Source organism: Diceros bicornis, chromosome X (assembly GCF_020826845.1).
Source record: "Diceros bicornis minor isolate mBicDic1 chromosome X, mDicBic1.mat.cur, whole genome shotgun sequence".
NCBI classification, from domain to species: Eukaryota; Metazoa; Chordata; class Mammalia; order Perissodactyla; family Rhinocerotidae; genus Diceros; species Diceros bicornis.
In genome coordinates, this window is record NC_080781.1 from 41309827 (window position 1) to 41451713 (window position 141887).

The following is a 141887-nucleotide window of genomic DNA, read 5'->3' on the forward strand; positions in this document are numbered from 1 at the left end:
AATACTTCAGAGTGTATCTCCTACTAACAAGGACATTCTCTTACAAAACCACAATACAGTTATCAAACTCAGGAAATTTAACATTGATACAAACATTATCTAATCTACAATCCTTGTTCAAATTTTGCCAATTTTTCTAATAATGCCTTTTAGTGCAATTTTTTTCCTGGTCCAGGATACAATCCAGAATCACACATTGCATTTAATTGTCACATTCATTTTAGTCACTTTTAACCTGGAACAGTGGATTTGTCCTAATATTAGTTTTCATCACATGGTTAAGGTGATGACTGCCAGGTTTCTCTGTTGTAAAGTTACTGTTTTTCTCTTTCTAATTAATAAGTATCTTGTAGGGAGATACTTTGATGATGAATAGGATGTTTTGTAGACTCAAACTCCTCCTCTCCCATTTAGTATTCATTGATTATTCTTGTCCAAATCAAGAACAGTTGAAAAATGGTGATTTTCTAACTCCACCATTTTTTCTACATTTAATAATTATATTACACTGTAAGGCATCTGGCATAGACTGACTGTTTGCATCCCCCCAAAATTCGTATGTCGAAAACCCAATGCCCAAGATGATGATATTAGGCAGAAGGGCCCTTGGGAAGTGTCTAAGTCATCAGGGTGGAGCCGTCATGAATGGGATTAGTGCCCTTATAAAAGAGACCCCAGAGAGCTCCCTCTCCACTTCCACCAAGTGAGGACACAGCAAGAAGCTGGCAGTTTGCAACCTGGAAAAACGCCTTGAAGGGGAAAAAAATTTGCCAGCCAAAATGCGTCTCTTTAATATGAGGATTATTTTAGGCTGATTATTTTTAAGAAACAAAAGACTCAGAAAGTTTTTCTTGTTACCTCCACTTTAACTGCCTAAAAGAATTCAGATAAAAAATCTGTCTCAGGAAGGGAGCTATCATCTTAGCATAACATGAACTAAGTGGTAGACAGGGAGGAACCTAGAAAAGCCTGTTTGTTGGTCTCCCCTCTGTGTTCTTCTGTTTCTGTGTAGTCAAACACTTGTTTACCAAACGTTTGCACCTTTTCACGTACCTGTGAATTGCCTTCCTTCCTTTTGAAGTCCCTGACTCTCCCCGCCCCCAACATCTCCTTTTTGTCTTTAGCTGAGAATGGTATTTAAGGTGGTGGCTTCAGCCATTTGGGGGAGTTACTCAGTTTTCCTGGGTCTCTCCCATGTATACGTTATTAAACTTTGTTGGATTTTCTCCTGTTAATCTGTCTCATGCCAATTTAATTCTTAGACCAGCCAGAATAACCTAGAAGGGTAGAGGAAAATTTCTTCCTCCCTTACAGTCAGAGACCCAGATGGGAAAAACTTAACTGACTGGACAATGCTTGCTCTGGGGCTACTGCAGCTGAGAGATCTTGGATCTCTGACAAGAGCCAGCAGGAGGTAAGAGTTCTTACCACATCTGTCTCTTGGATCTCTGCCTGCAGGGTTCAGTGGAAGTGAGAGTGGTGTTTTTTCCTTTTCTAAATTTAGATTAGCAGGAGAAAATATTTGTAAAAGTAGTTTCTTGGACTTAGTGACTCTGGTACATTTGGTAGAGTACTCTTGACTTATTGGTCGTTTTCCTCCCAGAGAAGGTCACTGTTTTTCTTTGTCTCTGTCTGTTGTGTCATTTGTCTTAGTTCTATGTCTTGAGAGCTTGGTTTTACAACCAGTGAGAATATTCTGGCATGTACCAGTGTGCATCTTGGCAGCCAGCTGAATAGATTGGGGTTCTGAGGCATGCAGCTCTTTGTCCAATTGCGCCAGTTCTCAGGGGAATTTGTCATAAGGGGTCCCAGTCCATAAGGGGCCTTTGTCTGAACCTTCATTGCCTTGTTAGTGCTGGAAAAGTCTCATTCCAGTAGCACCTGCCTGATGTCACAAATTAGTGGGTTTGTATTGGAGGTGTCCCATATTCCTGTTGGAGACCAGAGACAGCACTTTCACTATACCATCCTTATTGTCTGTGCAATGAAGGCCTTTTGCTTTCTTAGACTATTTTTGGGAGTGAACTTTCTGGATCTTGTGAGGGCTGCTTCTTTTGCACTTTCCTTTGGGGACACCTCTTTTGTCCATGGTTAAGCCATAAAAGACTTATTGGTTTGAGTTGCTATTAAGATCCTGCTCATCAATGGCCAGACAATGGATCCCTTAAATTGGAAAAAAATTTTAGAGAGCTCTTATCATAAACAACTGTTTTATTGGTACCCATGGAAAGACCAAATTAAAAAGGTGGGTACAAAGAAATATAACAACTAGCCTTAAGAACTTAATCGAATTTACAATTTCAGCTTCCCCTCATGGGTCTTACAGATGCTAATGAAAACATTAGGTTAATTAACAAGAGAATAGAAAGAAGCCAAGGGGAGAGTCAAGGGGCTCTTCCCAACAAGATGGAAAATTTTTAAAGGGTTATTAAAAAGTAAAGTAAATAAAACAAATATTGAAAGAGGTAGAACAAAGAGGAATGAGAAAGGGAAGAATCATGGGATTCGTCTAAGCAGGATGAAAATCTTGAGATGGTTATTAAGAAATGTGATAAATAAAACAGACATTGATGGGGTTAAAACAAAGTTTTTAATATAGCACTACCTAAGGTTGGGTGGGCCAAAGGGACACCCTGTTGGTCCCACCAACATTAAAGGGCCCCAAACAAGTCCGCTCTATTTACCCCAGTTTGGAGAAATTTAAAAAGCCGAAAGGCAGAAATTACAATAAGAAACCTGATCAACAATTGCTTGGGGCAACAATTAGGCTGATTAATCAAGCCAAAGATTGACAAAAGGGCCAGGGCCCCTTGGCTCGACCCCAAAGAGCTTTCCTGCATGATCAGTCAAGGTTGTCCCAGGGACTGCACATAACAGCTCAACTTGTCCCTCTGTCCACTCTGGACACCCCTCTCCCCTCCATGTGCACTGATGCCAAGAACACTCCCAAATAAACAGTCTGCACACTAAACTCCATCGCAGGGTCTGCTTGTTAGAGACCTTTCTATCTTGCTGCCTATGCTGTCAAGTTTTAAAGGAAATGACTACCTGACCTGATGGATGAGTCTTTGGCTTCAAGATAAATGGTTTCAACAAACCTATGTATATAATATACGGTTAATATTATATATATCTAGATTACATCTCATGGTTGCAGAGCTTCAGCTTACTGTGATATGTGTGCATTCTGAATGAAGATATAAATGGAAAAAATCCCTTAACCCAGCTTAGATGTCTATTAGTGTTACCGAACCAGGTTCGTTTGCCTGCCGCATGATTATGCCAATCACAGAGACATCGAGTTTGCAAAGAGAGAAGATTTAATCACAAGGCAGCCAAGCAAGGAAGTGGGAGAATCAATCTCAGATCTGCCTCCCCGAAAATGGAGACTCAGGGATATTTATGGGGTAGGGGGCAAGGTGGTCTGAAATGTGGAGATAGATGATTGGAGGTGAGGAGAGGTGAGGTAATTGATGATTTATGCAAGTGTAGTCCAGCTTCATGCCTCTTCATAGGACGCATGTTCACAAAATGGTGTCATTAGCATGATCTGGGGGTGGAGTTTTTAGCCTCTTGATGTCAAAAAGGTCACTTATTGGGCATCTGTGCAGGCCCAGTTGATGGGTGGGTGGTCTCAACTGGCCTGAACTGGACAAGGGGGTCCTGATTACTGAAAAACAGTTCAAACATCCATTTCTATGGTGACCCAGGCACCAGGGAGATGTTGTCTATAGGAACCTACTGGGAGCTGGCTAATAGATTGCTTAAGCAGCACAGTTAACAATGGGCAGAGGAACAACTAAAAGCTATAATCAGTAATTGCAAAAAAAAACCCGTTAGTTACTAGCTACCTAATCATTAATGGCTAACTGTTTACCGGTTTCATTAGTTTGTGCAAATACTAAGGCACTCAGACCGTTGGATTAAACCTAAAAATCTGCCCATTAACTGTAAAAAAAAAAAAATATGGTGCTCTAGACATCTAAGGATTTTATTTGAATTAAAACTTCATATTGAGGATAAAAATGGATTTCACCATCTTAGCCTTTTTTGTTTCTTATACTTTTGTATGACATAAAATTTAAGATTAATCTGAACAGAAACATTTGATATCTGAGTAAAAATATTTGCATCTTTTTGAAATAGAAATTTTTAGTGTAATATAAATGTCTCTGTTGAAATCTTTCAACAGGGCCACTAGAGGGCTTGCACCTTAGGAAACACTTGGTACCGTAAAGGTTTCTACGTTTAGCAATTGCTAGTTTTAAGAGCCTTAAAAACTTTAAGATAGAAAATAACTTGCATGAAGAAAATGGGGAAGTGGGAAAGAGATAGTGAGGTAGACGACGACAATAAAGCATTAGGTGATGATGGGTGACAGGAAGGATCTTAAATGTTCTAGGGCCTAACAGTGCCAATATTGCTCTTCAAAATTAGGAAGTGCCATTTCCCATGGGATCCCAAACTTTCAAAGAGAAAACTTTAAGAGAAACTCATCCTTCTGTGGCATTCTTAATAGCTTCAGCATCGCATGTTTTTAGCATCGATTAAAATTCTTCTAACATTACAATACAAATTACATTGTTTGAGGAGCAAGATTGGGAATAAAGGAGTGGACACAGGTTTAGAGAGCTAGGCTAGGCCTTGCTGGGAATTGGTGGGTCTAGGTCCCCTCACTCAGTTCCTGGCAAGTTCGGCCTCCTCATCCTTGGGACCATGGAGGGAAGAAAGGGGGTCTGATTCTCCTCACTTGCTCCAAACTCATCTTTGCCAGCCTCTGCCTGGACTGATCCTAACTTTGGATACCTCACTCTACATTAATGCCATAAAACATCTCTTTTTCCTTCTGTATTAGAAAAGGGTACCCAGGAGATAGAATGATATTCAGACTGGAAAATTAGGCATTATCTATAAAATTGCAAAGGTTTTTGAGTGAGTGTGCATTTGTGAATACCAAGAACTTGTTATTTTTTAGTGATTTCCCAAGGGAACACTGACAAAGAGACATTTTAAATATTTTCCTTCCATGTCCTTTGATGACATCATCTTTGCTCACATAGTTATTGAGAACATGAATTTGAGACAGAAATGTTGTGTAATTTAGAGGAAAGAAATGTTCCCAGATTCCCATCCTTGAATGAGAAATATGGTACATTAGTCTTCTGGAGCTGCCGTAACAAAATACCACAGACTGGGAGGCTTAAACAACAGACATTTATTTCTCACGGTTCTGGAAACTGGGAAGCCCAAGATCAAGGTGCTGTCAGGGTTGGTTTCATTCTGAGACCTATTCTCTTGGCTTGTAGGCAACTGCCATCTCACTGTGGGCTCACATGATCTCTTCTTTGTGAAGGGGAGGGGAGATGGAGGAAGGGTGGGAAGGAGGGAGAGAGAAGAGTGAGAGAAGAAGAGAGGGAGAGAAGGAGAGAAAGTGTATGAGTGCTCTCCAGTGTTTCTTCTTATAAGGACACTAATCCATCAGACCAGGGCCCCACCCTTATGACCTTAACCTTAACTACTTCCTTAGAGGCCTCATCTCCAAATACAGCCACATTGGGAGTTAGAACTTCAACATATGAATTTCGAGGGGACCCAACATTCAGTTCATAACATATGGTTAAGATGCCTTCATTCTCTTCCACAAATAACATGCTGAATGTACTAGATACACTTGTTCCCCATAAATATATTGGTAAAACTTTTTAAATATTAAAGCTGAGGATGGAATTCCACAGCATAGTAAAAATTGTTCAGGAGGCTCAGAGAATATTCTTTCTATGCCTGAAGGTATTTATGTTTCATATAAAATAGCTGATTGATAGAAATATTGTGCTAAAGCATATTGTATATCTAGACTGTCTCTATATCAAGCACTTAACTGCTAACCTAGAAGTAAAACAAGGGATGACAGACAGGCCTTCTCAAGAGGAAGGATGCTATGTGTGGAAAAATTTCTGCTGGTGTGAAAACAAAACAAAACAAAACAAAACCCAAAAGCTTCAGGGAAACAGCAGCTTTCAAAGAGACTTTGCCCAGAGTTGGATCATTATTTTGGAAAAAGCACCAAGGTCTTGGTTTGGGGGATTGTGTAAAATCATTAAGAAAAGGAGGAAGTACTTCTGTTTCCAGCCAAGATGAAATAACGGAGACCAGATTTAACCTCTCATCTGAAAGCACCAAAAAAATCTCAGACAATATAAATGAAACAATGATTTTTTTTCCAGTTTCACTGAGATATAATTGACATAGAGCACTGTATAAGGAATACTGGTTTTAAAGACACTATATCCGGCAATGAAGGACACCGATCCCTGAGAAATAGGAAATAAAGCAGGTGAGTCCTGTGATTGCCCCAGCTTACTGCCTTGAGAGACTTGCCAGACTGCAGCACAAGGCTGGGAATGAAGGGAGCCCAGTGGACTCCTCGAGTTGAGGAGACCTCCTGGTTGTGACAGTGTACTATAGCTTGGCAAAATGTTACCATTGGGGGAAATTTGGAAGAGGGTATACAAATGTCTCTAATATTAGTTACAACTGCATGCGAATCTACAATTATCTCAAAAGGAAAAGTTTAATTTAAAAGATAACTTTAAAAATAGGAGAAATAAAGGTGCTTTCAGAATACAAAGGCTGAAGGAATTCCTCACCAGCAGACCTGTACCACAAGGAATGTTAAAGGATGTCCTTCAGGCAGAAGGCAAATGATACCAGATGGAAATCAGGACTTACACAAGGGAATGAAGAGCACTGGAAATTGTAACTACGTGGGTAAATATACAAGCTTTTATATATTAAATCTCTTTAAAATATTATTTAAATCTCTTTAAAAGTTAATTACCCATTTAAACAAAAATAAAATAACGTATGTAGGGTTTATAACATATGCAAAAGTATAATGCATGACAACAATAACATAAATCTAAGGAGGGGAGAAATGGAAGGATACTATTATAAGGTTCTTATGCTATATGTGAAGTGGTATATTGTCACTTGAAGGTAGACTATGATAAGTTATATATGTTTACTATAAAGCCTAAAGCAACCACTAAAATAACAAAGGATTATAGCCCATAAGTCCACAAAGGAGATAACATGGAATCCGCCCATGTAAATGTTGCATAACATTATGTGGTACAAGAAAATCAATTCTGAAGTTACCCAGAATGCCTTAGGACTTGACCACTTGTCTAGTTAGAGTATGTGAATATCCCCATGTCCTGCTATGTAACTGTGTGACCTTGGATGAATTGTTTCCCCTCCCTGTGTCTCAGTTTCCTTATCTTTAATATTTTATTAAAGTACTTCCATCATAGGGTTGTCGTAAGATTCTGTGAACCAATCTATATCAAACTTTACACAGTGTATGATGCACAGTGACTGCACAGTAATTATTAGCTATTCTTCTTATCACAATCATCACCAGTGATATTATTAAAGTATCAAGGCAAAGATCTATGTCCCTTGGCAGAACTTGTATGATCCAAGCTCAAGGACACTGACAGGGTTACAAGAGATTAAACATACCTAAGAACCCAGTATGAAGGCTAATTTCCAAAAGGGTCAGTGTTGACAGATGTTTTAGCAATTCTAGTGGCCTGCAGGTACCCAGCTCAGCCAGTGCTATGGCCTTGAGAAGGTCAGCTCCTTTCCTTCCCTTCCCTTTCTTTTTCTGTTAGAAGGTTGATAAAGTTCCCTTTTATCCTAATTTTCTGGGAATTATCAAAATGAGTGTCAGATTTTGTGAAATGCTTTTCTGCAGCTATTTAGATGATCGTATGATTTTCTTTCTTAGTTATTGTGGTCTTTGTGGTGAATTACACTGATTGATTTTCAAATGTTAAACCAATTCTGCATTCCTGAGATAAACCCCACTTGGTCATAATGTGTTATCATTTTAACATATTATGGAATTTGATTTGCCAAAATTTTGTTTAGAATTTTTGCATCTATGTTACTGAGGGATATTGGTCTGTAGTTTTCCTTTCTGGTAATTTCTTCGTCTGATTTTGGTATGAGAGTAATGCTGGCCTCATAGAATGAATTGGGAGGTATTTCCATCTCTCCAATTTTCTGAAAGGGTTTGTACAGAATTGTTATTATTTCCTCCTTAATGTTTGGTAGATTCACCAGTAAAACCACCTGGGCCTGGAGTTTTCTTTGCAGGAACATTTTAAACTACAATGTCAATTTATTTAGTAGATATAGGGCTAGTCACGTTATCTTCTGCAGTGAGCCTTGGTTGAATTTGCCCATTTCATCCAAGTTGTCAAATTTATTGCCATAAAGTAGTTTATAATATTCCTTTATTATCCTTTTTAATCGTAGAATCTGCAGTCATGCTGTCTCTTTCATTCCTGATTTGGGTAAGTGGAGCCTTTTTTTCCTCAACAGCCTGGCTAGAGGTTTATCAGTTTTATTGACCTTAAAACCCAGCTTTTGGTTTCATTGATTCTCTCTATTGCTTTTCACTTTTCTGTTTCATTGAGTTCTGCTTTGATCTTTATTAATTCCTTCCTTCTGCTGACTTGGAGTTGAATTTGCTCCTGTTTTTTTAGTTGCTCAATGTGGAAGCTGAGGCCATCAATTTGAGATCTTTCTTCTTTCCTAATTATAGGTATTTTCCCAAATACTGCATTAGCAGCATCCCACAGATTCTGATATATTTTCCTTTTCATTTAGTTTAAGATTTTTAAAATTTTCCTTTTGATATCTCCTTTGATCCATGAGTTATTTAGAAGTGTGTTATTTCATTTCCAAATATTTGAGGGTTTCCCAAGGATCTTTCTGCTGTTGGTTTCTCCCTGCTAGATCTGTCCTTTTCTTAGAGAGGGGTGTTGAAGTCTCCAACTATGATAGTGGATTTGTCTGTTATTGGTTTCTAATTCAATTTCATTTGAGTCAGAGAACATACTTTGTATGACTTTAATCCTTATAAATTTTGTGTGTGTGTGTGAGGAGATCAGCCCTGAGCTAACATCTGATGCCAATCCTCCTCTTTTTGCTGAGGAAGACTGGTCCTGGGCTAACATCCGTGCCCATCTTCCTCTACGTTATATGGGACGCGCCACAGCATGGCTTGACAAGCGGTGCGTGGGTGCGCACCTGGGGTCCCAACCAGCGAACGCCGGGCCACCGCAGTGGAGCGCGCGCACTTAACCACTTGCGCCACCGGGCCGACCCCTGTTCAATGCATTTTGTTAGGAAAGGCTTTTTAGGAAAAAAAATTAAAGTTAAAAGTAACGTGTAGGTTCACTTGTAAATTTCCCACACTTCTGGCTCCAGGGTTGCATATTAAAAATCTCTTCGAGAAATATATTCAGAAGTGGAAACTTCCATACTCTGCTTTAGATGGAACAAATACAGTTGCATTGCCACTAATTTAAAAATAACATTAAGTTGCTGGTTTGCAGCAAGTCTCAGGCCCGCACCACCTCCGGTTGGCCGGGACGGCCCAAAGCCCACTTCCCGTGCGCGGTTCTCGGTCTATCCGTGGCTCTTCGGAGTCTGGAAGTCCGCTCTCCTCTCACTCCTAAACGCCGCGGTGAGGCAGAGCCTATCAATGCCCGCGGCATCCCAAAGCCCGCCCTCCACTGCATTGCCGTTGGCTGATCTCGCTGCCTGTTGGGGGCCTGGAGCGCAGAGTGGCTCCCTGCAGAGCGCTGCGGCGGCTTGCAGGACCCATAGTTGAGGGCGCTGAGTCAGGCCTGTAGGGCGTGCAGCTGAGCCTCCGTCTGTCCCTTAGTGAAATGTGTACGCGCGGTTGTCTCTCCTGAAATGCGTAGCGGAGAGGGAGGCAGTGCGATGGGGTCTCAGAAGCGGTGTTCTCCAGGCGGCCGCAGGGGCGGGCGAGGGCGGTGGCCTTGGGAAATGAGAGTGGCAGGTTTTAAAGCAGAGCCTCAGGCACGCAGGACCGCTGGGGTGGATCCAAGATTCCTTAAGGAGGTGCCTTTGGCCTGCACCCTTGTTCGAACACTTTTTATCAAACTTGAATTCCTGAAGCTCTCTCCTCCATCCCTCTGGTTACGGCAGCCTAAACCTCAATTTGCTCAGCTGTAAAATGGGTAGCATTACAACGGCAGTTGGCAAACACTTAAGATTTTTGTATATTTTTTAGATACGTTTCTAAGAATTTAAAATCAACAATAATAAAAACCAACAACCGCTTAAAAATGTTTTAAGATTTCTAGGTGAATAATTTCAAGGGGTATGTCAGAAAACCTTAATCAGCTAGTGCGGGCTTAATTTTTGTTTTAATACATTGGTACTTCTGATGGTTTTAACGTGATGATGATGATAAAAACCCAATTCAACTTCAAAGGCCCTCACAGCTTGTCCGGTACGGTGAGGTACTTGGCTGAAGTCGCACTAGTTGGGATGAGTTTGGAGCGAGTCTATGAGTCCTTGGGAGAGAAAGGATTGCGCTTGAGTGGGCGCCCGCCTCCCACCCTCCCTCGGTCCCTCCTCCCCGCACAGCACGTGGGCAATGAGTTTACGCTGGGATTTTGCTCATCTTTTTGTAAACGTGCAATGGAGCCAGAAATGTTTTCAAATATTGCCTAGAAATTCAAGTTTTTTTTATTGATGTTTTAATAGTTTATAACATTGTGAAATTTTGGGTTGTACATTTTTGTTTGTCCATCACCATATATATGTCTCCCTTCACCCCTTGTGCCCACCCCCTACCCCCATTGCCCCTGGTAACCACAATACAGTTTTCTCTGTCCATGTGTTGGTTTATATTCCACATATGAGTGGTATCATACAGTGTTTGTCTTTCTCTGTCTGGCTTATTTCACTTAACATAATATCCTCCAGGCCCATCCGTGTTGTTGCAAATGGGACGATTTTGTCTTTTTTTATGGCTGAGTAGTATTCCATGGTATATATAGCCACATCTTCTTGATCCAATCATCATTCGAGGGACAGTTGGGTTGCTTCCATGTCTTGGCTGTAGTGAATAATGCTGCAATGAACACAGGGGTGCATAAGCCTCTTTGGATTGTTGATTTCAGGTTCGTTGGATAGATTCCCAGTAGTGGGATGGCTGGATCATAGGGTATTTCTATTTTTAATTCTTTGAGGAATCTCCATACTGTTTTCCATAGAGGCTGCACCAGTTTGCATTCCCACCAGCTGTGTATGAGGTTTCCTGTTCTCTACATCCTCTCCAACATTTGTTGTTTTTTGTCTTGGTGATTATAGCCATTCTAACAGGCATGAGGTGATATCTTAGTGTTGTTTTGATTTGCATAGAAATGAAAGTTTTTAAACAAATTAAATAATATTTAAATGAATTGAAATTTAAAATGCACTCCCCTCGCCCCTGAACTTATTCTTCCTCCTGGCGAGGATTTTGGAGCCCCTCTCTGAGCTCCGATAGGAGTTGTTCCTGACCCCATATGGCACTGAGGTTGCCGCCAGGGCTCCTGCACTGGGAGATGGGGATGTAGGGTCCAGGGATTCAATTTCAGAACAGAGAATTTAAAAAAGTTTTCTCTAACCAATAAGAATTTGTAAGCAATCGGGCAGCCTGGTGGCATAGTGGTTAAGTTCCGTGTGCTCTGCTTCAGCGGCCTGGGCTTCCTGGGTTTAGATGCTGGGCTCGGACCTACACTGCTCATCAAGCCACACTGTGGAGGCATCTCACGTACAAAATAGAGGAAGATGGGCATAGATGTTGGCTTAGGCCCAATCTTCCTCACCAAAAAAAAAGAAGAAGAAAAAAAGAATTTGTAGGCAATCAAAATGTTTAGAATTATGTTTGAAGCCATTTTTTGGCCATGCACTTTAATTGAGGTATATTTACCCATTTTCACTATAGAGTTCAATGATAAATGCATACTGAACAGTCCAATCACCTCCCAAAGTTCCTTCATGTACTTCCCAGTCATTCTACTCAAGACAACAACTAGTCTGATTTCCTTCTCTATAGATCAGTGTTGCTTGGCTTAGAATTTAATACAAATGGAATAATACAGTATTTCTCTTTTGTATCTGCCTTCTTTCACTCAACCTTATGTCTACGAGATTCATAGACGTATGAAGTAGTTTGTTCCCTTTCATTGACCCCATTGTTTCTTTGTCAATTCTTACCTTCTTGGACACCTGAGCTGTTTCCAGTTTTTTGCTATTATGAATAAAGCTAATTCATATTTGAGTACAAGTTTTTGTGCGGACATATTGCAGTAGCATGCTGTGGTGGGCTCACCAGAGTGGATTTTGCAAATCTGTTCTCAACTCTGCTTCAGTGATGTCATATTAGTAGTTTGAAAGCCGTGATGGGAGTATTTACACCATAGTTGGCAAACGCTTTTTTTCCTAGAGAGGTGGTTGTTAAACATTTACCAGCACACCATTGGCCATATATTTTCACTTCTTTGGAGTAAATACCTAGAAATGAGATTGCTGGATTGCATGGTATGTCTATGTTTAACTTATACGAAGCTGCCAAACTGTTTCCAAAGTGGTTGTATCATTTTACACTTCCAATAGCAATGTCTGAAAGTTCCAGTTGCTCCACATTCTCATCAATATGTGGGATTGTCAGTCTTTTTAATTTTAGCCATTGAAAGGTAAAGATCGAATAGGTAAAGATCGAATAGAAAAGGGGTGATGGGAAATGGAGGTTATATGCAGTAAGCAGAACTTTTTTCTCTCTCCTTATAGGCAGAGAACACATTTAATAAATATAAGCTGAAGCATGTTGAGGCCCCCTCGCCTAGTGACCTTTCTCTGATTTTTCTTATTTCATGGCAGAGGGATGCTGAGGCTCCAAACAGGAGAATGTAATCACTTCAAACACAACAGGCCGTTCATACTGTTGGGGAAATAATTAAAAATAAAATCTCATGCCAACCCAGGGAACCCTCTCCACAAAGGTAGAAAAGAGGGCTGGCCCAGTGGTGTAGTGGTTAAGTTCGAGCACTCTGCTTTGGTGGCCTGGGGTTTGCAGGGTTGGATCCCGGGCGCAGACCTACACATTGCTCATCAAGCCATGCTGTGGCGGCATCCCATGTACAAAATAGAAGACTGGCACAGATGTTAGCTTAGCGACAATCTTCCTCAAGCAAAAAGAGTAAGATTGGCAACAGATGTTAGCTCAGGGCCAATCTTCCTCACCAAAAAAAAAAAGGTAGAAAAGAATAAAATAGTTTTATTATGGAATAAGCGTTAAACCAGACTGCACTGCACATCACAAGCAATTCGCTAAAGAGATTGGGAAGACAGAAAGGAACCTCATCCTTTTATATAGACGGACAAATACAACCCATTACGTACATGTTCTCAAGAAAGATGATAACTTGTCGTCAAGTGAGAAAACTTGACAGCACCATAGTTCATATCAAATTCACCTGGAAATTGGGGTAGCCATCTGCCTTTATCTAAAGGAAACATAAAACATATTATCTCTTTGACAAGCAGGTAACAACTTGGAGCCAGCCGCTTAGGTCAAATTCCCACGGAGATAGGTGCTCTATCACCGTTGATGTTTACATTTCAAAGAGATGGCTCCAAGGCCCTTAAGAACAACATGCCTGGCAGCCCCATGGCTTAGCAGTTAAGTGCACGCGCTCCGCTACTGGAGGCCCGGGGTTCGGATCCCGGGCGCCCACTGATGCACTGCTTCTCCGGCCATGCTGAGGCCGCGTCCCACATACAGCAACTAGAAGGATGTGCAACTATGACATACAACTATCTACTGGGGCTTTGGGGGAAAAAAAAGGAGGAGGATTGGCAATAGATGTTAGCTCAGAGCCGGTCTTCCTCAGCAAAAAGAGGAGGATTAGCACGGATGTTAGCTCAGGGCTGATCTTCCTCACACACAAAAAAAAGAACAACATGCCTGGGTAGTAAAACTGGCAGGAGGCCTATTTAGCGTTTAAAAAGATTTACATACATCTCGAAGGGACAGAAAAAATTTACAATTACAAGTTCTCAAAAGGAAATGCTCTAAGAAAAGAAAAGGTGGAAAGTCTCTTTCACTTTTGACACCAGGGAAAATTCAACTTTAAAAAAATTTGTATTTACCCTACAAGAGCTCCACACGTTTCCCTGCACTGTGCCCCATTCCAGATCCACACTTCCCTCCCCTCTTCACCTGGCCATCTACAACTAGTCTTTCAAAATACTTAACTGCATTCCAAAGGAATGCTCTCAGAAGAGCAGGCCGACCCTCCTAGGGCCAGACTCCCAGCGCCGGCCACACTAGAGACCTGTTGTTATCAAAGGCTATGACTACAGCCTTTTAAAACTGAAAAACATTGCAGATATTTCAGCTTATTCCAACCCATTTCAAAGATGGTAAAACTGAGACACAGGGAAATCCCAAATGGGTACTTAGGGCTCTGGGTCACTAGAGCACAAAGGGCGCTTAAGAATTTCCCGCCCAGACTCAGGAACCCCTAAAGTCAGCCTCAAGTGACCGAAAAAAGCCCTGCTTTATTCCGCCATGGCACGATTGGGGTTAAAGCCCATGGCACACAGGTTTCCTCTCGACTGCGCCTGCGCGAGTCAGGACGTGCGAATTTGCCCCAGACCATGACGTTTCAGGCAGCCCCTCCTAATCCGGAACACGACCCACATTCCGCCGGTCCTGCCTTGACAGGCGTGACCCTAATCCAATAAAGATGGAGGGCTGAGTCCTACGGAGCCAATGGCGAAAGCCCGAGGGGCGGTGGAGGCGGACTCTGCGAGGAAACAAGAAGACAGGCCCAAGATGGAGGCGGCGACGGCCGTAGCGGCGTGACAGGTGAGGGCGGGCCCGGCAGGGTTAGGTTTTTGGAGCGACCGCCGGGCACGGGCAGGGAGCCGGGACCGAAAGCTCAGCTCCAGGATGGCTGCGCCTGGGCCCCGGCGCCCCCCGCCCGGAACCGGAGGAGTGGTTTGACCCGGGGCGAGACCATCGTCGACGGCGGGGGGGGGTAGACAGGAATAGGGGTGCAAGGCTGCGGGGGATGGTTTCGCCCGCCGCTTGTGGCAGCGCGCCTGCGCAGAACTAGAAGGCCCTCGGTAGGCGGGGCTGGCCCGAAAGGGGCTTGGGCTGTGGTGTGTTGTGGCTGTATTACCTTTTAACCTCCTTAAGGTATCTGATGACTGCTCCTTACCAACAGCAGGGAGTGCGTGGAGACGCGGCTCACTACTCGCTTTCCTTACTCTGGATCAGTGTCTGACCCACTAGGAGAATGTTTGAGGATTTCTCCATTACTCCTCCTTAATCTTCCCCGGCCTCCTTCCATTATCACCAGTTATATGTCTGTGGCCCCTTCATTAGTTGTCAGGGAGAATTTTGGAGGCCCCCCGCGCCTGCTTTAGTCCCATTCATCTCACCTCAGCAGTGTCTGGTGATGCGCCATTACCTTCCTTTTCCCCATGACGGTGTCTGGTGACCCCCATTATCCACTCTTCTCCCCGGTACAGTCCCTAGTGACCCCTGTTACATCTCCTTTTAGCATAGTGTCTGCTGAGCCTCTGTGAACTCCCCATCACAGTCTGGTGACTCCCATCAGCCACCTACCACCGTGTTTGTGGGCCCACAATCATTACAGCCCAGGGCTTGGGGATGCCCACAGTGCCCTTAAGGACACTCTTTGGTGCAACTGCCATTTCCCCCAAACTAAGGCCAATATCTGATGATCCTCATTCATTCCCCATCACCTGTCTGTGACTCCTCCCTCACCAGTTTCTGGTAACCCCCTTCTCCATTAAAAGCCGGGACAGCCTCTTCATGTCCCTTATGTACCTAACAGGTGGCAGTGCAGTGTGTGCTGACTTCCCTGTTAGCCCCCAGCACAGAGACTTGTGGACTCCTGTGCCCTCCAGGACAGTGTTTGCTGCCTCTCATTGTGTTGTCCCCCACCCCCACTCCGTCCCATGCAGTGAACCGGAGACCTTGGCACTTAAGAGTGAGACAAACAGGAGGGGCTGAGCAGAGGAGGAACTGGATCCACTTCAAGGCGTTAACAGGATCCTTTGGGCTGTTGTGTGGAAATTAGGCTACAGGGGATGACGTGGAGCCCGAGACTGAATTTTTTTGTCCCCTGTCTTTGCTTCCAGACTATCATTATTGGACCTCTGAATTCCTCCTCTGTCTTCTAGGAGCCCCATGGCACCTGCCCAGCCCCACGTCAGCCCGTCTTGACAAAGTCCTAGGCTCCATGGATCCACCACGGGGCCCCCCTGCCAATGGGGCCGAGCCATCCCGGGCAGTGGGCACTGTCAAAGTGTACCTGCCCAACAAGCAACGCACAGTGGTGAGTCTGCTGGCAGCAAAACGGGCGTGGGGCGGGGATGGCCCCAGCTGGAAATCTTAGGTCAGAAGGGTGACTAGGGCTGGGAGGAGGCTTTTGCAGAGGGATGGGAGAGTCGGCTGGGGTCTCTGTTGGCCACTGACCCCCTACATCTGCACACACACGTCCCCCACAGGTGACTGTCCGGGATGGCATGAGCGTCTACGATTCTCTAGACAAGGCCCTCAAGGTGCGGGGTCTCAACCAGGATTGCTGTGTGGTCTACCGGCTCATCAAGGGGTAAGTGTACCCCCCATCCCCCCTGCTGAGTGCCCGTCCTCCCATCCCCTCCTTCTTCACTCTGTCCTGGAGTTGCCACTAGTCTGCCCTGAGTTCAGTGAATCTGTGACGCCTGACTTCATTAGTTCATTGGCCTGTAAGATCCACACCTTGTCTCCTTGGCCTCCAGGTCGTCACTGTGCTCTGTCACCTCCTCCTGGAGTCCATCTGTTTTGTTCTTTCCCTATTTCGTCAGTTTGTCAGCTCTCTCCTTCCTCCGTTTCCCCATCCTCTGTCTGGCGAGTTGGGTCTTCCTGACCTTCCATGCCTTCCTCTGTCCTGGGGCTCCTTCATTTTTTTATTCGGTTCACACATTGCTTCTTGTTTGTTGTTTCAATGCCTCATCAGTCGCTGTTTCAGGGGCTTGCTTGGCTCTTCTTAGTTGTTTATTCACTATCTCATTTGCTTCTTGCCTTGTGGTTTAAAGCCTGGACTCTTCACACTGTCCAGCCACTCACAATCCCTTGTGGCCTGGACAAGTCACTTTATCCTTCTGAGCCTCAGTTTCCCCATCTGGAAGATGGGGGCAAGGATAGCAACTAGTTCCTGGAGTTGTTGTGATGAGAATTAAACAAGCCAGATATTACTCCATGGATGGCAGGCTTGGAGGGACTTTTGGGTGTTCCTTGCCTCCTCATGGCCCCCGTCTACCCTCCCATTCACTCCCTTCCATGCCTCCTGCAGGAGAAAGACAGTCACTGCCTGGGACACAGCCATTGCCCCCCTGGATGGCGAGGAGCTCATTGTGGAGGTCCTCGAAGACGTCCCGCTGACCATGCACAATTTTGTGAGTGCGGGGTGCATGGTGGGGGCAGACCGTGGGCCTGGGGGGAGGGCCCCTGACCAGGCCTCACCCTTCCCCGCTCTGTGGCAGCAGGTACGGAAGACCTTCTTCAGCCTGGCGTTCTGTGACTTCTGCCTTAAGTTTCTGTTCCATGGCTTCCGCTGCCAAACCTGTGGCTACAAGTTCCACCAGCATTGTTCCTCCAAGGTCCCCACAGTCTGTGTCGACATGAGTACCAACCGCCGACAGTGAGCCTGGCCTGGGGTGGGTGGGGGTATGGGGAGGACAAAGGCCCAGCCACAAGGCTCTTACAGACAGCTGACCCGTATCCCCTTGCTCTACACCCTTAATGCCCTCAAGGTTCCACCACAGTGTCCAGGATTTGTCCGGAGGCTCCAGACAGCACGAGGCTCCCTCGAACCGCCCCCTGAATGAGCCGCTAACCCCTCAGGGTCCCAGGTAGGGATGCCTTAGCCAAAGGGCCTCTGTTAGGAGAAAAAGATCTAGAGGCCTCTGTAGACCACAAGCCATAGTTTATTCACTCGTTTACTTGACAAACATTTATTGAGCACCTACAAGTGTGAGTAAGGGCATGGAGCTATGGGACCTTGGGCAAGTCATCTAATCTCTCTGGGCCTTAGTTTTTTCATCTATAAAGAGGGGATAATGATACTTTTTACCACATAGGTTCTAGTGAGGGTTAGAGTTAAGATGTTCAGTGCTTAGAAAAGATCTGGTGCAGAATAATAAGTTCTTCTTAATTATAAATATATATGAGCATCTAACTGCTTTGTTAATTATTCTAGTATCACCATGCTTAAGCCTTTCCACTTTGAAATACATGTTATTTTATCATAATTTCCCTTTTATTTCTCCTTTATGTTAAGCATTATAATACTATAGTATTTCTATGTTAAAATATATTATTATTCTAATACATCATAAGTTTATATAATACACATTTTATATGTCTATATTGTATATTTTATAATATCTATATTTATATGGTAGGTTTCTTATTATATCATGTGTTATATTTTTATATAATGTAGACCATCATATATTTTTATGTAATACAGTAGTCCCCCCTTATCTGTCGAGGATACATTCCAAGACCACCAGTGGATGCCTGAAACCGCGGATAGTACTGAACCCTGTAGATACGATGTTTTTTCCTAATGAATGGGCTAACGGGTGGGTAGGGTATACAGTGTGGATATGCTGGACAAAGGGATGATTCACGTCCCGAGTGGGATGGAGCAGGACAGCGCAAGATTTCAACACGCTGCTCAGAGCAGCACACAGTTTAAAACTTATGAATTGTTTATTTCTGGAATTTTCCATTTAATATTTTCGGACTGCGGTTGACCGTGGAAAACTGAAACCGGGGAAAGTGAAACCACGGATAAGGGGGACTATGGTATAGAAAATAGTAAAGTTAGGGTATTGTGTTATTTTTAATTATGGGTGTATGTGGATTAATTACTTATGAATTTCATTTCAGGATAGTGAAGGGAACATTAAGAAATATTTTTGTAACATTATAATATATGTAACGTGTATCATGTATAACATGTACGTATATGTATAACATATAACATTGTGATATGTATATTTTGAAACATTGCCTTTTTAATATAGATAATATGCTGTATATTATATAATACATAATATATTTGAATAATACATTTAGTTATGAAATATCATATGTTACTCTTTCCCCCACTATCTGTGTGGCTCACTGTCCCTTCTTTAGGTCTTTGCTCACATGTCATCTCAGAGAAGCCTTTCCTGACATCACCGGGGGCACTGTCTGTCTCCTTACATTGCTTTATTTTTTTATTGCACCTATCACTATTGGACATATTAACTATTTGTTTTTTATTTCTCTCTCTCCCTCCTGGAACATCAGCCCCACGAGGGCAAGAACTTTTATTTGTTTCGCTCTCAGTTTTATTTCCACTCCCTAGAATGGTATCTGGCTCACGGCAGGCACTCAATAAATGTTTCTGGAAGAAATGAATAATAGTAATGACAGTGGATGTTTACTCTGTGTGAGCTAAACACACCGTTACGCTGGGGCTGGGGGCGGCTTTATTGGGTCTCCTGTTCATTCGACGGTGATCTCACAGCCTTTCCCCTGCCAGCTCCTGCACCCAGCACCGTGACCCTGAGCACTTCCCCTTCCCTGCCTCGGCCAACGCCCCCCTGCAGCGCATCCGCTCCACGTCCACCCCCAACGTCCATATGGTTAGCACCACAGCCCCCATGGACTCCAGCCTCATCCAGGTTGGTGTCGGGGGGCGGTCACCGGGCAGCAGCGGGCAGAAGGGAGAGCCATTCCTGTTGGCCTCCATGTCCTCTCTCTGACTCCCGTCCGTCTTCTTCCACTGCCCAGAGTTTCAGCACTGATGGTGAGCCCCCCACTGCCTGCGCCCTGAGCCCGCCCGCCACCCTGCTTGCTTCCACTCACACCCTCTCCACAACCACAGCTGCTGGTAGTAGAAGTGGTGGTGATGGAGCCTCCCGGGGGAGCCCCAGCCCGGCCAGTGTGTCCTCGGGGAGGAAGTCCCCACATTCCAAGTCCCCATCAGAGCAGCGGGAGCGGAAGTCCTTGGCTGATGACAAGAAGAAAGTGGTAAGCTCCAGGGGGAACCTTTGGGGGGCACCACAGGCTGAGTGATGAGGGATGTGGGCAGGCCCCTGAGATGCCCCCCATGTGGCCCACAGAAGAATCTGGGGTACCGGGACTCAGGCTATTACTGGGAGGTGCCACCCAGTGAGGTGCAGCTGCTGAAGAGGATCGGGACGGGCTCGTTTGGCACCGTGTTTCGCGGGCGGTGGCATGGTGATGTGGCCGTGAAGGTGCTCAAGGTGGCCCAACCCACAGCTGAGCAGGCCCAGGCCTTCAAGAACGAGATGCAGGTGCTCAGGTGAGATTGCACGCGTGTGGGGGTGAGGGGTGGGGGCGGCGGGCACAGCCTCGGCGCCTCTCTGGGGAAGGGCCATGCTCAGGGCGCTTCCCGCGCATCACCCGTGTTTGTGTGGCGTTAGAACCGTGATTGAAGTTCTCTCTCTCTCAAGGATGCCTTTTTCCCCTCTGGGAAATGGGTAGGTTTAGAGGACCTCTGATGATGTTATTGTTTGTGTTTGGGTTAATATTGATATTAATAAACGGCTCTGCCGCCAACATGAGTCTTCTCGTTTGCCTGCTGTGAAATGGGGATGGCCGCAGGACCTCATTAACGTTACTTCGTGTACTTAACGTGAATAGCATGATGTTAGTTAACTGCGTCGCCAGGAGGGCTTGGTCCTTCCTTCCCCTCTGCTTGTACTACATCAGTGTTATGTTTATTGTGTTGCATTCTTGTTACTAGTTATGGTAACGCCATAATTTACAGAACAGTGTTATTAACTATAATCAGAACCATAATTTAATCATTGTTTAATGAGTGGTGGCTTTACTTAATATATCATTAATACTGTATTCATGCATGCCGAGAAGCCCTGGCTTTCCCTTCTTGCCGCCCTGCTTACTTCCGCTGCCGGGGTTCCCAGCCTGGGCTTTCCTCTTTGACAAATGGGCACAATTACCTTAGAGTTGATGTTATCATAATTCCTTGTGCTGTTTTAATATTTATCCTCATAATGGATGCCACAGTAAGAAAACTTGTAGTCTCCGTTCTTCTCTGTGAAATGGCGATGCCTTGAGCATGCTGTTCATTTGCATTATATTAATATTGTAACCATAATCTGACTGCTCTGAAGAGTGCTCACGCGCTCTGTTATCTGCTGTGACATGAGCAGAATTGTAGAGCGTCGTGGATGTTGTTTGCATTTGTGTTACCATTATGACTGTAGTTAATACTTCTGTAAGGAAGGAAGGTTTTCTTCTAAATGAGGGCAGACAGACTCATATGGCCAGTGTGACAGTTTCTGTGAGGTAAACCCAGGTCCCCAGTAGTGAGAACAAGAAGGGTAGGGAAACTTTCAGTGCTTACGTGTGTTAGGTGCTGTTCAAAGCACCTTACAGATGATTTCCTCACTTATTCCTCCCAACATTCCTATAAAGTAGCTAATATAATAATCACAGTTTTACAGTTGAGGAAAATGAGGCACAGAGAGGTTAAGTGTCCTCCCAAGGTTGCACAGTGAGTACCTAGGAAGCCTGGATTGGAACATAGGATCTAATTTGAGTCCAAACTCCAAACTCTTTACCTCTAAGCCTCTCGTGGTGATTAATAGGATATCATCACATGTTACTGATATTTTTACCTGGCATTTTATCAATATTATGCTGATAGATCAGTGGAGAAGGTTGGCATTCCACTTTCTCATCTGTAAAATCATCACAGGCCCAGGTCATGGTCAGGGTCAGAGGTGTGGCAAGTGTTAATGATTAAGAGGCTACTGGTCAGTAGAGGGGTGGGGGCGGTAATCCCTCCCTCCTGCTTTTGGGAAAAAGCTCAGGACGTAAGCCCCCAGCATGGAATCATAGCTCAGCTAACTGTCTCACAAATTCGTTGAATTTGGCCACAGTCTGGCCCTGAGCCTCCTGAAAGACAGTGGAAATGATGACAGTGCCATTCCTGATGCTCAGAAAGTGAGTGACAGTTGCTATTTTTCCTCCCTGCCCTGATACCGCCCTCCCTGCCTGCAGGAAGACGCGTCATGTCAACATCTTGCTGTTCATGGGCTTCATGACCCGGCCGGGATTTGCCATCATCACGCAGTGGTGCGAGGGCTCCAGCCTCTATCACCACCTACATGTAGCCGACACCCGCTTCGACATGGTCCAGCTCATCGACGTGGCCCGGCAGACTGCCCAGGGCATGGAGTGAGCCTCCCAGTGTGGGGACTGGGAGGGGCCTGGGGAATCTGGGGGTGGGGTGATGAGATAGCCCCAGCCAATTTGCCACTTGCTTCCACCCCCACAGCTACCTTCATGCCAAGAACATCATCCATCGAGATCTCAAGTCTAACAGTATCTACCTGTCCCTGTCTCGGGGCTGGGCTGGGGTGGGGGCGTCAAACAGGGTGAGGGCTTAGAGGGATGGCTCTTGTGGAGGGCTTTCTGGGGACGAACAGCGAGGGGCACGTGTGGCATGGCCCCTTGCCAGGTGGCAGAGCTGTGGCTGGTGAGGGGCCTTTGATGGGGGTCTCTTGGCCAGGAGTCACGGCTGTGGCTGCTTCAGGTGCTGTCCTTGGGGACTCTGGTCAGGGTCTGTGGAGCTGCAGTTGTGGAGGGCAATATGGGGAGTTCCTGATCAGGGTCCCAGGCATGGTGGGTATGGGTGCCCTTAGAGGGGCTTCCTGGTCAGGAGTCACAGGGGGGCCAAGTATAGGGGGAATTAATTGGAACTCCCCACCCAGGTCAAGGTTGTGGCTAGTTTGTGTGACATCGGGGGGCTTCTGGTCAGGGTTAGAGGCATGACTGGTGTGGAGGCATTAACAAGAGCCCCCCAGTCAGGGTGAGAGGCGTGGCTGTTGGGAGTCCCTGTAGTGGCCCTTGACCCCAGTGGACATCTTCCTACACGAGGGGCTCACAGTGAAGATCGGTGACTTCGGCCTGGCCACGGTGAAGACGCGGTGGAGCGGGGCCCAGCCCTTGGAGCAGCCCTCGGGCTCTGTGCTGTGGATGGTGAGTTGGGCCAGGCGGGATTGGGGGCCCATAGGGATGTGGGCTCCTGGGCTGGGACGTGGGGGGTGGTGTGGGTGTCTGGACTGCTCACGTTTCACCTCACGTGGATGGTACGTGAGTTGTCCCCAGTGTGGCTAGTGGGATCTGGGACTATGGGCCAGCCATTTGCTGACCTCCATGGCCCCCCTGCCTGGTCTGGCCTATTGAAGGCGGCTGAGGTGATCCGTATGCAGGACCCGAACCCTTACAGCTTCCAGTCGGATGTCTACGCCTATGGGGTTGTGCTCTATGAGCTCATGACCGGCTCACTGCCTTACAGCCACATTGGCAGCCGTGACCAGGTGAGCCTACACCTTACCTGCAATCTCCCAGGCTAAGGGATCTCCTCAGCCTCCAAACTCCAGATCTCCTCCTTTGCACAGACCAAGAATGCCACAGTTCCCCCAGAAACCCCAAATTTTCTGGGCTGAGAACTCCCAGAATCCTCTGGGTCTCCCCTACCCAGAATCCCCTCCTTCCCCCACATCCACAATCCTCTGGGTCCTCAAAGTCCAAAATCTTCTGAATCCCCTATACCCAGAATCTCCCTAAGGCCCCAAACACCCAGAAGCCCTCTGAGCTCCTAGATACCTGCAGTCCTCTGACCCAGGTACTCAAAATCCCCCAAGTCCCCAAAGCCCAGAACCCCATTTCTCCGAGAAACAGAATACCTTTGTGTTTCTGGAATACTCACACATACCCACAATCATTAAGGCCTTGGGTATCTGGCAGATTTTGTGGCTCTGGAACCCACAATACTCTAGGCTCCAGACTCTCACAGCTCTCCAGGTTCAAGGCCCGGAATCTCCCAGGCCTTCAGAAACCCAGGATCCTCTAGGCTCTGGAGACCAATAGTCTTTGGGCCCTGAGCACTCACAGTCCTACAGGCCACGTGGACCCATAGTCCTCAGGCCCCAGACCTCCACAGAAATACAAGCTCCTGAGGGCTAGACTTCTTTTAGCTCCCTCCAGACCAAGAACTTCATGTTTCCCCCAGACTCAATACTTTCCAGGCCCCTAAGCCCTCTAGAAACCTGTGTACCCATAATCCTCTGGGCCTCAGACACCTATCAGCCTTCACTTCCCCCAAGCTTAAGTTCCTTTGTTCTGCAAGCAGAGAATCCTTTCAAGTCCTCAGAGACCCAGACTCCTTAGATCCACAAGATACCCACAATCCTCTGGGCCTCAATATCCAGAATACCCTAGTTCCCCAAAAAGAAGCCTTCCAAGTCCCTAGAGACCCAGAATTCCCTGGGCCTCCTAGCCCAGACCCCCCCATCACCCCATTCGTGCCCCCCCCAGATTATCTTTATGGTGGGCCGTGGCTATCTGTCCCCGGACCTCAGCAAAATCTCCAGCAACTGCCCCAAGGCCATGCGGCGCCTGCTGGCTGACTGCCTCAAGTTCCAGCGGGAGGAGCGGCCCCTCTTCCCTCAGGTGGGCCAGGTGGGAGGGCTGGACACCCTGGGGAGGAGGACTCTGAGGAGGAGGAAGACTCTGAGGTGTGAATGTGAACCGTGGGTCATCAAGGCTCAGACAGTGTGTGTGTGCTTCCCCATTAGGCTGGGGGCTGGGGGTGTTGGGGTGCCCATGTGGCTCTGGACGCCCCTCCTCACCCACCCCCGCCCCCAGATTCTGGCCACCATTGAGCTGCTGCAGCGGTCACTCCCCAAGATTGAGCGGAGTGCCTCCGAACCCTCCTTGCACCGTACCCAGGCTGACGAGTTGCCTGCCTGCCTACTCAGCGCAGCCCGCCTTGTGCCTTAGGCCCCACCCCCAGCCACCAGGGAGCCAATCTCAGCCTGCCACGCCAAGGAGCCCTGCCCACCAACCAATCAATGTTCGTCTTTGCCCTGATAACTGCCTCAAGATCCCCCGTCTCCGCGCTGGAGATGAGGGGGTCCCTCATCTCCATGTGCTTTTCTAGTTCCTCTGGAATTGGGGGACCCCCCAAAGACCGAGACCCCTGCCTCCTCCATAATTTGGTTTCCTCTTGGCTTTGGGGATACTTCTAAATTCGGGAGCTCCTCCGACTCCAATGGCTGGGATTTGTGGCAGGGATTCCATTCAGAACCTCTCTGGAATTTGTGCCTGATGTGCCTTCCACTGGATTTTGGGGTCCCCAGCACTCCGTGTGGATTTGGGGGTCCCTGGTGTCTCCCTCGCCATTCAAGGACTCCCCTCTTTCTTCACCAAGAAGCACAGAATTCTGCTGGGCCTTTGCTTGTTTATTTTGCTTCTCGACTCTTCTCGTGGGGTTCAGAGCCGCTGAGGGGTGAGGGTGAGTGAGTCCAGGCAGGGAATGGAGGTTGGGAGGAGGTGCGGACCACACAAACAGCGCCACTGCACGCATCACCACAGGCGGCACGATGAACGAGGACCACATATGCCAAGCACGGCACGCGAGGAGGCCACGTCAGTCACAGACACAGACATCACAGCAAAGGTGGGGAAGTGGGGGACCACTGGCCTTCCGTGTGCAAAGGATTCTGGGAGGAACGGTGGAGTTTGCATATTTAAAGACAGCTGTTGGAGGCAAAAAAGTGGGGCGGAGGTCCCTGGGGAACTGAGGGGTCCTAGCAGTAGGAGGAGCTCCCAGGGTGTTGAATGCGGTTGGAGGGGAGGTAAAGGGAAATCTTTGTGGGGCTGGGTGGTGGCATTTGAAGAGGTGGATCTCCAGAGATGGGAGAGCCATGGCAAGGGTCTCAAAGGTAGGGGTTTCTTAAGGATCTGGGAAATGCTGATGGATTACGTGGTGTGCTTGAGGGATCTGGGACCAGGAGTAGAGTTTTCCAGGACTTTTAGAGCTCCAGGAGGGGACTCAGCGGTGTTAGGGCCAGAATGGGTTGCGTGGTGTTTGGGAGCTTCCGGGAAGAAAAGTGCACCCTGGGGGGACCAGGAGTGGAGGTCTTCAGGAATTTGGAGGTTCTAAAACTGAGAAGTAGGTCTTGAGGTGACCGGGAGTGGGTTTCTAAAAGGACTTGGGAACTCCAAACGGCAGAATTGGATTTAGGACCGGGAGTGACGTTTCCCCAGGGACTTGGTCTTTCTGAGGAGTGAGAAGAGGGATCTTGTGAACCAGGAGAGGGCTTCTCAATGGATTTGGAGATTCCAAAAGTGAGCAATGGATTCAGGGCCCAGAGAGGGTTTGCCCAGGGATCTGAGGGTTCTCAGGGTGGGGTGTCAGTCGGAGAAGAGGCTGGCGAAAGACTTCCTCAGGCTGCGGATGGTCTCAGCTTTCACCTCGTCCTGGCTAAGGCTGGGCCTGGGCGGGGCTGGCTCTGGAAGGTTGAAGGCATTGGTCAGAGACTGGGATTTGCTAGAGAGAGACAAGGTGGAGGTGTGGGAGGAAGGGGGGAAGAGGAAGGGAGGAGGGGGAGAGAAACACAACGTTACCCCAGGCCCGGCCCAGCCCTGCCCCTCTGGTCCTGGGGCTGTGCCTGTGACCCACCCACCCACCAGCAAGGGCCTGGACTCATGGATTCTCAGGCAGAGTGGGGGAGCCTTGGGCCAGGAGGTGGGATCTGGGCCAGGCAGGGAGGATTTGGATCCAAGGTGAAGTCTAGGATTAATGAGAAGAGTCTTGGGCTGAATCTTCTCTTCAAATTCTAGGCTAGACTGGGAGAAGTTTGATATAAAGGTGAAGATGTGGGCAGGGAGGTTTCCAGTTGAAGGGCAAGGAGTACAGGAGGGAGCTGGAGGAGAATCTGGACCAAGAACAGGCTAGGAGGGGCAGGGAGGACTTTTGAGCTAAGGTGGGGGCAGGTCTGGAATGGACCAGAAGAGGCAGAGAGAATGGTATGATGATTTGGGAGGAGACAGATGGACCAGAAGGATTTGGGGATGGACCAGAAAGGAGCCTGTAGGAAAAGTATGAAGACCGACTGGGAACAGTGTAAAGTGACATAGGAGGACTATGAATTGGACCAAGAGGAGTCAGGCTGGGGAGGAAGAGGATGAGTTTGGCAGGGAAAGCTCCCAGATGGGTTGGGAGGAGGATTCAGTGGGTGGGGAGGTACTGAAGGTGGGTCAGCGGGGTGCCTGAGGTGGGCCCAGAGGGGCTGGAGGGGGGCACTTTCCCAGGGCCTATTGGGAGGACTCTGATTTGAAAGTGGGGTTTCTCTGGGATTCTGATGCCAAATCTCTGGGATGGAGGGCAGGAGCCTCTGTGGACTGGGAGGGGTGATAGCTTGGGGGAGGGGTTTTGGGACCTCTGGATAGGACCTGGGTCTGAGGAGTCTGGGAGCTGGGGCTGCCTTCCTGGTGCAGGAGCCTGTTTGTGAGCAGCAAGGCGAGGGCTACTGTGAAGTCCCCTTACTTGAGCTGGGGGTGCGGGGGTCCCCCGGCAGCAGCGGTGGTGGGTGGCGGCACGTCCTGGCTGGGTTTCTGGGCCAGCTGTGGCTTGGTGGGACGTCCAGCAGGGCCTGGGCCGCTGGGCCGCGGCTGCTGCGTGGTGGGTGGCCCAGTGCGGGGCATGGGACCAGCCTGGCTGGCTTGGCGGGTGGGGCCCGCAGGGCCTGGGGGTTTCTGGGGTGGGCCCTGGCGCTGCTGACCACCGGGTGGAGCCCCTGAGGCCTTTGGCGGAGCCTGACCAGAGACTGATGTCTGCCGGGTAGCCTGTGGGGGGCCTGCCTGGCGCTGGGGAGATGGCGAGGCGGGCGGGCGGGCTGCTGGAGGTGCCCCGGGTCCTCCCGCCACTGGCCGGGATTGGCGGCCTTGAGCCGGGGTCAGCGGCGGGGCCTGGGACACAGGCTGCTGCGGCGCTGATGTGGGACTTGGTAGGCGCTGGGGCATGGGGCTGCCAGCTGGGGGTCCAAGGCCCGAAAGGTGCTGCTGGCCCTGCGGGGCTGGGCGCTGCTGCAACGGAGGTCCCTGGCGTTGGGGGCCTGGGCACGGCTGTGGAGGGCCACCTGAGGGACGGACAGAAAGCGTGCACACGTGAGCGTGAGCAAGTGAGAGGTGAGGGGGCTGCCAGGACAGCAGGGGCCCAGGAAGCCGGCCCCTCACTTACCCTGTGGCGGGGGGCGTTGCTGAGCTGGTGGCCCTGCGGGCTGCTGGGAGGTCTGGCGGCCCAAGGGCAGGGCCCCTGGAGATGGAGTCTGTGGCAGAGGAGTGGAGCAGGAGAGGTTAAAAATAGTTACCAGCCAGCGGAGCATCAGCCAATCAGAAGGACATGGGTTCCCTGTGTGCTGGGTGTTGCTGCATTTGTGGCTGAGCTGAGGGGATGTCAGGTTGTGGGGTGGGGGACTTGTTCCCAGGTTCCCAGGGGAGGGGTCAGGAGGCACTCAGGGAACTCAGGGTAGAGCTATTTATCAGTTGCCACCATGGGTGTGTAATGGTGATGCCCTTAGCCTGCTGGTGATCAGCTCTGTGACACAGCATGACCAAGGGCTGGCCTGCCCGCCACCAGCTCCCGCGGGCCAGCCTGGCCCTCGCTCAGCGCCAGGGCCCTGACCTGGCTGTGGGAGGCCCTGCCGGGGGAGGCATCCCGCTGCCGCTGCCGGGGCAGGGCCTGGGCCATCTTGTTGACCACGAGCTCTACGATGAGCTGCTTGTCTTCATCCTGGTGGTCACCGATGAGTGGCATGGAGGAGCCCACCACCTGGGGGAGGAAAAGGGATCCAGTGAGGAGAGAGGCAGGAAGTGCACGTGAGGGTGACGGTGAGCAAGTGCGTTCTGTTGGCACAAGGTGTGGCGGCGGCTTCTGAGGAAAGGAGCTTCAGTCTGAGAGGCTCTGATTTTGCACCCTGAGGAAGGCTTGTCTCTTACAAGGCACCTTACAGCTTACGGGGTCCTTGGAGCAGGGGTCGGCAAATTAGGGCCAAATCCGGCCCAGCACCTGGTTTTGTATGGCCCCCGAGCTAAGGCTGGGTTTTACATTTTTTGATGATTGAAAAAAATCAAAAGATGATTTCATAACACGTGAAAATTATCTGAAATTTAATTTTCAGTGTCCATAAACAAAGTTTTATCGGAACACAGCCTCACAATTTGTTTACATATTGTCTGTGGCTGCTTTTGCAAAGTTGAGTGGTTGCAACAGAGCCTCTAAGGCCCACAAAGCCTAAAATATGCACTGTCTGGCCCTTGACAGAACACATTGGCCGAACCCTGCTTTATAGTTTGCTGGTGCTTTGTCCTTTACAAAGAACATTGTGGTTTACATGGTACTTTACAGTTTACAAAGCTCCTTGCCCTTTACAAAGGACTATGGGATATATGGTGTGTTTAGACTTTAGAAATTGCTTTGTAAAGGGCACCACTGTTTACAAAATGCTTTACCATATAGAAAGCGCTCCTCTTTACCAAGCACTCTGAATTTTCAAGGCATTTTACAGTTTACAAACTGCTTTACTGTTTACCAGGGACACCGCTGTTTACAAAGAGCTTTAGAATTTTCAAAGCACTTTGCTTCAATAACAAGGACTTCCCAGTTTACAGAGCTCCTTTTTTATATTTTATAAAGCACTTTGCTGTTCACTAAACACTTCCTAATTTATAAGGTACTTTACAGTTTACAGAGTGTTTTAGGATCAACCACCACTCTTTTCTTTTCTTTCTTTTTTTTTTTTGGTGAGGAGATCAGCCCTGTGCTAACATCTGCCAATCCTCCTCTTTTTTGCTGAGGAAGACTGGCCCTGGGCTAACATCCGTGCCCATCTTCCTCCACTTCCTTCCACCACAGCATGGCTTGCCAAGCAGTGCGTCGGTGCGCGCCCGGGATCTGAACCGGTGAACCCCGGGCCACCGCAGCAGAGTGCACGCACTTAACCGCTTGTGCCACTGGGCCGGCCCCAACCACCACTCTTTATAAAGTACTTTACAGTTTACAAAGTGCTTTGCTGTTTGCCATAGACTTGTCAGTTCACAGAACACTTTAAAGGGTACTAAGTGCTTTGCATTCTCAGTTCACAGAGCACTCTATAGTTTAACAAGTCTTTTGCTATTAACTAAGGATGTCCAAGTTCACAGAGCAGTTTAGAGTTTACTAAGTATTTTGCCATTTGCCAGGGATGTCCCAGTTCACAAGGCACTTTACAGTTTACTAAACATTTTGCCATTCACTGTGGACCTTCTGGGCCATGGAGTGCTTCACAGTTTACAGTGTTGCTGCCCTGCACCTGCGCCTCCCTCTGTGCCCCCACCAATCCCTGGGTGTTCCCACCTCAATGATGTGATCCCTTCCGTCCTTGCCATGCAGCGCTTCCACTGCGCAGATGTCCAGTCCCCCAAAAATCTCTGAGCACGTATCCACCCACAGCTTGTACCTGCCAAGACGTGGGGCAAGGAAGCCTGTCAGCACCTTGCCTGGGCAGCCACACTCCCACCCTCATGTCCCTTCCCGCCTGAGCTCTGGCCACCCACCTGTCAGACATGGCAATCTGCTCTAGCATCGCAGAGCCAGTGTTGGTCTTCCAGTTGCCTGACACTGACGTCCTCCTGGGGGACAAGAGGAGAGAGGAGAGAGGCTCAGGGGGGCCTGGGCTGCACAGGGCAGGGCAGGGGACCCCTACCCGGGCCTTGGCCACTCTGCTCACATGTAGGCCTTGTAGTTCTGCCCAATCTTCTGGACACGCACGTCATATTTGGCATCAATGAAGGGCTCGGCAGTGGCGTACGTCTTGGTCAGTGCTACGACACTTGCGATGTCCTGGAAGTCATGCTGGTTGTCCACCTTGACCTGTGGGAGTGGGGTGGCGATTAGGGCCTGGTCACGACTGGGCAGCAGTGGGCAGTGGGGGTGCCTCGGGGCAGGGGCGTGCACACAAATGACACAGGTGAGCTGCATACACAGAAATTTCAGCGGGCACACCAAGGCATTCAAGCACGCATAATCCTGGGTCTCCTGGTTTTTACATGTACACACAGACACAAAGTTGGGTGTATACAACTCTGTAAACAATGATTGAATTGTCTACTTTGAATGGGGTAAGTTGTATGGTATGTGAATTATGTCTCAATAAAGCTGTGGAAAAATTGTGTATATATACAGTTATGTGCACATGGGCACCCAGACACAAAATCAGTTGTACACACAATATACAAACATACAGAAGCACAGACACACTCAAACACACAAATTACAAGTCTGCTTTCTATGTACACAGAGACAATATCAGATGGGTAGAAAGCATACAGGATCCCAAGACCCTTGAACATAAAAGATTACATTGTGTGTGTTCCACACAGAGGCATGCGTGTACACAGACACAATTCTGGACACACTAACAAAATAACGACACGTAAAACTGGCAGAATGCATAATAGTAAATTGGGCCAACAAAATCTAAGAATGTGAGGAAAAACATACAAATAGATAAAGACACCCCAGGACACACAATCATACGGAATCACTCATGTGCACTGAATACACAATATACACCTACATACAAACTCACAATGCCAGGAGCATGCACCATTTACAAACACCCACATGTACGCACCCCAATTGGGGACTCACCTTGCCCATCCCAGAGTGTGCATGTCCCATCTTCACAACCACAGGGTACGTTGTGCTGCTGAGCTGGTGGGGTGGGAAGGCAGAGCATGGTCAGGGCAGGAGGGCTGACCACCAGGGGTGGGGGTGGTGCTGAGGGGAGCCGATCCAGTGGGAGCCACGTTAGGAGCCATTTCCCAGAAGAGGCGAGTCAGAGACAGGCAGACAGCAGCTGGGGGGTCACACAGTGCCTCCAAGCCCAGAATCGAACCCAGAACCCTGGCCGCCTGTTCCTCCCTCCACCACCTCCAGTGGCAGACTTCCCGCCTCTGCTTTCCTGGGCAGACACATGGGATAAGGGTGGGGGACTTTTCCGGAAAAGGGAAAGTCTATTTTTACAGTGAATGGATGATAGAGAAGTGAGTGTGTGCATGTGCGTGCGTGGGGGTGTGGTGGTGAACATGTAGCAACTGGACCCCTCAGTCAGGCCTTGTAGGTAAGCCTCATCCACGCTCATACACAACCTAGAGACATACACACAAACCCTCAGGGCTCAGATCTACACAAACCAACCCAGAGATGCCCATGCACTTTGAGACCCACAAGATGGAAAGACCCATAACCAACACAGGCTCCAGAGCACACCTCGCTTTCCGGCTGCACAGAGACCCACACAGTCATTCAGCCAGCCAGGTGGTTAGTGTGGGGCTGGGGCCGGCACTCCTGGCCAGCCTCCTTGCCCAACAGCACACACCCAACATTTGTAGACACACAGTCAACACTTTTGGGCGCAGACACACAGCCACCCTCCTCTCGCCCAAAGCCACATAACAGAGGGACACACACAACGTGAATGATTACCCATGCAATATAGACACAAACAACCCGCAGAGGCACAGTCACAGAATGCAGAGGCACACACAACTCTAACAGGCACACACAACATATTCAACACTCACAGACATACAACCACTCCTAGGCATGTGCACAACAAACAGAAGGACCTACACCACATACACAGGTACACACACTCCTAGGGATTCATGTAACCACTGCGACCTATAACATAGAGACCCACACCACACACCTGGGCACACAAAAGTATATCTAGGGACACAGAGAATATGCCATATGTACAAACGGAGAGGCATACATACAATCAGAGACACCCACAACCCTCCTAAGTATACAGACAACACTCCTGGGTGTATGCGTGCACAGACACGGACTCACACTCGCACACTCTGGAGTGGGGATGCCTCAAGTCTCCCCAGACCCCGACCCGGGGCGGGCTAGAGGGGCCGGTTCGGCCAACCCCTGCCCCACCATGCGCGGATGCACGAGCAGGGCCACGCCCCCTCCCTCGGCCGAGCGGACGGCTGCCCCACCAGGAGAGACGGGGTTCGGCCTTCCCGCCTTCCCGGAGGGGATGCTGGGGCCGGGGGCGGTTCCCGGTTCCCGACAGGCACAGGAAGCCCACAGGCTGAGGGTGACCGATTGACCTTCAGGCCTCACCCCCACCTTCCTCATTTCCCAAATGCCTGGCGTCATTCCGGGGCGCTGAGAGGCACCGTGTTGGGCTGGGGGTTACGGGATCCTCTAGTTAGCATAACAGGGAAACAATCCAGAGGCGGCACAGGAGCTAACACTCAGGCACACACACAGCTCCCAGAGGTGAACACCACATCCACAATTCCGTGTGCAACCTAGACGGGCTTTACAGAGGTGGACACACGACTCCCAGAAGCAACACAAAACACACGGGGCTGTACAAAACAGGTACACACGTACACCACACGGGGAGCACACACCACCTAAAGCCACACACGCCACTCTCAGAGGCAGAGACACAGCAGAGAGCTGCACGCAAGCGCACACGCACACACCCCGAGGTTTCTAGGCCCCTCTTTTCATAAACCCACCTTGTTTCCTCTGGACCTGAGCCTGAACACAACGCTATGTATGTGTGTGTGTGTGTCTGCACATGTGTGCATGCAGGGACCTTTGCACTCTGGGATCCCCTGGGGAGCCCTAGGTTTGAATCTTGGCTTCTCCTCGTCCTACGGCCATGTGGGACCCCAGGCAGGTCACTTAACCCCTCTCTGTGCCTCAGTCTCCTGATCTGTACAAAGGGCACAATCAGGCCCAAGCACTTCGTGTGTTGTGGGGATTGTCGTGTGTCCCATCTGCACACCCAGCTGGGCCCACAGCCCCCACACCCATCCAGCTCCCCAGATGGTCACACGGCCCGACACCCCTCCATGAAACCCCACCAGTTTCAAAACCTGCACAATAACCCAGATTCACACAACCTCGCACATATAGACAGTCGGCAAAACTCCGTGCTGACTCAGGTTTCAGAGCACAGAGGTGGCGTCAGAAGCAGGGTCAGCGAGGGGCTGCAGCAGGACTTTCCCTTCTCCCACGTCTCCCTTCGGGGCATCCCCCCGCACTGAGTCAGCCCCGCTCTCGTGCACTCTCACTCCCCCACTTTCACAATCAGCTTCTCCCAAGTCCTGGTGCACTTCCCTTCTCCCCTTTCTTGTCCTCCCAACAGAGCCATTTCTTCACTCTCATTCCCTCGACCCCTTTGTGTGTGCCTCAGTTTCCGCCTCTGTATAATGAGAATATGGACAGTCTCTAACTCACAGGGATGTTGTGAGGGATAGATTAGTTACTTCGGGGAGAAAAACGCTTAGCACGGTATCTGGCACACAGGAAGCCTCCATCCTCAGAAAGTGCTGGGTACTATTATTATTATTGGTTTCACATCCCTTGGTTCGCCAACATTAATTAGCAAGGAGATAATCAGGATTGACTCAGAGAGAACGCAGTCAAAAAGATTTTAGAACAGTGCCTGATACCCAGGAAGCACACTATAAATGCTGCTGGTAGTTTTTGTTGTGGGGTATTGCTGTTGTTGTTGAATGGGCTGACCTCCCTGAGTTAATCAAGCTTAATTAGCAAGGGGGTAATGGAGATTGAATGAGAGAATTTACCCAAAGACTTTAGGGCACAGTATACAGTAAGTGCTCAATAAGTGGCTGCCATCATCACTCCCATCATATTATTATTGGTCTGTCCTCCCTGAACTAAGGAAGGATGTTAATCAGCCCTCCGAGCCCTTTCCCAGGACCCCAAGGAAGATTTAGGCAGCATCTGGAAGCTGGAGGGCAGGGATTGCCTCACCCCACCCCCCACCAGGGGTGTGGGAGGGTTGGTGGGGAAGGGGCAGGGCAGGATGGGAGGGGATCAGTTTTCTACTGACTCACTGGCCTCTTTCACCACCATTCAACTCCCCCCACCCCAAAGCTCATGGATTCACCAGTACCTTCTCTGCTTGCCAGGACTGTGCCACGCCTGGGTTAAGATCCTGGCACCAGTTAGCCTAGGTTCAAATCCCAGCCATACCCTGTGATCCTGGGAAAGTTCTTCAATCTCTCTACACTTCATATTTCCTCATCTGTAAAATGGGAATAATACTGGTGCCCATCTCAGAGGCTTACTGTGAGCTTTAAGTGAGATAAACTATGCGGAGTGCCTAGAACAGAGTTGGTGCCATATAAATGCTGGCTATTTGCCTGTGATTTTTGAGAGCGGTTAAGACCCAGGCTCTGGCTCCAGGCCACCTGATTTCAAATCCCAGTTCTGCCACTTATTAACTGTGGTCTTGGATAAGTCACCTAGTCTCTCCGGGCCTCAGTGCTCCATTCACCTGCCTTATCTCCCTCCACTGCTTCTACTGATTTGTTTCTTCTCTGTCTCCCCCACCCTTCACCAGAATGTCGGAGCTACCAGGAGAGGGATTTTCGTGGTTTTTTGTGTGTGCTTGGCACACAGTAGGTGCAGAAGAAGTGTTTATTGAAGGAATGAACTAATTTGGGCTTCAGCCATGGGGAGTTGGGGGGATGTGGGTGATTGGATAGACTTCGAAGCGAGTTTGGAGACTTTAGGGAACTGCACTGGAGGGAATCCTGCCTGTAAGCCCTCCATTGAGGCCTCCTGGAAGGACTGTTGCCAGACGCCGTGATGAGGGAGGAGGATGGCCAGGGCGAGGCCCAGGGGGAGGGAGTGGAGGAGGGTGCATCTCTTTTTCAGCAGCCCTCGGCCCGCCCCTTGGCCTCCACTGATGGTGGGCGGATGAGTAATGCATCCAGGAAGCCTGGAGGCCTGTGGTTTCCGCACGGCTGCCACCCCCGCTCCTCGCGTGGACATTTATCCTCCGCTGCTAGGGCCCTGCCGCCATCGCCGCAGACCCAGCGCCTAGAGAGACTCCACCAGAGGTAGGCAGAGGCCCCGGTGGCCTGCAGGGTCTGGAGCTGGGCTGGAGCTTTCCTACCAGACAGCCAGCCTGGCTGCTCAGCCTGGCCGGCGGGTACCAGGACCCTGGGCTGGTCAAGGGGAAGAGGGTGGGGGGCTGGATCTGCTCCCCCAATCCTGACACTCCAAACTCCTTTGAACCCCTGACATCCACCCCAACTCCCCCAAACCCATGAGCCCCTAATATCACAGATGCCTCCTAAGCTGCCAACTCCTCTAATTTCCCTCATTGACCCCGAAATCCCCCCCAAACCCCTGAAGCTCCCTAAATTTCCCAAGCCCCCTAATCCCCCTGACTCCTAAATCCCAACTCCCTAAACCTCAAAACTTCCTCTGCTCCCATATCTCGCAGGCACCTCCACCCTCTTATGCCCCCAAACTCCCCCAACTCCCTAAGCCCCCAACCTCCTCCAAATTCCTCAGCCTCCCTCAACTCCTCCGCCTCCTCTCTCTCTCAATATGCACAGCCTGGAAACTTCCAAACTCCTTCAGCTCCCCAAACCCCAAATGCGTCACCCCCAACTCCTCAGCCTTCCGACTTCCCCAACCCCCTAAATCCTCAGACTCCCTCAGCCTCCTTATTCCCCAAACACCACAACCTCATAATCACCCCACTCTCCAGTACCCTACATCGCTCAAACCCCATAACTCCTAAACTCTCCCGACCCGCTAAACCCCTAAACTCCTCTGGGCTCTCAAATCCCCAACCCCCTTAAAATCTTCAAACTCCCCAACCCCTCAAGCCCTAGTATGGTCCCTAATCCCACCTTGGGGGGGGCAGGATGGGATAGGAGGCCTGCCCAGGTCCGTGGATCAACTGGGCTGGGAGACCCCTGACCCCTTCTCCCCACCCCTGCAGAACACACCATGGCCCCGTTTGCACCCTTGGCCTCCGGCATTCTGTTGTTGCTGTGGCTGACAGCCCCCAGCAGAGCCTGTACCTGTGCCCCACCCCACCCGCAGATGGCCTTCTGCAGCTCTGACCTTGGTGAGTGTACCCCACTCTGCCCACACACTCTGTGCTTTGTTTTCCCTCTCAGTCCAGTGGGGTTCACATGGTGCCTACCTCTAGAACAATTCCACTCCGCCCTGCACTGACTCTGCTTTAGCCACACTGGCATCCTCATGCTTCCTTGATCATTCCAGGCCCAGTCCGGCCTCAGGGCCTTTGTACTGGCTGCTCCTTCTGCCTGGTATACCCTTCCCCCCAGGTATCCACATGGGTGGCTGCCTCAAATGTCACCTTCTCAGAGTGGCCTTCCCTGACTACCCTAGTCAAAATTTTAACCACTGTTCCCTAGTACTCCTGATCCCCCTTACCCAGCTCTGAAATTCCTCATCACACTTAATACCTTCTAACATTCCATGCACTTTTTATTTTGCTTTTCTTGAGTCTGTCTCCTCTTGGCTAGAATGCGAATTGCACAAGGGAAGGGATTTCTGTGTTTTGTTCACCGTTGTGTCTTTAACACCCAGAATGGTGCCTGGCACACAGCAGGCGCTCCAAAATATTAGCTGAGTGAGTGAACACATGGTGAATATATGTCAAAGGCTTAGAGCAATGCCTGGCAAAAGCAGGCACTTAATATACACATGAGCTCTTTAACACATGTGTAAATCGCTTAGGGCACTGCCTGGCATCCAGCCACCCCTATTGAAGTATGTACTTTGCCAGTATTATTGTGATTATTTTATTTTATTGGCTCATGCAGTCCATTTGATTCACTTTTTTTCCTCCTCTCCTGCAGTCATCAGGGCCAAGTTCGTGGGGACCTCAGAAGTCAACCAGACCACCCCATACCGGCGTTATGAGATCAAGATGACCAAGGTAGCCCTCCTGACCCTTCCCCAGCAGTTCCTAACATCCCATCAAAAAAAAAAGCCTCTTGGGCCGGCCCCGTGTCTTAGCGGTTAAGTGCGCACGCTCCGCTGCTGATGGCCCGGGTTCGGATCCCAGGCGCGCACCGACACACCGCTTCTCCGGCCATGCTGAGGCCGCATCCCACATACAGCAACTAGAAGGATGTGCAGCTATGACATACAACTATCTACTGGGGCTTTGGGGAAAAAAATAAATAAATAAAATCTTAAAAAAAAAAAAGCCTCTGACCACCAGTTGGCGAGGAAGTTAGCTGTGATCTCGGGATGCTATATGACTTCAGGGAAGAACGTGGAGTGGGAGGATATGTCAGTAAAAAAGACTCTTTCCCTCATCCATCGACAGATGTTCAAAGGGTTCAGCGCCTTGGGGGATGCCCCTGACACCCAGTTCATCTACACCCCGGCTATGGAGAGCCTCTGCGGATACTTGCATAGTTCCGCGAACCGCAGCGAGGAGTTTCTCATCGCTGGTGAGGCCCCGCCCCCTCGCCCTGTGCCACGCCAACCCGCTCTTCAGACGCTGCCCGGCGACCGTGAGGGGGCGAGGCTCTGTGGGAATGGTCCCAGTTGAAATGGGGACCGCCCCAATTTAAGCCTATCAGAAGGCTGGGGGGTTGCCCAGCGGGGGGTCTGAGCTCCGGGGACGGCAGTCAGGCGCCGCCCTGCCCCGGCCCAGCCAATCAGAAGCCGCCTGTTGCCCCCTCCCCTCCCCCAGGACAACTATGGAAGGGGAACCTGCACATCACCACCTGCAGTTTCGTGGCTCCCTGGAACAGTCTGAGCTCCGCTCAGCGCCAGGGCTTCACCAAGACCTACGCCGCTGGCTGTGAGGAATGCACAGTGAGTGCCCGGGCCCTGCCCGCCCCTGGAGAGCCGTCCTTGGGCTCTTCCCCAAACCATGGCTTGTTTCTTGCTCCCTCCGGCTATTTCTTGTCCCTATGGCTGTTCCCCTGGAACAGTCATCTGTCATCTACCCAGTGTCTGATACCTGGGGATTCGCTGTTCCCTGGACTTTCTGGCTGCTTCCTGTCCCTCTAACTCCCCCTTGTGACTATTCTGTAGTCCCGCTGTCTATTCCTGACCCCCTGGGATTGTTTCTTGGTTCCCTAGAATGTTCTCCAAGAACCCAAAGTGCTGTTTCCCAAACCCACTGACTCTTCCCCAGCACATCTGATGTTGCTCTGCAGCTCTGACTGTTCCGCACACAAGGGCGTGTTACATTGCCCTTCTGACTATTCCAAGACTGTTCCCTGACTGACCAGAATGTCCTCTGACCCCAGTGCCTGTCTCTGAGCCCCACGGCTCCTTCCTATGCTTCAGTTCCCCACCTGCCAGCTGTTCCCTGCTACTGCCAGTTGTTCCCTATCCTATGGGACAGTTCCCGGGGAGACCTGCCTGACTGATGCTGCTGTGACTGTTCCCCAACCACTACTCCAAGAAACTGATCCTTTCACTGGCTTACTGTCACCTTGTCGAACCCAGTGACTGTTTCCCCAGTGGGAGGGGTCGTTCTTGAGTCTGTGCCCGGGTGGGGCAACACCAGGTCTCAGCAGCTCACTGTTGAAAGCTGAGGAGGGGAAAGTTCTGCTCCTTAGGGGAGGTAGGGGCAGGAGAAGCCCTCAGAGATGTGTCTCGCTCCCCTCCTCCAGGTGTTTCCCTGTTCATCCGTTCCCTGCAAACTTCAGAATGACACTCATTGCTTGTGGACGGACCAGCTCCTCACAGGCTCTGACAAGGGCTACCAGAGCCGCTACCTGGCCTGCCTGCCCCGGGAGCCAGGGTTGTGCACCTGGCAGTCCCTGCGGCCCCGGACGGCCTGAATCCTGCCCCCAACAGAAGCCGAAGCCTGCACAGTGTTCACCCTCTTTCCCACTCCTGTCTGTCTTTCTCCAAGACAGTGAAATAAAGAACTACCATCCAGCAGGCAGTGTCCCCGTGTAGTGTCTGGGAACTAACCCATGACCTGGGGGGAGCACCCTGGGACCAGTGCTGTGGGGAGTGAGGGGTGCAAAATGTTGGCTTTTTATATTTTACATGAAATGTGAAGATTTGGTAATAATCCTCTACATTGGCATTAGCATTGGTGATCTGCAACATCAGTAATGGTAATTTAACCTGCATTATCAACCACAACTTATTGGATAATCTCTCTACTCAATACTTTATAACATTTTACTAGACTAATTTATAATTTCCATTTGCACAGGGCTCTCTAGTTCATAAATTATCCCCCTGCTGACAAATCACTGCCTCCTTGGCAAATCCCCCGTTCACAAATCCCTCCAGTTGACAGGCTCATTGGCGAATGCCCTATCAACGGGCAAACAGCTCTTCTCCCTCGGGCACTGTCCTGATGTCATCCAAACTGTGGGTGTTACTGTCCCTACCCTTAGGTTTTGTCCTGTGAGTCTGACTTGAGTGAAAAGGGAAACCCCCAGGCAACCAGAGCCCCCTCCCCATAACCCAACCAGGGACTCTGGAGGAAGGGGTAGCCCTGGCCCCCCACCCATGGCCTGCAGGAGATTCCTTAGAGGTAGTTGTTTGGGGAAAAGGAGGGATGGGGAGAAGGTGTGATCTAGATATCCCCAAGCTCTGCCCTTCTCCCCCTCCCCCTGCCTCTCCTCCACTCACTCCTCTGACCAACTTTGAAGGAAATATTGACAGCAGTGATGTGCAGGTAGGGTTCAATATCAGGACCAACCAGGTACGTCAACCTGCAGCCCCCCAAAACCTCCCCCTACACAGCTCTCCCTTTACTAAAACGGGGACCTCTAGACCCGAGCCTCACCTTTCTGGTTCATCCTACCCCATAAAACCTGAGTGAGAGACCCTCCACTCCCTTCCTTCGGCCTTCCTGCTCCTGTAGCTGGGCCCAGGCCCCTCCGGGCCCTTCTCAGTCCCTGGCTCATGCCCCCAAAGTGACTTAAGTAAGGCCCCAGGGGACTGGAATTTCAGATTGGTGCAAACATTCAGTGGAACACTCAAGTGTCCTATTGACGTGAATCTGCTTGAAAAAAGGCTCCAATATATCTTCTTTGGTGAGGGAAAGGACCCCCAAATTCCCTCCCATCAGACTACTCACTGCTCCTACCAATAAGAACCCTGGTCTCCTCCAGGGTCTTCTGGCTCACTAAGTATGGCCCCCTGGATCCTCTGTGGCCCTGTCCTTTTGCACTCCTGGAAGGTTACCCCAGGACCCAAGGTATGTCCTGGATGGGGATAGGTGGATTTTGAGCCCCCAGTGCTCATCTGCCTGTGCAGGGGACGCACACTGCAGCAACAATTTCTCCATCAACATCTACACCTTGGTTCTGTCCTGGGAGGATCTGAAGCCCACGCACCGAAAGGGGCAAATGGCAGCCTTTACTGATGAGCACAACTGTAAGGGAAGGGCCTGGGCCCTGGTTTGGTCCTGGTGGCCGTATCACAAGAGTTTGGCAGCTCCTGACAGTACGAACCCTAATACTAGCTCCCTGACTCGTACACTGTTCCCTGAGCCCTCAGCTATTTCAACCCCTGGGGGGAAGGTGAAGTAGAAAGTGGCAGTGGAACCCAATGTGGAGGCCATTCTCCTGCCGACCTGCCCACCTGCAGGTGGTGCCCTGATCAAGACATCAATGCCTCATGGACAGGGCTGACCACCAGGCCCTGCTGCAGCCCTTTTCACAGAGTCCAGAACCGTATAGAAGGCCCCCTCCCCCAGATCCCGGCAGGAGTTCCTAGCAGGATATCTGTAGTCCTGGAGTCACTACATCTCCCCATCACTCTTCTATAAAATCCATTAAAGTGAGTTACCCCCCACCCCCTACCCCGGCATTCCATGTGTCTGTGTGTGAATCTCTGCTTGGGAGAGACTCTGATGGCTGAGAGGAAGCACGTGGGGGGGCCAGCCCTGTGAGGTGTGCAGCATGAGGTCCAGCTCAATGGGGAGCCCGGGGGCCAGCCCTTCCCTCACAGAGCCTCAGTACTTCTCCCTGAAAAATGGGCCTCACAGTCCCTACCCAGAATCATTCCGAGGTCTGTGCTAGGGTTGGAGGATGATTAATGGCTGTATTCACCCCTTGGGTATTTTTTCGGGTCAAAACACATGAAACTCTCATAATAATAACTTCATGTGTAATATTACTAACAATGATTTAATTTATAGACAGGCAGTGTAGTGTAGTGGTTAAGAGCATGAACACTGGAGCCAGGTCATTTGCATTCAAATCCTGCCCCTTCCATGTCCTAGCTCTATGTCCTTGGGGAAATCTTTGTGCCTTAGTTTCCACATCTGTAACATAGGGATAAAAAGACGGCCTAACTCATAGGGACAATGTGAGCAGTAAATGAGGTCGTACATACAAAGGGCCTGGAACAGTGCTAGGCACACAGCACTTATAAGTATTAGTTATTAGTAGTAGTACTATGGTAAATATAATTTAGTGTATAAGTTCAGTAGTGATAATTCTTTTTTTTGTTGAGGAAGATTGGCCCTGAGCTAACATCTGTTGCCAATCTTCCTCTTTTTTTTTCTCCCCAAAGCCTCCAGTACATAGTTGTATATCCTAGTTGTAGGTCCTTCTGGTTCCTCTATGTGGGACGCCACCTCAGCATAGCTTGAGGAGTGGTGAATAGGTCCATGCCCAGGATGTGAACTGGCGAACCCCAGGCCACCGAAGCGGAATGCGTGAACTTAACCACTACGCCACCGGGCTGGCCCCCAGTAGTGATAATTCTTATCAGTAATGATTATTTACAATATTTCAAATAATGTTTAATATCAGGATGATAATTTACATTATTAGAAATAATGTATACTACCAGTAGTAATAATTTAATGCACCCTGGAAACCTTAGTTCAACTCATGATCCTGATAATCTCCCCTAGAGATGTTACAAATATTTAATATACTCATTCGTAATGTTTTTCTTATTACTAGGATACTTGTACACTGCTTCCCAGTGTGCAAATCCCCTCACTGAAAAATATCAACATTTTCAAACACTTCTGAGGACAACCCCTCCCCACAGTGATAACATTCCCCACTATGAAGTCCTCATGGTGGACGATTCACCACCACATTTATAAATTTCTACTGTCGCCAAGACTACTGGTGAGAGATCTCTAAGCCCTTGGTAAATCTTTCCATTGAAAAGTCTCCTCTCCTCACTGTACAAATCCCCTCTTTCACAAATACCCCACTAACAAATACCCCACTAACAAATACCTCTGTTGAGCTACCCAAATATCCCATTGACATATCCCCATTGATAAATCTCCCCATTCATAAATACCCAGCAGCACTCTATCATCCACTGATGGACCCCCAGTGACAAATATCTCTCTTTATAATTACCCATCCATTGGCATATCCCCTCCTGACCACCCAGCTGACAAATCTCTCTATTCATAAATATCTTTCTATGACATAATTCCCATTGACAACTTCTATTGACAAATGTACCCATTCTTACATCTCAGCCAGCTGGCATATCTCCCCACTGAGACACTCCCATCAAAAATGCTCCCATTGATGAGCTCCCTTGTCAAGTCTTCCCATTCAGAAATACCCACCATTGTGCTCTACCTCATTGATAAGCCTGTTTGAAAAAAAATCTTTCCATTCATTAAAATCCCATCTATCCATATAAACCCTATTGACTGACTCCCATTGGCACATTTCCCCATCCTTAGATATCTCCAGTTGGAAAATCTCCCTGCTGGAACAGCTCCCAATGAATTACCCTGTATGTTGAAACATCTCTATCTGCCACCCAACGACAGATGAAGAGGTAGATTTCTATAATAAGACCAGCCCTTTCTTTTTATCAGTAGTGACTGACACCTATCTCACTATCCAGCCCTGGATACCTCCTATGCTAGTAGTGGTGAAATCTGAGGACCAACCCTGATTACACTGTAGAGCTCCCACCAAAGTAAACGATTAGGGCACAAGTTCTCTTTCGATATGGGGGTGAAGGTGGAGCTTTTTTAAAAAAGAAGATGGGTTGAAAGTTTGCATAAGAAGCTGTTAGAACCTCAGACACACTCCCCAACTCCCAATTCTCACTCCAGTAGAAGGCTGGAGGTATGCTCTCTTGAAAGAGTAAAGTAGAGGGTTCACGTGGGCAGGAATGACTATTGCTGTTGACTATTTATCCAATACTGAGCTTGGACCTCCTGCTGAACGTCTGTGGAGAGCTACAGCTCTGACTGATGGAGGTGGGGTCACTGGTACCAGAGGCCCAGACTCAGTGTCCTTTCCCTCTACCACACCATGGAGGCCTCCCCCTGACCCCAGGACCCTGGAAAGCAGTAGTGTTAGATGAGATGTTCCCTGAATCCTCTCCTGATTGTGGGTGAGCTGGGCCAGTGAAAGGTCATGCTTCAACTTCCGCCCCCCATGTCCCTCAGGCCCCTGCCATGAATCTCGCCTTCCTGCTAGCTCCTGCTTTACTCCTGGCTCTGTCTGTGACCACCCTTAGGCAGGCCTTCGGGTGCTACCAACCATACCCCCACGCTGCTTACTGTAACTCAGACATGGGTAAGTCTGGACCCATCTCAGAGAGGCCTCCAACACAGGGACTCACAGTGAGGTTCCAGAAGGGTGGATAAAGCCTCCTGAGGTGGCAGAACCTGGAGAGCAGTTTCTCTGCCAACTTTTTTTTCCAGGAGTCTTGGGGATGGGGAAAATCGTGAATGCCTGAACCCTAAGGGGGTCCCCTGACATATTTTTCCCACCCCTAGTCCTCGTGGCTTAATTCCTGGGGCTCATCGTCCTCACTGAGACCATGAGGCATTATGAGTTCAAATCACCAGGGTACCCTGCCCACCTCTTCCCCAGACCTGTCTCCCCACCAAAATATAAGCCCCTGACCCTGCTCTGGCTGAGAGAGTGGGGTGGGTCTGTGAGACCCAAAAGCTACTGATGTGATGTTAAGACCCCATCCCCTCACCCTATAAATGATCCTCAGTCCCAGTGTCCCTCTCCCTTTTCTCCCCTCAAAGACAATCAAGGTTCCTAAAGGGGTCCTGAACCTCTGGTTCATGGCCATACCTGAATATAAAGAGCAATGTGGTTATATCTATCTACACGTCCACCAAGAACAGCTGTGGTGACATCCATGAGGAGAGCTTCCCCTTCAGGAATTCCTCATCACAGGTCAGCCAGCCTGTCCCCACCCTGCCTGGATTCCTCATCCTCAGGCCTCCCTCTTTCCCATCCCTGGAACAAAGTGTCCCCTCCCTGGGGTATTCTCCCACAAAGTGCTCTCCACCCCAGGATACCGTGCTCCCAATTTTAGCCAACCACAGCAAATTCTGTCCCCCGCCCCCACCACCACATAGTGTCCTAAATCTTTGGGACTGACCACTTGGGGATGACAGTTTGTCCTAGCCAAGGGACATGTGGTCACACTTTACTGACAGTCAGGGCATGGCGTCTGTCCCCTCTAGGCTCTTTGAGGGATGGGAACCTGCACTTCAGGAAATGAGTGGTGTATCCTTGGAAGGGGCTCAGAGAGGAGCACCTCAGGGAGGCTTCCTGAATATCTACAGGAAAGGATGCCACTGGGCCTTCAGTGTACCCCTCAGATATGCCTGCAGCCACAGCTCCAGTGGTTTCTTGTTCTTTCTGCTCCCTGCTCCCATTTGCCAGTCCCTGCTTCCTCTCCTATTCCCTGCCCCTGCTCCTTCTCCATGCTCCCTACTCCCTCTCCCTGCTCTCTTCTTTCCTCCCTCTTCCCTACCCATTTGCTATTCCCTTTCCCTGTTCCCTGGCCCCTCTGCCTGTCCTTAGTCCCTGCTGCCCTTCTCTTCTAGGAGCAGAAACTATGAGGAGAAGCATGTGGAGCAGTGCTCTGCCCAGCCATCTCCAGGTGCTTCTCTGCCACCCCCACAAGGCCACATACCTGAATCGCAACCTTGCATAGTGTTTGTGGAGGGCCACTTGCTTGTTTGAGCACTGGCAAGAGGAACGTGAAGCCAAGAACTTGGCTACCTTCCCTGGTGACCTGGTATCTGCTATTGAATCTTCATGTACAACAGCCTCCTGCCTTGGACCCAGACTTCTACTCAACCACAGTGAACTGGGGACTCTCCACCTTCTTCAACATCACAAACCCGTCTAAGCCTCCCAAAGACCATCAACTTCTAACTGTGCTGGGGATCTATCTATCTGGCCACGTTCTGTTTCTTGATCTGGGTGAAAGTGACAGGAGTGTGCTCACTTTGTGAAAATTCAACCAGCTGTACATTTATGATATGTCCCCTTTTCTGAACTTGTTATAGCTCAATGAAATTGGCCCCTCAAAAGAAACTCCCCACCCTATTGACTTATCGCCTTGCTCCTTCCTTCAATTGCTCCCTCACTCCTGCCCTCTCTCTTTCACACCATTCCTACATCCCTGACCCTGTTGATTCTCACCCCAAAGCACCCTCTCTTTCTTCACTGCATAGGGACTATGAATCCTGGGCCCAGAGACGAGACTGGATCCAGAGAGGCTTTGGGGTTGGACTCCACCTGTCACAGCGTGAACACTCTATAAATATTTGCTGAGCCATAAATTACCTGTAGGGTAGGTAGCAAGGGAGGGGAAGTCCCTATTCCCACAGCACTCCCCACCCCTAGGTCTGCACGACCAGGTTGATGTAAGCAGATCACCAGGCTAGGGACGTCTGGGTGAAAAGAAGTCAAACTGTGCTTAACAGCGTCCTCCCATGAGCTCCACCCCTGACTGGTGACTCTTTAGACACACCGAACTGAGCATCCCTGAGGATTCCTGGCGGTCTGCAACCTGGATGGGAGTAGACGGGGTAGCAGAGCCAGAGTCCCTATATGTATCTCCCACCACATAATGGAGGCTGGGCAACCTTCCCACCAGAGCTTCAAAGTACAGGGTTGGGGAAACTGTTTCCACAAATCCAGGCCTAGCTTCTGCGCCTCCATGCTGCACAGTGGGGTAGGGGTGGCAAGCTGGCCTGCAGGAAGTCTAATGCCTCTGCCACCCTCTGCCACCATTTCCCACCATTAACTCTGTCTTGTTCCTGGCTTCTGAAGTCCTGTTCTTTCTGTCCCCGACAAAAATAGCCTCTACACAGCTACAGAACAGCCAGGAGGTGCGACTGCCCTACCAGATATCAGGAATTAATAAGAAAATGTAGTTATTAAGATAGTATGGCATTGGTACAGGTGTAGAGAAAGTGACCAATGGACTAGAACAGACAGTCCAGAACCTGCCCCACACATATTTGAAATTTTCATATGTGATAGAGGTGGCAAATCAGATAAGTGGGAGAAAAAAGGGTTACTTATAAGGAAAAAGATGAAACTGGATCCCTACCTACCTCACACTGTATATGAAAATCAGTTTCAAAGAACACATGTAATAAAGACTTTTATAAGAAAGCTACCTGCTTGCTATGTTGAGAAGAGTGTTATGTAAGTGGATGGATGTGATAGCCATTCTGTAATGCATGTAGAGAAGTGTTAAAGAACACATGTAATAAAGATGTTTGTAAGGGTGCTAAAAAAAAGAAAAAGAAAATCAATTTCAGATGGATGAAGAATTTAAATCAAAAACAAAGCTTGCCACTACCATCTACTACATTTCCATATGTACATGGATCTATATCTGGACTTTTAATTTTTCTTCCTTTAGTCTGTTAGTCTGTTCATCTGTCAGCATCATACTGTTTAGATTAGGAAAGATTCATAATATGTTTTCTGGCAGAGGCATTAAACTCCCTGTATGCTGTTAGGGCTAGTTCCCCCCATCATAGCTCTTCCTTTTTAGGGTTTTCCTGGCTATTCCATATGATGTTTGCTTTTCCATATGAACTTTACTATCAACTTGTCCAGCTCCAGATAAAAGCTTATAGGCATATTTTTGGGGATCACATTAAATTTATAAATTAAAAACAGAGACCTGAGAAGGGGAACTGACAGCTTTATGACATTAATTCATCCTATCCACGAACAAGGAATATCTTTCCATTTGTTCAAGTCTACCTTTGTGTCTTTCAGGAGTGTTTTAAACTTTTCCTCATATAAGTGTGCACATCCCTTGTTAACTTCATCCTCAAGTATTTTACCATTTTTGTTGTTATCATAAATGGGGTTTTCTCATCTATTACACCTTCTATCTGGTTATTTGTGTATATGAAAACTACTGATTTCTGTATGTTGATTTTATATACTGCTATGTTACTGAATTATTTTATTGTTTGAATTTGCTTTATTACTGGTTCTTTGGGAGATTTCAGGCATACCACCATATCATCTATAAATAGAGATATTTTTACATCCTCTTTAGCCATTCTTACATCTATAATTTTTTCCTAGTCTAATTGCATTGGTCTAATACCTCCAGTACAATGTTGAATAGGAGTGGAGATAGTGGGCACTTTGCCTTTGTCTTCAATGTCATCCCATTAAGTTGGTGATAACTTTAGGATTGAGGTATACCAATTTTATCATGTTAAGAAAGTATAAGTTGATTTCTATTTTTGAATGATTTTATCAGAATGGGTGTTGAATTTTGTCAAAGGCTTTTTAAATATCTATGGAAATGATCATATGATTTTCTCCTTAGATCTATTAATATGTTGTACCATATCAATACATTACCTATAATGAACCATCTTTGCATTCACAGAAGGAAACTCACTTACTTGGTCATGCTATATTATTTTCTTACGGTAGTTTTGAATCTGTATACTAATATTTTATTTAGGATTTTTGCATTGATATTCACCAGTGAAAATGGTCTATGCTTTTCTTTTTTGCGCTGTCAATGTTTTAATTGCTTTAGAAAAATAATGTGGAAGTTTCTTTTCATTTGGAACAATTTATGTGACATTGGGATTAACTGGTCTCTAACAGTTTGGTAGAATTTCCCTGCAAAACCATCTGGGCCTGATGTTTTTTTCTAAAGTAGTTTCTTAATGTCTTTCTCTATTTCTTTTATGGAAATTGGTTTGTTAAGCTCTAATGGGGGTCAATCTTGGTAAACTGTGTTTCCCTAGGAAATTATCCTTTCATCTAGATTTCAAATTTTATCTGTTTATGTTTGTTTATATTTTGACTTTTGGAATCATGCTAATGTCTTACATTTAAAAATATAAAATTACATCAGCATAGATAGAGAAAAAACTAAAATTTAATTCAAAGAGAAACAAAGTATATTTGAAATAAAGTGAATAACATAACCATGCTGAATGAGAAATAAAATGAACTAAACCAAGTAACTTTTTAATACAGTACTTTGACTGTATACCCTCGTCTAAAGACATAAAAAGGGCAAACAGATATCAAGCTCTACCTTACTAGGTTTGTTTTTCACAGTGGTATGGATGTTGAAATTCTAAAAATACTTTCTGTGTATTGTAGGATTGAACAAATAAGTAAATATATTGATGATGGTGGAGGTTAGGGTTCTCATTGTTAGAGAAGAGAAATACAAATATAGAATGGGGGAAGGCTAGAAGTAACTCTGTTGGATGTTGGATTAGAATTGGAGGTATCAGTAGGAACATTTCATATATATGTATATATATAATTTCATATGTATATATTTCATATATATATATATTTAAAAAATCCTAGCTCTGTACAATGAGAGGGCCTGGAAGCAAGGACATTCCAGTAGCAATGAGTATATCTAGCTCCCAGATCCTGGCTTTGAAATACCATTATCCTAGGGCTGGGGCTGGGAAAGAACAGGATATGCCTGGAGGTGATGTCAGTGGAAATGCCAGAGTAACAGCCTATAAAAATCCTCCCCACCATAAAAGCAATGAGAATACTGGCAAAAATTGTTAAAATCAATTTTGTAAGAATTCTGAAAATTGACCAAAGGTTTACAACAATTCAGGAAGCATATATTCAAGAAAAATGGCTGAATCTCAGAAAGAACAGTAAGCTTTGTGGCATTTGAACTTTTCCTGTTCCCATCTCCTTCTCCTCACCTCCACAACAGCATTGAAAATCAACAGCCTTGCAATCCTGATGAAAACCAGCAGCCTAGCAACCGCTGGAGGGGGCAGAACAGGGTTGAAGTTCCTCCAAAACCTCATTCCCAGAAAACTATCTTTATCTGACCTATGTGGCACTTTCTTAGAAAACTCCACTCACAGGACTTGTCTATTTGACCTGACTTAGAGTTCACCCGGTGTGAACAGCTTTCCCTTGGGGTGCTTTTCAAAAATAATCAACAGCAATTGTTTAACATTGCAGCTGCCTGAGGCAGCGATTACAGTTAGACAAATAACAAGCTGATCAAAAAACTTAACAGGAAAAGTTGGGTAATGAACCTCCAAAGGAGGTTTTGAAAAGCTCTGACATATTCCTAGGAATCTATAAAGCTGAAAATATGCATAAGGCTGTGTGCATTGCATGCCCAGGATCTCTGGCTGACCACGAAGTTCTGCACAAGCAGGACGTGAAGGCTAAGGCAAAGTTGTAAACAGCTTGCCTTAACATTGAAGGCATGCTCCAACATGCACACAGAGCCCATCAGCAAAGGCTGGGAGACTTACTGCTTCAAAGTATTTAAAGAAATGCCTGTCCAATTATTAGCTGATCACTAAGCTAATGGACCAAAGACTTCAGTGGCCATATATGACAAAGAATATAGCCTTTATAGAATTAGTTAAGGAAAATCACTTAAAAAGACAAAGAGCAACAAAAACAAACCCTGGGAAGGGGGAGAATCTGATTTCCAGAGTTGCCACATTATATTATTTAAAATGTTCAGTTTTCAACAAAAATTTATAAGACCTGCAAAGAAACAATAAAGTATGGCTCAAACACAGAAAAATAAAGCAGTCAAGAGACACTGTCCCTGAGGAAGCCCAGAATTTGGAATTAATAGCCAAACTACAATCAGATATTTAGAATATTTTCAAAGAACCATGTCTAAAACCAAGAAAGTATGAGAATGGTATTCTAATAAATAGACACTATCAATAAAGAATTATGGAATTGAAAAACACAATAACTGAAATGAAAAATTCACTAGAGGGGCTCAATAGTAGATTTGAGCTGGCAAAGGAAAGAATCAGCAAATTTTAAGATAGGTCAACTGAGATTATCCAATCTGAGGAACAGAAAGAAAAAAAATAAAATGAACAGAGCCTCAGAGGCCTGCAGAACACCATCAAGCATATCAATATACACATAATGGGAGTCTCAAAAGGAGAGAGGAGAGAGAAAGGTGCAATAAAGAATATTGGAAGGAATAATGGCTGAAAACCTCCCAAATTTCATGAAAAATATTAACCTATACATCCAAGAAGCTCACTGAATTTCAAGTAGGATAAACTCTCAGAGATCTACATCTAGACAAATCGTAAACAAACTTATGAAAGCCAAATACAAAGAAAGAATCTTGAAAGTAGTAAGAGAGAAGTGACTCATCACATACAAGGAATCCTCATACAAGGAATCCTCAGTAAGATTAACAGCTGATTTCTCAGCAGAAACCTTGAAGGCCAGAAGGCAGTGGGACAATATATTCAAAGCACTAAAAGTAAAAGACTGTCAACTAAGAATTCTATATACTTCAAAACCATATTCCAAAAATGAAGGAGAAATTAAGATATTCACAGATAAACAAAAACTTCAATGATCTATCACTAGCACACATCTCCTAAAAGAAATACTAAGAGATGGGCCGGCCCTGTGGCTTAGCGGTTAAGTGCGTGTGCTCCACTGCTGGCGGGCTGGGTTCGGATCCCGGGCGCGCACTGACGCACCATTTCTCCGGCCATGCTGAGGCCGCGTCCCACGTACAACAACTAGAGGGATGTGCAGCTATGACATACAACTATCTACTGGGGCCTTGGGGGAAAACATAAATAAATAAATAAAATTATATAAAAAAAAGAAAGAAATACTAAGAGAGTCCTTCATGCTGAAATAAAATGACACTAGACAGTAACTCAAATCCACATGAAGAAATAAAGAGCATCTGTAAAGGTAACTACACAGATAAATATAAAAGACAGTATGAATGTAGTTTTTGTTTATAATGTTTATTTTTTCTCTTATCTGGATTAAAAGACAATTGCATCAAACAATAATCATAAGTCTATGTTCACGGGCACATGATGTGTAAAGATGTAATGTGTGACAATAACAGCACAAAGGAGGGATGAGGGAATAAAGCTATAAAGAAGCAAAGTTTTTTTAAAAAATACTATTAAAATTAAATTGATATTAATTCCAATGAGGGTGGTATAAATTAAGATGTTAACTGTAATCCCTAAGGAAACTACTAAGAAAATAATTTTTAAAAAAACAACAAGAGAATTAAAATGGTACACTATAAAATACTTATTTAACACAAAAGAATGCATTAATGGAGGAATACAGGAACAAAAAAGACATAAGAAATATAGAAAACAAATAGCAAAATTACAAACATAAATTCTACCTTATTGGTAATTATATTAAATGTAAATAAATTAAACACTCCAATTAAAAGCAGAGATAGGCAGAATGGATGAAAAACATGACCCAATTATATGCAGTGTAGAGGAGACACGCTTTAGACTCAAAGACACAAATAAGTTGAAAGTAAATGGATAGAAAAAGACTTACTGTGCAAACAGTAACCAAAAGAGAGCTAAAATGGCTATACTAACATCAGATAAAATAGACTCTAAAACAGACATTGTTATTAGAGATAAACAAAGACATTTTATACCGATAAAAAGGGTCAATCCATCAAGAAGATGAAACACTGATAAACATGTATGCACCTAACAACAAACCCCCAAAATACATGAAACAATAACAGGCAGAATTAAAGAGAGAAACAGACAATTCAACAATAATAGTTGCAGACTTCAACACCTCACTTTAAATAATGAGTCAACAAGGAAAGAGAAGACTTGAACAGCACTATAAGCCAACTAGACCTAACAGACATCTATAGCACACTCCACCCTACAACAGCAGAATACACAGTCTTGTCAAGTGCACATGGAACATTCTCCAGGACAGACTATATGTTAAGCCACAATACAAATCTCAGTAAATGTAAAAGGACTGAAATCATACAAAGTATGTTCTCTGACCACAGCTGAATGAAATTAGAAACCAAAAACAGAAGGAAATTTGGGATATTCACAAATATGTGAAAAGTAAACACACTTCTAAATAACCAATGGGTCAAAGAAGAAATCACTAGGGAAATTAGAAAATATTTTGAGATTAATGAAAATGAAAACACAACATACAAAACTTAAGGGATGCAGCTAAAGTGGTGCTTATAGGGAAATTCATAGTTGTAAATGTCTATATTTAAAAAGAAAAAAGATATCAAATCAATAACTTAATCTTCCATCTTAAGAAATTAGAAAAAGAGAAAACTAAGCCCAGAGCAAGCAGAAGGAAAGAAGTAATAAAGATTAGAGTGGAAATAAACGAAATAGAGAATAGAAAAACAATAGAGAAAATCAATGAAACCAAAAGTTGGATTCTTTGAAAAGATCAACAAAATTGACAAACCTTTAGATTAAGAAAAAAAGAGAAAACTAATTATAAAAATCAAGAACAAAAGAGGGGACATACCTACCAGCCTTACAGAAATAGAAAGTATCATAAGAGAGTACTATGAACAATTGTATGCCAACAAATTAGAAAACCTAGATGAAATGGACAAATTCCTAGAAAGATACAAACTACCAAAACTGACTCAAGAAGAAATGGAAAATCTGGATAGGCCTGTAATAAATGAAAAGATTGAATTAGTAATTTAAAAAAAACTTCCTACAAAGAAATGCCCAGGACCAGATGTCTTCACTAGTGAATTCTACCAAACATTTAAAAAGAATTAACAATAATCTTTCACAAACTATTCCCAAAAACAGAAGAGGAGGGAATACTGTCCAACTCATTCTATGAGGCTAGTATTATCCTGATACCAAAACCAGACAAAGACATCATAAGAAAACTACAGACCAATATCCATTATGATTATAGATACCATAATTTGCAACAAAATACTAACAAACTGAATCCCACAACATATAAAAAGGATTACACATCATGACCAATTGGGATTAGGCCCAGGAATGCAAGTGTGACTCAACTTGCATGAAAATCAATATTAATACAATACACAATATTCATAGAATAAAGGACAAAAACCACATGATCATGTCAAACATAGAAAAAGCATTTGCCAAAGTCCAACATCCTTTCATGATAAAAACACTCAAAAAACTAGTAATAGAAGGGAACTTTGTAGGGCCGGCCCCGTGGCTTAGCGGTTAAGTGTGCGTACTCCGATGCTGGCGGCCCGGGTTCGGATCCCGGGCGCGCACTGACGCACTGCTTCTCCGGCCATGCTGAGGCCGCGTCCCACATACAGCAACTAGAAGAATGTGCAACTATGACATACAACTATCTACTGGGGCTTTGGGGGAAAAAATAAATAAATAAAAAAATTTAAAAAAAAAAAGAAGGGAAGTTTGTCAACACTTAGGTAGCAGTTAATATATGATATATGCCAGATGTACTGTTCTAACCACTTTATGTTCATTAAATAATTTAATTCTCACACCAACTCTATGAGGCAGGAACTATTATTACCCACATTTTGCAGATGGGTAAACTGAGGCACAGAGCATTTAAGTAATGTTTCCTATGTTAGGAAGCTAATAAGTTGTGGAGCTAGGATTCCCATACAGAAATTCTGGCTACAGAGTTCATGCTCTTAACCATAGCCAACTATACTGTCTCTCAGAGAATGTGGAATAATAATAATGCTAAACAAATTGGGTTTCCTAAGAACTAATGATTTCATCTTCATCTGTAAGCAAACTTAATTCATGATACTGTTAATTTATATCAGTGATCATAATTTGTAATACTGGTAAGAATTTTTAACATTAGTAGCAATGCTTATTTAACCGAGTTGGTAATGTGGGGTCAATATTGATATTTAATTGTTATTTAATTCATAAAACTGGTAATGATTATTTACATAAGTAAACATAATTTGTAACATTGTTAAAAATTTGTAAAATTAGTTGTAAAATTTGATGGCATTAGTAACCGTGATTCAATTTCTATTTGCAACTAAAATGTGATTCATAACCATGGTACTCATAATTTATATTAGTAATCATAACTTTAATATTAGTAATTATTTATAATGTCATATGGAATGTTAGCCATATTAATAATTATTTATATTAGTAACTATAAGACAATTCAAAACATAGGTACTCATAATTTATCTTAGTAATCAAATTGTAACATTGGTAATAATTTGTAACAACATTTTACAATGTTTGCACTAACAGTTTAATTTCTTTTAGTAATTATAATTTAATTTACAACATAGATACTCATCACTTATATTGATAATCTTAATTTGTAATACTTGTAAGAAATTGTAACATTACTTATAACATTTGATGATAATAATACAATTTCTATTAAGTATAGTATAATTCAAAATAGGCACTTATAATTTATTAAAGCATAATTTGTAATATTGATAATAATTTGTAATAATAGTTATAATATTTGATGATACTAGCAATGATTATTCAATTTCTGTTAGGAAGTATAATTTAATTCATAACATTGGTACTCATAATTTATATCAGTAAAAATAATTTGTAGTATTGGTGATAATTTGTAATATTAGAGATTATATTTTATGATAATAGTAACCAACAATTCAATTTCTACTTGCAAACAATTTAATTTATAACATTGCTACTGATAGTTTTTATTGGCAATCCTAATTTGAAACATTGGTAACATTTCTATCAGGAGGAATATTTGATGTTAGTAACAATGACTTGATTTCTATATGTAATATAATCTGATTCTTTACATTAGTTCTGTTAATTTACATTAGAAATCGATTTTTAATACTGGTGAGAATAGACACTATAAGTAACAGGATCAATGATTGAAATCACACTTGTAACCACGTAAGTAAATTCATGGTGTTAATAAACCTTATCACAAATCAACTTCACCCTCCACATGCAGCACTGGCTGTACTCTCTGACAGCACACCATTGGTAACCCATTCATTGGCAATATTATTGCGGCAGGCACGACGCTTTTCCCTCCCGCCCACTCTCCTTTCCTCAGACTCACCATCTCTTTGTGATTGGGGTAGAAGGTCTGATCGATCAGAGGGAATTCCTCTGTTCCCAGTTTCTTGTGCAGTCGAACCATCTGGGCAAACTATGAGAGCCAGGAGAGACAGGTCAGCAAGTGCTTCACCTGGAGGGAGTCTCCAAGCTGGGACTCCAAGATTCCAAACTCCCTCAGTTCCCCCAAATCACAGAGTGATTTCGAGCGCGCACATGCATGCCTGCGCTATTCCCTCTGTCAGGAGCACCTTCCAGCCACTTACCACCCAGGGCTTGTCACAGAAGTTGTAGACAGAATGCAAAGAGTTAACGCTGGGGATTCCGGCATACTGCAGCCCGATGACCAAACTGCGGTAGTCTCCATTCCGTGCCATGCTGAAGGCGTGCTGGCGGATCAGCACAAAGTCCGGCTTCAGAGACCTGGGGTGGCAGGGGTAGAAGTGTTGAGGGTCCCCCCAGAAGTTCCTCACCACCCTTCGAATAAAGACCAAGTTTCTAAATCTGCACAGCTCCTAGAAATTGCAAAGTGGTTTCTCACCTCAGCACACATGCACAAGCTGTTCCCTCCACCACACACACCCTTTCTACCCTTTCCCCATCTCGTGACCCCCTTAAGCCTTTCCTACTGCTCCTCTCCGCACCAAGGTCAGCTTGCAGCTGTCCACTCAGCTCTGACAGCTCCCTGGTCGCAATCTCTCAGACTACTAGCTATTGTCAAAGGATGATGCCCAGAATAAATTCTAGCCTCAGGGCTGTTCCCTCTGCCTGAAACATTTCCCCCCTAGATATCTGCATGGACCACTCGTTCACCTCCTTCAGGTCTTTCCTCAAATGCCCCTCACACTATCAGTCTATCCTACCCAAATTGCAGACCCCTCTACCATGCAACAATCCCCACATTCCTTTGCTGCTATATATTTTTTCTTAGCACTTTTACATTTTCTTTTTTATTTGTTTATTGTGTGTATCCCACAGTAGAATGTAAGCTTCATGAGGGCAGAGGGGTTTTTTGTTTTGTTTTGTTTTTTGGTCTGTTTGTTCCCTGCCAGGTCCTCAGCATGTAGAATAGCTCCTGGTACATGGTAGGTGCTCAATAAATATTTGTTGAATGTAAAATGCTGAGAGCAGCACCTGGCATGCAGTAGATGCTCAAGAAATGTTTGTTGAATTAAAAACTGAAAAGTTTGGCTTGTGGTCTGTTGAAATCCTTGGTTCTTCTTCAGAAGAGAAGCTATGTTTCCACACTCTATACCGAAGTTCTTTTTTTAAAAAAATGAAATATATTTGACATATTACATTGTGTAAGTTTAAGGTGTACAACATGTTGATTTGATACATTTATATATTGTAATATGATTACCATTGTAGCATTACTTAGCACCTCTATCATGTCACATAATTATCATTTCTTTTTTGTGGTGGGAATGATTAAGATCTAGTCTCTTAGTAGGTTTGATGATTATAACACAATACTATTGTCTATATTTTCCACGCTGTGCATTAGATCTCCAGGGCTTATTTATCTACTAGTTGAAAGTATGTACCCTTAAACAACATCTCTCCTATTCCTACACCCCCCAGCCCCTGGTAACTACCTTTTTACTCCCTGTTTTTCCAAGTTTGGCTTTTTTAGATTCCACAGATAAGAGACATCATACAGTATTTGTCTTTCTCTGTCTAATTTATCTCACTTAGCAAGCATGATGTCCTCAAGATCCATCCATGTTGTCGCAAATGGCAAGATTTCCTTCTTTCTCACGGCTGAGTAATATTCCACTGTATATATATATCATACCTTCTTTATCCATTCATCCGTTGACAAACACTTAGGTTGTTTCCATGTCTTGGCTTGTGATGTGCCTAAGTTCTTGCTCATAGAAGGATGCGTGGTGATATGGGGACTCCTCCTCAGCTCTAAGGGAGTCCTTATGCTGCTCCCATAACACTAAGGTACTCTTTTTATACTCACCGCATGACCTTCACCCCATTCCGAAGAACTTCCATGTCCACAGAGAACCCGCCATTGGCGTGAGCCACGAGGTTGAGATCAGAGAATTCAGCCTAGGAAGGAAAAAAAAAATCGGTGATTCATTCACATCACACAAAAATAACCACTCAGTTTTCAGTCTGGACAGTTGACCCCAGGTCCACCTGCCCCAACTAACCTGTTCTACTTTAATGTCAATTTCTCCATGGATCTTTTTCCCTTTGAAGTATTTCGCCCTGGAGAGGAAAAGCAGACCACATCCATCAATGTTCAAATCTCAGGAAGACAAAACCCAGACCAGTTCTTTGACCCCTTTGCCCCTTCATTGCCACTAGAGAAATCATAAAGTACTTTATAATTGTTGAAACACTTTGAAAAATTCAACAGTGCTTTGTAAACAGTAAAGTCTATTGTAATCCTCATGTAGGTGTGTAAATGTCAAAGGACATTGCACACTATAAAATAAGTCCTTAAACCACAGAGAGCAAGCATTTCCCAAAGTATGATCAGCTTGTCATACTGCTATCATAAATGTTTTTGAAAAGCTTTGCAAAATGAAGAGTGCTTTGTAAACTGTAATATACTTTGAAAATGCATGGAGGTTTGTAAAAGGGAAAGAACCTTAGAGAATACATATATATGAAGTGTGCCTGGGTATGTCTCAGTGCCCGTGTCTGCTTGTGCTCCCTGAAGCATCCCTCTGCTCTCTGGCCCTTTCCCAAGGAGGAGCACATTCACCACGTGTGGTCGTGTGCTCTGAGAGACACAACAGCTGTAGGTGGGCAGCTGTATGAGAAAAGGAGGAGCAGACCGAGGAGCGCAGGCTGGCTGTGGTTCTACAGAAGCTGGAGGCAGCAATGATGAGGGTGGGAAGAAATGCAGCTGAGGGTGAGGGGAAGCCATAGGAGAGGGGTAGGAGCAGCAGTAGGCACAGCACGAACTGCTATGTCACTGTCCTTGGGCCCATCCCCAGCTGGGCTGGGTTTCCCGTGGCCTCCTCCTCCAGGCCCAGGATTCCTACCTGACAGGATTCTCCACAGACAGAAGCTCATCCCCAACCAGGTTTCTCATAGAAGGGGAATGAGGAGGGGAGCCACTCCCGGGGTCACCTACTTGCACACAGTCAGGGTCTCTGACACACACACATAGTATGAACAGGCCCTGGTGACTTCACTGACATGCTCCAAAGACCCCAAGCACAGCTATTTTCTCCTCTCTTTCTCTCTCTCTCTCACACACACACACACACACACACACTCCCTCACTGACACTGTCCTCTCACAAGTGTTAGAAGAGAATCTCTCTCAGACCTGCATATTTTTCATCTATAAAGTGATGATGAGTGTAGAGTACATCACTATTTTTCAAACTTTTTTGACCATAAGTGTAGTGGATACTGTGATGCTTTGCTCAGATCTCCTCTTCAGGGCCAATGAACTCTGAATATCAGCTGTTGAAAGCTCATGGCTGCGCCCCACTGGGAATTGTCTTCTGTCACAGGAAACTGCCTTGGCCAAGGTTATATCTACTTCAGGTAGCCCATGGCTTATATCTGGTCTGTGAGTGAGTACAAAGGCCAGCCTCTTTGCCTCAGTACGGGCTGACTCTGAAGGGCCATCCCAGTACCAGAGCTCCCCCTAGGATCAGCTGAGGCCTCTGCCCAACCTTGCCGTCCCTACAGGTGTTGATCCCAAAGGCACTCCTCAATAAGCCTCCTGCATGCAAATTTCTGCCTCAAAATCTGTTTCCAGAGAACCCAACCTAAAACAGTAGGCTAGAGAAGTCAAACTACAAAGAAGATTCTAACGGCATTCTGCAGCTAAGTCATCCAGAAGCCAGCAGGCAATGAAGAGCCATCATCGGTGGGAGGTGAAGCACAGATAGCTCCTGACATGCTGTAGCAACACAAAGCGTTCTGCAGCAGGTCTGGGCTGTGGTGCAAGCAGGATGCCACTTAGGCCATATGATCTGGCAGATCCTACGATACCGAAGGTGTCAGTAGTGGAAAAAGACGCAGTGAGTTTATTCTCCTGAGGGGGAGAATCACAGTGCAGGCTCTTGGGGTTTTGGAGCAGCAGTAACTTTTACTGACGGTGGATTGTAACGAGATATTGGCGGAAGGGAATGCACTTGATACTTGAGAGGTGTGAGGGAAATGGCAACCAGACTTGGGGCACTATTTGCTAAACGCCATTGATTATCTGAAGAAAGATTTGACAACCTCAGGGTGAAAAATCACCAACTCAAGGCAAAATGCGAAAGCCAGAGGACCTCCTTGGCTGCATCTAAGGAAACCTTAATCTCCTACAACCAGAGGGCAGATAGAGGGGAGGACCAGGCTTAGGACTTAATTGTAAGTGTAGCAGAGCTTCAGAGAAGGTTGAATTCTCAGGCCAAGCACATCTCCTAGGCCATTCTCAGGGCCCCAATGGGACAGAAATGGAACCCTGAGACTTGGGATGGGGATGTCTGGGAAGATGCATGTAACACCTTGAACTTACAGATTCACCTGAACCCACCGGATCTATAGAAGTAGCCACTCCTCCTTGTTAGAATATAGACCTTCCTTCTGCTTGAAGATAATGCAGAGGCCTCTAATGAAGCAGGTTCCTTATAAGACAATTCTTGCCCCTTTCAGAATCCACCCCCTCTCCTTTCTCGGCAACCAGATGAATAACCAGGGTCAAATCCTAGCACAAGCTGACTGGAGAGGCCCTAAGCTTATAAAGGAATGAGAGGAACAATATGCAGAAGCTGAAGAATCTGGGTAACATGTATTGACAGGAACTGGGAAAGTATGCATGAGTATGGATCCTGAGGACAATGGATCAAGGGGATGGAACACGATGTAGGAGCACTCTCCCTGGACACAGAACTTAAATCCCTGTCAAAGACTCTAGGAGATGTTGCTGAACCACTGCTAGGATGATTTGTGGAAGCTTGGAGAAAACAATGGCCCACACCAAGTGAAGCAGAAACGCCAGAACTTCCATGGCAGATTGTGAAAGAAAGGATCAAAGGGCTCAGAGAAGCAGACATGTTAGAGTAGATATACTACTTAAGTGTGGAAAACCCACCATCTGACTATGCTCTATAGGAGGGCCCAGAAGATATACCCAACTTGCAAAATCAATAAGGAATATGCTGGTGAGAGTGGCACCAGCCGTGTTGAGAAGCACAGTAGTGGTAAGGTAATAAATGAAGTCCTGGCCCAGGTCCTGCTCACCGTGGGTCCAGTGGGTCCACAGATCCACCCAGTGGTCACTTCCCCAGCTCACAAATGCATAATTGGAATGGACATATCTATAGTTGTCAGAACCGCAACATGGGTTCTTTGTCCTGTGGGGTAAGAGCTATTGTAGTGGGGAAGTCCAAATGGAAGCCTCTGAAACTATATTCCCCTCCCCTGATCAAAACAGTAAATCAAAGACAATATTATATCTATCCTAGGGGTGATGGTGGAAATCAGTGCCACTCTGAAAGATCTAAAGGACTCAAGGGTGTTAGTTCCATCATATCTCCACTGAATTAACCGGTTTGGCCCCTGAGGAGGCTGGATGAATCCTGGAGAATGCTTGTAGACTACTGCAAGCTCAACCAAGTAGTAGCCCTGATTGAAGCTGCTGTACTGGACATGCTGTCATTGCCAGAACAGATTGAAAGACCTCAGGTACGGCAGGTGGCCACTGATTCAGTGAATCAGAAGAGAATCAGAAGCAGTTCACACCCACATGGGACTGACAACAATATTCGTTGATAGTCTTGCCATAGGGCTATCTTATCTTTCTCACTCTGTGTCATCATATAGTCCAAAGGGACCTGGACCATCTGGACATCCCACACAATATCACACTGAACTGCTATATTGATTTCATCATATTGATTGGGCAAGATGAGCAAGAGATGGTTAGCACATTGCCTTCATAAGACATATGTACTTCAGAGCGTGGGAGGTAAACCCTACAAAGACTCAAGGGCCTGCCATGTTAGTAAAATTTTGGGGGATCTAGTGGTCCAAGGCATACCAGGTCAGCCCCTCCAAAGAATAGGGCAAAGCATTACATCTTGCACCTCCCACCATGAAGAAAAAAGCACACCTGGTGGGCCTCTTCAAGTTCTGGGGGCAGCTTATTCCACACCTGGAAATACTGCTCTGACCCATATTTCAGGTGACACATAAGGCTGCCATCCCTGAGTGGGCGCCAGGGCAGAAAAGGGCTCTGTAGCAGGTCCAGGCTGTGGTGCAAGCAGTCCTGCCACTCAGGCCATATGATCTGGCAGAGCCTATGATGATGGAGGTTACAGTAGTGGGAAAAGATGCAGTGTGGAGCTTATGGGAAGCCTGAGTGGGAGGCCTTTGGGGTTCTGGAGCAAGGCCATGCCATCTGTAGCAGAGAATTACATGCCTTTTGAGAAACAAATCCCGCTGCAATACTGGGCCCTGATAGAGACAGAATGCTTGACCATGGGGCACCAAATGACCATGCATCCAGAAGTGCCCATTATGAGCTAGGTCCTGCCAGGCCTGCCAAATAATAAAGCCAGATGGGTCCAGCAGGACCAAGCAGGATCAAGCAAGCTACCTGGGCAGGTAACCCAGATGCCCGTCATCCACAGTTGCGCTAGCGTCTCCCTCAGCTCACTAAGGGGACTTCTTACAACCAGCAGATGAAGGAAGAAAAAGCTGAAGGTTGGTTCACAAATAGGTTGGCTTGGTATGTGGGTGGAAGCCAAAAATGGACAGCAGCTGCACTAGAGCCCCACTCGGAGTGGCCTTGAAAACAGGGGCAGAGCTCCCAATGGGCAGAGCTTTGGGCTGTGCACCTGGTCATCTACTTTGTGGGGAAAGAGAAGTGGCCCAAGATTAGAAAAAATATTCACTGATGGGCAGTAGTGAATGGCTTGGCTGATTAGTCAGAGGCCTTGAAGAAAAAACATTGGAAGATTAGGACAAGGGGTTCTCAGACACAGAAATGTTGGTGGACATATGGGAGTGGGCAAAAAGTGAGAAGTGAAGATCTGTTTTGTGTGTTAACACCCACCAGACAGCATCCACCATGGAAGTGGCACTAAGCAACCAGGTAGACAGAATGAGTCAGCCAGATGATGTCAGCCAGCCTCTCAAATCAGCCACCCCAGTGCTAGCAGATGGGCACATGAATGAAGTGGCAAGAGTAGCAGAGATAGAGGCTATTTGTGGGGTCTACAGATTTATTGCTGAATGTCCAATCTGCCAGCAACAGAGACCAAAACTGAGTCCCTGACATGGCACCATCCCTCAAGAAGACCGACCAGCCACTTCATGGCAAGCTGACTACACTGGGGCCCTTCCACCCTGGAAAGAGTAATGATTCATCTTGACTGGAATATTCTATATATGGGTTTGCCTTTCCTGACTGCAAGAGCATAGCCAGCATCACCATCCAAGGGCTTGCACAATGTTTGATCCACCAGTATGGGATCCCACATAACACTGCATCAAACTGAAGGACACACTACAGCAAAGGAGGTGAAAAGTGGGCCCAGGACCGTGGAATCAACTGATGACATTATATACCACACCACCCAGAAGCTGCTGGCCTGATAGAACGAAGGAACAATCAGACCCCAGCTTGGAGGTGATACCGTGCAAGAATGGAGCACCATCCTCTAAACACGGTGTACACTCTAAATCAATGACTGTTGTTTGTGCTGTGTTCCTAATAGGTAGAATCCATGGGTCTCAGAACTCAGAGGTGAAAGTAGGAGTGGCACAGCTTACCATCAATCCCAGTGATGCACTTTTGGAATGTGTGCTTCCTGTTCCCTCAGGGCTCTGAAAGGTTAGAGGTCCTGGTTCACCAAGGGGAACACTGCTACCAGGGGACACAGCAAGAATCCCATTACATTCTAAGCTTTGACTGCTACCTGGACACTTCAGGTTTCGCAAGCCAATGGACATGAAAAGGAGTCACTGCCTTGGCAGAGGTATGCGACCCTGATCATGAGGAGGAGGTAGGGGTGCTGTTACACAGTGGGGGCAGGGAGGAATATGTTTGGCACCCAGGTGATCTGCTTGGGCATCTGTTGGTACTCCTTGCTCAACTTTGATGGCAAATGGACAAGTACTACAGCCACAGCCTGAGGAGAGCCTCGGGACCAAGGGCTCAGAGATTCCTCAAGGATGAGGGAAAGGATCACTCACCAGGTAAGCCACTGAGACCAAGAGACGTGCCAGCTGAGGGTGAGGGGAATCCAGAAGGTATAGGAGAGGAAGGAGACTGCATATCATTTATTTATGCCACATTATCAACTGCAGTGGAGGCTGTAGTTCATCCCACTACCTGTTCTTGCAAGTTTCCCTCAGAAAACAAGATCAATTACAATCCTGGAAATGCTATTCCCAGATGGGATGAACTTACTCTAAGGAGCAAGTGAATCTGAGCAGTACAGGGGGTGGACTGTGTGCTCCACCCAGATCCTCACCACCCCCCTTCTTCAGGTCTTCACATTTGTCCCCCAGCTTCTGGGGATATCTGTTGCTGAAGGCTCATAGTGCTGTCCCTCCCTGGAAATTGCCTTCCCCAAGATCATGCCTCTCCCCAGGGAGCAGCATGAGGCCAATGATGGACCGATGCAGGAACACAAAAGCCTGGACACCCCACCTCCATTGGGACACCTCTGAAGGGGCATCCCAGCTCCAGAGCTTCCCAGATGACTGGCTGGGGCCTCTGTTGTGGCTGCATCAGAACTCAACCTTTCCCTCTGCCAAATCCTGCTTCTCCCACTCCTCCCCCGCAACAGGTGTTGTTCCCAAGAACTGTCCCCAATAAATCTGCATGCAAATCTCAGAGCCTCAGGGTCTGCTTCCAGGGGAGTCTAAGAAAAGAAGCCAGAAGAAAAAATATAGTTTATATAACCTACTATACACATATTTACATAATAACCTACCCTATATATGTAATATATATTATGTAAGACACATATGTTATACAGAAAATATAATATAGTATGTCTAATATAATATATTGTATATTACATATTATGTGTAGATGTATCTAGAATGTATAGTAGAATGTATATAAGTATACATATGTTGGAATAAAAGTTTCAGTAAATAATTACCTTTACTATGTGCAATGGGGTCTGATATTTCCTGTTCTATTTTTTTCCATTTCATGAAGAAAAACATACACATATATATTATATACTATAAACCCATTGTAGAACAAATGTATTATATAGCATATGTCACATATAATATATGGTTTACATTATTGATTATATTTCTTATTAGAGTAACAGTTTCACTAAATAATAATTCCACTTACTATGTGCAATACACTCTGTTATTTTCTATTTTCATTTCTCCTACTTTATGAAGAAAATGAAATGCTGGTCACAAGTCGATAGGTGACGCACAGTTTGAAAAACACTGGACTAAATTATCTCTAAAAAGGGGAGATGAGTCTTAACTCAGAGTTTGCAACTTTAAACCACGGTGGACTCAAGACCCAGGAAGGCATGAGAGTGGTGAGGTTTGGTGGGAAAGGCGTCAGACTGTGCAATCCATTACCGAGTTTGCACAACTTCTCCTTTATTCCAGGCTGAAACCTCTAAAGCTTGCATGCTTCTGAATGCCTGCAAGTTGGTGATGCAGAGGTCTCTGTTCCCCACACGGAGCCTGGTGTCCATAGGCTCTCTCCCTTTATCCATCCCACCCCAGCTATAGTAGACACTAAATAAATATTTGCTAGATTGCCTGGAAGAAAAGACTGGAGCAGCTGCTGGGATAAAGGGAGGCTTCTGGGATGTATAAGTGGAAAGGAAGAATCTTTCACTGAATTCAGCAAGTGCTCAATAAATGCTTGCTGGACAAGTTAGAAGAAAAAATGGAAAACACTGGACTTGTGATTATGGAAAGGGGAAGGGTCTTGTCAGTATTCAGTAGATAATTAATAAATGCTTGATGGAACGAAGGAAAAAGCAGCAAAGAACCTGCCTGGAGGGTCGGAGTGGAGAAGGGCAGTCGAAAGGAGAGTGGTTACCAATATAGAGCAGGGGCCTCATTAAGGTTAGTTGACTTCAATGGAGCAAATTTAGCCAGCAAGATGGTATCTGTGTGAATGGGTGTTGGTGAAGGAATTGCAGCATGTGTTCAATACATGCTTTATGGGTTTATGGAGAAAAGAGTACAGGAGCCTGCTGCAGGGATGGGAATGTGGTTGTTTGAGATTAATAAATGCTTTTTGGATTAATTGGGCCGGAAAGGGCAGTTGGGAAAATGGCTACTAAGTGGGGAAGGGGACCTAGCCAAAATACAGTAGGTGCACATTATGAGCTTTCAGGACTGTGTAGTGTGAAAGGCAGGATGGAGATTGCTGAAGGGGGATTTAGGGCTACAAGAAGGGGAGGAGAAGAGGCATTGAATACGGGGTCTTAGTAGTATATAATAAGTGCTCATTAAATGATTGTGGGGCTGAATGGAGGAAAAGGTATAGAGAAGCCAGCTAGTGGTTGGGATTAGAAGAAAGTGGAACTGAAGGAGGGTTCCTCCTACTATATAGTAGTGCTTAATAAATGCCTCCCACACTCTGACACATGGAAAGTATGCAATACATATCTGTAGAACGAATAAATGGCTCTAAATAGAGAGAAGGGCTGCTGGGTAAGGGCTCCTCGGGGGAGAGGTGATCTAACCAGTACAGAGCTGGTACTCAATAAATTTAGGCTGAAGTAGACCCCTGGAGAGAGAGCTCTTGAGACAGGGGCAGGAACTTCCAGACTTGGAAAGAGGAAGTTGAGAATGGCTCTTTATAGTAACTGGTGCTCAATAAGTGTTTACTGGTTTAAATAGAAGAAAGGCCCTTTGAGGTATGTACTTAAGATTGGGAGAGGGAATCCTACGGATACTGAAGGGAGTGGGGAAGGGGTAACCCTTGTAAATTGGGCTCTGGATTTATCAAAGGAAAGGACCCTGGGGAGAGGCTTTATGATTAGCACAGGTTCTCCTACGGGTAATGCAGGGGAGTGTACCCCCTACATACAACAGGTACTGCATACATGCTCACTGGATCCACTGGAAGAAAAGGACTTTCGAGAGGAGGTATGAACATAGAGCATACAGAAGGCACTCCATAAATGCTCACAGGAGCTATTGGAGGAAAAGACCTTTAGGAGAAGGTGATTAGAACTGAGCACCTGGCAGACAATGAATAAATGCTCACTGGATCCATTAAAAGAAAAGGTATTTGGGGGGGGGGCTAGGGATGGGCATACAATCACTGGATCCACTGGAGGAAAAGTCTTTTGGGGAAGAGGAATGGGGATGCAGAAATTGATTTATGTAAACTTCTAATTCACCATCCACAGGAGGAAAGGCTTTTGTGGAGAAGGCACAGAATTAGGCACACAGCAGGTGCTGCACAAATTCTTCAAGGAGTGATTAAAAACAAAAGGTCTTTGGAAAGAGGGATTGAAGTGGTGCACACAGCAAGTGCTAGATATCTGATCATTGTATTAAATGGAGGCAAAGGCCTTTATGGACAGGGTCTAAAGTTGGGTCATGCAGAAGGTGCTCAATACATGCGGACTGAAGCCACTGGAGGAAAAGGTATTTGGGAAAGGGTTTGGGGATGGGGTAAACACCAGGCACTCAATAAATGCTTGCTGAATACATTAGAGGAACGAACCTCTAAAGAAGGGTCACAGAGTGCGAAGGTGATAAATGCTAGGTGAGTCCACCAAAGGAAAGGTCTTTGAAAAAGTAGTTGAGAACGAGGGATAAAGGAGGCATTCAATAAACGCTTTCTAGATCCATCGTAGGAAAACGATTTTGGGGAGAGTCTGAAGATGAGTCACACACTGAAGGTTCAAAAAATGCTCAAGGAACTCATTTGAGGAAAATGATGTTTGAGAAAGGGGCTTGGGGATGGGGCATACATCAGGCACTTAATAAATGCATCCTACATCCTTTGGAGAAATAGGCCTTGGAGAGGGGGCCCAGAGTTGGAGCATATAGAGGGCATTCAATAGAGGTTCACAGGATCCATTAAAGGCAACACTTTTGGTGAGAAGCTGGGGTGGGATACACAACAGGCACTCAATCAATGTTCACTAAATAGTTTAAAAGGTCTTTGAGGAGAGGGTTGGGGTGGGGCACATAGCACACTCCCGATACATGCTCACAAGATCTATTAGAGAGAAAGCCTTAGGGCAAGAGTTGAGGGGGACAAGACACGTATCAAGCTCTCAGTGAATGTTCACAAAATTCATGGCTCCCTGATGAGGCACACTGCAGGTACTTGATAAATGCTCACAAGATCCATTAGAGGACAAGGGCTTTGGGGCGAGGGTTGGGGGGGCAGGGCACATTAGGCTCTCGAATGCTCACAGGATATATCGAAGGATATATTTGGGAAGGAGGTACACAGCAGGCGCCCGATAACTGCTCCTTGTATGGATCAAGAAGGCCCGGGGTGGGGGGGGGGTCGGGGGTCGGGGGGGGGCACACAGGAAGCGCCCAGCATAATAATTTAAAGGAAAAGGGTTTGGGCATGGGGGCCAGGTGCCTTGCACACAAGCAGTGCTCAATAATTGCTCGTCACGAACTATCTGGGAACCCAGGCTCACGGGAAGACATCCGCAGCAGTGGCTTACCAGTCAGTGTGGGGCTCGTCGATGACCAGCAGCACCCTGGCGGCGGCGCCCCCACGGCCTGCGCCCCCAGAACCGCCGCCCACCTGCTCGCTGAAGGTAGCGGCCGCGGCCGCTGTGGTCTGCTTAACCGCGTTGGACAGAGACGAGAAGAAGCCACCACCCCCTGAGGACCCGGGGCTAGGGGCGGCAGGAGAGGCCACGGGGGCGGCCGTGGAGGCCCTCTCAGCAGTGGCGGTCGCGGGACCGGGCGTGGCTCCGGGGCTGGGGGCAGCAGGCGGCGGCGGGGGTGGCTGCGGGCGCTGCAGGTCTGTCATGTACCCATTTGGCAGATTGGCCATGAAGTTGCTGTCCGACAGGCGGCGCCGCAGGTAGTTCATGGCTGCGGCGCGGGGCAGGGGGTCCTAGGAGCAGTCTGGCCAGGAACCGCGGGGGCAGACCGCGCTGGGCCCAGGAGCACCTCTGCGCTCTCAGGCACGACGCGACTCTGCCGCTGCCCGCTGCAGACTGAAGCAGCGCTGAGTCGCTGCCGCCGCAGCGCGGATGGTCGCGCCTGTGCCCCCCTATCTCGCGCCTCGCATGGTGCAGTCCAGCTGGGCTGGCGGCGGCACGGATGCGACCAAGGCGACCGGGAAGGGGAGTTTGGAGAGGAACGGAGAGTGACGTCAGCGCGCCTTCAGTGCCGGGCGGCGGTGGCGCACGCCGGCAGGCGGGGGCGAAGGTGCTGTCCGCGGTACTGAAGGCGGCAGTGCGCACGCGCCACGCCGCATCCTGTTTCCCCTCCCCCAACTCCGACTGGGGATGCGCAATTTGAGGAGTGGGGGCGGGGTGAGGGTTTGTCGGGAGGGTCGAGGTGGGTGGTCAGGTAAGCCTCCCCACCCCGCCTCATCCTGGTCTTCACACTCACTCGCACCCACAGGGAGGACCCTCCGCTGATACTCGGTTTCCAGTGTTGATGTTAACCACAGAAGGCATTTGGGGGAGTGGGAATGGAGGCACAGCCGGAGACAGAAAAGTAGAGAAATAACCCCCTCAGGAGAGGGGTGGGGGTCACGCGCAGTAGCCCGCAGGGAGATGAGTCTCCCACGTCTACACAGGCTTAGCTAGGCAGGGAGAAGGGTGCGGGGGCGACGTAGACAGCATTAGACAGGCGGAGGTGGACATTTGGGCAGGGTACACACCCTTGCCCTCGTGGTGAGGGGCCTGGAGGCACACAGGGAATGTCGCATACGTGGAGATACATATAGACACATACAAAAGTAAGGAAACACGAGGAGGCATGGACAGAGAACACACACTGATTTAGGTGTCTATACAGACACACGCAAGCCCAGGGTAACACATATAGACATGCATGCATACATGCATATATATGCACATACACACACACACAGACACCACACCGACACACAGAGACCCAGGGAAACTCACACGAGCATGCACACCCAGACAAAACACATACCCACAGACAATCATGAACAAACCTAGATCTGCCAGACACATTCCATGAAGCTCTAGCCCTGATGTGTGCCCATCTCTCCCCCTCTACACACACACACTTGGTCTATACACTCCCATCCCTCTGCCCTGGACACAGCCAAATACCACGATAACCACTTGGCATCATCAGCGCCCATGGCCGTCTCTCCCTGCACCAGAGAACCTTCCACAGATAGAGGCAGATCCATCCTAGGGTATGCACACAGTAGGTACAAAATAATGTTTGCCACATGAGCAAATGACCTTTATAGTCTGGGCAGAGGTGAGCTATGAAAGCCATCCTGTCAGCTCCTATAAGATTCTGACTACAATGAAAGTACAAATCCATTTAAAAACAAACATTTGTTGACTTACCCAATGCTTAACTAAGCTGTTTACATGTATTGTCTCATCCAAACCTCACAACAATACTATGGGGTGGGTAATATCACTTCCTTTTTACTGATGAAGGAATCCAAGAACTCCAATTCATTCCCAAAGGGTCATGTTCACTTTGTGATCCATACTTTTTTTTTTTTTTTTAAGAATGCATCAGAAAGAGGTGCCAGTGTGGCTGGAACAAAGTGAGCAAGGGGCATTGTGGCAAGAGATGGGGTCAGAGAGGTTAGCAGGGACCAGATGGAGCAGGGCCTTGCAGGCCATAGTGAGTGATGATGGTGGACCAAGTGAGGCGGAAGAAGATATGGCAAGAAGTAGGCAGATTTGGAGTCTCGTCTGCCTGCAGGATTTTCAGATGAATCATCCACTTATTCATTTGTTCATTCTTCATTCATTAAATCATTGGCCTGTTTAAACAAGGTAGTAATGGTGTGGGGTCTGGAGTCAGAGTGCCTGGGTTCAAACTGGACCTCCACTATACCCCTGGGAAAGTGACGTAAATCCTCTGAGACTTGGTTTCGTCATCTGTAAAAATGATCACCTAACCTGCCTCGAAGAGGGGGGAGACAACCTCTGTATCTTTGCATGTGCTGTGACTTCTGCCAGGAATGTCCTTTCCTTCTCTCTCTCAAGGATAATCTTTGGCCAAGGTCTCCAGGAAATCGCCTCCTCCAGGACTCAGATTCCATCACTTCTTCCCCTAGGCTCCCACAGTCCTCAAGTCAAATACTTCCAAACCATTCTCTACTCCATCCTCCATCCCAGCCAGCTTCAGTCCCACCTCCAGGCCTTTGCTTTGGCTGTTCCTTCCGCCTTTCTCCTGGAGGCCCTCTCTGGCATTCCATATCCCAGTGGTCCCCAGATGGGAAACTCCCCATGATTCGGGTATTTTTCAACATTTCGAAGTATGTGCTCCCCAGTGTTTTGCTCAGTAACTGAAGCAAACAAGCTGTGCTGGACCCATGGTGCCCCCTCTGGGGGACAGGAGCAGCTGCAGGTCTACAGACCTTTCTGGCTCCTAGTGGCACTCCTCAGGAATCTGTCTCCAGGCTGCCTCTTCCCAGGGGCCCCATTCCCAGGTTCCTAGTACTTGTGGCCCCCAGCGTCATTCCCTTTCTCCAGGTGGCTCAATTTCCAGAAATGAAATTTTTATAGATCGTTTAGCAGAGGAAGGAAGATTCCCCCCAGGAGTATCTCAACACCCCGAGGCAGAGGTAAGGCTCCTCTGCACTGTCTCCATCTTCTCTAGCAGGAATGAGCATACAGAAGGGGATCCAAGAATGATTTTTTGTTGTGCATTGGTGAGCAATGACTCTGAAACAGACACCCCTGAGTATGTTAATAATCAGTATTATACTCATGTTTATAACTCACACGCATACATATCCATGCCACCTTAATGTGCATGCATGCACACACGCACACTCCTATAACTCAGACAGTGTTATGGTGCACACACGGTTGTAACTTCACACGCACTCCACATACACTCAATACATCCTTAATTCTTGCACAGACCCATAGGTCTGCATATCACACATACACAAAGATATGTGCCTCATAATGCGCACATACAGGCAAATTTCCACTTTCTTGTAAACACATACCTCTCTCACACTCCGTAGTAGCAAACAGAACCCATCACTTTGGCTCATTCCTCCCAAGATGACCAAACATTCACTGACTTCGTCTTCACCTCGACACATCAACTGACCCATTTTACAGAAGGGGAAATGGACCCAGAGAAGTGAGCACCCTGACCCCAGGTGTCACAAGTCTCCTATCCCAGCCTTCCCACACAGAGGTGTCCCTCCACTCACATCACAAAGTCCTAAACTCTGCTCCTGACATGGTGCTTCAGAAACGTGTGGCCCACTACCTTTCTGTGCCTCTGTTTACTCCTTGGTAAAATGAGGATAATACTGACCCTCATAGGTTCGTTGCGTATTAAATGAATTCATGCTATGGAAAAGTCTGAAAACACTACCAGGCACACAGCAAGTACTCTCTAAGTATTAGCTATTACCATAATTATGATGATCTTTATGATTTGTCTCATCACAAGGGACCCAGCATTCAGTAAGTGCTAATCAGTGCTAAATGAATGAGCAAATGCTAAGAACATTAGTGTCTGGGTTTGTTCCCTTCACTGTGGTGACACGTACTCTCTGACACCTCTTCTTCCCTATCCCCCATGATGTCCAGCGCTATTGTTAGTATACAGTAGGCGTTGATAACTGTTGAATAAATGTTCAAACTAAAGGATCTCTTATCCTGAGTCTGTTTTCTCGCTCAAATGTCCTGTCTACCAGCCCTCCTCCACCCCAGATGCCCAGACTTCGCTCTAGTATACAGTAGACGCTAATAAGTGTTTAATGAATGAACAAATACTAAAGGAATCTGTGTCTGGATTTGTCTCGGGGGTTCCTCCTGGCAAATGCTAACTCTAGCTTCTCTTTGCCCACCCCCCCAAGCTCAGAGCACCTCGCAGGCACTTCCTCTGTCCGCCCCCCGCCTCGTGGAACTATTTGTCGCCGCTAATTGCGGCATTGGAGCTGGGTTGTTGGGAGTGGGTGGGTGCAGGTGTTCTCGCGGTGGAGCGCCAACCCCAGCCACCCCTCTGCTGCGGTTCAACGCCGATAGACGCGGAATCCGCGGGCCGAGAGGCTCCGGCAGCTGGGAACCCGGGGAACTTCAGGAGGTGGGGAGATGGATAACAAGCAAGCCAGCCAATCAGCAAGTGCCTGCCAGGGAGAGTGGCGAATCAGGAAACCTGTAACGCGGAGCTCTGCAGAGGGACGTGCTGGGCGCCCTGGGCACTGCGCGGGTGGGTAGCAGGCACAGACTTTGGGACTCCGGCAGCGGCGAAGGAACGGATACTCGCCATCACTCCTGTCAAACTGTGGCCACAGCGGAAAATACTGTTTCCCACAACAGGCCACCGCGACTTGGCCCGTTCTGTGCCCTTTGGCCTAGAAGATGTTAACGTCCCATTCCTGGGGCAGAGATTGGTTTATTGAGGTCTGAGAGGTCAGGGGGTCAGAGTGGAAGAGAGGTGTTAGAGCTTCTTATTCCTCAGGGTCTTTGCAGGCAGGCGCGTGTAGACATGGCCGTTTCTCTTCCACCACCAACTTCTGCCCCTGCAGCATCTCACACTGTGCCCATGGTTTCCCCCAGAAGGTCACGTTCTTCTCACCCTGACCTTCGACCATGGTAATCGTGGGCCTGGGGAGTTAGGGAGGGAATGGAGGGGAGAAGCTCAGGGAAGGCAAGCATGCATTCAACAAACTCTAACTGAGTACCACTGTGTGCCCAACACTGTGTTTTAGCTGTGAGTTATTGGGCAATTTCTTTATCTTCCCCGTGCCTCAGTTTCCCTCATCTGAAAAATGGGAATAATAATACCCACCTCACTGGGCTGACTGAGGATAAATGAGTTAATTCAGGTAAAGTGCTCAGAGTGGTGTCTGGTACACAGTAAGTGGCCAATAAATGCTGGTAATTGTTACTTGTTGACATGAGCTACCTTCTCTTACCTCCAAAACCCTTTACATCTCTCCCCATTGCCCCCTGGAAAAAACCCAAATGCCTTGCCTTGACATTCAAGGCCTTGCTGTTGGGCCCAAATCCCTGCCCCAAGCCAATCTCTCTCTCTCCTCCACTTTATCCAGACTCAGTCCCATGCCCAGAATGGTCTTTGCCTGGGTTATTTCTCCCACAAGGCAAGCCCTCCATTCACTCCCATCCCAATTTCAATCAGTCCTTTCTCCAGTCATTCCCTCCCTCTGTCAGGTCCTTCGTGCCTCCATTCAACACCCCTAACTCATCTTCAGGACCCACTCTAAACCCCACAGCCAGAGACCACCTCCCAGATGGCAGGGCTTCCAGGAGTGGGGAACTGCCTCCTTAATCTAGGAGTTTGATGTATGTGGAAATAAGGGCGGGATGAGTGAGTGTTTTAACCACCTCCAACACCTGGGCCACCCTGGCCACTGGGAAACACTTTGGGGGGGTGGATCACCTGTGTCTAGGACTCTGCTCACACAGTCTTGATGCCAAGAATGCCTTTCCCAGCCCCTTCCTGCCAGGGGAGGCCCAATCAGTTTCCTGGACCTAGGTTGAGGAGGCAGTCTCTTTTCCATGCATCGACTGTTCCTCATATGCCTTCTGTCAGGGCCTTGCCAACCTGCATCCTTTGGGGGATCCATGGGATCTGGGTTCTGTGTGTCTGCAACTATTGCCAAAAAGGCCTTTGAGTCCCTGGGGGCAGTGAGATGTTAAGTGAGACATTGAGTCACCCGTGGAGGCATGGGCAACTGAAGGAATGAGTAAGTGAATGGAGGCATGAGTGACTGAGTGACTGAATGAGCAAATCAAAGCCTGGGTACCTGAGAGCAGAGCAAACGGACACAGGAAGGACTGAGTGAATGGGAGAATGGCTGAGTGACTGACTGACTGATTGAAGGGCACAGAGGCTACTAATTCTCCCTTCAGTATCTTCTTTCTCAGCATCTTCTTTCGTTTTCCCCTCCTTCCTGCAGCTGGGAGATGGTACTTGGCAAGGCAGGCACCTGAGACCCAGTGGTGGAAGCCCTGGTTGGGGGAGCCCACTCTCCCACTGTTACTGCTGACGTATCGCTATCATGACCCCCTCCTAGGCATACTTGGGCCCCTCACTCACGCGAACTTGGGGAGTGAGGCCGTGCAGAGGCGCTGGCGGGTGCGGATGGGGTTGGGTCCACACGGGGGCATGCACAGCCCCCAGGTACTCCACTCCGACCATGAGCCTTTCCCTGCAATGAGGGGAGGGGGTTCTCGAGTCAGAATGAGAATTCTCAGTGGGGTGGTGAGAGAGAGGCTGCAGGGACATGGGATCCACATCAGAGACTCAGAAACCCCTGTCCCCCATGGGCTGCACCCCCTGACAGCGCGGTCTGTGGGGGCACTCACAGAGGCAGCGCTGGATGTTGTAGCAGTGCCGGATATCCTGTTGTTCCCCGACACATCGCTGGCCATCAAACTTGCGGCCCTTGCAGCTCCTTGAGCGTGCCTGCTGGCCCGGGATTTCCTCACAGCTGATGGATTTCATGTTCCGGCGGACACAGGGGCTCCACTCCCCCCAGGGTCCCCACTCTCCGTTCACTGCAGAGACAGGGGTAGCAGGGTCTCGCACCGAAGAAGGGAGCCAGCGAGGGGGTTCAGAGGAAGGAATGAGGGCTGGGGGAGGGAGTGGGGGTGATCAGATGTGCGAATGGGGGATCAGAGGTGGAACCGAAGCATCAGGGCCAGGAATGGAGGAATTGGAGGCAGAAACAAGGCAGCAGCAACAGGGACTGGGCAGCAGAGAGGGTGGGGTCTTAGGCATGGAAATGGTGCATCTTGAGGTGCTGACCAGGGCAGGGCACGGCCGAGTTGCAGACATGGGTCCGGATGGCATCACCGGCACAGGAGGGGCCCCCATGCTGGGGCACAGGGCGATCACATGTCCGTCGTTCCTGGGTCTGGCCCAGGCCACAGGTCACAGAACAGGGGCTCACAGGGCTCCATGGCCCCCAGCCACCAGCCACTGTTGGGGGCGGATAGGAGTGAGGAGAAAGGCCACCTCAATCTCCCCCCCTCAGCCCCTAGACCCTTGAGGCAGACTGCGCCCAAGTGAAGAGCCCCATGGTCACACGGTGTAAGATCTCTATCCCCTGAAATGGCAGAACATCTGTGCCCGAATCAAGAGCAGAGTGTCAGAGGCCTCATCCTGGTGTACCTGGGCAGGGTGGCAGGCCGGTGCAGGCCCGCTGCTCGTGGGCTGGCCCTGGGCAAGGCTTCCCGGGAGGTTGCGTGGAGGGCGCAGGTGCAGAACACGTGCGGCTTCGTCTCTCCATAGGTGCGCTGGCTTCACTGCGGCAGGAGCCCGAGCAGGGGCCCCAGGAGCCCCAAGCAGCCCAGGCCCCGTGTGCTGTGGTGGGGTGGGGGTGAGAAAATGCCAAGTGTGATCATGCATGCTGAAGTCCTCCCACCCTGGCAGTTCCCTGCTGTAACCAGGAGACCCACCCTGGGTGCCTGCCATCAGTGCCCTGGGGTTGCCCTCACTCACTGGGGCAGACTTGATGGGTGTCACAGATCACTGACTCCTGTGCCTCTCCTGGGCAGTGGCCCCCACACTTGGGGATGGGGCGATCACATGCTCGACGACGGGTCCGGGTCCCTTTGGAGCAGGTAACAGAGCAAGGCGCCCAGGGCCCCCAGTCGGACCAGCCACCTATCTCTGTGGAAGAGAAGAGAGGGGGACAGGATGGAGGTGGGGCTGTCATTCAGGAGTCCTTGCTTCCTCATGAACCCTACATAAGTCAATCCTGTTTCCATATCCTCTGCCACACTTGGCCCACCATCATTGCTCATCTGGACTATTGCAGTAGCCTTCACACCGGTCCCCCTGCTTCACCCCTCACCACATGCAGGCTGTCCTCCTCCTGACAGCGAGAGAGATCTGTCACAACCCAAGTCAGATCACGGTTCTCCTCTGCCCACAGCCCACACCCCTCAGAATAAAAGCCAACATCCTCACCATGGCCCACAGGGATCAGGCCCCCTCTGACTTCACCTCCCACCACTCTCCTCCAGCCACACCAGCCTCCTCCTTAGTACCTCATGAATCAGGCACAGTCCCACCCTAAGGGCCTCTGTCCTGATCATTCCCAGTGCTGGCTAATGGGCAGTGCTTGTCCACTTTGCTGATCCTCCTCACCAGGACAGCATGGCTGTTCCTCACAGGCTTGCAGCTGCCACTCGAGGGTTCCAGGTGCCACCTTCTCAGAGCACTGCCCGCCCCAGCCTATGCAGCGCCGGTGCCGCAGCTGGGAGCCCTCAGCACAGGTAACTGAGCAGGGGGCCCACGCAGACCACGGTGACCATCGTGGGTACCTGCAAAGAAGAGCATGTCTCCCATCCTGGCACGAGCTGACAAGGATGGTGTACAGCATTGCACGGTGTGGGCAGGCCCAGGCACGGGTGTGGGATAAATGTATGTGGAATAGATTGATGAGAGCACCTACCTCTTAGGGATGTTGGGGGATTGAATGGGAAGAGGTGGGTACACAATAAGTGCTTAATAAATGCCATTTACCTTCATGATCAGGGATCTAAAGTTACCCTTTGAAGACCCCCAAGGACACTGCCAGGCATGCAGTAAGCAAATGTAAGGACTAGGGATCCAGAACAGCTGTCAGAAACCCACCAGGCCACCATTGTGGACGGTAGCAGGCAAACAGGAAGTGCTTAATAAATAGGAGCCATCATCCCAATGAGCTCAGAGACCCTGTCAGAAATACCCCAGATCTATTCCCAACTCCCTGCACAGCATAACGCTAAATAGATGTGAACTGTTGACAGGACCAGGGGCCCAGAACTGCCTTCGCAAATCCCCGAGCTCCCCATCCCCATGGTGTATCTAGACTATACAGTAAGCAGCTAAAAATATGTCTGGCAGGAGCCAGCCCCGCGGCGTAGCGGTTAGGTTCGCGCACTCCGCTTTGGTGGCCTGGGGTTTGCAGGTTCAGATCCCAGGCGCAGACCTACGCACTGCTTATCAAGCCATGCTCTGGCGGCGTCCCATATAAAGTAGAGGAAGATGGGAAGATGGGCACGGATGTTAGCCCAGGGCCAAACTTCCTCAGCAAAAAGAGGAGGTTTGGCAACAGATGTTAGCTCAGGGCTAACCTTCCTCACAAAAAAAAAAAATGTCTGGCATACAGTAAAGGCTCAATGCATGTAAGCTGGTGTCATGATTAGGAGACTAGAGCTACCCTCAGAAATCCTCCAGCTACCCTCGACCTCTGCAATGCATCTGGTGTGCCAGAAGTCCTCAATGAATGTGAAGTGTCATCATAATTAGGGGCCTGGAGCTGCCCTCAGAATTCCCCAAACTCCCACCCCCACAGTGCATCTGTATACAGTAAGCACTCAATATGAGCTGTCATCACAATTAGGAGACTTGAGTTACCTTCAGAAATACCTGAGCTGCACCCCACCCACAATGCTTCCAGTATGCAGGAAGTGCTCAATAAATGTAAACCATGGCAGTGGTTCTCAGCCAGGGGTGATTTTGCTCCCAGGGGACATTCGGCAATGTCTGGAGAAATTTTGGTTGTTGCAACTGGCAGGGGCAGTTGCTACTGGCATCTAGTGGGAGGGATGCTATGAAATACCCCGCGATGCACAGGTCAGCCTCCCACAACAAAGAATTTTCTGGCCCCAATTATCAATAGAACCGAGGCTGAGAAATCCCGAGCTATGGTCATATTCAGGGCCTTGGAGCCACCCTTGGAAAACCCAGAGAAGGAATGAGCCCAGTTCTGCCTCCCCACAACCCCAGGCTCCCCCTAACCTGCATGCCTGACAGAGCTTCCTGCCGGGCTCCTGGAAGGCATAGGCAGCGTTGAGACAGCAGTCTTCCACACTAACACCTCCCCCCAGGAGGCCCTTGCACTTGCCTGAGGATTCCTCATACTGGGTGAAGCAGAGTACGGGGTCTGAGCCTGTAACATGGCGGGGGGGGGCATGGTCAGGAGTGTGGTGGGCCCGGGCACCTCGGGGCCCAGCTGGGTCCTCCCCCACTCACCTGTGGCTGGCAGAGTGAGAAGCAGCAGCAGCAGAGGCAGCAGCAGCAACCGAGGGGCCTGCGCCAGGGCAGGCATGCTGAGCCCTGCACCCTGCAGCTCCGCCAGAGAGGAGGCCTGGCTTTCTGCAGGCTGACCGGCTCCCAGAGTCAGCGGGAAAGAGGAACCATGGGCAGGAGGAACTGGGAGGGCGAAGGGCAGCACGGGGGAGGGGAGGGCATCATGCAGGTCTCTTCAGCTCCAACCTTTCCCCTGTCACCTCTCCTCTGAGCCTCCTCCTCTACTCTCCCCTTCCTACTTCCTGTCTCGCTCTTGATCCTGTTTTGTTTGTCACTGTATCCCCAGCACCCCAGGCCCTGCCCAGCAACCCTTTAGCACTCAATCAATGCTCCTTGGACAAATTCTCACTGAGGGGAAATGTAGCATAGGAGTTTGGAGCAAGATGAGCTTCCTAGCTGTGTGACCTTAGGCAAGTCACTTGAACTTCTCTGAGCCTGTTTCTCCACCTCTAAGATGCATAATCTCCACCCCAACGACAGGGTCAACCTCACAGGGGCATTGAACAAGGGTGAAATGAGTGTGGCGTGCTCAGTATGCCTCCTCACGGGGTGGAGCAGGCATTGAGGTAATTGCTTCATCCCCCATCCTGACTTGCCCACTGCCTTGCCCTCCTCTTTCCTGAAAGCGAGGTTTCCTGTGGTCAGCATGGGGAAGGGAGGTCAGCACAAGGGAAGTGAGAAGGGGAAGTGGCAAGAGTGTGGGGAGGATTCAGGAGGAGTGAGTTGGGGATATCCACTGTCCCAGGGGCCCAGCCGGGGACACCTTCAGGGCCTGGGGAGGGGTGGTTGGCAGGGAACTGGCTTGGCCATGTTCCATCAGAGTAACTTGGGTAGGTGACACCTCCCTCCCTGAACTTACATCATAGGGTTTGTTGCAAAGATTGGGAGTAAAGATTTTAAAAAGTCCTTAGCACAGTGCCTGGCATACAGTACATGCTCTGTGTTTGTTACATAAATTTATTCAATATTTATTGGGCACCCATCGGGTGCCAGATGCTGTTCTTAGCATTGGACGGAACAGAGAACAAGACGGCCAAAAATCCTGGCCCTCAAAGGGCTTGCGCTCTGAAAGTGGAGACAGACAATAACTGTCACCTCCCTCACAGAGGTTGTCCCTAGCTACCCTTTATGTACGGCACCCCTGTCGCTCTCTAGGTCAGTGGCTCTCACATCTTAGCATACATCAGAATCATCTGGAAGGTTTCTTAAATCACAGATTGCTGGGCCCCACCCCCGTTTCTGATTCTATAAGTCTGTGGTGGGGCTCAAGAATGTGCACTTCTTTTGGGCCGGCCCCGTGGCTTAGCGGCTAAGTGTGCGCGCTCCGCTGCTGGCGGCCCAGGTTCGGATCCCGGGCGTGCACCGACGCACCGCTTCTCCAGCCATGCTGAGGCTGCGTCCCACATACAGCAACTAGAAGGATGTGCAACTATGACATACAACCATCTACTGGGGCTTTGGGGGAAAAATAAAAAATAAATAAAATTATAAAAAAAAAAAAAAAGAATGTGCACTTCTAACAGGCTCCCAGGTGACACGGAAGCTGCTGGTCTGGGGACCACACTTTAAGAACCATCATTCTAGTCCCTGACCCCTCTTTTTCTTTGTAGGTCTCATCTACAAAAACTATTCTACATGCTCCTTATTTTACTGTTAATAATTAATTCCTCTTCAGCTCATTTTCCATGCAGGTAAAACTGAGTTCCACGACCCCCTCTTTTTTTTTTCATAAGCCCTAATGAGTGAAACTCTAGAGCCTGCTTTAAAAACAGAAAGCTTTTTAACAAAAAGGAGTCTAAGAAAGTTAGGAAGGCAAGGTCTCATTTCTCTTGCATTCATGGAGGGAGAAATACCATTCTGCAAATTAAAGTAAAAGAATTTGATTTGGTCAGGTGTTAAAACAGAACTTTCTCAAGAACATTGGTCTTGTTTTATGGGTGATAAGGCGTGTTGACATTCATATCCATTACAGACGTACTCTGTTTCCTGATAATATAGCCTGTCTTTGCAAGTGTGCTTTGAACAAAAGGGTCTTGTTAAGATTCTAAGACTTCAGACATCAGTGCTGCGTTATCCTGTGAAAACAAACTCCCAAGAAACCTGTAATTCTGGTTGGTTGCTTTATCTATCACCCGTTGCCCAGGTAATAATGCTATAATCGATATTTCCTTTGTTCCTAAACTGTATAAATACTCATAGGATTCCTGTGGAAGAGGACTGTCGGCGTTTTCATCTGCTCCCACACGTTTGGGCAATAAAACGACTCTGCAGATTTCTTATTTAAACAAAGAGTGAGAGAGTCTTGTCTCATGTAATTATTGCACCACCACCTGACATGATGTATTTGTTTCTTGTCCAACGTCTTCACTAAAATACCAGCTCTAAAGGCAGGGGTTTCTGTCTGGTTTGTTAACCACTGTGTCTGCAGGGCTCAGCAAACATCTGCTGAATGACTAAATAAACGAAGTAAACAAAACTTAGAGATTCTGGGTAAGTGCTAACAGGAACAGTCTGGGTTGGAGGTAAAAATGTGGGCGTCACCAGGGGAGTCGGGTCTCAGGTGCCAGGACTGGGGCAGACTGCCTGAAGGGGGCTTGTGAGAAGAGGGAAGGGAACCCCAGGCAAAGCCCCGGGGAACTTCAGCATTTCAAGTTTTGGAGAACTGGGAGAAGCCAGCCCAGGGGATTGAGGAGGAGGGATCTGTGGAGGAAGAGAACAAACAGAAGAGGGCTCTCCCCTAGGCCTGGCACATTCCATTCGTGGTCTCTCATACAGTCTCATTTGGTCTCAGTCATTTTCCTTCACTTTTTAAAAAACATAGTTACACACATAGTTCTGGATTTCCAGCCTCAACTATAGTCTGTTACAAACAGGCTCATATACATACTCGATCACACAGCCTCTCAGACATCCTCAGCCACTCACTCAGGGAGTCATTGATTCCCAGTCTTACTATCGTCTCCTACTAACACTCTCTCTCTCTCTCTCTCTCTCTCTCTCTCTCTCTCTCTCTCTCTCTCTCTCACACACACACACACACACACACACACACACACAATCACGTCTCATAGGCTGTCTCATTCGGCAAATATCACCACGATTTACTTTTACCAGTTTTTCACGTGCACACAAACCAGTCACACCTTTTGATAAGATGTTTCAACCATTCACACAGGCCATAATTTTCTCACATCCACAAATAGTCACTGATTTACAGCCACTAGTCTCTCATGAAGTTTCTTGTACACATACAAAATCTTCTCTCGCACCTCTTCACAATCAAGCCCCTATTTCACACACCCACAGTCCGATTATAGCTGAGTTGCACACACAAACACAATCACAATACCTCAGACATTGTCCTAGTCACCACCTAGTCTCACACTTCTCAAGCAGTTTCTAACATACCCAGTCCTTTATTTACAGCCTTTAATCAAGTCCCACGCGAAGAGTTTTACACATACTCACACAATCACTTTTACAGATACTGTCTCAGTCACCCATTCGGTGTCACAGTCACTTTCCCTCAGTCAGCTTCTGACATGTGTAGTCACTAATTCACAATCACTACTAGGCTCTCATTAAGTCTCACACACACAGTCTCTCAGGGCCTATCTCAGTTATTCACATCATCTTCTTCTTCATACAGTCAGCTTATCACGTACACTCAAACACAATTACAGCCTTGCTGGTTTCTCCCACACACCAATCACATGGTCTCTCAGTGTCTCATTTTCTGTTTTTCACAAATACATAGTCTCCAATTTATAATCTCTTATGAAATGTTTCGCAGACCCACATACTCTTAAACTCTGCTCAGTCGTCAATTTTCTCTCACGCAGCGCTGACGTTATTCTTACTTATCGTCTCTCGCTCAGTTATGTGGTACCACTTCACTCAGACTCACCATCATTTTCTCTCACACTTTCACAGTCCCTGAACCTGTGGGCTAGACTAGTCACTGTAAATCAATTTGCCACTAGTCTCTGGTACACACACAATTACAGCCTCTCATGCTCTCCCAGTCATAGCCGTTTTTTCCCAGTTTCTTACACAGTCTTTGCCAGTCTCGCGTGAACAGTTTTCAAACACACAATCCCGCATTCATGTATCTTGTGTCTCAGGCACCCATTTTCTCTCAATCAACTTCTCACACATAAGCCCCATTACTCTAGTTGATACGACAGCCTTGCACGAACAGTTTCACACACAATCTATCTCCCAAACACTGAGTACCTGCTTACATACAGTGAACTCTTTCACCGACACACAGTCCTTGACAATCTCTACCACACTTTCATGCCCATATAGGCTCTCACACATTGTTTTGATCACTCAGTCTGTCTGGCTCACCATCAGTCTGTCAAACAGAGACTGATGTGCAGCCCCCACTGCCTTCTCATAAACATTATTTCACACACACCACCGGTTTCTTGTATACTGCCTTAATCACTCATTCAGTCTGACAGTGATTTTCTGACACACAGCCACAATGTCAAGTTTGTGGTCACAACTTTCACTTTCTCACACAGTTTCGCACATATATACATGCGATCACAGCTTTCCACAGTTTCTCTCTTTTTCACACACCTGGTTACCAATCTTCAGTCTCTAATACTATTTCTGACACACACCATCATGCTGTCTCTTTCACAATCAACCTCACACCCTCACCGCCTTCCACACAAAGTCATGCCTGTCACACTCAGTCCCAACAGCTTCAGGGAAAAAATGCTAGCAGCCTCCAACACCATCTTTAAAAATATATATTTACAGGAACAATTCCCCATTTTCTGGGACTCTTAGAAAAAAAGATCCATTTTTGGGGAAGTAAAACAAACAGTGGAGACAGGTGTAGCACCGTCCCCTAAATCACCAACCCCCAGGTCCCCAGGCTTGGGCTGGACTGGTGCTGAAAGGATCGGTGAGCCCAGGAGTCCTTTGAACCCAACCTCTCCAGCCTGGAATTCAGATAGAACAGGCTTTATGTCCCCCATTCCTCCCTCCCAACTCCAGGGACACTTAAAGGGTCCTTTGTACCCGCCCGCAGGAAATTGGGGGGCTGGGAGGGAGGGAGCTGAAAATACACATTTGGTATCAAAAATAAACACTTGGGGGTGGCAGGAAGATTCCCCCCAGATCCCTTCCTTCCCACCCACCCCATCTCAGATATAGGAAGAGATGCCCCCCTCTCCCCTATTGAAAAGCCCTGTTTAAAAATAGATTATACTATCAAAATGGCAGGGGGTGGGGGACAGGAAGACCTGGAGTACTGGCTGGAGGGGCCCCCCAGACGGGGACCACTCCCCCCAAAAAACCCTCCATTGGGAGGTAATAGGCAGGACCCCAGGAATTTGGCAGACACAGGCATGGCTTCTCAGGGGGAGAAGAAGAAAAGGGGCATTCCTCCCTGGCGACAAAGGTGGTTGCAAAAGGACAAGCTGTATGAGAGAAAGGCTGGGGAGGTGGAAATTCTTATTCCAAGGGTGTGAGTCTTCCTTGGACAAGACTCCCAAACCGTTAAACAGCACAAATTCTTCCTGGACCCTTGGGTATGGCCAGGAATAATAAACTACAAGCAGCCAGCTCTTCTACCCACACCGCCAAATGGAGACAGGGCTCCTTCAGCTCCCCAAGGGCAGGCTGAGAAATAAATAAAGAAAGGTCCTTCTCAGGCCCAGACCCCGACTGTCTCATCCTGGGGGAAAAATGTGGAGATGGGGAGATGTCCTCACCATCTCCCCAAAAAGGGTTGGGCCAGGCTCCTCCCAGTGGTCTTCAAAAAATCAATAAATAAACCGCCCCCACCACTGCAGTAGGAGACGTATAAGGGCGGCCACTGGGGGACTGACCAAGAAGAGAGAAGTTGTATGTTTTTTGTGGAAGGGATATTAAGAAATCCTTCTTTCTAAGAATCCCCACCCCACCACGACCAGAGCACGAGTCTGTCAGCTGAACTATGTTTCTCCTTGAGACGGCTGGCTGGAGAGAAGTTCAGGGCATGGATGGAGTGACCCCAGAAGGGGGTGGTGGTGTTGGTGGTGGTAGTCATGGCTTCTGGGGCCCTGGGGAGAGCACCACGGGGGTTGAAAGGCCATCCACGCTGATGGAAGGGATGTGCACCTGGGCGCTGCCACTGGAAGGAAACTGGGGACAGAAATAGGGAGAGGTCAAGGATGGGTGCCATACTAGGGTCTCTCACCCTCTCTGAGACGGGTGGGAGAAGATCCTACCTGGAAGGAGAGCTTGGCCGGACTACGGGGTGCAATGGGACTCAGGGTGCTCCAGAAGTGAATGCTGGGGGGCAGCGAGCTGGGCGTCAGCAGCACCGGGGTCTGTGGAGAAGGGGTGGTTGGAGCTCAAGTGAGCAGACGGCAGGTGCGGGACAACAGAAGGAACTTGGTTCCAGCCCCAGCAGATCTCCCACTCAGACTGCCGAAGTTACTCCCCAAAAGTGCAGAGGCCCAGATCATAACTACCAAGGGCGCGCCGGGACAGCTCTCCAACTTTACAGACAACCCAACCCCTCCCAACTTCTGAGAGCCCACCCCCAGCCTCATTGGGCAAGACAACCTACAGCACCTCATCCACATGCCGCTTTTAAACCTCACAAGTCGTCATCCCAACAGCTCAGGGTCAACCTCCAACTCTTAATACCCGCCCTGTATACCTCACAGGAAATCCGCTAAGCAAACCCTAGCCCAAAAAGCCCCTCTCAGGTTCCTCAAGCCATGTCCCAACCGCGAAACAGTTCTCACAAAAAGCCTCTCGGTCCCTCAGTCCCCGCCCACAAAACTCCCCAGACCCGCCCTCCTTTCGGGCGCCTGATCCCTTAGCAGTGGAGACCGCTTGCCCTTTCTTCAAGCCCCGTCCTTCCAGCCCGGGCCTCAGTGCAGCCAATCCCAGTCAGAGGCTCCGCCCTTCACCTCGCTCAGCGATAACCACATTGGCCCTCGCAGTCAGCATAATTCCTTGCTCACCCGCCCCATGCCGATCCCATGGGTCCCGGTGGCCAGTCTCCCCCTTCCCAGGCACTCACCAATGTGTGCGTAGGTAGTAGGGACGGCGTCAGCGCAGGCCCTGGCGCCTGCAGACCTGAGCCAGTTCCCGATCCTGGAGTCCGTTCGGGTCCCGGCCCACCCAGCAGGCTCGAGCTGAGTGGAAGCTCAAGGTCTCGGGGCTTCCGGCCCTTCTGAGGCTGGGCAATCTCCGTGTTGGAAGCTGTGGAAGCTGCGAGGCCGCCCACCGGCGCCGCAGTCTCCATGACGACCGGGGGCAGCCTGGCCGGCACGCCCTCTGTGGGAGGGACTTCCGGCCCGGCCTTCGCACCTTCCGGCACAAACCCCGCCTCCCCACTGACTGCGGCTTCCAACTCTTCTTTGGGCCCATCCACTTTCACTTCTGGGGGGAGTGGCCGGCCCAACCCGGGCTCCACATTCAGCTCTTCTGATTTAGGGTTCGGGGCCTCAGGCGGGGTCAGGATGACCTGGGAGAGGAGCGGGTGCACAGGGGGCACGTAAGGATTGCTGGGGGAGTGAAGCTACTGATTTCCCTTGGAAAGAGGGACTTGGTAGTTGGGGCATGGCTGCAAATGGGGGCAGGACCTCCAACTGGACGTGGGACTTTGCCAAGGAAGTGGGGCTTCTTCTGGGGCAGGTCTTCCTATCTAGGGGGCATGGGACCTGGGTGAGACACTGATGGGGGCAGGGCTGCCCTATGGGCAGGACTCCAGGGGATACTGCCCCCATTCATGAAAGCAGTAGTTCTCAATTTGCTTTTTAGACCAGCAGCATCTGCCTCATCTGGAAACTAGTTAAAAATGCAAATTCTTGGGCCCATCCCCAGACCCACATAATCAGAAACTCTGGGACTGGGCCCCAGCAATCTGTAGTTTAAAAAGCCCCATCAGGTGATTGTGATGAGTGCTCAAGTGTGAGAACAAGGGCATTAACCAAATACATTCAGGGCACCTACTACATGTTAGGCGTACTACTAATTGTAGCACCCTTAATCTCCTTCTTCCTTCTCAGTACTTGCATAGCTCTCCTCCCCATCCCTTTCTCCAAGAGGACTTCTGTGTCCCTCCTCCCACCGTATGTCCTTTAATAGGACATTTATGTCCCTTCTTCCAGCCCTCCTCCTCATTTGGGAATTGTACATCCCTTTTACTGAATTTCCATATTCCAGTCCTTACCTGGAGAGGCAGGCCAGCCTCCTCAGCCTCCAGGCAGGCCTCCAAGGGGCTTGGACTGGTGCTCCTGCTCCCTGAGGGGGGCATTGCTGCTCCTGCAGGGGCAGTGTTGGGAAGCACTGAGGCAGGCCGAGGATGAGGGGGCGGCTGTGGCTGCGGCTGCGGCTGCAGGGACTGGATGGTGAAGGTGGAATAGAGGCCTGAGCGCATGTACTCATTCCGGCTGCTGCGTGCCAAGCCACCTGGGCCTGCCATTCCAGCGCCCTTGGGTGTGCCTGGCTTCCCGGAAGCAGTGTCCCCGGGGATGGCATGTATAGCAGCGGGGGCCACATTTGCCACAGTGGAAGTGATAGACACCTCAGGCTGGGGCGGGCAGTCCTCAGTGGAGCACCTCGCGACCTCGGGGTAGGACACAAACTTGTAGACGAACTTCTGGCCACTCACTTTGCGGATGATGTTCTGGGAAGGGAGGAGACAGGATAGTGGGCCTCAGAAGAAAGGGCCAGAGTGGAGGGAGGGTGTGGATGGGGGTGGTGGTGAAGGGGTATGTCTCCTAGTGTCTTTATTCCCTCGGGCCCCTCTCCTGTCTTTCTACATAAACACCATCCTGCCTCCGGGTCTGCCTCCCCATTTGTTCCCCCTCGCAGTCCATTTCACATCTCATCCATCTCTTTCTCAATTTTGGGGCTCCTCCCTTTTCCTCCTTCAGCGCTACCTCTCTTTCTTCCTCATCTCGATTCCTTTCTCTGTATTCCCCAGTTTCTCACTCTTCTCTATTCTCCCGTCTACAATTCTTCCTTTAGTCTACTGCCCTCCTTCCCTTTCCCTGGCTCCCCTCCCTGTCTCCTTCCCATCCATCCCCTCCAAGTCTCCCTCTGTCACTCTTTATCCCTATCTGTCCAATTCTCCCACCCCACCTCAGATACACACCCCACCCACACCGGCTCCTCTCCACCATGGGGCCCACCTATGGAAGTAGGTGCAGGAGCAAGTTTTCCTCCTGGCTCCAGGAACCCCAGGGGTGTCTGGGTGTTAACAGGGTTAGGCCTTCGGGGGGGGATGCTAGGACACAGTTTTGGAGTCTAGATAATGCAATAAGATAGGAAAATGAAGTAACTGATACAAATGTTGGAAAAGATTAATGTAGAAGAATGTGGTGAATTATTAATATAGAGGATTATTTAAAGCAACTGACAAAGATGTGGAACAGGGCAAGGTCACTAGGGAGGTCAGGGTGAGGAGCCTCCTTATTAATACTGTTATGGAGGTTTAAGCTAAGGCAATTAGAAAATGAAGTGACTGATAGCAAGTAGACAAGAACATTAAAATACTGGTATAAATATCGGGGTAATCTCAAGGCTGGTTTGGGTGGGTCACAGAGCATGTTTGGCATATTTCAGCATAGATAGATCTGGAGGGTCTCAGGGATGTTCTGGTGGTCTCAGAGCACGGAGTGAGAGCCTCATTATTAATATTGTTGTTGAGGTTTGAGCTAAAGAAATAAAATACGAAAATGGAATAAATGCTATAAATGATTAAGGGTGTACAGCCCTAATAGGTCCAGGGCTGTTCTGGGAGACAAGAGGCATCTGGGGGGCACTAGAGCATCCTGGGGACATCTTAATGTTGGTCAGATATGTCACAAGGTGGATCTGCGTTTCTCAGAAAAGGAATGAAAAGGGATATTCATTAATATTGTTTTGGAAGTTTCAGGTAAAGAAATAAAATAAAATAGCTGGTATAAATATTGAGGGGGAAGGGAAAGCCAGTGCTGCTCTGGGAGTCTGAGAGGATAAGGAAAACCTGAAATTTTAGCTTTAGGAATAAGATGATAAAATAAAATACTTGATATAAATATTGGGGTAGGCCAGTGTTGCTCCAGGAATCCAAGAGGATGGGATATGGAGCTGGCGTTACACATTGTTTTGGAGGTCTTAGCTAAAGGAATAAAAGAAAAGAATCGATAAAAATGTCGAGGGTCTCAGAGGATGAACTAAGGAAAGGTTAGTATACTATTGCCATGGAGGTTTTGATTCTAGGAATAAGAATATTCTGGAATTCTTATTCTGGAATAAGAGCAGATTATGAAATAACTGGGGGAGCCCAGGACTGGTCCAGGGGTTCCAGAAGACAGGCTGAGAAAGAGTCATTATTAATAGTGTTTTCAAAAGTTTTGGCTGTAGGAATAAGGCAAGAAAATGAACTGTCGTGCAGGGTGTGGTAGGACAGTATGACTTTGGGGATTTCAGAGAGTGGGGTGAGTAAGCATCAGTATTAATATTGCTACGAAGCTTTTAGGCAAAGCAGTAAGACAAGAAAATAAAATAACTGAGATAAATGGGGGGCCCAATATTGGTCTGAGAGTACCAGAGGATGGGGTAAGAAAAGGCAAATTTTAATATTGTTTTCAACGTTATAGCTACAGCAATTAAGACAAGAAAATGAAATAACTGATATAAATGTTGGGGGTTACCAGCCCTGGTTTCAGACACCTTACCTTGTCATAGTAGTACCGCAAGGCCCGGCTGAGCTTGTCATAATTCATGTTGGTCTTGTTCTTGCGTAGCCCCCACAGCCGGGCCACCTCCTCGGCATCCACCAGCTTGAACTCACCGCCATCCCGGGAGGTCCAGGAGATAATGTGACCATTGCCTTGCTCTCTCAGCAGCTGCAGCAGAAACTGCCACAGCGTCACAGAGGGGTCCATCACTGGGGAAGCACTCACGTCATCCCTGGGGTACCTGAAGGCAGATGGCTCAGAGCCAAGAAGCTGTGGACACAGGAGGGGTAAGAGGTCAGCAGGAGGAGGATTCTTTTCTTGCCATCTTGCTTCCACCTCTGTTCCCAAACCTCACCATCATTCCTTAAACACCCTCAGACTAGATTCTAAGCTCCTCAGCCTGGTTTTGGATGACCCCTGTTGCGAGATGAGACTTTTGGGGACGTTAGGATAGCGTGAATGTATTTCGCATGTGGGACAAATGTGAATCTTTGGGGGCCAGAGGGCAGACTGTGGTAGACAGAGTAATGTCCCCCCTCACATGTCCACATCCTAATCTCTGGAACCTGTGAGTACAGGATGTTACACAGTAAAAGGAACTTTGCAGATGAATTTAAGGTTACGGACCTTAAGATAGGGAGATTATCCTGGACTATTCGGGTGAGCTCAATCTAATCACGTGAACTCTCTCTCTCTCTTTTTTTTTTTTGCTGAGGAAGACTCACTCTAAGCTAACATCTATTGCCAATCTTCATCTTTTTTTTTGCTTGACAAAGATTAGCCCTGAGCTAACATGTGCCAATCTTCCTCTGTTTTGTAAGGGGATCACTGCCACAGCATGGCCGCTGACGAATAGTGTAGGTCCATTGCCCAGGATCGGAACCTGTGAACCTGGGCCACCAAAGCGGAGCACGCTGAACTTAACCACTACGCCATGGGGGCTGGCCCTCGAACTCTTAATAAAAGCAGAAGAAAGCTGTTTCTGCAATAAATAAAAAGGTACAGTTTTTGTTCAGGTTTCAAAATAAGCAAATAAAAAACTTAATTCCATCAAAAAAAAAAAAAAGAAAGAGGCAGAAAGGTAGCTCAGAGAGGTGTGATGACAGAAGGGGCAGGAGAGATTGAAAGTGTGACAGGACTCCACCTGCCATGACTGGCTTTGAAGATGGAAGAAGGGGGCTCAAAGCCCAGGAATATGGTGGCCTCGCAATGCCGGGAATGGCCCTCAGCTGACAGCTAGAAAGGAAACAGTGACCTCCACCCTATAACCTCAAGGAATCGAATTCTGCCAATAACCAGAATGAGCAGGAAATGGATCCTCCCTGGAGCCTCTAGAAAGGAATGTAGCCCTGCTGACACCTTGATTTTATCCTGGTGAGACCCGGGCTGGACTTCTGACCTACAGGACTGTAAGAGAATAAATTGTGTTGTTTTAAGCAGCGAAGTTTGTGATAATTTGTTACAGCAGAGATAGAAAACTAGTACAATGACCCTCACCTGAACGTTTTCATTCACATTTTCTACCACATCAAACATGAAGTTTTCCAGGAGGTTCCTTCTGCCAGCCCCTTGAAAAGGCTGTTCACTTCATGTGGGGCTTCCTTCCTCTGCCTAGAAGTCTTCCTCACCATTTAAGTCCCAGCCCCAGGGGCCTTGCCTTTATGAAGCCTTCCTGCAACTGAATGCCTGCTCTCTTCTGTCCCTCTACCCCACATTTCCTGGACTTGTTACTGCCCCTGTATATTCTCCTTCTTGAGAACAGCAATAATTAACATTTATTGAGTGCTCAATAAGTGCCAGGCATTGTTCTATTCAGAGAGGCAATATGGCCTACTGGAAAAGTGCCCAGGCTCTAGAGCCAGACTTCCAGGGTTGGAATCCTGGTTCTGCTACTTATTAGCAGTGTGACCCGGGGCATATTCTTTAACCTCTTTGTCCCTCAATTTGCCCATCTGTGAAACAGAGATAATAACACGCTCATCTGTGAAACAGGGATAATAACAATAATACCAAGTTCATAGGGTTATTGTACAGATTAAATATAATGTGCCTGGGGTATGATAAGCTCTCAATACTAGTTTCTGATTTGTTCATAATTCCTTATCTGCTATTCCAAAATCCCAAAAGATCTAAAAACACAAAGCTTCTTTGCAACCCTCTTGTCAGCAAAACCTGTTCTGAAACGAAAGAAGGCCCTTTCTGGTCTTTACTGATCCTCGCTTAGTGTGACTGTTCATACATTTCCCTTACAGAAATCTAAATGTGGCTGATTATGGAGCCCACTAAGGATGTTATGTAACATCTTGTATGTGCTCCTTGTTACCTCTCTAAAATCTGAAAAATGTGAAATTCTGAGACACATGTGGCCCCAAGGGTTTTGGATAAGGGCGTGTACACCTGTACTGCTATTTTTATAGGTACTGACTCATTTATCCCTCATCACAACTCTAGGAAGTAGGTACTCTTATGATCACTAATTTATAGAGGAGGAAGCTGAGGCACAAAATGCCTAAATGCTGTCTACAGGCTACACAGGATTATGTGGCAGAGCCAGGATTTGGACACGGACAGTCAGGTTCCAGTTGTCTGAGCTTTTAAACCATTAGGCTAAACTGCCCCTCACACTGACTGCTCCCTCAGCATGTCCCCCAGAGAATAGGACCTTCCCTGTCCCCACATAACTGTTCTCTTTGCTGAGAGCGAATTGGAAATAAACATGAACTTTCTATTCCTTAAGGAATGAGCTCTCATCAATCAACTGTTCACTGGCTGGGACTGTTGGGTTAAGAATAAGATCTTCCAAATCAGAAGGTTTCAGAGAACCTCCCTCTATTATTTATAGCTTGGTTCTGTAATCTGTAATGAAATATCCAGTATGATCCTCTTATGTCTGAGCTGTTTCGAAGTTCATTCAGCAGACACACTTTTAGGCAATCACACAAGCCACAGAGCCATGAAATGACCAGATTAGAGTCCTGTCATCACAGACCTCACTAAGTTGATTTCAAAAGCCTGCTTGTTTCAGAGGCAGCAAGAGTTCAGTGTGACTCCTGGTGGTGAAGACAGGCAATTTTACCACTTCCTCTTCTAGCTGCAACAGAATCTATCAGTTAAGGAGAAAACTGATGGTTTTCATCAAGCACACAGAGCTTTATATTTCGTTTATTATCACATTTCCCACTTGGCCCCTAATAAGAGTTCTAGGAATCTGCCTTACTCAGATGTGTTCTCTTCTCTTCATCTCATTCATTTAGCAAGCATTTATTGAGTGCCTACTGTGAGCCAGGTGCTGGGGATACAGCAGCGAACCAGACAAAGATCCCCGTTCTGGTGGAATTCACATCTTAGTGTGGAAGACAGATGAGAAACAAGATGAACAAGAAAAGAATATGTCAGAGGATGATAAGAGCTACGGAAAAAAATGAAGCAGGGAAGGAGTTGTTATTTCTGAAAGGTGGTCCAGGGAGGGTAGTCACTGGCGAGGTGACATTTGAGCAAGGATCTAAAAGTGGTAAAGGAGTCAGGTTTGTGATGACCTGGGGAGCAGTGATCCAGGCAAAGGAAACAGCCAGCGTGAAAGAGTGGAGAGGCTGGGCAAGTCAGAGGATGAGAAAGAAGTCGGGTATAGCTGGAGAGGAGGGAGGGAGGGCAAAACAGTAGGAGATGAGAGCAGAGGGGCAATGGGGGCTGGACCGAGTGAGGCTTTTTTGGGCCCTGTAAGGACTTCAACTTTGACTCTGAGTGAGACAGGAGCCATGAGAGGGCTGTGAACAGAGGGGTGACAGGCTGTGACTGGATTTTAACAGGATCCCTCTGGCTGTTGTGAGGAGAACTGACTGTAGGGGCTGAAGAGGTTGCTACAATAGTCCAAGGGAGGGATGGTGGCGTTAGTAGCGGAACTGGTGAGAAGCGGCTGAGTTCTGGATAAAATCTGAAGAGAGAGCAAACGGGATTTGCTGACAGATAAGACGGGGTGAGAGAGGCATCAAGGGTGATTCTAGGTTTGTGGCTTGATCACCTAGAAGGATGGAGCTGGAATCAACCGAGGTGGGAGCACTGCGGGAGAGCAGGTTTTGGAGGGAGATCAGGAGGTCAATTTTGGAGATGGTCAGTCTAGACACCTACGTGTATGCTATGAATAATAATATTAACTTAAAAAATAGGAACCAGGCATACAGCCCTTACTGTGTGCTGTACACCATTTTAATCATTTAATCCTCAAACCAACACTACGGGGTGGGCATTATTATTACCCTTCCATTTTCCACAGGAGGAAACGGAAGTACAGAGAAGTTAAGTAACTTGTCCAAGGTCACACAACTGAAAGTTGGCAGAGCCGGGCTTCAAACCTGGGCAGTTTGGCTCCAGGCAGTGACCCTAGCCACCTTACACCACCAGCTCTCTATCAAGAGAAACAGAAGGGTAAGATCCTAGAGAGTGGCAAGGATGCTGTTTTACACAGGGTGTGCAGGGAGGGCTTCCCTGAGGAAATGACATCTGAGCAGAGACCTGAAGGAGGGGAGGTAGCAAGCCATGCTGACATCTGTGGGAAGGGTGCTTCAGGCAGAGGGAACAGCATATACAAAGGCTCTGAGGTGCGCACGGGCTTGGCCTGCTACATCATGGGCACCCTGAGTTCACCCAGTTGCCATCTCTGAGGATATATCCGTGCTGTTCTCCCTGCCAACAGTGCCCTTCCCCCTTTTGGCACCCGATGAAGTCTTCATCACATAATCTCCAAGTTCCGGTATCTCCCAGGCAGAGTTAATTCTTCCTCTGTGTGAGCCAATGCAGCGAATAACCTGTCTGCTCTTGCAAATCTGTTCTCCTCTCTGAGTCTTCAGCCTCATAGTCCTCTGCCCTGTTCTAGCTGTGTGACCTTGAGCAAGTTACTCCATCTCCCTGGGTCTGTTTCTGCAGCTATAAAATGGGGATATTTTACTCTCGAAGTAAAATAGCCTCAAAATCCACCTACTCTCAAAGGCTTCTGTGAGGATTAAATGCCAATATATGTAAAGGACTTAGAAAAGTCCCTCTGGCACATGGGAGACACTCAACAAACGGTAGCTATCAGCTAGTGTGTCATCCTTCTCCCTCCCCAAACCCCTCCCCCCACCTTATGCATCACCATGGCTGACACCATCTGGCTCCAGTCACCTCCATGGCCTCGCCTCCTAGCCCTCCCTCCACTTGGCTTCAGCCACACTGGCCCCCTTCATGTTCCTTGAACATGCCAGGCACAATCCCATCACAGGGCCTTTGCACGGGCTGTGCCTTCTGCCTGGTACACTTCTCCCCTAGACATTAGGGCTCCCTCCCTGAGCTCCTTCAGGCCTTAATTCAAGAGTCATCTTCCAAGTGAGGCCTGCTCTGAGTGTAAGATTTCACCACCCCAATACTCTATTCCTACCTCCCCTACTTCATTTTTCCTCCTTAGCACTTGTCTAACATACCACCTAATTTTACTTATTTGTTTTATTTATACAGTCTGTCTCCCCGACTTTTAGCAAATGTCTGCTCCACAAGGGCAGGAATTTCTGTTTTGTTCCCTCCCATATTCCCAGCACCTAGAAGAATGCCTGGTACTCAGTAGGTGCTCAGTAACTGTTGGTTGAATGAACAGTCCCAACTAACTAGCCTCTTAACTTGCTCTCATATGCCCTCTTCACCTCCATTTGCTCTCCAACCCTGATTTGTCTGAAACAATATTTTTTCCCATTCACTCATGAAATAAATTCTTATTGAGCACCTACTACATACTAGGTATATTTTTAGGTGATGGAGACCCAGCAGTGAACGAGCAGACAAACCTGTAAGCCCCCATGGGACTCCAATCCTAATGGGGACAGACAAGAAACCGGTAAACAGTGTGTCCGACTGTGATAAAGCGCAAAGGGACAAATCAAGCAGAGAAGGGACAGGTTGACATCTGAACAGAGCCCTGAAAAGAACCATGCAGAGATCAGGGGTAGAGTGTTCCAGGCACAAGAAACAGCCTGCAAAGGCCCTGAGGCTAGAAGGCGCCTGGTATGTTTGAGGACGAGTGAGGAGGTCAGTGTGGCCAGAACAGAGTTGGGAGGGAGGTGTAGCAGGTAAGGCCAGAGAGGTTAGTTGATTTATTATTAACTCACAGGTATTTTTATTTACACTGGAGGGGCTTCTAGTTCTGATTCCCTCACTTTACAAATGAGGAAAGAAGTGCAGAGAGAAAATGGTTACATCACTAAGGTGACACAGCTGCTGGGAAGGGAGGTGGATGGGTGCTGAGACAAGGTGGGAATGGAGACAGCTCTGCAGGCAGAGGGAACAGCAAAAACAAAAACCTGGACATGGGAACTAATTTCGTTTTTAAGGAGTGGGGCCTCGTGGGATGGGATGAGAGGAGTCTCAAAAATTACCCTGTGTTCTGAGGGGCAACCTAACCTGGTACTTACTGGGTCCCCTTTGAGTATGGTTTTTAACCTCCCTATGCCATGCCAAACTGTCCTCAGTACCTATATCATCCGGTTGTGGTGAGGATTAAATGGGCTCATTAATATAAAGCACTTTGCCTGGTACATAGTAGGTGCTCAATAAATGTTAGCTCCTATTGGCATTGTCACTAATCTATTTATTTATTGTAGCAAGGCACAATGTCTTAGTGGTTAAGTGTGTATGAGGGGGTGTGTTCTAGAGTAAAAATAAAGACCTGGGTTCAACCAGTACACAGGCTGGTCCACTATTAAGGAGGAAGCGGGGCAGGGAAGGCCACTGATGCACCGCAAGGAAAGGAGGGAGAAAATGAAGCACACAGGCTGACCCTTCTGGAGGAGGGATTACAAAACACTAGAGTCACGGGAGGGTATCCCAAGAGGTGGGAATGCAAGCACATGGGCAGCAGGAAGGCCAACGAGCAGACCCACTGCAAAGGCGAGGTGGGGGTGCGAAGGCTTATCTTATTTATTGGCAGCAAGGCGAGCAGAAAGGCACACCGATTCCTGCACAAAAGTGGAGGAGGAGAAAAGCTATCACACAGACTGATTAGAAGGAAATCGGGCCAAGGCCATGGACTGGGCTACTGAAAACAAGGAGATAAAAAGCACTAAACTGAGCCATTATTAAAAGGAAGGGAGAAGCCCAAGGACTGAAGTGACAGTCTACAAAAAAGGGAGGACAGGGCAATGGGCTGATAACTAGGGGGATGTGAATACAAGCATGCAGACTGATTCGCTGTAAAATGGGTGTGTGTGCGATAAAGCCATGGACTGATACACTGGAGGAGACAGGAATACAAATTCACACATTAACTCACTGTTAAAGAGGGGTGAGGGGGGACAACGCCACGGATTGCTTCACTACAAGAAACAGAAGGGGTGGAACAAACAAGGCCACAGACCGGGCCCCTGAAAGTTGAGGACAGGAGAAATACAAACACTCAGACGCACCTACTGTCAAGGAGTTAGACAAGGCCAGAGACTGGTCCCCTATAAGTGGGGGTGGGGGCAAGACCACGGACGAGTCCACTGTAAGGTGGGGTGGGGAGAAATATAAGCACGCAGACCGATCCATTATACAACAGGAAAAGGGGTTAGGACACGGTCAGATCCACTACAAGGGGCGAAGAGAGGGGACAATGCCACAGGCAGGTCCACCAGCCGCGGTGGTGGCGGTGAGGAGTCGAACACCAGCAGGCCACGGGCCAAGCCACATCCCTCGCGCGGGGGCGGGAAGGATACGTGGGGTCACGGACCGGGCCCTCTACCCTCCAGACCCCGGGCTCACCTGTGCGTAGCGCAGGAGCGATGTTGGCAGCTCCGGGGGGCGGGGGCTCCATGCGCGGCCCCACCGCCCCCCAGGCCCGGGTTCCGAGGCGGCGGCGGCGGCGGCGGCGGCGGCGGCGGCGGCGGCGGCGGCGGCGGCGGCGGCGGCGGCGGCGGCGGCGGCGGCGGCGGCGGCGGCGGCGGCGGCGGCGGCGGCGCCTAGAAGCCGCCCCTGCGTTTCCCCACCACTCACGTGGGCCCGTGGAGGAGGAGCCGAACGATCCGCCTCTCAATGATTGGCCAAAGCGCCATGGATCGAGCGCGCGGCTTACAGGGTTGGGGAGGCGGGCCCTGCCCCACAGAGCTATGCCGTGATTGGCCCAAGGGGAAGTGATGGAACGCAGACAGCCGTCTTGGTTCCAAGGGGGTGTGCTCGGCCCGGCCTGTGCTCCACGCTGATTGGCTCAAGAAAGACTGATAGACAATCGGCAATTGCCTAGTTTCCTGGGGCGCCTGCCTCGCACTGATTGGCCTATATGGGATTGATGGAAGACAGCCACCGAGGATAGGGGTGGGTGCTTGTGCTTCCTGCTGATTGGCGGATGAGGGACTCCTAGACAGCTGCCAAAACAGCAACCGGGCGGTGCTGCACTCCACGCTGCTCAGCGGAAGCAGGACTTGTATAGAATAAGCGTAACAGCCCGCCGGGAGGGGGGTCGGGTCAGGGCTCTGCGTAGGCGGGCAGGGTAACTCTATAGTGATTGGCTAGAAAACACGAATTTAGAACGGAGCAGAGGTAGGAAGGCAGGGCAGCTGCCAGACACGCCAAGGAGCGTTCAGGGCGGAAACTAAATGCCTACGAACAGGGCAGGGTCGAACTGCAGCCAGTTATAAAGGGGCGGAACCTGGCTCTGCATTGATTGACGGAAGCTGGACTCAACCTAGAATAGGGGCCGGACCAAGGAGGGCGGGATCGGCTCTGCGCCCATTGGTGGAAACTGGGAAGTATTTAGCAGCCAAGACGGCGGTGGGTGTAATTTAAGAATTGAAGGTACCTGAGGAATGACTGGGGTGTGGGAGAGGGGTAAACCTTAGGGCCAGGAGTGAAAGGCTGATTGCCTTGGGAACAAACCTCCACCCTGAATCGGCCCATTCTCTATGGTAATTCAAAGAGTAGTGTTCAGGAAAAGAAATAGAAGTGTCAGATGGAGGCCCAGGTTGCTAAGGCGACACAAGAGAGGGCAGAGCAGAAAGTCAGGTGTCAAATGCTGCCAGGCAACAGGCTGGAGGTGGGACTTCAGGGGGACTTTAAATGTTCCACATAGAGACTGGATCTCTGGGCCTCCTAGTAACTTTGTGCTTTAGATACAGGACACCTGAGCAAAAAGGGGGGGCTAAGGGGGAAAAGAAGGGCCATGTGACTCAAAGGCATTCAGGCTTTTTAATGTCAGGGGAAGGAGGAAGAAGTCAATGGTGAGGCTTCTCTTGGAAATTCTGCAGGCCTTGTAGTTCTCTAAGCCCCTGAAAAAGAGGAGAGAATAGATTGAACAGAGACTGCGTCCAGGCCCCGCCCCAGGCTTGCTCTGACATCCCCTCCCTCAGGGCCAGCCTGGCTCCAGCTTGGTTCCAGTTTAGAGGGAAAGATGGTCATTCCCATCTCTAGTCCCCTCCCTTCCTCAAGTCACCACCCTAAACATTTGGAGACAGAGTCTGAGAGTGGGGTGAGCTGCTCTCACCTCTAGCAACATGTGGATATGGGCCTTGATATTCATGGAGTCCTTGGTGAGGCTGTCGCTGAGCCTGGAGAAAAGAAACAAGGGGCGAAGTGGACCCCACTTATGATCATGAGGATGATGATTCCTCATCACTTCAAGAACTACCTCCATCTTGGATCACTTCCCCAGAGCAGGTGGTAGGACATCCTACTAGCTGACCTGCTTCTGTGCAGAGATGCCTGGCCATCATCTGGACTGCACTGATTCAAAGACATTTCTTGAATCTCTACTCTATGCCAGGTAGTTTTAGGTACTGAGGAGAGAGCAGCAAACACAGCAAACAAAAATCGTGGCCTCATGGAGCTCAAATTCTCGTTAAGAGGGACAAATGATGGAACAAAATATAGAGTATGTCAGATGGTTCTAAGTACAATGAAAAAATTAAATGCTAAGAGAGGATAAGGAGTGCAGGAGTGGGGGCTGCAACTCTAATTAGAGTGATTAGGGATGGCTTCACTGAGAAGCATTTGAGTAAAGACTTAAGATGAAGAAGCAAATCATGTGGCTATATGGAGGATGAGTGTGCCAGACACAGGGCAGCAGCAATGGCGCTGAGGTGGGAGTGTACCTGGCATATCTGAGGCACAGCAAAGAGACCAGTGTGGCTGGAGAATCAAAATAGTGTGTGGCACATAGTAGGCACCCAATGTATGCTGAATGAATAAGTGAATGACTACTCCACTCAAAGGAACCTGAAGTCCTCAAAAGGTGGTTGAGTCTACGTTTAAGGACAGGAAACAAATGGAGCATGGTGTTGTTGCTAGAGAGCAAGAATGCTTGCAAGAATATCAGGGGTACCCCTCAGAGAACAGATGAATGATCTTGATCAGCTTCTAAGGGACAATTTGAAATCAAAGAAGAGAACAAAATTAGTTAATGGTACAAGCTTAGTCTATGAAAGGCTATGAGTTCAACACTTAAAAAAAAGGAGAAAAATAGAAAGTTCACCAAATGCTAGTTGTAACACAAAAGGGATACGTTTAATTTATTGCTACTGATTTAATACGTAAGGCAGTGTGGATATGTACTCCTTTCTGTGTAATCAGGAAAGAATATACACAGAGACCTGATCCTCCCATTCCCCAAACAAAGAAATATACTAAGAACAGGAAGGACTGACAGATTGTTTGGTTACATAAAATAATCTGAAAGAAAGTTAGTTCAAAGTGTATCCCAAGTCACCAAGTATTTTAAAGAGGAGAGTGAGCTACACAGACTCGAATCCTCATTTCCTAGAAAGATTAAACTTCTAGGGAGTCCTATTAATTATAATAAAGTAATAAGAGATTCAATCACATTTCTCATCACACTAATAGACCAGGTCAATATATTAAAAAGACCAGACAAGGAGACAGGCACTGACAACTTAAGAATTGAGAAATCTAAGATTTAGAAATCTCAGCAGGTCTGAGGCTCTTTTGGGTCTACTAACACTGAAACTCTGGAAAGGTTAGAAAAGAAAAGAATTACTGAAACCCTAAGGGAGGCAACTCTGGAAGAAACAACTCTGAAATCTTTATTCGTAGGGATAAAGATAAATATAACCCAGAAGGAATTTTCTATCTGTGGTATTCACTTGTGAGATGTTAATTGAAGTGTAATGCTCAGCGTTCCCTCCCGCACTCCAGCCGAGCCACGCTCGCCTCTCCTGCCAGTTCCTCTAACACAACAGGCACACTGGTCCTCTTGCCAGGAATCCTCTTCCCCAGATAGCCCCATGGCTTGTTCACTCAACCAAGTGACTCAAATGTCACTTCCTCTAGGAGGCCTTCCTGAGCTACATTTCAAACCTTGCATCTACACTCCCAATTCCCCTTCCCTTAACAAAACCTTAAACTCAACCAGAGCCCACATTTTCCCTCCACATTACCTCCCCATCACCACCAACAGAGATCTGCTTCAATCTGTTTCCAGCATACCTTTTTAAATTCATTCAACAAACACGGAGTGCCTACTATATGCTCTGCACTATTCTAGTCACTTGGGGTATAGACAACATATCTCCCTCTATAAAGCTTATAGCCTAATGGAAGAAAGCAATGCACATTAGAAAGAAGTAAATTACACAGTAAACATGAGGAGGACACAAGTGCTATGGAAAAAAGAAAAAGTAGAACAAGGAAGGGGAATCAGGAGTACCGGGGGTTGCAATTTTAAAGTTAGGTTACAGAAGGCCTCGCTGAGGAAGTGACATTTAAGCAAGACTTCAATTGAGTGAGGAGAAAGGAAGCCATGCAGGCATCTGGGGAGAGTGCTGCAGGCAGAACAGCCAGTGGGGTGGCCCTGAGGTGGGATCATCCTGGGAGTGTTTAAAGATGCCCATGAAGGTCAATGTAGTGAGAGCAGAGCGAACGAGTGGGAGAATTAGCAGGAGGCGAAGTCAGAGGTAACTCGTTTTATCGTTACTGATTTAAAGGGTGAGACCTCCCGGATCTGGTCAAAACTGTGCTTGTGTATAACAGTACAGTCCTTCTATAACTTAAGCCTTCAAGGAACCTTCTGTCTTGTTCACTGCTGCCTCCCCACTGCCAAGCACAGAGCCTGGCATACAGCAGATGCCCAATAAATGTTTGTGTGAATGAACATTTACTGAGTGCTTATTATGTGCTATACCTGGGGCTGAGCCTTGCATCCCCACTTTCCTCAGCCCTAGGCCTGAGGAGGAGGGGAGATGGATCCCTAAGTATCATCCCAGGCAGCCATGGAGCAGGGGGGAAGGGTGTTGCGAATGGTGGTGTTTGTAGACACTATCCTCATGGAATGGACTTACTCTGTGAGAAGATTGCTCTTACGATCAATGAACTTGAGAGCTTCTGCCAGTGTCAACTCCAGGAAAAAACCATAGCCAAGGGCCACATAGATCCGGGAAGTGTCTGGGCTGAGGAAACAGTGGTTAGAGGAAGTGGGGGAAGTCCTTACCACTGTTTAGCAAACCATACAGTTTATTTAAGATTTTTTTTTTACTCCCCTCCCCCCACCTTCCCCAAATTGCAGCTCAAGGAGGGAGGGATTTTGTCCTATTTTATTCACTGTCACTTCTCCAGCACCTAGCACGGTGTCTGGTACAGGGCAAATACTCAGAAAAACATTTGTTGACTGAAGGAAGGGGGGGGAGCTGAACTCTGTGGGCTCAGAGGGACGGGTAGACACTCACACCACTGTGTCAACAAAGAAGTTACAGCCCAAATCCACCTGCATATATAACTCCGAGTGCTTCGCTTCCTGTAGCGCCAGGGAAAAAGAGGTAGGGGTCAATGGTCAATTTGTAGGTCAGGTGCAGGTTTTGGTCTGGGGTATCTCCTCCTGCCTGTCTCCCTCCCCTGCCCTCCCACCTCCCACACAATGGTATCTAACCCTGGTGTCTTCACCTGGAGTCGCTCAATGACATTTCTCAGTTGAAGGTATTTGGCCAGCTGCTCATATACCTTGTCACGATGGTCCAGCACTTTTCTGTTGGGACATGATGGGACAAGAGTAAATGGTGACCAACAGGAAGCCCTGTCCCTCTTGGAATACCTCATATCATGACCCTCTGAGACCCTCATGTCACCATGCCCTAAAAGAGGCATTTTAGTGCAGAAGTTAAGATTCGGACTCTGGGTCAGCCTGCTGGGGTTTGAATCCAGGCTCTCCTTTTTACTAGCTGTGTGACTTTGGCAAGTAAGTAACCTCTTCGGGACTCAATTTCCCCATCTGTAAAATGGGGATGACAAGTATTACCTCATACAGTCATTAGGAGGATTAAATGAGTATTTACTATAAAGCACTTAGAATAGTGCCTGCCAAATAGTAAGCTCTATATATGTAACTATTATTTATTTGTATTATTATTATACTCTACTCCCAATGCCTCTCTCCAATTAGAAAGTCTCATTCTCACCCTAGAAAAACCCTCCATCTCTTTTAGGATGCTCATAATCCTAGTTCTGAATACTCTACTTCCCGCTCAGATTAATAATGATCGTAATAACAATTTTTCATACTCATTGAGCCTCTAGTATCTACATTAAACTCTTTACAAGGACTCAACACATTGAAAACTCAAAACTACCACATGAGGAAGGTTCCATCAACTGCCCCACTTCACAGATGAGGAAAATTGAGGCTCAGAAAGGTGAGGCGAGGTACAACGTGTTCACACGGATGGCGAAGTGGCCAAACCAGGATTCAAACCTGAGAACTCTGGCTTCGGAAAACTAGCTCTCAACCATTTAGTGCCATCAGAGGCCGCGCCTGCGCAGAAATACCTTCCACTAAGCCCGCCACGTCCCAGCCTGGATGTCGCCCCTCCTTCCCGCTCGGAAGGCGCGCGGGGCCGGGCTCCGAACGCCTCGCCCACCAATCAGAAGGCTACGCCCTGAGTCCAAACGCCCCGCCCACCACGTGCAACGTTCCAAACGCCCCGCCCCCCACGCTGTCACTCACCGGAGGTCCCGCTGCAGCACGTCAGAGATAAAGGCCTCATAGCGGAGCACTTTCTCCCCCGTGGCCTCCACAGCCCGCCGTTTAGGGGGCGTCGCCATGATGGGCTCCTGAGGAATAAGGAGAGGGAAGACCACGTTGACCACTCAGTTTGGCCTCAAGTGCATTACATCTGCACCCTCTCAGTGTTGGGAGTGGGCTCGTCCGGCTCATGCCGGGGGTTCCGCCTTCTGCCCCTCCCAACTCTGGGCTCCCGCCACCCAGGGCCACCCAAACACAGCCGTTACCTTAGAGCCGCCGGCAATAAGAACGATTGGTATGAACCGCGGCTTCCGGGTGGCGCGGATGAATGACGTACGACGAGGGCGCTGGCCAACCAAATAGCCAGGTGTGGAGGGGCGGTCCTGAACGGAAGCGACCAGCAGGGCCGGCGGAGAAGAGAAGGGCGGGGCTCTACGGAATCCCATGAGGTTACGGAAGGCTGCCGAGCGTGGGAACAGGGACTGCGCGCCGAGCCTATGGGGATCGTGCGTGGCTGGTGGGGCTGGGGTTTAATGGGATTTGGCGGATCTGCGGGAGGCGGGACGCACAGGTGGAGGTGGAGAGAGAGAGTAAAGCGTTTAGTAGTATTTAAAAGTCAGAGTTTCGGAAGCAGGGGGGCAAGAATTGATTATGGCTCTGCTCTGTCAAAAGGGGAGTACATTCCTAGGATCTGTCGTCCTGGATTTTGGTTTTTCACACGGGAGGTTTGAGTTTGACTCCTGGTAATGGGAATGAATGTGAGCATTAAAAAAATTTTAAACGGAGACAGAATTTCTAAAATTCATCTTTGATGACTCCAGCACTGTGGCCCACAATCCATAACTGGGGTTCAAGCAGAGATTGATAACACACTGTGTCTAATCACCTCATTTAAAAGGGGCGTCAAATGGAGGGTCGCTGAAGTCCATCGCCCCAGGTTGGCTATGTTGTAGTTAGAAATAGTTCCTATGTTTTTATTTAAATGTGTGAGCTTTTCATTAATTTACTTTTATGATCTCAAGTTATTGAATGAATTTATTTCCCATGTTAGATTTTAAAATAATAGCATCTAACCCAGCAAGTCCAAGTCTGAGCCTGAAGGAGAACCCAGATGCTGGATCCCCCAAAATGTGTGTAAAAGCAAGTTTTTGTTTTTCAAGTGCTGAAAACCTAAGCAAGTCAAGCTTTTCTTTGCCTTTAGAGCAAGATGATTGTAAAGGAAACGTGACTTAAAAACAAATTTTTTTTTTGTAAATCTTCTCATGTTTCATGTAGTTAAAATTACGTTTAGTGTGATTGAAACAGACAATAAGTAGGTAGACAGATATTACCGAGTTAATCTATACCATTTTCCTGTGAAAAGCGGGTGTTACATTTATTATCTTTAACACGGAGAACACAGTTTCTGAGGAGCTGGAGATGGGTCTGTGAAAGCCTATTAAGTTTCACAAAAAACATTTTTTACTTTTTAAAAGCATTTCCAACTTTATTTTTACATTTCAAACCTACAGAAAAGCTGGCAGTGAACACCCATATAGCCTTCACTTAGATTCACCAAATATTAGTATTTGACTGCATTTGCTTTCTCTCTTTCCGGACCATACAATAACTGTTGACGTGGCTGCATAGCATTCCGTCTTTTAGATGGCCTCAAATTTTTGAGCCACTCCTCTGTTATTGGATGTTTGGTTTGGATGTTTGGTTGTGTCCAGTTATTTTCATCATTATAATCCAGGATGGGATAGCAGTCTTTGCTTTCAAATTTTTGAGTGCAACCATGATTATTTCCTTGTGATAAATTTTTAGAAGTAGAATTTATTGATCTAAGGGAGGTCACTGCGTTGTAAATCAAGTAGTAAGTGACAATTGTACACATACTCCCAATGACAAACTTCCTCATCGAAGCTCTACATCGGGGGTCAGCAATCTATGGCCCCAGTTTGCTGGCCCTTGATGTTTTTCTACGCCAGCAATCTAAGAATACTAATTACATTTTTTTTTATTTTTTATTTTTTAATTTTTTTCCCCCAAAGCCCCAGTAGATAGTTGTGTGTCATAGCTGCACATCCTTCTAGTTGCTGTATGTGGGACACGGCCTCGGCATGGCCGGAGAAGCGGTGCGTCGGTGCACGCCCGGGATCCGAACCCGGGCCTCCAGTAGCAGAGCGCACGCACTTAACCACTAAGCCACGGGGCCGGCCCTATTTACATTTTTTTAAATGCTTGAAAAAAGTAAAAAGAAGAATATTTTGTGACGTGAAAATTATATGAAATTCAAATTTCAGTGTCCAATAGTAAGGGTTTTATTGGAACGCTTATTTGTTTGCTTATTGTCTGTGGCTGCTTTCATGCTATAATGCAGAGTTGAGTAGTTGCCAAAGAGACCATATGGCCTGAAAATCCTAAAGTATTTACCATCTGGCCCTTTACAGAAAAAGTTTGGCAACCCCAATCATGTCAACTCTACACAACCATGTCAGTCGCCAATACATAGGTTGGGGCTATGAGTACATAGGCCTCCCTGGCTTCCATTGGTGACCTCTTACCTGGCTTATGGGTGGGCATTTTCAGACTGATGCTTCTGGGAGATATGAGGCAAACTGTGTCTTTCATATCTCCATTTGTATTTTCTCTCTCTGCCATCCAACCTCCTCCACACAGGTCTCCCCCAGCTCTGGCTTAGAGATCTCTGTCGATCTCTGTCTTGCCTTTACCCAAGAGGAGCAAGACATGACTGAGGCCCAGATGAGTTATAGCTAATTTGTTCATTCACTGCCTACTTTATTTTCCCCTGGATATTTGGAACCTGATAAGAATATACCCCATAAAATTGAAAAATAAATGTAGGATCACAGAAAATATAAAGCAACTAGAAGATTAACATCAGGGAAAATTGGGATGTAGGTATGAAATTCACTTTTGTGCTTAGCTGTGAATTTGTCTCTGATCTTCCTACAGCCATACCAAAGAGGAAAATTAGGTCAATTATGTGATTTGATTGTCCATGAGGAAAAAGCACGCCAGTTTATCAGCAGAAGGAAATATTTTATGGCATTCACTAGAAAACAATAAAATTAGAACTCTCCCTCACTTCCTACACTAAAATAAATTCCAGGTGGATTAAAGATTTAAATGTAAAAATGAAACCATCAGTGTGCTAGAAGAAAAAAATGGGAGAATATTTTTTTTTATTATTCTCTTAGAGTGAAGTCCTTTCTAATCATGACATAAAATTCTGAAGTCATGAGAGAATATATCGATACATTTGTGTACATAAAATTAATGCATACATAATTAACTTAAAAAACGTTAAAGCCAAATTGCAAAGAAAAATTTGCAGGATACAATCAATAGTTTACTTAATATATAAAGAGCTCCTACAAATCAATATAAAAGTGAAAGGGATGATTAGGCATATGTGTGTGGTGATGGATTGTAATTAGTATGGCTGGTGAACATGATGTAATCTATGCAGAAATAGAAGTATAATGAGGTACACCTGAAGTTTATACAATGTTATAAACCAATGTTACCGCAATAAAAGAAAGAAATAAATTTAAAAAAAAGAAAGAAAATACTATGAAATGGAAACAAAGACCAACAATTTAAAAGAAACTACACAGACAATTCATAGATATACAAATCGTTTTTAAATATATGAAAATGTGTTAATCCTCAATCATAATAGAGAAATGCAAAATAAAGATATGAAATGCTGTTTTCATCTATCAGGTTGGAAAAGACTGGGAAGGTTTGTAATATACTGTTGGTTTTGCAGTTTAAGTTCTTCAGGAAGCAGATACTCGGAGTTAGAAGTGCAGAAGGTTTATTGGGCAGTGACATCTGTGAGAGGAAAAAGGGGAGAAGGGGAGAAGCTCTGAGCAGAGAGAGCACTCACACCATAATGCCAGCCTGACAAAGTCGCAGCTCTAGCCCAGTGGGGAGCTCCAGAGCAGATTGCCTGTTAGGGGAGTCCCACCTGGCACTTTGAACCACTGCATTGCTCATTTGTTGGCTGGGGACAACACAGAGAATAGTGGGACCTGGGTGCTAGAGCTGAGGTGAACCCCTGCAGAGCCAACAACTTGAGACTCTCAAGTAACCACACTTCTCGCAGTTGGGCCATGAATCCTATCCTGAAGAGGAGTCCGAGAGGCTCATCTCCACATTGGCCACAGTTGACAGGTATACAGGGAAGCCAATATTGTTACATGTTTTGGGAGTACACATAGGAATATCTTATTTTATTTTAATTTTTTATTTTATTTATCGTGGTACAATATACATAAAGTTTATCATTTTAACCATCTTTAAGTGTACTTCAGTGGTGTTAAGTACATTCACATTGTTGTGCAACCATCACCACCATCCGTCTCCAGAACTTTTTCATCTGGAATATCTTCTACAAGTTTAAAGTACACCTACTGTTTGACCCAGGAATTCCACTTCTAGGAATTTATCCTACAGGTATATTAGCATCATTATGTATCAAAGTATTACCCGAAAATGCATGGCAGCATTGTATGTAATAGCAAAATATTAGAAACAACCTAAATGTCTGTCAATAATGGATGAATCTAATTAATTAAGGTACATCTATACAACAGAACATGAACAATTCACCAGAAAGTTATAATCCAGGACCTGTATGGACCCAACAACATGGCCTCAAAATAATAAAGTTGCAAAAATAAAATTCTAAAACTTCTTTTACTATTTCTTGTAAGCCAGGTCACCCAGCAAAGAATTTCCTCAGTCTTTGTTTCTGTAGGAATGTATTTTGTCTTCATTAAAAAAAAATTTTTTAGGGGCCGGCCCTGTGGTGTAGCAGTTAAGTGCATGTGCTCCGCTGCTGGCGGCCCAGGTTCAGACCCCGCTTGTCAGGCCATGCTGTGGTGGCGTCCCATATAAAGTGGAGGAAGATGGGCACAGATGTTAGCCCAGGGCCAGTCTTCCTCAGCAAAAAAAAGAGGATTGGCATGGATGTTAGCTCAGGGCTGATCTTCCTCACACACACAAAAAAATTTAAAGTAATTACAGATTCACTAGAATTTGCAAAAACAGCATAGAGAGGTCCTGTGTACCCTTCACCTTGTTTCCTGCGATGGTTAAATCTTATGTAACTATAGTACTATATCAAACAAAGGAAACTGACATCAGTACAATGTGTGTATATAGTTGACGCTCTTTTATCATGTGCAGATTCAGTAAGCTCTACCACAATCAGGATACAGAAATATTCTCTCACTGTAATGATCTGCCTCATGCTACCCTTTTATAGTCACACCCACCCCCTCCCCATTATCTGTAACTCCTGGCAACCACGAATCTGTTTTTCACTTCTATAATTTTGTCATTTTGAGAATGTTTTATAAATGGAATTATACGGTGTGTGTCCTTTTGCGATTCACTTTTTTTCATTCAGGATAATGCCCTGGAAAGCCCTCCATACTGTTGCAGGTATCACTAGTTCCTTCCTTTTTGTGCTGAGTAGTATCCCATTGTGTGGATGTATCACAGTGTGTTTAACCAGTCACCTATTGAGGGAAATTTAGGTTGTTGCCAATTTTTTTTTTTTTTATGAGGAAGATCAGCCCTGAGCTAACAGCTGGGCTAATCCTCCTCTTTTTGCTGAGGAAGACCGGCTCTGAGCTAACATCTATTGCCAATCCTCCTCCTTTTTTTCCCCCAAAGCCCCAGTAGATAGTTGTATGTCATAGCTGCACATCCTTCTAGTTGCTGTATGTGGGATGCGGCCTCAGCATGGCCGGAGAGGCGGTGCGTTGGTGCACGCCTGGATCTGAACCCCGGGGCCGCCAGTAGCAGAGCATGCGCACTTAACCGCTAAGCCACGGGGCCGGCTCTCCAATTTTTGACCATTAAAAATAAGGGTGCTATGAACAATTGTGTACAAGTTGTTGTGTGGACTTAAGTTTTCATTTCTCTAGGATAAATATCCAGGAGTGCAATTGTTGGGTTGCATGGTAATGGATGTTTAACTTCTTTAAGAAACTGCCGAACTGTTTCCTGGGGTGGCTGTATCATTTTACATTCCCATCAGCAATGTATGAGAGCTCCATTATCTCCTCATCCTCACAAGCATTTGGTATTGTCACTTTTTTTTATTTTAAGTGTTCCAATAGCTATGTAATGATATCTCATTGTGGTCTTAGCTTGCATTTCCCTAATGGCTAGTGATGTTGAACAAAATTTTATGTGCTTATTTGTCCTTTGCTCATTTATATATGTTACATAAATGAAATCACACACTATGTAAGCTTTCGAGATTGCCTGTTTTACACAGCATAAGTCCCTGGAGGTTCATCCAAGCTGTTGTGTGTTTCAATGGTTTGATCCTCTTTATTGCTGAGTAGTATTCCATGGTATGTGTGACCATCGTTCAAGCATTCACCTGTCGAAGGAGATCCGGGCTGATTCCAGTTTGGGGTTATTAACAAATCAAGCTACTGTGAACACTGGTGGACAGGTTTTTGTGTGGACATAAATTTTCATGTCTCTGGGCTAAATGCCTAAGGGTGCAATTGCTGGATCCATGTTCAATTTTTTTTTTTTTGTACTGTGAACTAACGTCTGTTGCCAATCTTCCTCTATTTTGTGTGTGGGTCGCGGCCACAGCATGGCCGCCGACAAGTGGTGTAGGTCCGCACCTGGGAACCAAACCTGGGCTGCCAAACCGTAACGCACCGAACTTAACCTCTAGGCCATGGGGCTGGCCCCTGCATGTTCAGTTTTATAAGAAACTGCCAAACTGTTTTCCAGAGTGGCTGAATCATTTGACAGTCCCACGAGCAATGTCTGAGTGACCCAGTTTCTCTGCATCATTACCAGCATTTGGTGTTGTCACTAGTTTTAAAATTTTAGCCATTCTGATAGGTGTATAGTGATATCTCATCGTGGCCTTAGTTTGCATTTCCCTGATAGCTGATGATGTGGAACATCCTGCTGTGTGCTTGTTTGTCATCCATACATCCTCTTTGGTGAAATGTCTTTTCACATCCTTTGCTCTTTTTTCTAATTGGATTGTTTGTTTTTTAACTGTTGAGTTTTAAGAGATCTTTATATACTTTAGATACAAGTCCTTTGTCATGTATATAGTTTGCAAATATTTTCTCCTGATCTGTATCTTATCTTTTTGTTCTCTTAACCTAGCAGAGCAAAAGGTTTTAATTTTGAAGTCCAATTCACTGATGTTTTTCTTTTTTGGATCATGCTTTTGGAGTCATGTCTTCACAAGCCCTAGCTCCCAAAGATTTTCTCCTATGTTTTGTTCTAAAAGTTTTGTAGTTTTATGTTTTACATTTAAATTTATGATGTTTTTAAAAACAGCTTTATTGAGACATAATTCACATACCATAAAATTCACAATTTGAAATGTACAGTTGAATGGTTTTTAGTATATTCACAGAGTTGTGCAAACATCACCCCAATCTGATTTTAGAACATCTTCATCACCTCAAATTGAACTCTTGTGCCCACTCCTCAGTACCCCCCAGCCCTAAGCAACCATAGATTTATTTTCTGTCTCTATAGATATGTGTATTCTGGACATTTCATATAAATGGGATAATACAATATGTGGCCTTTTGGTCTGGCTTTTTTCACTTAGCCTTATGTTTTCAAGGTTTATTCATCCATGTTGCAAAATTCATTAGTACTTTATTCCTTTTTATGACTGAATAGGATTCCATTGTGTGTATATACCATATTTTGTTTATCCATTTTGCCAGTAGAGTAAAATGTAAAGTCCTTACTTCCTTTTAAATTCTTTTATCCTCCCCCTTTTATAATATTAAATATTTCCTCTACATCCATTGAAAACCACATCAAACAATGTTAGAATTTTTGCTCCAATCATCAAACACAATTTAGAAAACTCAAAAGGAGACATAAAATCTATCTTATTTACCCCTATTTTTACTCCTTCAGGTGTTCTGTCTTCTTTTCTGATGTTCCAAGATTTCTTCTTTTATCATTGCCTTTCTGTTACCAGGTTTTCCTCTAGCCGTTCTTTCAAGGTAGGTCTGCTGGTGACAAATTCTCTTAGTTTTCCTTCATCTGAAAATGTCTTGATTTCCCCTTTATTCCTAAAGCATATTTTTGCTGGTTAAAGACTTTTTTTTTTTCTGGGAAAGATTTGCCCTAAGGTAACATCTGTTGCTAATCTTCCTCTCTTTTTTTTTTTCCCTCCCCAAAGCCCCAGTGCATGATTGTATATTCTAGTTGTAAGTCCTTCTAGTTCTTCTATGTGAGCTGCTGCCACAGCATGGCTACTGACAGATGGGTAGTGTGGTTCCACGCCTGGGAACGGAACCCAGGCTGCCAAAGCAGAGCGCATGGAACTTTATCCACTAGGCCATCAGGGCTGGCTCTGGTTAAAGACTTCTTGGTTCGCATTTCTTTTATTTCATCACTTGACAAATGTTATGCCAGTTCCTTCTGGCCTCCATGTTTTCTGATGAGAGATTCACTGTCATCCAAATTGTTTTCCCACATAGATGAGGTATTGTTTCTCTCTCCCTGCTTTCAAGAATTTTTCTTTGTGTTTAGTTTTCAGAAGTTTGACTATGCTGTGTCTGTATTTTTATATGGTTGTTCATGTATATGTGATGATTGTGACACATAAGAATGAAGTGAGGCCGGCCCCATGGCTTAGCGGTTAAGTGCATGCGCTCCGCTGCTGGCGGCCCGGGTTCGGATCCTGGGCGCGCACAGATGCACCGCTTCTCCGGCCATGCTGAGGCCGCGTCCCACATACAGCAACTAGAAGAATGTGCAGCTATGACATACAACTATCTATCTGGGGCTTTGGGGGAAAATAAATAAATAAATAAAATCTTTAAAAAAAAAAAAAAGAATGAAGTGATATTGCATTATTCCCAACAATGGAAGATAATAGTTTGAAGCATCAATAAATGAGTCATATAATTACTCTGCTTTATTAATGGTGCCTTTATTTCAGGGACTAGTTTCTTTGTGTCTTTTTCACATGTTACTTCTGTCTAACATTCTTTTCTCACTTCTAGGAGAAAAAAGTGTTTCTCCTTTAATATCCCCCAGAGCAGAAGAAGTATTGCCTCCTTGCCATGGACATCTTCAGTCCCTGGGTCAGCACAGCTTAGTTGTCAGTCAATGATTCAGAATTTATTCATACTTACATCAAGAAACTAGATATCACTTTAAGCTTCCTGTACTACTTATTCCTTAAGCAGTTAACCTTAGATTAGGTAACAGGAATAATTTCTATTTTTATTTTTCTGTAACCAACTGGAAGAATAATAAGTGTCACGTTCTAGTATGTTCTGAAAATTTAAAGATTTTATTTAAAAATTATAGTTTCTAAGATGATTTAGTCTAAAATGATTCTCCTAGTAATATAAAGTGAAAATAAGTTTTGTGTTTATAGAAGGTAAATGCTATTCTTGTTATTATAAGTATCTGGTTCAGATTTTTCTTACACATCTTAGAATATTTTTAATTCAGAGAAGACTAATTTTAGAATCTTAAGTCTGTTTTCTTTAAATATTCTGTAATGTTTATTCAATAAGTTTAAGTTCTGAAAATGCCTTGATGGACATTATAAATTGTAGATAATATCTCAATTTATGGTCTTACAAATGAATTGTAATTTGTTTCTTTTTTTGTTATTTTGTCATCTGTATTGGTTATACACAAATACTTATTTGAGTTATTTTTATTTCTGTTTTTGTTAGTTATATTTGAAACTAAACACTGAACAAGTTAGCAATCCATCAAAAAAAATGCTTTAAAAAAAAGTCTGTCAATGTACCTATTTGAAATTTTGACTTTGTCAAATGATTTTTAAAAGTTAGTTTTTGTAAAAACATAAAAATAGTGATCATTTGACTTTATAAAGTAAATTATTTCAGATTACTTCCAAATAACCTTTGAAAGCAAATTTGTTTATGGATAATACAAAAAGAGTTATTTAGAATCCTGGATGTATGGAGTAGTGACCACGGCGTTTAATATATAGTAGAAATATATACTTTATGAACTATTATTATTTGTCTGCTGAATTCCTGCTAATCAGACTAAATTATGAATGCATCTTTATAACTGGGTTCTAATAGATAATGGGCATAATTTAGTCATGTATTATATAGAATGTTAATAATGTAGCCGTATGTATGTGTGGATTTAAATATTCTAAACAATCCTTTGTGGTCCTTTTTCTGTGAAGGACCAGAGAGTAAATATTTTAGGCTTTTCAGGCCATACGGTCTCTGTCATAACTAAACTCTGCTGTTGTAGCATGAAAGCAGCCAGAGACAATATGCAAATGAATGGACGTGGCTGTGTTCCAATAAAACTTTATTTACAAAATAAGATGGCATGCCAGATTTGGCCTTTAGGCCATAGTGTGCCAGCCTCTGATTTATGGAATTATTTTCCTTTACCTTGAAAAACATAAATTTTGTTTTAGCTGATTCAAATTGGGAAGATTTTATTTCTGATAAGAAGTCTCCCATTCTAATGAAATATTCTGGTGTAACATAGAAAGATGTAAATTGTTTTTACAACCTCTATCAATGTGAAATAAAATTTAATTCTGAAAACAAAATAAACTGCCCTAAGATATCATTACCCACCCATCAGACTGGCAGAATCCAAGTTTGGAAGCACACTCAGTTGGTGAATCTGTGGGGAAACAGGCATTTGCCTGTATGTCAGGCATAGCCCCCGTGGACAGGGACTTGGTAAGATCTCATGAAATTACACAGGCATTTACCCTTTGATCCAGCAATCCCACTCCTCATAATCTATTTCAAAGTTACACTGGCAAAAATATGAAAAGGCAATTCACTGCAGCACTATTTATAATAGCGAAAGACTAGAAAAAATCCAAATATTCATCAATAGGGGACAATTCAATAAGCTATGATATATTCACAAAATGGAATACTATGTAGCTGTATAAAGGAATGAGGAAGATCAACCACTATGAGAGATCTTCAATATATATTGTTGATTGCAAAATTAAGGTGGAAAAAAGTACATAGTATACTACCATTTTTCAAAAAATGGAGGCAGATGTGTATACACACACACACATTTTTTTAAATGGAAGGATAAACCATAAAACCAAAAAAAGGTTACCTATAGCGCGTGTGGGGATGTGGAGGGGGCAGGAATAAATGCTAGACTTATATGAATATACCTTGCTTTGTAGATCTGTCTTTGAAAGCAGGTAAATATTTTACATTTCTATAAAACAAAATTAAATATAAAAGCAATCCGCAAACATCTAAAGCCATGTGAAACAGGGACCTACCGTTTATCAAGTTGGTAGCATAACCACAGAGAAAGGAATTCTTTCAAGTGCTTAAAACTTGACTGTACATCCCAGTTAAAGTATATGCTAAAGAAACAAACAAAACCTGCAAAATTTAAACTATTTCTAGTCATTATATTTTTGGTAGTGGTGTTCGTATTGTTATTTTGAGACTGCTGCGTGGTTATGGACTAATGCAAGCCTTGTGCTGCTGTTAGTTGGGAGAAAGAAGATACAGATTGTATTAGTTAATAACTTACAACAAACTTGATGGCTTAAAACAACAGGAATTTATTTTCTTGCAGTTCTTGAGGCCAGAAGTCCAAAATCAAGATGTCAGCAGGGTTGGTTCTTTCTAGAGACTCTGAAGGAGAATCTATTTTCTGCTTCTCTTCTAGCTTCTGGTGACTGTCAGCAATCCTTGGCATTCCTTGGCTTGTAGATGCACCACTCCAATCGCTGCCTCAGACTTCACATGGCCTTCTCCCCTGTGTCTCTGTATGTCCTCTCCTTTTCTATCTCTTCACATATACCCGTCATTGGATTTAGGACCCACTCTAATCCAGGATGATCTCGTCTTGAGATCTTTACCTTAATTACATCTTCGAAGACCCTTATTCCAAATAAGGCCATGTTCTGATGTTCCAGGTGGACATATATTTTGGGGGCCGCTATCAACCCACTACACTGGTATAAGATTGATATGGATGTGTAAAAATCTGTTGACCTAAATTTGAATCAGAAGTATCAATGTAACTCACGATGTATTATATGATTAAAAAATTACTTATTTTCTAGCCCTGCCCACTGAAAAGACTTAGAAGCAATGGTCAATGCAGTGGCAATGAGCATTCCTAGTGTCTGGATGGGAGTCTGTACATACTGTTACCCACTAAAAGCACACAGGGCTCCTTGCAAAATGACTGATTTTAGGACTGTAGAAGGAAGTGTATAGAATGATATTGGAACATCTTGTCATTTCAGCTAGCAAGGAAGCTTTCAAAGACTACTATATTCATGTCAAATGAACTCAGAAACCAATTGAAGAAGTTTCCACTGGGGAAAGATGGGACAATTTGGGCATCAGTAGGGATAACTGCAGGGGATTGAAGCACATTCAATATGTTCAAATCCAAGAGTTCATATCAATACAAAACTCATAGGTCACATTTGGAGGTGCTAGTAAACTGCTTTGTTAATCTGAAATCTGCTTAAATAAAGGAAAAGAATCAAATATTTATCCTGCTTTTCATAAGAATGACCTTTGACTTAAGATAACCAAATAGTTGATGAAAGTTTTTCTTTATAAAAATTCTCTTCTAATAAATGAAGGAGTGATAGAATTAAAATGTCATTATTTTGTAAACCATTTTGAGTTAGTGTAACCACCACTTACTGCTAAAATCACAAAAAAAGGCAGAGAGTCTGACATCCTAACCTGATGGAAGCACATTGGTTACACCTATGAAGTATTTTTGACAAAAAACAATTGAATCAGAATCTTATCGATAGATCTAATCACCAATTTACCAGAAAACATTTGGAAATTCATTCCAAATACATTCATGTGGAACTTTTTCAAGACTATCTCTTTTCATCAACAAATGCATGCAAGGAAGGATAAAAGAGGTGGATGAGGAGCATGCAGGTTAAGAAATTTAAGATATGTATCAGCCAATTATAATGTGTGAGCCTTATTTGCATCCTGATTCAAACAAACAATTCATTAAAAAATGTATGAGACAATTGGGGAAAGGTGAACAGTGGATACTTGCTGATAATCTGGAATTGCAAAAATTTTAGGTGTGGTAATGATATTACAGTAATTATTTTCAAAGGCATTCTTATTTGGGAGAGTAACATTAAAAATATTTAAGAAGAAATGATAGGATGTCTGGGATTTGCTTCAAAATAATTCAGGGGGAAGAAGGTGGGGATATAGAAGTTTCACACCTTGTATTTGGCAGTTATGTCTCAAATTTTAACAGTCCCCTCCTTTTTTTAATGAAATTGATTTGGTGGAGAATTCTGGTCATTTTGACTTACAGAATGTTCCACAATCTGGATTCAGCTGATTTTTTTTTTATCATGGTGTCTTTTAGTTTTACTTTCCATTCTTGGTATTTCTGGTAAACACGAGCTAGATCTAGATGCTGGATTACATTTAGGTTCAGTTTTTTTTGGTCATGCTTCATAGGTGGTGCTGTGTGCTTTCTATTGCCATGTATTCCTGTTGCTAGACATAACGTCTGTCATCCCGCCTTGAGTGATGCTAAAGGTGGTATCAACTAGGTTTTGAATTAACATGTAATTGTTTACAATATTGTGTAAGTCTTTTAAAGTAACTGTTGTCTTTGTAGTTATTTCTCCCTTTTCATTCTATTTTCAGAGTGCCTTTTCTCTCCTTTTTTTCTTAATTAGTTTTGCTACATGTTTACCCTATTAGATATTTCAAAGAATCAGAATGAGCTCTTTTTTCTTTAAAATATTTTTATTATGGATATTTTCAAACATACATTAAAGTGGAGAAAATATTATAGTTAGTCCACCTTGTACTTACTACCCAGCTTCAACAAGTATCAACCTTTTGCCAGTCTTTGAACCCTCAGTTCAAACCCTTTTGAACCCTGGCAAGGGTTTTTTTTTAAGCTTTTAATTTGGAATAATTTTAGGTTTGCAGAAGAGTTCCAAAGATAGTATGAAGGGTTTCTGTATACCCCTTGCCCAATTTTCCCCATTATTAAGATATTACATTTCCATGGGAAATTTGTCAAAAATGAAGAAACCAACAGTGATACACTGCTATTAACTAAAACTCCAAACTTTATTTGGATTTCACCAGTTTTTCCCATTAATGTCTTTTTTTCTGTTTGAGAATCCAATCCAGGTACCACATTGCATTTAGTTGTTATGTCTCCCCAGTCTCCTCTGGTCTGTGACAGTTTCTCACTCCCTCCTTGTTTTTCATGATCTTGACAGTCTTGAGGAGTATTGGCTCAGGTGTCCTGTAGAATGTCCTCCAATTTGGGTTTGTCTCATGTTTTTCTCTTGATTAGACTGGAGTATGGGTTTGGGTGGTAAGATGACAGTAGAAGGTGTTTTTGGCATGAGATTCTTTAGACACTCATTGTCCTGCCTCTCTCCATCTTGGGAGGAGACCCAAGTTCTGCCCTCTGCAGATGGAGAGGGCCAAGAACTCTTTGGCTCCAGCACCTCCTGGTTAGGGTAAGTTGAAGTAGACCAACATCAGAAATCTCTCCTGAGATTCTGCAAAACCATGACGTTCTAGTTCTTTTTAATGCTTTGGGGATCAATAACAATTTTTGAGCAAGCCAGGTCTCAATTTATAGTGCTCTGTGAAATGGTTATTTGTCTTTCTGCTCAGAAAGATAATTATTTATTTATCTTATCTGGCTCAGAATCAGTCCTGCCTCTCAGTATGAATACTCTTGGATGTGTGCATGTCTTTGGAACCTCATACTCCCTCAGCCTGCTTTGTTTTTCCAACAGAACTTAACACCACCAGACATAGAATTTATTGTTAAATTTCTGCCTTCTACCACTAGAATGTAAGTTCTCTATGTGTGCTGTAGTTTGTGATTGTTCACTGCTGAGTCATCAGTGCCTTTATGTAGCAAGTTCTGAATAAATAGCTGAATGGATTTAATAATGAGTGAGCCAGAGGTAAGGGCCTGAATGCAGGCATTGGGGCCTGAAACACAGGTGTTTTGCCAGCAGGAGGAGCTCCAGGATTTCTGAACGGAATGGAACATTTCATTTGCTAGTGCTTTATGGTGCCCGGCAGAGTTCTAGCCTAGTCCTTCTCCAATTTAATCATGTGCCCGAAACCTCTGAAGATCTTATTTCAGATAATGCTCATTTTTATTCAGGAGATCTGGGTTGGAGCTCAAGATTCTTCATTTCGAACACGTTCCCAGGTCATGCTGCTGGTCCACACATCACACATGAATTAGCAAGATTATATGACCATCTCCTAGGTATGTTAAGGAATAATAACATCCCCAACAATTCCAAAACTTTAAGTTTCTTTCTATAGAAATGTAGTGGTTAGGAGAGTTTAGGCTTTGGAGACAGACAGACCTGCACTCAAATCCTCACTCAGCCACTTTCCCACTGGGCATGTTAATAAATCTGTATTAGGTTAATAATCGTCTCTGTGCGTAAGTTTCCTCAGCTATTAAGTGGGAGGAATAATATGTACTTAGCAGAAGTATTATAAGAGTGAAATGGGCAAATGCAGGTAAAGTTCTCAGGACAATCTCCAGCACAAAGTGGGTCCTCAGTAAATGGCACTTAAAAAAATTAATATGAATATAGTAGAACACTTTACATTTTAAAAGGCTTTCCCATATGCAGCCTGGTCTACTGCCATGAGATAGCTAACGGTTGAGGTTGCATTACTGTTGGTTGATGATTGGTGATAAAACAGGACCCCCAAAGATATCCAGGTCCTAGTCTCTGGAGCCTGCAAATGTTACTTTACGTGGTAAAAAAGGACTTTGTAGATGTGATTAAGTTAAGGATCTTGAGATGGGGAGATATGCTGGATTATCCAGGTGGGTCCTAATTGTAATCACAGGTGTCCTTAAACGAGGGAAGCTGAGAAAGATTTGACTACAGAAGTGGAGAAGGCAATGTGATGACAGAAGCAGGCTTTGGAGATCGAGGAAGGGCCCACAGCCAAGGAATATAGGTGGCCAGTACAAGCTGAAAAAGGTAAGGAAACAGATTCTCCCCTCAGAGCCTCCAGAAAGAACCAGCCCTGCCAACACCTTGACTTTAGCCTAGTGAAACTGATTTCAGACTTCTGACATCCAGAACTATAAGATAAAAAATTTGTGTTGTTTTAAGCCACTAAGTTTGTGGCAATTTGTTAAAGAGGCAACAGGAACATAATATACCATCCAAGAACTGAGAAAGTCATTTAGGCAAGTAAAATTCACTCAGGAGAAAATAGTATCTCAGGAAAGATACTATGAGTATTATAAACTTAGCTCAAAACATGTTTTTTCACTGAGAATTCATACACAAATGTTTCCATTAATTTGACTGAGATATTGAGTGTTTATAAAATAATTCAAACTTAAACAATTATCAGAAAATCTTCATATGAAAATAATGAGCATGATAGAGCCTTACTGCAGATGAGACACTGTTTCAAATTGAAAAAAACCTTAAGGCAGGAACCATATGCATGCATAGGAAATCATTAAAAAATATAATGTCCATTATATACATAACAGAAAGGGAGAATTCCAATGAAGATAATGAATAGAAGAATTTCTCCAGTCATCACTCATCTCTTCATCAACAGGAGAGACTGTATTCTGGAGAAAAACCCCAATGAATATAGTATTTCTTTTGAAGTTTTCAACACGAGGGCTAACCTTGCATGGCATAAGAGTATGCACACCAGGGTGAAGGCCTATGAATGCAATGACTTAGGGAAAGCCTTCAGGGATCTCCCTTCTCATAGGAATCATGTGAAAACCCACAGTGGAGAGAAATACTTTGGATGTATTCAATGTGGAAAGACCTTTAGTGTAAGCGTATCCATTAAGGCATACACGAGAATTCACAATAGAGCAAAATGTTGTGAATGAAGTCAATGTGGAAAAGCCTCCAACACAAACTCTTACATTAAAAAAGCAGAAGAGAATATGTAATGGGGAGAAACTCTATGAATGTTAGGCTGAAAATGCCTCTAGTTGTCCCACATGCCTTAGGAGTCACATGAAGATTCACATATGAGAAAAACCTTATGAATATAATCAATGTGGAAAAGACGTCAGTCTGATGGCTCAGGATAATACATAGCGGAGAAACCCTATGAATGCAGGGTGTGTGGGAAAGCCTTTGGTAATTCCTCTTCCCTTATGAAACATGTGAGAACTCATGCTGGAGGGAAACTATGGATTCTTTCCCTTACTGTGCACAAGGGAAATTAAAATGGGAGCGAGACCTTATAAATGTTATGAATATGTAATTGCCTTTGTCAGTGTCTCATCTTCAGAATGGACCACTAGGTCATTAATTTTTGTTCTTTTCTTTTTTTGTTTTGCTGAGGAAGGTTAGCCCCAAGCTAACATCTGTGCCAATCCTCCTCTACTTCATATGTGGGTCGCTGCCACAGCTTGGCTGTCGAGTGGTGTAGGTCCACGCTTGGGATCCGAACCTACAAACCTGGGCTGCCAAAGCGGAGTGTGCTGAAGCCAACCACTACATGAAGCCAACCCCCCTCATTTTTGTTCTTTTGCAATGTAAACATTTAAGACTATGAATGTCCCTTTAAATAACTCTTTAGCTGCATCACATACGGCTTATTATGTAGCATACGCATTAGGATTTTATTCTCAATATTGTCAAATTTCCATAATGACAATTTAAGTGATCCATGGGTTATTTAGGAGTATTTTGTGTAATATTTAATATATGGATATTTCAATTACATTTTTGTTTTGTAATATCAAATTGTGTACAAAGAACATTGTCTTTATTAAATTAATTCTTTGATATTTGTTGGGACTTGTTTTCTGCCCTAGTATAGTAAATATTTCTAGCTACTTACTTATTATCTATTCTCCTCTTCTTATGTGCTTAGAGAACCCTGATTTTTCTCAGCTTAGTAATGTGCGCTATTAAATATAAACTATATCCCAGCCATTTCTTTGCAGCATAAGACCCATAGTCCTGGCCAATGGGAAGTTGGCATAAATCATTGTGCGGTGCTTCAAAGAAACTCCTGAAAAGGGAAGTGTGTCATCAGGCTTATTCTCTTCGCATTTTTCTCTTTGCCTTTTCCCATTCTTCCTATCAGGAAAGTGGGCACAATGCCTAGGGTTGGAGGAACCATCATATAGCCACAAGGATTATCTTAGTCTGCTTGGGCTGCTATTACAAACTACTATAGATTGGGTGGCTTATAAACAACAGAAATTTATTTATCACAGTCCTAGAAGCTGGAAGTCTGAGATCAGGGTGCCAGCACAGTTGAGTTCTGGTGAGAGCCCTCTTCTGGGTTGCAGACTGCAAGACTTCTCATTGTATCCTCATATGGTTGAGAGCAGAGCAGAGGAAGCAAGCTCTCTTGTGACTCTTAGAAGGGCACTAATTCCATTCATGAGCGCTCCACCCTGATGGCCTCATCTAATCCTAATTTCCTCCTAAAGGCCCTGTCTCCAAATACCATCACATTGGAAGGTAGGGTTTCAACATATGAATCTTAGGAGGACATAAACATTCAGTCTATAACAAGGATGAAAACCACAGGCTAAGGACGGTGTTACAAAAAGACACAACATCCTGGCTCCACAATGCCATCTTTGAGTAGCTGCATCAATCCCAGACTGCTCATTTCTGGACTTCTTGTGACATGATAAAAGTAAACTTGCTTTTGGTTTAAGTCACCATTGTGTGTGTGGGATGGTTTCTATTACAGCTGAATGAAACCCCTGAGTAGGTTTTTCTTTTAAATAAATTGTCCATATGTGGTTGAAAAAAATGTATATTCTATAATTGTTAGTACAAATTTTCATATATATGTCTATTAGATTGTGCTTGTTAAATGTGTTTTCAAGTCTAATATGTACTATTGAATTTTTATTTCAACCTGTCATTTACTGCTAGACATATGTTGAAATATTCTCTTAAGATTATGCCTTGTTAAATTCTCCTTATAATCTTGACATCTTTTCCTTTATTTTTTGAGGCAATGTTATTAAGTACAAAGAAGTTTAGACATTCTATTCATTTCTGGTTAATTGTTCCTCTTATTCTTATGTAGCAATCATTTTTTTTGCACTAACAGTGAATTTTCGTTCATTCATAATAACAAAGCATTTGCCAGGTACTGTTCCAAGGGCTTTCCATATATTATTTCATTGAATCCTCTCAAAAACCCTATGGAGGAAGTATTATTATACCCATTTTACTGATAAGGAAAATGAAGCAGAGAAAGTTTAGGCAACTCGACTGAGGCCATTCTAGTAAGTGGTTAGAGCCCAGATTTGAGCTGGATTTCTAGCCCCGTAGTCCATACTCTTAACCAACATGCTATTTGTTGAACAATCCTTCTGTGCCAGGCACTAAGCAATGGATCTACAGTAGTGAATCAGACAAAGTCTTGCCCTCATGGCGCTTACATCCTAGTGCCGGCGATGGGGTGGGGTGGGAGAAGATCAATGATAAACCAATAAGTGCAATGAAATAGCATGCAGAGGGAGATACAGAGTGTGGAGGTTGAGGTTTTTATTCTGTAGAGGATGGACAAGGAAAATCTCCCAGTCAAGGAATGTTTGAAAAGAGACCTAAGTGAATTGAGAGAAGAAAGTTTCTGAAGCTGAGTGTGGGGTGTTCCAGCAACTGCAAGGAGGCCAGTGGGCCTGAAGTCGAGCAAATAAAGGCAAGCATAGAAGAAGGTGCAGTTATGTAGCAGGTCCTGATCACATAAGGCCTTATAAGTCATTGTAAGGACTTTGCCTTTTACTCTTACTGAGGTGGGGATCCATTAGAGGGTTCTGAGCAGAGATATCAATGATGTCCTTTATGTTTTTAAAGCATCATTGTGGTTATCATATTTGGAATTGACTGTAGAGGGATGAGAGCAGAAGCAAGAAGACCAGTTAGGAGGCCATTGTGAAATAGAAGTGAGAAATAATGGTGGTTTGGACCAGGATGACAGCAGAGGAGGGGGCAATGAGTCATCAGACCCTGAATATATTTTCAAAATAGACCTGACAGTATTTTCTCATGGGTTTGGATATGGGCATGTGAGAGAAAAAAAGAAGTCAAGAAGGAGCCAAGTGTTTCTGACATGAGCAAATCAGAATATCAGAGTTTCCACTTCCTTAGGGGGAAATGCTGTGGGAACAGTAGACTTGGGTGGTGGTGGTGGGGAGAAAGGGTTTAAATTGTTGACGTGTTAAGTTACACGTGCCTATATGACATCCAAGTAGAGAATGTCTGTGTGCAGTTTTCCATGGGTCTGGAGGTAGAGGTAAAGCTGCAGATATAAATTTGAGGGTCTTGGGTTTATAAATGGCACTTAAAGCCATGAGACTAGATGCTATTACCTAAGGAGTGACTACAGATGGGAAAGAGGCCTGGGGCACTCCAACTTTTACAGGTGGGGGAGATGAGGAGCAACTAGCAAATGAGATTAAGAGAGTGGATCATGAGGTAGGAGAAATAAGAAAATCGCATCTAGGAAGGCAAGTGATTAGTGTGTTTCAAGAAGAGAGGGATCAATTTTATCAGATGCTGATAGGTCAGGTAAGATAAGGAATTTCCTTTGGGTTTAACATTGTGAATGTCGTTGGTGACTTTGTCAAAAGCTGATTCAGTAGTGATGGGGCAAAATCTTGATTGGAATCAGCTACAGAGAAAGTGGAATGATAGGAATTGGAGACAGTGAGGATAAACAGCGTTTCTTTTTGCCCTCAAATTCTACTTTGTCTAATATCAATATAAGCATACAAGCTTTTTTGGTTACTATTTATTTTGTATAAATAAATTTATTTGGTATGTTTTTTTTTCATTCTTTTTCATTGTGGTAAAATACACACAACATAAAATTTACCATTTTAACGATCTCCGCTTTTTCCATTCTTTTACTTTCAATCTTTCTGGGAACTTAGTTTTTTGTTGTGCCTTTTGTAAACAGGTGAAAAGTCGTGATAGGATTTAAAATTTTCTATTCCTTTGTACTATTTTGATATGGGTAAAAATAAACATTTATGTGGTTATGCATGCTTAAAAGCTCTAACAGCCTTTACAAGAATAGACATAGAGTAAACAATATAGAAATCAGAGCAGGGAAAATGGAATGAGAGAAATTAAGAACAAAAAACTTTGATCTAAAAAAGGCTATAATGGAAGAAAATAGAAACAGACAAATAAAAATAGAAAAAATAGGATGAATAGAAAGCACACAATATGATGGTAGAAATAAATCCAAATATGTTAATAATCGCAATAAGTGTAATAGACTAAACTTACCAGCGAAAAGATAGATATTGTTACTGGGATAACAAAATGCAAGTTACAGTCTGTTTATAGGAGACATCTAAAACATAAGGAGAGAAGATCGAAAGTCAAAGGATGATATAGTTATAGTAATAGCAGATGATACAGACTTTAAGGCCCAAAATACTAAAAATAAAGAGAATAGTGCTCGCTTCGGCAGCACATATACTAAAATTGGAACGATACAGAGAAGATTAGCATGGCCCTTGTGCAAGGATGACACGCAAATTCGTGAAGCGTTCCATATTTTTACAATGATGTACACCTGAAATTTTTACAATGTCATAAACCAATGTTACTGCAATAAACAAAAAATTAAAAAAAATAAAGAGAATAACTGCATAATGATAAAAAAGTTCAACTCACTAAGAAGTTTTTTTTCTTCTTTTTTTTTCGGTGAGGAAGATTGGCCCTGAGCTAACATCTGTGCCAGTCTTCCTCTATTTTGTATGTGGGACTCCGCCACAGCATGGCTTGATGAGCAGTGTGTAGGTCTGCACCCGGGATCCAAACCTGTGAACCCTGGGCCACCAAAGCGGAATGTGTGAACTTAAACACTATGCCACTGGGCCAGCCCCACTAGGAAGTTTTAATCCTAAAATTATATGCACTTAATGTATAATGGTCTCAAAACATGCAAGACAAAAGTTGATAGTACAAATAGGAAAAAAAAGAGAAATCTACCATCGCACCACATGTTACCCCTCTCAACTATCACTTGTACTTGCTAGGATGTCTGGGGACAACTCAGATTAGATGTCTCTAGTGAGCACCTTCCAGGTGTCGCTCCAGCACTTACAGATATTTGGCTCTACCACAGAATTTATATGAATTCAGGCATGTTAACCTAAACTCTCTAAGCTATAGTTTTCTTATCATAAAATGGCAATAAAAATCTATCCCTTGGGAATACAGTGGGGAATAAATTATATAGTGCATGTGTTGGAAAGTTTTTTCTGCCCATCATTTCCCTAGCTGGTTCTGCCTAGATGAAATGCCAAGGTTCAGGGAGCTCTCTCTTCCAAAGTCCCATTCCCTTTCTAGGTGCTTAGCAGGTCACTATTCTTCTGTGGGAGACTTTCCTGGGCCATGGAAAACAGGGTTGTCACATGAAGTTTTCACAATATGTGCAACAGGGATCACATGTTTATCAAAGCAGAATGTGGACACTATGTTCACTTGTGGCCGGTTTCATAGGACGAGGCGCTGCAGGTGTCTTCTCTCCTCCTCATTGCCACCCCCATGAGCTATGCCCCACAAGCCCTGAGAAAGACTGGACATGATCACGCCCTAATTGGGACTGGGGCTACTAATGCCTAGGTCCTCAGCCCCTTTGCCATTTCCTAATGTTTTCTGTTCTCATCAGCTGAACAAGAAACTGAGCCTAAGATCTCTCCCTGTCCAACCCATCCATAATCTATCACAGAAAAGCCCTGTTTTGTGGGGTGCAGAAAGCCCTTCACTTTGGCTGGCTTGTTTTGGAAAGCCCCCACTCTGCTTTCCAAGTTGGTAGGGAAAAAAAAAACTTCTGTTAAACCTTGTTTATTTGTTTGTTTACTTTGCTAGCTTCCCTGTATTAGCCACGAGGACCACGGCCAGCTTCACAACCACTCTCTTCCAAGTTGTACTTTTCTCTCTTTCACTGACTTCGGGCCTCCTGTTTTTCCTCCCGACCATCTATAATACAAGAAAGAAGTTGAGGATGGAGTTATAATGCGTCTGGTAAATCTTAGAATTCATTCATACTAGGGAAAAACGGGAAACAGTCCTAATATCCATCAACTTGTGAAGGGGTAAACTAATTGTGGTATGTCCATACACTGTCCAGACATCTGGAGAATATTCTATACCCTGATTTGAGTGAGTTGTCAAAACTCATCAAACTGTACACTTAATATTTGAGCTCATTATACACTTTACTATGTATATTATCCCTCAATAAAAGAAAAGTTTTTAAAAAACTGACAAAACAGAACACAGGATTTACCTCAGAATACTACCAGCCACACCTTTTCAAAGAAGCATAGGTCTGTTTTTCCCAAGCAGATTGATGCTTTCACAGATTCTTTCTGCTTTTCTAACTTTCGCACCCATGGGGATCTTCCCCTGTGGTTCTCTCCCTCCCTGAAGTCTCACCTGAGGGCATTGGGGACAGAGTGACAGCCACCCATGTAGAGAGGATGGATCAGTTTTGTTTGATGCTCTCTCCCTGCCACTACAACAATGCCTGGATCAGAGTTAGTGCCATAAAAATGTGCTGAATGAATGAAGTTAGAAAGTCTCCCACAGTTACCAAGAGGTTATTTCATCTCATGAACTCTTTAAGGTGCATGGTTCCCCATAACTTACTTGGTTTGTGTGCAAGAAAAATCCTTCTTGCTCAGGGAGGGAGGGCTGCAATAGGGTGGAGCAGTGGGGAGCTATTTGTCAATCTCCTCCCATGATTTCCATCTCCATCGGGTTCCCAGCAGATCTTTCCTAAGAGTCAGTATCCGGTGGATTTTACAGAGACGTTCATACAAGTCACTCTCTTGCTGGTACAAACTGATCCAATATGTACATTCCCGCAATATTTCTGATTGTTTTCTTAATTGAGGTATAATTTACATGCAATAAAATGCTCCCATCTTAGGGAGTTACAGTGTGTTGAGTTTTCACAAATGTATAGATCCATGTACCTCCCCCCCAACCAAGATATTTCTATCACTCCAGAAAGTTCCATCATGGTCTCTTCCAAGTCATTCCTCCCCACCCAGTGGTAACCATTATTCTGACTTCTATCACTATGGATTAGCTTTGCTTGTTCTAGAACTTCATTTAAATGGAATCATACATATCTACTCTTTTCTTTGTGGCTTATTTTACTCAGCATATTGCTTTTGAAATTGCTCCATGCTGTTGCATGTATCAGTTTTTTGTTCCTTTTTATTGCAGAATAGTATTTCATTGTATGAATGTACCACAGGTTGTTTATTCAGTCACCTGTTGTTGGATAGTTTGGGGCTGTTATGAATAAAGTTGCTATGAACATTCACGAAGGACACTGGGTTGGTTTCTGGAATGGTAGCCATAACATCCTTCAGGAATGGTCAGTTTGGCCTCTCCATGTCAGTTTTAGAAATTATGTGCATCAGTGATTGGCAGTCTGGGAAGATAGACGGTTGGAAACCTGCTGCGGGTGTGGCACTGGCGTGCCTGTGTTGGGCACTATTTGAGGTTCCCATGGAAGGCAGCTAAGGGCCCTCTCTGGGATGCAGTAATTGGCCAACACTGTGGACTAATGATGTGAGGCGCCTGAGCCATGTCAGTGATTGGGGGACTTTGAAGTGTCCTCTGGCAGTGGTTGTGGTCCAGCCTTGAGTGGCTTCTGCTGGCCAGTGAATGATTGGCAGCCAGAGGAATCAGGAGCATGGCCCAAGAAATTTGGGACCTGAGGTGACCAAAGATCAACAGTCCTGAGTTGGTCAGTCCTTGGGGGACCTGCTACACACCTGGCTTCCAGTGTCCAAGAAGTGGGTGGGAAGGGTGAGTTTGAGTTTTCATGTCTATCAGAAAAGAGAGGGCTATCTAGGTTGCCCTGGATGTGCACTAAAACATACAAAAGCTCAGTTTATGTGCATGAGGTGTTGTCACCCCTCAGCCTGAGTGCTTTGAAGACAATGGAAAATGGAAATATTGTTGGGAGCCGACCGTGTATGGGGCTCAGTACCGCAGAGTGGCTGAGTGTGGGCACTTTGGGATCAACTGGCTTAAATATTTCCCTGTCCTGCTACTTGCTAGCAGTGTGACCTTGGGGCAAATGACTTAACATTGCTGCACTTCAGCTGTTTCTAACTGTCAAGTGGTCCTAATGATAATCATTGTCATCTAGCTGACAGGGTTGCAGTGAAAATTAAATGAGGTACTTGGTATCGGTCACCAGGGCCTCAGGGAAGGGCAGGTGGGTCACAGAAGTGACAGATTCCAGACTTTCTGCCCCTGAGACAGATCACCATCCTCCTGCTGAGAGTGAGCACCACGTGGCTGATGTCCCACATCCAGAGCCATGTGTGTTTCAGTGGAAAATGTGACGTGGCTGATGGAGGAAAGGTGGGCTGGGAGGGTCAGCCCCACACCTGGGGGAGGGGGAGGCAGCTCCCTGCAGGGCGTCTGTGGGTAAGGTTGGGGTGGGCGTTGCCACCAGCCCTAGCCAGGGAGATGCTATACCCTGACTCCCAGCACAGACCCTTACTCTCTGTTGGTTCTTAGCAGATGCTCAGCTCTACCAGAGCCTCCTTTCCCCTTGGCACAACACTGTTAAATAAACTATATACCTAATTCAAATTTCACCAATTTTTCCACTAATATTCTTTTTTGTTTCAGCATCTCCTCCAATCTTTTAACAGTTCCTCTGTCTTTGCTTGTTTTTTGTGACTTTGACACTTTTGAAGAGTCCAGTTCAGGTATTTTGTAGAATGTCTCTCAATTTAGTTTGTCTGATGTTTTCTCATGATTAGATGGAAGTTATGCGTTTTAGCAAGAATACCACAGAAGTGTCCTTCTCAGTGCACCTTACTAGGAGGTACATAATGTTGATTTTAACATTGATCATTTAGTTAAGGTAGTGTCTGCTGATTTCTCCATTGTGAATTCTTCTCAATGAAAGAGCTGTCCCTTCCCTCTCATTTATTTATTTATTCAATTTTTTTATTTATGTCAGTATGGACTCATGGATATTTATTTTATTCTATGGGTTATCCTCCAATACTATCATTATTTATTGTGCTGCTCAAATCGTTCCAGCTGTGGCCATTGGGAGTGACTTCAGGTTGGCTCCTGTGTCCTTTTATTGTTTAAATAAACTTTTTATCTCAGATAGCTTTAGATTCAGAGAAAAATTTCACAGATAGTATATAGAGTTCCCATACGCCCCTCACCCAGTTTCTCCTGCTGTTAACATACTATATTGCTATGGTATGTTTGTCTCAACTAAGGAGCCAACATTGGTACATTAATATACTGCACATTTTATTCGAATTTCACTAGTTTTAAACTAATGTCCTTTTTCTGTTGTAGGATCCCATCCAGGACACCACATTACAATTAGTCATCCTGTCCTTTGGCCTCTTTTAGACTGTAACAGTTTCTCAGACTTTTCTTGTTTGTGATTACCTCGACAGTTTTGAGGAGTACTGGTCAGGTGATTGATAGAACATCCTTGAGTTGGTTTCATCTGACATTTTTCTCATTAGTAGACTAGGGTTTTGGATTTGGGGGAGAATACCACAGACATGAAGTGCCATTCTCATCACTTCATATCAGGGGTACATGCTATCAACATGACTTATCACCAATAATGTTAACTTTGATCACTTGGCAGGTGTTTGCCAGATTTCTCTACTGTAAAGTTACTTCCCCCCCTTTCCATACTCTACTCTTAGGAAGCAAGTCACTAAGCACACAGCCCCCGCCCCCCCCAGGAGTGGGAGGAGGATGTTAACCACCACCTCCTGGAAGTTGGAGTAGCTACACAAATTATTTGGATTTCTCCAAATTATTTGTCTCATCTCTCCCATTTATTAATTTATTCAATGACATATTTATACCAGTACAGACTTATGGATATTTATTTTATTCTATGCGTTATAATCCAATACTATCATTGTTTATTTTGTTGCTCAAATTTCCAGCTTTGGCCATTAGGATCTCCTCCAGGTTGGCTCCTGCATCTTTTTGACATGCCCTGTTCTTTTTTGATCACATTCTTACTTTTTGGCCTCACAAGATGTTTCAGGCTCATCTTGTAGTTTCCCTGCTCCAGCTCTGGACTCAACCACTTCTCTAAGAAGCCCTGAATCCTTTTACTGGAGAATGGTGCTGAGAAACCAAGATCTGATCACTAAGTGTGCTCACCGTTTTCCAGTGTTACCTAATGTATTCTTAGAGTCCAATCAAGAGACAGAAAACACACAGTAGTTTGAAGAGAAAATGTTTAATATAAGTAATGATTAACTATAACAGGGGATTGGAGTAATGGGAGACTGGTTAGTAAGAGGTAAAAAGGACTCCAAAGAACAGAGGAATAGCAGATATAGGGAGTAGCTGTTAGCCCTACTGCTGATATAAAGCACCTGAGAAAAATGCCACTCCCCATCTCTCCACCTCCAGCTTAGAAGCAGATCTGATCAGAAAGGGCATGGCAATGAACCTTTGAATGGCAGAGAAATTTGCTGAGCTGCTGTGTTGGCAGGGCTTGATAGAAATCTGCTCTGTGGTATACAGAGGGAAGCTGTCCGTGGGCAGGAGTCACGCTTTGGAACTCACAGTGAAGCCACCCAAGGGATGCTGGAGGAAGCTGTTCATGGGATGTGCCATATGATGCTGGCTGCTGGGCCAGGAATGTGTTGCAGAAGCCACGGGTGCCATAGGAGCCTGGTGAGACGAGCACACCAGAACCAGGAAAAGAAATCTCTTCCTCCTCCGGTGTCTTTCTAGTGCCCTCTACTGATAATTGGAACACTTAGGCTAGTTCTTTTCTTTCCCATCCTTTTCAGCGTCGTTATGCTATTCATTTTTAATACCGGTAGGTTCATTTGTTAGTTTGTATGCCATTTAGGGTTCCCTCCTCATTATAGTTAATTTTAATTTTTTTGGAGTATGTGAAACAGTATGGTTCCACAAAACCATGGTTCAAAGCTACACAAAAAGGTATATTCAGAGAAGTGTCACTTACCTCCTTATTCCTAATATCCTGTCCCTTTTCCACCAATAACCCATACCTATAAGGTAGGTAAGCTCTTTATTTCTAGTTTATCCTCCTGTATTTCTTTTGCATAAATGAGCAAGTACATGTATGTCTTCTTATATCCCCTTCTTTCTACGAAGGGTAGCATCCTCTAGATACTCTTTAGAGCTTTACTTTTTTCGCTTAACGGTATGTTCTGGAAATCACTCCGTATCCGTTCATAATCTTCCTTTTGTTCGAGATCTTCAGGGAAGATTTCTAGATGTGGGATTGCTGATTCAAGAGGTAAGAGCAATTGTAGTTTTATTAGGTATTGCCCAATTCCCTGCCAGAAAGGTGGAAACAGTTTGCATTCCCAACAGAAATATACAAGAGCGCTTGTTTCTCCACAGCCTCAGCAACATAATATGTTGTTATACTTTAATTTTTACCAGTCTGATAGATGAGAAATGGCATCTCAGTGTTATTTTAATGTGCAATTCTCTAATTATAAGTGAGTTTGAACTTTAAAAAAATAAGTTTGGTGACCATCTTATATCTTTTTTTGTAAATTGCCTGTTCATGTCTTCCCATTTTTCTATGAGGTTTTTAGGCCCTTGTCTCAATTTTTGAGAGTTCTTTGTATCAGGGGTCTGCAAACAAGGGCCCATAGGCCAAATCTGGCACCATCAGTTTTTATAAATAAAGTTTTATTGGAACACAGCCACACTCATTTGTTTACATATTGTCTATGCTGCTTTCACACTACAACTGCAGAATTGATTGGCTGTGACTGAGACCATCAAAGCCAGAAATATTTACTATTAGGCTTTTTACAGAAAAGGCTTGCTGGCCCCTGCTTTATATATTAGAGATTAGCCCTTGTCTATGGTATACGTTGCAAATATTTTCTCCCAGTTTGTCATTTGTATTTTGACTTTGTTTATAGTGTATTTTGCCATGCACATTAAAAATTTTTTTAATGTAGTCAAATATATCAATCTGTTCTCTTGTTGTCTCCGGATTTTGAGTCATAGTTAGAAACTCTTTCCCATGATAACTTGAACCCATGGTTTCTTCTAGTACTTGTACAGTTCTTTTGTTTTGTTTTGCTGAGGAAGATTCGCCCTGAGCTAACATCTGTTGCCAGTCTTCCTCTATTTTGAATGTGGATCACCACCACAGCATGGTTGACAAGTGGTGTAGGTCTGCACCTGGGATCCGAATCTATGAACCCGGGCGGCTGAAGTGGAGCATGCCGAACTCAACCACTACACCACAGGGCCAGCCCTACTTGTACATTTTTTTACATTTAGGTCCTTAATCCATTTGTAGTTTATTCTCATATGGAATGAAATATAGATCTAATTTTTAATTTTCCCCATAACTACCCAGTTTTCCAAAAACCATTTATAAAAAAAGACTCTCTTGACCTCAGTGTTTTAAGATACCATTTTTGTCACATACTAAATTTTCATATGCATTTGGGTCTAGGCATTCCATTCTATTCCAATATTCTATTTCGGGACATTCTAGTCTATTCCACTGGTGTATTCGCCAATTAATGCAGCAGTACCACACTGTTTTCATTATAGAGGCTTTACAGTATGTTATCATGCTCAGTAGTGCTAGTCTCCCTTATTGTTTTAATTTTTCAGTGTTTTCCCAGCTATTCTTTCATGTTTATCTTTCCATATGAACTTTAGTATCATTATCTAATCCCATAAAATAACTTGTTGGTAATTTTATTGGGATTGCATTAAATTTATAAATTAACTCAGGGAGAATTGATATCTTTATAACTTTGAGTCGTCCTATCCAAGAAGAGGTGGTGTCTTTCCATGTCTTCAAGTCTACTTTTGTCTTTTCCAGGTGTGTTTTAAAATTCTCCTTGTATAGGTTTTGTATACATCTTGTAAATTTTATTCCTGAGTATTTAGTCTTCATTATTGCTATTGTAAATGAGGTTTTCTCTACCATTATGTATTCTAATGGGTTATTGTTTATGTATATATATATATACACATATATATATACATATATATATAAATTGTTGATTTATGTGTGTTAATGCTATATCCTGCCACTTTACTGAATTATTTTGGCATTTAAGTTAGTTTTTGTCATTGATTCTCTGGATTTTTCTGGGTATACTATCGTGTCATCTCCAAATAGAGATAGTTTTACTTCTTTACCCATTCTAATGCCTCTAATTGATTTCTCTTGCCTGATTCCATTAGCTAATATCTCTAGTACAATTATGAATAGTAGCAGAGATAGTGGGCATCCTTGCCTTGTTCCTTGTCTTAATGGAAATGCCTGTAGTATTTCTCCATTACATAAGATATTAACTTTAGTATTAAGGTATATATATATTTTATCTTGTTAAGAACATGCCTCCATATTCCTATTTTCTTGAGTGCTTTTCTTTATTAAGAATGAGTGTTGAATTTTGTCAATGGCCTTTTTAGTATCTGTGGAGATTATAAAATGATATATTTTTTAGATCTATTAATATAGTGTATGATATTAATGGATTTCCTTATTTAGAACCAACCTTGCACTCCTGGAATAAATCCCACTTGGCCATGGTATATTAGTTTTTTTTCGGTCTTCTTTAACACCCTTATATTGTCAATACAAAAACGTGCTTATTCTATTTTTGTCTTTCCCTATCCCCCTTCCTTGCATTTTAGTTGTATTAGTTCTACTTTGTCATTATATGTAACATTTATACATTAGTCTTCTACCCTCATGTCAACATTTGTTTTAGTCTTAGATGTACATTTGTATATGTACCATCAAGTCATTACTTAGATGAAGCTTATTCTGTAGTAGATTCCTCAAGAAGAGCTGATGGGTGTGGAAACCTCTAAGTCTTTGTATATTGAAAAGTGTTTTACTATAGCCTTGGTATTTGAAGGAAAGCTTGGCTGGATATAAAATCCTTGGTTCACACTTTCTTTCAATGAATTATTTATTTATTATTATTATTTTTAACAATGTGGCTCCATTTTTGCTTTGCATGTTGGTTTCATAAAGTCTTATGCCAGATTTATTTTATTTTATTTGCCTTAATAAGTTATTTGATCTTTTTGCCTAGAGACCTTGAGGATTTTATCTTTATCTTTGAAATCTATTCATTTTGCTAAGATATGTCTTGATATGAAATGAGTTGATAGTTCTGGGTTGATTCTCTCAGATGTCTGTTGAGTCCTTTCACTGTGTAGATTCAAGTTCTTTTCTGTGTCTTTTCTTGTATTATAGTTTTACATGCTAGCTCCTTTTTATTGTTTAATTTTTTTTTTCTTCAGGAACTCTGATAATATGGATACATTCCCTCTTTGCCTGCTTTCAATTTCAATTACTTTCTCTGAGACCTTGTTTACTTTTTTTTTATATCTTCATTCTCTTTGTCGTTTTCCTGCCTTTTTCAATGCCCCTTATTAAATTTTCATTTGTCTCTCTCTCCCTTGGACACCTTCCAATTTATTGTTCATTTCTGAGATAATTGTCCTTTTTCTTCCATTTCTTTACTGAGTTCAGCTAACTCTCTTTACACTTCACACTATTTCTTTGGTCCACTCTTGATTTTACTTGGAATTTCTGATTTAAGGTGTTTTTTTTTTTCTTTATCCTTGAGTGCTTGTTTGAGTATATTTCATTCTGTTTGAAGTGTTGATTTAGATTTTCTTCTGCTTCATCATTGTTATTCAGGAGGAAGTTCCCTTAGTTGTTATGTGTGAAATTTCATTTCTTGATTTTCTACAATAACTCTTTATGGATTTGATTTTCTTCTTGCTTATTTTTCTGGCATTGGGTGTTTTACAAAAGGCCTAGTTTAATGGTATGAAAAAATAAGTATAAAGGGCAACTTGGGATAATTGCAAAATTTGATTGTGAAATATGGATTAGGTAAATGATGTTGTATCAATGTTAAATTTCCTGATATCAATAATTTTACTGTGTTTATTCTAAAAGAATATTCTTGTTCTAGGAGATACACACTAAAATATTTATGGATAAAGGGGCACAATATCTTCAACTTACGCTCAAATGGTTTAGAAAAAAATTGTATATATAAGCAAATGGGGCAATATGTAAACTCTTGATGAATCTGGGTAAAGGATATATTGTAGTCTTGTATGCTATTCTTGTTACTTTTCTGTAAATTTGAAATTAATGCAGAAATTACATCTCTCTAGAGGTGTGATGAAGGTGGAATTTAAGTTTCAGAGCAATGGACTCTCCAGTGCTCCATGAAGCACATATAAATGTTATTATGACACATAGAAGGGAAAAAAATGCAAGGTTCATGGGGAAAGAAGACATATACTTAGTAATGGATTTCGTAATTTAAACAATCAATTACTCTGAAAGGATTTTAAAAATAAGAAAATGTCTTTTATATTTATATATATATATTTAACATTTCCATTGAACATTTTCCTTTTGCCCTCTGACTTCCATTAATATTTATTGTAATGCTGGTCATCTTAATTTATGACAGATTTTTGTAAGGTATAGAGTTCGAGGTTGAGTTTTATTTTCTTTCAATACCTTAAAGATGTCACTCCATTGTGCTCTGGCTTGCATTATTTCTGAGAAGTAGCCTGTTGTTTTTCTTATTTATGTTTCTCTGTAGGTAATGTGTCTTTTTGCTTTAGCTTCTTTAAAGATTTCCCTTTTTACAAATGGATAAAGAAGATGTAGTGTATATACACAAGGGAATACTACTCAGCCATAAGAAATGATGAAATCCAGCCATTTGTGACAACAATTGTGACAACAATACATTGAGGGTATTATGCAAAATGAAATAAGTCAGAGGGAGAAGGTCAAATACCGTATGATCTCGCTCATTAAGTAGTAGATAATAACAACAACAAACAAACACATAGAGACAGAGATTGGATTGGTGGTTACCGGAGGGGAAGAGGGGAGGGAGGAGGGTGGAAGGGATAATTAGGCACGTGTGTGGTGATGGATTGTAATTAGTATTTGGGTGGGCCTATCGCCCCCATGGAGTTACTATATCTCTACCTCTATATCTTTTTAAAGGCATAACTGACATACAATAAACTTCACATATTTAAAGTGTATATTTGGGGTCCTCCCTGTGGCTTAGCCGTTAAGTGCATGCGCTCCGCTACTGGCGGCCTGGGTGAGGATCCCGGGCGCACACCGATGCACCGCTTCTCTGGCCATGCTGAGGCCGCGTCCCACATACAGCAACTAGAAGGATGTGCAACTATGACATACAACCATCTACTAGGGCTTTGGGGGCAAAAAAAAAAAGGAGGAGGATTGGCAATAGATGTTAGCTCAGAGCCGGTCTTCCTCAGCAAAAAGAGGAGGATTAGCACGGATGTTAGCTCAGGGCTGATCTTCCCCCCCCCAAAAAAAAAATAAAAAAAGTAAAGTGTATATTTGATAGGTTTTGTCATATGTATACACCTGTGGAACCATGATAACAATAAAAATAAGAACATATCCATCACCCCCAAAAAGTTTCCTCATACTCCTGTAATCCCCTCTATTTCCCCCTGCCTCATATCCAGGCAACCATTGACTTGCTTTCTGTCCTATGCATTAGTTTGCATTTTCTAGAAATGTTTATAAATGGAATCACACAGTATGTAGTCTTTTGAGTCTGACTTCTTTCACTTAGCATAATTATTTTAAGGTTCATCAATATTGTTGTGCATATCAATAATCCATTCCTTTTTATTGCTGAGTAGTATTTGATCGTATGGCTATACTACAACATGTTTATCTGTTCACCTGTTCGTGGGTGTATGGATTGTTTTCAGTTTTTGGTTATTCCAAATAAAGCTGCTTTGAACATTTGTGTACATTTCTTCATATGGATATATAAATCCTTTCCTCTTGAGTAAATACCTAGTAGTAGAATGGCTAGATGATGTGGTAGGTATATGTTAAACATTTTAAGAAATTTGCCAAACTGTTTTCCAAAGTGGTTGTACCCTTTTACATTCCCATTAACAGTGTAGGAGAGTTCCAGCTCCTTTACATCCTTGGCAACACTTGGTATGGTTGGTCTTTTTTTTTTTTTTTGTGAGGAAGATTAGCCCTGAGCTAACATCTGACGCCAATCATCCTCTTTTTGCTGAGGAAGATTGGCCCTGGGCTAACATCTGTGCCCGTCTTCCTCTACTTTTTATATGGGATGCCGCCACAGCATGGCTTGACAAGCGATGTGTCAGTGTGCGCCCAGGATCCGAACCTGTGAACCCCGGGCCCCTGAAGTGGAGCACATGCACTTAACCGCTATGCCACTGGGCCAGCCCCTTGGTTGCTCTTTTTAATTATAGCCATTTGAATAGGTGTGTAGTGTTATCTCATTGTGGTTTTAATTTGCATTTCCCTAAGGACTAATGATGCTGAGCATCTTTTCACGTGTTTCTTTGCCATCTATATATTTTCTTTGGTGAAATGTGTATTCAAACATTTTCCCCATATTTTAAATTGGTCTCACTTTCTATGAATTGCTGCTTCTATTCCCAGCTTATATCACCATACATAGGTGTCATGCCTCTTAATCTAGCTGTCTTACTCCCTCTACCAGAGGAAGGAGAAGATGATCATTTAACTTTAACCAAAGAACTGTCCATGCCTCTCTCTGGTCTCCTTGAAACTATTCTACAAGACCCAGACTTAGAATTCTTTGTAGATGGGTCATACCTAAGACTGAACAAGAATATTTTCAAGCTGAGTGTACTGTCACTACTTCCTAAGATTTCATCAAATCCAATACCCTTCCTGAAGTCAAGTTGACAAAACTAATCAAACATATAGGCAGGATTTAAGCCTGGCAGCTAGCAAGGAATAAAAGAGCTAACATATACACAGACTCCAGATATAGCTTTGGTGTGGTTCATGATTTCCACCTGGTATGGAAACAACAGGATTTCCTAACTGCTGTTGGTACTCTCATTAAGCAGTGAGTAAATTCGAGCTTTACTAGGTGTCTTGCTCCTCCCCATGGAATTGATCTCACCCAAATGCAGTTATTTCAACAAATTAAAGATCTTGTTACTCCAGATCACTTCTACGAAATCGTGCATAAACTGAAGTCACAAGCACCAGATTCTGAAGATATTGGGAGAAAGCTGGGTGTGCTCTCCACTCAGATGAGTTATAGAGAGACCTAGACAGTTGCTTGATTTCTCCACACTCTCTGAAATGGAATTTGGTGAAAAAATTTTCACACTATGACTCATCACAGCAAAGAAACTTAAAATTATTTTGAGATAACATTGGTGGGGAAATTTTAATCAGGTAGTAGAGAAGGTCTCCAGTGAACATTCCACCTGCTAGACTCATAGCCCTGCAAAAACTATAAAGATGAGACATGGCCAGGAACTACAGTCTCAAGAGACCCTTTGAACATTTACAAATGGACTTTATATAACATCATGGAGATTTGAATATATACTTATTGTTTTCTGCCTTTTCTTTGGATGGTCACAAGCTTCCCCTTGTTGAAAAGCAGCGGCTCTTACTGTGGCTAAAAACAGTAGATTTTACCTTTCCTACTTGGGAATTCCCTACTTACTTCTCTACTGACAGTGGTACTCAGTTTACTGGAACTATAATTAAGGAAGTTTGTAAGGTGTTGCCTGTCAGCCAAAAATTATACCATCCTTATCATCCCAAATCCTCAGAAAAAAATAGAAAGAGGTACTTTAAAATTAAAACTTACTAAACTCGCTGAAGACTTACCTTGACCTAAGGTTATTCAGTTGGTCCTAATGGCCATCTGGTCGTATCCTCTGGCAAAGGTAGATTGCCATCTAATGGACTTGTTACAGCCAGGCCAAGGAAATTGGACATTACACCCCTTATTTTAGATTCCACTTAGTTGCGAGCAGATGGGGCTCAATACTGTAAAGGACTAAAGGAATATATTTGGACTCATCACCAACAGGTTCAAGCTGCCTTTTCAAAAGAATCACCTTCTGTTCCTCTGCATGACTTACAACCAGGATATTTAGTTTACTGGAAGAGACACCAATGAAAAACCACCCTGGAGTCCCACTGGAAGGGCTTCTACCAAGTCCTCCTTGCCACAGCCAAGTTGCAAAGAATAGACCATTAGGTCCATGTCTCCTAGACAAAGAGACCTTGACCTCTGACTGACTGAACTTGTACTTTAACCAGAAACCGAGAGTTTCTTGAAACTCTGCTAAAGTAGGTGATGGCACGAAGGAGACAGCCTTCCCAAGAACATTGGAACAAGCAGATGATTTTGAATAGTGGACTGCTTCTGCCCCAGATGGTGGTACAAGACCCTTGTCTAACCTTTCTTATCTACTTTTTCTTCTTAGCTTTGTTTTTTTCATTCTTTACCTTCTAGTTTCTGAATTGGTGCATCTCTGTAGAATTACCTCCAAGTTCTGAGCATAACAAATGCCTTCTATCCTCACTCTGCTCTTTATATTCCCTCTTCCTATTCTTCCCTGCCTGCATATTTCTCCCCTCTCCTTTCTTCCATACCCAAAGTCCTTGGAGTTTTTTTTGTTTAGACTTCTGATTATGAAGCTAACGTAACGTATGATTGTTTCTTTTGCTTGCTTTTTCCTGTCAGTTCCATTGCCCCTTTAGAAATAAATACTCATTCTCTACCCTGAGAGAAATCTCTCCACCATTACTGCTGCCATTTGGGGCATGGTCTCACTAAAATTGGGTCTCTGACGAATCTCCAAAGTTAAAAAACTCTACTCTGAAGAGGTGGAACTTGTTTTTCTTGAAAGACTGACGGCGGTGGATATCGTTGGTCCAGCCTCAACGCCAGCTTCACCCAGGTAAGCTACAACGACAAAAGTATGAGGGTTTTTCCCACTTGGAGAACCACTAAGTGAGTCATATTTTGTTTTGCAGTCCAATGATTATTGATTTTTGCCAGCCAATTGGACAGAATCATGCTGTTTTTCCCATCTCTTTCCCTTTTCTGACTATACAATTGGACTGAGTATACAATTGGACTGAGTTTGAACAATTTATCACTTTTTTAGATCAGGAGTTAAATCTTAGTTCCCAAACTAGAAGAGCAATTCATGGTTGAAGGTGAGTACCGCCCCCTTCTGCAAAATGCCCATTCTTAGCAGGTGATGAAAAGGGACTGTGTGAAGAAGCTGAAAGACTTGGAATCAATCTAAATGTAATCTCTACTGTCAGGGAAGGGTTTTATGCTGCCATCATCCCTCAGAGGAGCAGTCCTGCTGGAATATTGAAGTTCTATACAATGCCTGAGTTTTCCATGCTTTCATTTGTGAAGTCACCCAAGCCACCAATGATGTCCTAGAAATATTGACACACTCATTCAAGAAATGCAGGAACTCCAGAAGGCTGGTGTTCATCATTGACTGGTATTAGACATAATCCTGACATCTAGGAAGTCATATGTGCAGTTGTTGGTGATGATTGACGTAAGTAGATTCCCTAAAACCTTTCTGATGTCTTTTTGGGGAATCAACACGTCTATGAAGCCAACCAAAACATTTATTGACTAAGAAACATAGTTTTGACTTCTTGGACCTATGAGGTCTCATTAGGTGGCTGGGGGTGGAACATTTTTTCCTGAATATTCTGAACAGGTATACCATCCTGAAGATATACTTTTTTCCAAAGGATAAGGAGGATTTTCTTTTTCTCTGGATAGAAGTATCCCTAATCAAATGCATTCTGACATGTCTAATTAATACCAGCAGTACTGTCCTGTGCAAACAGATGGTCCTAGATATGACTAAGGAAGAAAATATCAAAGAACAAACTACCCCTCCAAGTCACTATGGGGGTCTTCTTAACTTGATTCTTGGAACTTATTCATCCCTGTACTTTTGTTTTCTCTTCCAATAGACTTGGCCAGTGAAGAAAGGAGTTCATCTTGGCTAAGAGGAAAGGCTCTAAAAGAATTAAAACAGACTCAAGTTTTTCTTGTTTCAATCTTTGCATCCTTTCTCTTTTTTTTCTTCTCTTTCCCCCTTTTTGCAATCTCCTCCTCTCCTGAGCCTTGAAAAACCTTAAGGATTACAAAAACAGCTCGCAAAGAACTATTCTAAAAGCTTCAGGCGTGAGATTGCACCAATGACACTGAGAAAAGGGCAAGAGAAACTGGAACAGTCTCTCAACAGTTCCAGCCACAAGTTTTCAGCAGTTATAAATAAGGAAAATTGCAACCTGGGACATATACCTCTTCTTGCCCTAT

The 141887-nt window shown here is 45.4% G+C and overlaps 6 protein-coding genes and 1 non-coding gene across 14 annotated transcripts; 3 read left to right on the forward strand and 4 right to left on the reverse strand.

The window, feature by feature from the left end:
• Nucleotides 1–14585: 14585 nt before the first annotated feature.
• Nucleotides 14586–25246, forward strand: ARAF (A-Raf proto-oncogene, serine/threonine kinase). Of its 6 annotated transcripts, none has more exons than XM_058535751.1 (16): nucleotides 14586–14749; nucleotides 15877–15953; nucleotides 16096–16250; nucleotides 16423–16526; nucleotides 17250–17352; nucleotides 17443–17597; nucleotides 17710–17808; nucleotides 19497–19638; nucleotides 19748–19987; nucleotides 20080–20282; nucleotides 22010–22186; nucleotides 22287–22347; nucleotides 22886–22990; nucleotides 23200–23331; nucleotides 24332–24466; nucleotides 24662–25246. In XM_058535751.1, the coding sequence occupies exons 3-16, from the start codon at nucleotides 16155–16157 to the stop codon at nucleotides 24794–24796; spliced, it is 1887 nt and encodes a 628-aa protein (XP_058391734.1). In that variant the 5' UTR covers nucleotides 14586–14749; nucleotides 15877–15953; nucleotides 16096–16154; the 3' UTR covers nucleotides 24797–25246. The 6 variants fall into 6 exon arrangements, with proteins under 6 accessions (XP_058391734.1, XP_058391732.1, XP_058391736.1 ...); XM_058535754.1 differs by lacking the exon at nucleotides 14586–14749 and having other exon boundaries at nucleotides 15320–15953; nucleotides 19482–19638; nucleotides 19748–19763; nucleotides 19842–19987; XM_058535749.1 differs by lacking the exon at nucleotides 15877–15953.
• SYN1 (synapsin I) lies at nucleotides 25127–68904 on the reverse strand. Of its 2 annotated transcripts, none has more exons than XM_058535747.1 (13): nucleotides 68405–68904; nucleotides 57945–58002; nucleotides 57749–57840; nucleotides 56043–56199; nucleotides 55781–55870; nucleotides 31491–31553; nucleotides 30568–30710; nucleotides 30395–30469; nucleotides 30195–30297; nucleotides 28485–28631; nucleotides 28041–28128; nucleotides 27348–27939; nucleotides 25127–26348 (listed from the first exon to the last, which is right to left on the reverse strand). In XM_058535747.1, the coding sequence occupies exons 1-13, from the start codon at nucleotides 68779–68781 to the stop codon at nucleotides 26213–26215; spliced, it is 2121 nt and encodes a 706-aa protein (XP_058391730.1). In that variant the 5' UTR covers nucleotides 68782–68904; the 3' UTR covers nucleotides 25127–26212. The 2 variants fall into 2 exon arrangements, with proteins under 2 accessions (XP_058391730.1, XP_058391731.1); XM_058535748.1 differs by having other exon boundaries at nucleotides 26205–26310.
• TIMP1 (TIMP metallopeptidase inhibitor 1) lies at nucleotides 35596–39590 on the forward strand. The gene is made up of 6 exons (XM_058535756.1): nucleotides 35596–35749; nucleotides 36646–36774; nucleotides 37535–37614; nucleotides 38011–38137; nucleotides 38383–38507; nucleotides 39317–39590. The coding sequence occupies exons 2-6, from the start codon at nucleotides 36654–36656 to the stop codon at nucleotides 39485–39487; spliced, it is 624 nt and encodes a 207-aa protein (XP_058391739.1). The 5' UTR covers nucleotides 35596–35749; nucleotides 36646–36653; the 3' UTR covers nucleotides 39488–39590.
• A 3920-nt stretch (nucleotides 68905–72824) lies between the features above and the next one.
• CFP (complement factor properdin) lies at nucleotides 72825–79510 on the reverse strand. The gene is made up of 9 exons (XM_058535757.1): nucleotides 78891–79510; nucleotides 78657–78807; nucleotides 77019–77194; nucleotides 76368–76538; nucleotides 76038–76229; nucleotides 75672–75845; nucleotides 75230–75421; nucleotides 74961–75072; nucleotides 72825–73504 (listed from the first exon to the last, which is right to left on the reverse strand). The coding sequence occupies exons 1-9, from the start codon at nucleotides 78964–78966 to the stop codon at nucleotides 73348–73350; spliced, it is 1401 nt and encodes a 466-aa protein (XP_058391740.1). The 5' UTR covers nucleotides 78967–79510; the 3' UTR covers nucleotides 72825–73347.
• Nucleotides 79511–83695: 4185 nt separating this feature from the next.
• On the reverse strand, nucleotides 83696–97507 carry ELK1 (ETS transcription factor ELK1). The gene is made up of 6 exons (XM_058535758.1): nucleotides 97400–97507; nucleotides 89636–89908; nucleotides 87142–87597; nucleotides 85987–86433; nucleotides 85181–85282; nucleotides 83696–85094 (listed from the first exon to the last, which is right to left on the reverse strand). The coding sequence occupies exons 2-6, from the start codon at nucleotides 89843–89845 to the stop codon at nucleotides 84996–84998; spliced, it is 1314 nt and encodes a 437-aa protein (XP_058391741.1). The 5' UTR covers nucleotides 89846–89908; nucleotides 97400–97507; the 3' UTR covers nucleotides 83696–84995.
• A 1249-nt stretch (nucleotides 97508–98756) lies between these two features.
• On the reverse strand, nucleotides 98757–103922 carry UXT (ubiquitously expressed prefoldin like chaperone). Of its 2 annotated transcripts, none has more exons than XM_058535759.1 (6): nucleotides 103862–103922; nucleotides 103578–103684; nucleotides 102521–102602; nucleotides 102307–102374; nucleotides 101923–102030; nucleotides 98757–98898 (listed from the first exon to the last, which is right to left on the reverse strand). In XM_058535759.1, the coding sequence occupies exons 2-6, from the start codon at nucleotides 103673–103675 to the stop codon at nucleotides 98772–98774; spliced, it is 483 nt and encodes a 160-aa protein (XP_058391742.1). In that variant the 5' UTR covers nucleotides 103676–103684; nucleotides 103862–103922; the 3' UTR covers nucleotides 98757–98771. The 2 variants fall into 2 exon arrangements, with proteins under 2 accessions (XP_058391742.1, XP_058391743.1); XM_058535760.1 differs by lacking the exon at nucleotides 103862–103922 and adding an exon at nucleotides 99114–99177 and having other exon boundaries at nucleotides 98800–98898; nucleotides 103578–103779.
• Nucleotides 103923–125097: 21175 nt separating this feature from the next.
• Nucleotides 125098–125204, forward strand: LOC131401506 (U6 spliceosomal RNA). Its single transcript, XR_009217705.1, has one exon. It is a non-coding gene; the product is annotated as a U6 spliceosomal RNA (small nuclear RNA).
• The last annotated feature ends 16683 nt before the right edge of the window (nucleotides 125205–141887 follow it).

What these genes read in the sequence shown, in the direction of transcription:
- ARAF (XM_058535751.1), top strand. Translation starts at nt 16,155, where the DNA reads ATGGATCCACCACGGGGCCCCCCTGCCAATGGGGCCGAGCCATCCCGG. An exon ending in CCAACAAGCAACGCACAGTG is followed by an intron (nt 16,251 to 16,422) that starts GTGAGTCTGCTG and finishes CGTCCCCCACAG; the next exon opens with GTGACTGTCCGGGATGGCAT. An exon ending in ACATTGGCAGCCGTGACCAG is followed by an intron (nt 23,332 to 24,331) that starts GTGAGCCTACAC and finishes TGCCCCCCCCAG; the next exon opens with ATTATCTTTATGGTGGGCCG.
- TIMP1 (XM_058535756.1), top strand. Translation starts at nt 36,654, where the DNA reads ATGGCCCCGTTTGCACCCTTGGCCTCCGGCATTCTGTTGTTGCTGTGG. An exon ending in ATGAGATCAAGATGACCAAG is followed by an intron (nt 37,615 to 38,010) that starts GTAGCCCTCCTG and finishes ATCCATCGACAG; the next exon opens with ATGTTCAAAGGGTTCAGCGC. An exon ending in CTGGCTGTGAGGAATGCACA is followed by an intron (nt 38,508 to 39,316) that starts GTGAGTGCCCGG and finishes CCCCTCCTCCAG; the next exon opens with GTGTTTCCCTGTTCATCCGT.
- SYN1 (XM_058535747.1), bottom strand. Translation starts at nt 68,781, where the DNA reads ATGAACTACCTGCGGCGCCGCCTGTCGGACAGCAACTTCATGGCCAAT. An exon ending in CAGAACTACAAGGCCTACAT is followed by an intron (nt 30,470 to 30,567) that starts GTGAGCAGAGTG and finishes CTTGTCCCCCAG; the next exon opens with GAGGACGTCAGTGTCAGGCA. An exon ending in GAAGGGATCACATCATTGAG is followed by an intron (nt 28,632 to 30,194) that starts GTGGGAACACCC and finishes TTCCTCCCCCAG; the next exon opens with GTGGTGGGCTCCTCCATGCC.
- CFP (XM_058535757.1), bottom strand. Translation starts at nt 78,966, where the DNA reads ATGCCTGCCCTGGCGCAGGCCCCTCGGTTGCTGCTGCTGCCTCTGCTG. An exon ending in AAGCTCTGTCAGGCATGCAG is followed by an intron (nt 77,195 to 78,656) that starts GTTAGGGGGAGC and finishes TCTTCTTTGCAG; the next exon opens with GTACCCACGATGGTCACCGT. An exon ending in GGAACAGCCATGCTGTCCTG is followed by an intron (nt 76,539 to 77,018) that starts GTGAGGAGGATC and finishes TCTCTTCCACAG; the next exon opens with AGATAGGTGGCTGGTCCGAC.
- ELK1 (XM_058535758.1), bottom strand. Translation starts at nt 89,845, where the DNA reads ATGGACCCCTCTGTGACGCTGTGGCAGTTTCTGCTGCAGCTGCTGAGA. An exon ending in AGGCTGGCCTGCCTCTCCAG is followed by an intron (nt 86,434 to 87,141) that starts GTAAGGACTGGA and finishes CTCCTCTCCCAG; the next exon opens with GTCATCCTGACCCCGCCTGA. An exon ending in CGGCCAAGCTCTCCTTCCAG is followed by an intron (nt 85,095 to 85,180) that starts GTAGGATCTTCT and finishes TTCTGTCCCCAG; the next exon opens with TTTCCTTCCAGTGGCAGCGC.
- UXT (XM_058535759.1), bottom strand. Translation starts at nt 103,675, where the DNA reads ATGGCGACGCCCCCTAAACGGCGGGCTGTGGAGGCCACGGGGGAGAAA. An exon ending in ATGTCATTGAGCGACTCCAG is followed by an intron (nt 102,375 to 102,520) that starts GTGAAGACACCA and finishes CTGGCGCTACAG; the next exon opens with GAAGCGAAGCACTCGGAGTT. An exon ending in TTCTTTGTTGACACAGTGGT is followed by an intron (nt 102,031 to 102,306) that starts GTGAGTGTCTAC and finishes CTGTTTCCTCAG; the next exon opens with CCCAGACACTTCCCGGATCT.